At 41.1% G+C, this 131,327-nt stretch overlaps 3 protein-coding genes and 1 long non-coding RNA gene across 6 annotated transcripts; 1 reads left to right on the forward strand and 3 right to left on the reverse strand.

Annotated features, from left to right (window-relative positions):
* Positions 1-4,866: 4,866 nt before the first annotated feature.
* Positions 4,867-6,950, reverse strand: LOC124284197 (scavenger receptor class F member 2-like). Its single transcript, XM_046720263.1, has 2 exons — positions 6,945-6,950; positions 4,867-5,972 (listed from the first exon to the last, which is right to left on the reverse strand). Exons 1-2 carry the CDS (start codon positions 6,948-6,950, stop codon positions 4,872-4,874), a joined length of 1,107 nt encoding a protein of 368 aa, XP_046576219.1. The 3' UTR covers positions 4,867-4,871.
* A 42,082-nt stretch (positions 6,951-49,032) lies between these two features.
* On the reverse strand, positions 49,033-111,842 carry LOC124284207 (multiple epidermal growth factor-like domains protein 10). Of its 3 annotated transcripts, none has more exons than XR_006900498.1 (3): positions 111,804-111,842; positions 50,089-50,181; positions 49,033-49,916 (listed from the first exon to the last, which is right to left on the reverse strand). XR_006900498.1 is itself a non-coding variant. In XM_046720273.1 (3 exons), the coding sequence occupies exons 1-3, from the start codon at positions 72,284-72,286 to the stop codon at positions 49,414-49,416; spliced, it is 675 nt and encodes a 224-aa protein (XP_046576229.1). In that variant the 5' UTR covers positions 72,287-72,380; the 3' UTR covers positions 49,033-49,413. The 3 variants fall into 3 exon arrangements, 1 of the variants encoding a protein (XP_046576229.1); XR_006900497.1 differs by lacking the exon at positions 111,804-111,842 and adding an exon at positions 55,317-55,412; XM_046720273.1 differs by lacking the exons at positions 50,089-50,181; positions 111,804-111,842 and adding exons at positions 65,587-65,679; positions 72,208-72,380.
* On the reverse strand, positions 106,592-110,677 carry LOC124284208 (scavenger receptor class F member 2-like). The gene is made up of 3 exons (XM_046720274.1): positions 110,478-110,677; positions 110,144-110,236; positions 106,592-109,962 (listed from the first exon to the last, which is right to left on the reverse strand). The coding sequence occupies exons 1-3, from the start codon at positions 110,503-110,505 to the stop codon at positions 108,776-108,778; spliced, it is 1,308 nt and encodes a 435-aa protein (XP_046576230.1). The 5' UTR covers positions 110,506-110,677; the 3' UTR covers positions 106,592-108,775.
* Positions 111,843-115,058: 3,216 nt separating the features above from the next.
* LOC124284210 lies at positions 115,059-117,429 on the forward strand. Its single transcript, XR_006900499.1, has 2 exons — positions 115,059-115,413; positions 117,398-117,429. It is a non-coding gene; the product is annotated as an uncharacterized LOC124284210 (long non-coding RNA).
* The last annotated feature ends 13,898 nt before the right edge of the window (positions 117,430-131,327 follow it).

The raw sequence follows: 131,327 nt of genomic DNA on the forward strand, positions 1-131,327 counted from the left end.
ACATACAATCACCCCAATTCCTAAATCAGTTAGCAATGGAAGAGTTGTTACATTTGTTCGTTTGTTTAACTTCACACTCAGCAACATCACCATCATCTGAGGGCAGTCTGTAGATAATCGAGTCTGGATCACAGAACCCAGTGACATCGATCTACGATCTAAACATCGATCTACGCAATTGGAATACGATGACATGTGTCAACCAAGCCACGTTCAATAAACACAGGTTGCTGGAGACCAATTCAAACTGGAATCATAACGGGTGTGCTAGCAGCAGTGACAGCACCAGAACCAGCACCAGCAGCCGTAGTTGTAGTAGAGTAGCAGCAGTAGTAGCAGCAATAGTAGTAGTAGAAGCAGTAGTAGTACTAATAGTAGTAGTAGTAGTAGTAGCAGTAGTAGAAGCAGTAGCAGTAGTAGTAGTAGTAGTAGTAGCAGTACTAGTAGTAGCAGTAGTAATAGTAGCAGTAGCAGTACTAGCAGTAGTAGTAGCAGTAGCAGTACTAGCAGTAGTAGTAGTACTAGCAGTAGTAGTAGTAGCAGTAGTAGTAGCAGTACTAGTAGCAGTAGTAATAGCAGTAGCAGTACTAGCAGTAGCAGCCGTAGTAGTAGTTGTAGAAGTAGCAGTACTAGTAGTAGTAGCAGTAGTAGTATTAGCAGGAGTAGCAGTGGTAGTAGTGGTAACATAAGCAGCAGTTGTACTAGCGGTAGTACTAGTAGCAGCAGCAGCAGCAGTAGTAGTAGTAGTAGTAGCAGTAGTAGTAGCAGTAGAAGTAATGGTGGTAAATAGTCTATTTGCCTTGGAGACGAACGACCCCCTTTAAATCTAGATTCGGCTGGTTATGCTCATGACAGACTTGTGAGAAAACAAATCGCCTTACGTCCCTGTATGGGGTTATAGGGGGAGAGGGGTCAGAATGAACCGGTGGAAGGTGGCTTTCCTTCAGCCTATATGCATCACGTGTATGGAAATCTAATCTATTTCTGTTAACCCTACCAATTTAATGTGATATGCATTATTCAGTGTGTGGGGCTAACTTTGATCTCAATGTTGGGAATGATAAAAATAACTGTTAATGTCTATAATTAGCGTAGCATGGAGGATCGAGCCCCGTTTTCCAAGCTTATCCAACAAATGCCTAGTGCTGAGCACCTTGTCTGCGAATACACAGCAACTTACTTTCCTTAAGAACAATAGGAAAAGTAACTGAATGTGGTTGTCCGCCCGGTACGTAGACAAACCAAATTTCATATGTTGCATCTTAATGGTAGACAGGTGTGCGCCCGGTAGTTGACAAACCAAATTTCATGTGTTGCACCTTAAACAGGTGTGCGCCTGGTAGTAGACAAACCAAATTTCATATGTTGCACCATGTAGACAGGTTGTTGTTGACAAGTAATTAAAGGTATAGCCCTTGATCCAAGGTTTTATTCAAATGAAAATTTGGAAGGGAAACTAATTTTTTATGCGGGAAATTCCTCTATGAAACAGGTAAGAATGTTTACCTCATTATAATGATATTGTTTCACAATATTTGAACACTGTTGTTCTGAATTTGAGAATTTCTTACGTAGAAGCATTTGGAAATGATGAATATATTTGGGTGTCGTTAGTCATCATTTCAAAAGACTAATAAAAGCTATCATAGCTATAATGACTTTCATATATCGTAAGCTGTTATAAGATCCGCCTATTGGAGTACGATGTTACGTCCAATGCATTTGTTTGTAAGATAACGCAGATTACAGTTTTGTAGCGTAGCGTTGCTATTTCACTTTGTTCTTATCACAAGATCAGTGGAGCGTGATATCAAGCATGTGTGACTTTCTACCTGTTTTTGCACAATATAGACAGTCATTATGGGGTACCTAATACTCTGTCCACGATGCAGGCTGGAACCCTGAACATGATGGTAAGTGTTACTTATGACTTTGTCCAAAGTCCACAAGGCTCATATGAAAATTAAGAGGTTCTATATTTTTCCAATAAAAATTAGCAGGACTGGGATGAGGATTCGAAACAGGATGGGATGAGCATACAGCCTTGTTGTACTCCACTAGTGATGACAAAAGAGTCGGAGGATGAGCCATCTAACTTTATGCCAGTTTGAAATGACCTGCAAACAGTGCAAACAACGTCGAGTGTTTTTGTAAGGCTGATAGATGCTTGTCCTTTCCAACATCTGGTAGATTGAGCAGAGCGTGTAGGTCATGGACCGTTAGGCTATAAGTCAAACTGCGCGTCGGGATACACCATAACAGCAAGTGTGTGTAGTCCTTTTCGAACCAAACAGGCGAAGACCTTTCCGACGATGTTCAGGACGGGGATCCCGTGGTAGTTGTTGAAGTAGCTTCTATCAACGTTGTTCATAAACTGACGATTGAATGCCCTCAGAGACGCGGCCAGAGACCACCCTGTCCGGTAAGTCGCTTCTTACAGCTTGGGTTGCTTAGGCCACTTCTATCCCCGATCAACACGGGAGATTTCAGTGCAGTATCATGGGATTTGGCGTTCTTCAGTTATGAAAACTACAAGGCTACAGGGTGTGAAGTGATGGCACATTTATTATTCTGGGACGAATCCACCAGGATACAATTTCCTCCCTATACATAAAACGCTGAAACAATCGGTCAACAATAGACATGACATATCATATCACACATCCAGGGTGCAGCCCCTACTTTAGGTACATGTTGTAATGTTTATAATATGCATCAAGGCTCAGTATATATTGACTGTTGCATGAAATATGTGTGGACCTGTCTTCTAAGTGTTTGTTAGTAAAAAACAAACATGGTACCACAATATCCCATATCTATAAGTCAGCACAGAATACACATGGCTATAGCATGACTCATTGCCTGTCATCTAAGATATGATACCTATATACATCTATATACATTTATGTTCATGCATGTCCGTTTTCATAGCCTTAGCAATACGCGTATACACGTTATTATACCACATTGCCACATGGGTGCGAATAGTATGTTTATATACGATATTAGCAGCTTAGTAACATATAAGATACAAGTACATTATTCAAACTTAGTTAAGTATTTACATCACAAGTCAAGAGTCCCTATGTACAAGGAGTGACATACTTCACTATGCCACGAAAACAGACTCAGAGGCACTTTTCTCTGTTTCAAGGTGATGGACGAAGTATCAGATTTGCCAGGTTAATTGTCATTGTGACGTAGTAACCGGGACTACGCCCAAACGAGCCAAGACGGTTCGCAAAACAAGCTACGTCAATAGGAACTAGGGGAACAAGTTTGGTATTTCCTGAACATTCGCACAACAAAAACAATTGAAGGTCATTATCGGTAGAATGTCTCGGGCGAATGTTCGAATCTCCGTAAATGACACCATTATTTTCCCCATTTATAGCGTTGCTATCTTATATATGCATATGTCTAATATCAAACGTTTACGTACACGAAATGTAGCGATGGTACCGGGTATCTCTAACTGGTATAAAAACAGAGACAATATATGCACTCTGATACATCGTATCACATCGATGGGGAATACAAAGACTAAGAGCGGCACGATCATGAGCAGGTGCTGGCGGTGTATCGCAAGGGTCCAAACCACAGGGGTTCGAATCACTCTTTGGACAATCATTTTAAAACATAAAAATCTAGATTTTTGCAACCGTATATTGTTTTTATATGCTATGAGTAACTTATATTTCAAATTTGAACGAAATCGGTGAAGAAATTGAGTTTTTAGAAAATTCTCCCGCTACACTCATTCTGTGAAATGAGTCAGTGTTGCGGGAGAGTTTTCTAAAAAATCAATTTCTTCATGGTTTCTACAAATTACAGTTGATCAGCAGACCAGAATAAAGATATATCAGCTGAACACATGGTACAGTTATATCAGCTGAACACATGGTACAGTTATATCAGCTGAACACATGGTACAGTTATATCAGCTGAACACATGGTACAGTTATATCAGCTGAACACATGGTACAGCTATATCAGCTGAACACATGGTACAGTTATATCAGCTACATGGTACAGTTATATCAGCTGAACACATGGTACAGTTATATCAGCTGAACACATGGTACAGTTATATCAGCTGAACACATGGTACAGTTATATCAGCTGAACACATGGTACAGTTATATCAGCTGAACACATGGTACAGCTATATCAGCTGAACACATGGTACAGTTATATCAGCTGAACACATGGTACAGTTATATCAGCTGAACACATGGTACAGCTATATCAGCTGAACACATGGTACAGCTATATCAGCTGAACACATGGTGCAGTTATATTAGCTGAACACATGGTACAGTTATATCAGCTGAACACATGGTACAGCTATATCAGCTGAACACATGGTACAGCTATATCAGGTGAACACATGGTACAGCTATATCAGGTGAACACATGGTACAGCTATATCAGCTGAACACATGGTACAGCTATATCAGCTGAACTCATGGTGCAGTTATATCAGCTGAACACATGGTACAGCTATATCAGCTGAACACATGGTACAGCTATATCAGCTGAACTCATGGTACAGTTATATCAGCTGAAAACATGGTACAGTTTTATCAGCTGAACTCATAGTGCAGTTATATCAGCTGAACACATGGTACAGTTATATCAGCTGAACTCATAGTGCATCAGCTGAACACATGGTACAGCTTTATCCGCTGAACACATGGTGCAGCTATATCAGCTGAACACTTGGTACAGTATATATCAACTGAACACATAGTACAGCTATATTAGCTGAACCCAAATTAGTTTTATTGCGTAGTGCAGTTACATCACCTGAACACAGTGCAGTTATTACAATTTTGATAACCTACCTACCTACGTATCCCGGTTTCTACCTATATGTCTAAATAATTAGATAAGCAAGCAAGTACAAACGCAATGGGCATTACGTTTTGATACTTTGAATACATTAAGGAACATGTACTTGCAATCGTATCAAGTTCGATCACAGCATCAACAGACCCTACGTCATTACAGTCGCCTGTCATCTGATCACACGCTACACAGTCCCCACTGCATGTGTACTGACAGCGACTCCCGTACGCCCCGTCCTTACACCCACGACTACAGCTACCGTCCACCTCACATACACCATCCAAACACCACCCACAAGCCTCGTCACATCCATCAGTACACGCTGAACATCGTCCATGGTGGTCACACACATTGTCTCTACAATGGAGACATTTCTTGTGGCAGTGTTTCCCATAGTACCCTGGAACACAGCCCTCCAAGCACGATCCATCATGGCTGTAACACAGGGAAGACTTGCAGGAGGCACTACAGTGGGTGTTACAGTGTAACCCGTGCCAACCAGTCTCACATCCTTCCTGACAAACTGCAGTATGTCGATCACAGTGCTTGTGTCCATCTCTTCCTTTGTAGCACTTCTCGGGGCACGTCTCCCTGCAGCGGTGTCCATGGTAACCAGGCTGACACTGTTCACATACCCCAGTCTGTCTCTCACAGCCACTTATCCAGCAATGTTGACATCTGACCTCACAGTTTTGTCCATAGAAGCCTGCTTGACATCCATGTAGACAGTACCCCGTGATGCTGCACCTTCCCATCAGACAGTTGTCACATGTCATGTTACAGAAGTTCCCTGCCCATCTTCCATCACACCCATCAAGACATTCTCCTGTCCGTATGTGACAGACTGATGACAGACCCTTGCAGTTGGGTGGACATCGTCCATCACAATGTACCCCGGTCCATCCTCCACCACAAGATTCTGAACAAGCACCTGTATGTCGGTCACAGTAGACAACACCACCTACCGGAAAGCTGGAACATCGTGGTGGACAGGGTGTGTCGCAGTGTCGTCCATAGAACCCTGATCTACATCTGAAACATTCTCCAGTGGACCTGTCACATCCGTCATCGTGACAACGTCCTTGGCATACAGAGCTGCAGTTTGATCCGTGACACCCGATCTAAGGCGACCATTCCCATCTCTGCACCCACTTGTCTTGCATGAGTCGTGACTAAGGAACTCTGAATAAAATATTTTTTTACGTTAAAAATGTAATAAATTAGAAGTGTCAGATAAAAATGTCAGGTATTGTTTTTAAGAAACGACATGAATATCACAAATGTAACTTCCACAAATTTGAGTTTCGTTTCTTTTTTAGTCCAATAACCAGGGCGAATATTATTTCATTGTATCATTATGTACGTGTATTTACCAAGAGGGTATGTCAGCGCCAGCAGGGCATGGATCAGCACCACAAGCGACAGGAACTGTCCGCCGTTCATTGCTCCAGAGAGGAGTTGACTGATGACAACAGATGCAAGGATTAGAACATAACTGAATAAGCTAAAAGTTACTCTGTTTCTTAACAAGCAATAGTAATGCAGTAGCACACGTGGTCTGTAAATAGAAGCTGTATCGATATCACGAGTAGCCTTGCTGACAATTAGTTGATAATATATACCGGATCTTCATTGTGATACAGATATGAACAGAGATACTTTTACACGATACACATTTTCCTGTGTAGATCCAAAGCAAATGCATTTACACCGAATTCAAACATCGACGACATATTACTACTTTTTTGTGTACAGTTTATAGAGCCATAGCCAACACTGTTAAGGTAGAGGGGCGGTGGGGTAGCCTAGTAGTTAAAGCGTCCGCACGTCACGCTGAAGACCAGGGTTCCATCGCCACATGGGTAAAACGTGTGAAGCCCATTTCTGGTGTCCCCCGCCGTGATATTGCTGGAATATTGCTAAAAGCGGCGTAAAACCAAACTCACTCACTCACTGTTAAGGTAGACATTATCAGTATATTATCACTGGCCTGCCTGTGTCGTGGAGGCGTTACAACATGCCACCGGTACAATGGCGGATAGTAGTTTTAAGACTACTTGCTTCCCATTATCATGTAGTGGGTTTGAACTTACTGCCATCCTTCATGGGGAACTTCTCAAGAACTATGGGTGCCTGTGCGCGTGCGTACCTGATTGTCTGTCTACATGTGTGTCTAAGTGTGTCTCTGTGTTGGCGGGGTAGGGTGAGTGAGTGAGTTTAGTTTTACGCCGCTTTTAGCAATATTCCAGCAATATCACGACGGGGACACCAGAAATGGGCTTCACACATTGCACCCATGTGGGGAATCGAACTCGGGACTTCGGCGTGACGAGCCAACGCTTTGACCACTAGGCTACCCCACCGCCCGTTGGCGGGGTAGGGGTAGGGGTAGGGGTAGGGGGCGGGGTAGGAGTCCACCCATAAGCCTCCCTATAAATACACAGCTCTGTAAATTAAACATTATTGATTGAATATAACAAAATATGTAAACTGTCATAAAGAGAATAAATTAATAATGTGATTAAATGAATCTTACTGTAATGATAGTATATTTATTTGTTTCACTTACTGGATGGGTAACAAAACGTAAATATATCTCACCAGTCAGGAATAGTCCTCCCACCATAAGCGCTCACGAATGAAGCTAGTGAATGCAAGTGAGAAGCATATAGAAGACTCGTGAGATAGTGGGTGTGAAGAGATCGGACCAAAGGGCAGACCTCTTGCACTATTACGCCTTCCCGGTTCACAATGTTATAGGGGAACCACATAATCAGATGTTGTGATATCTACAAATAGAGCTGATGTCCCGGTGAAGATGTAGAATGAAGCTGACAATCAACTTCAGATGATACAACAAAAACGGTTTCTAAATTATATTCGTACAAAATAATAAACTCTACAGAGGGTGTAGAGGGCAACAGAATGATTTGTTTGTTTGTTTTGTTTGTTTGTTGTTTAACACCGCACTCAACAATATTCCCGTTATATGGCGGCGATCTGGACCAGACAATCCAGTGATCAACACCATGAGCATCGATCCACTCTACACCAACATGTCACCCAAGTCAGCGAGCCTGACCATGAGATTCCGTTAGTCGCCTCTTACGACAAGCATGGTTTGACGATCAATTCTAACCCGGATCTTCACGGGTGAGTCAGAGTGAACATTAAGATCGAACAACAATGTGGAGACGACAGGGTGGAACTTACATATCTATCTTAGAAGAAATACAACCTCCGTCACCTTGGAAGAAATCCCCGGAATGTATTAGGATTTACACATACATACCATATACAACACATTTGCAACATATATACAACACATACACACCACATACAACACATTTGCAACATACACACATCACATACACACCATATACAACACATTTGCAACATATATACAACACATACACTCCATATACAACACATTTGCAACATACATACATCACATACACACCATATACAACACATTTGCAACATATATACAACACATACACTCCATATACAACACATTTGCAACATATATACAACACATACACTCTACATACAACACATTTGCAACATACATGTATACAACACAAACACTCTATATGCAACACATTTGCAACATATATACAACACATACACTCTACATACAACACATTTGCAACATACATGTAAACAACACATACACTCCACATACAACACATTTGCAACATACATGTATACAACACATACACTCCATATACAACACATTTAGAAAATACATGTATATAATATATACACTCCATATACAACACATTTACAACATACATGTACACAACACATACACTCCATATACAACACATTTGCAACATACAGGTATACAACACATACACACCATATACAACACATGTACAACATATATACATCATATATACATCATATACACACCGCATACAACACATGTACAACATATATACATTACATACACACAATATACAACACATTTGCAACATACACACATCACATACACACCATATACAACACATGTACAGCATATATACATCACATACACACCATATACAACACATGTACAGCATATATACATCACATACACACCATATACAACACATGTACAACATATATACATCACATACACACCACATACAACACATGTACAACATATATACATCACATACACACCACATACAACACATGTACAACATATATACATCACATACACACCATATACAACACATGTACAACATATATACATCACATACACACCACATACAACACATGTACAACATATATACATCACATACACACCACATACAACACATGTACAACATATATACATGACATAGACACCATATACAACACATGTACAGCATATATACATCACATACACACCACATACAACACATGTACAACATATATACATCACATACACACCACATACAACACATGTACAACATATATACATGACATAGACACCATATACAACACATGTACAACATATATACATCACATACACACCATAAACAACACATGTACAACATATATACATCACATACACACCATATACAACACATTTGAAACATACATGTTTACAACACATACACTCCATATACAACACATTTGCAACATACATAGATACAACACATACACACCATATACAACACATTTGAAACATCCATGTATACAACACATACACGCCATATACAACACATGTACAGCATATGTACATCACATACAACACATTTGCAATATATATATACATCATATACACACCATATAGAACACATGTACAACACATATACACATTTGCAACATATATACATCACATACACAACATATACAACACATTTGCAGCACATATACATCACATACACACCCTATACAACACATGTACAGCATATATACATCACATACACACCATATACAACACATTTGCAACATATACACATCACATACACACCATATACAACACATTTGTAACACATATTCATCACATTCACACCTTATACAACACATTTGCAGCACATATACATCACATACACACCCTATACAACACATGTACAGCATATATACATCACATACACACCATATACAACACATTTGCAGCACATATACATCACATACACACCCTATACAACACATGTACAACATATATACATCACATACACACCATATACAACACATTTACAACATATAAATCACATGTACACCTGTCAGAACACGTGTAGAACATGAATGCACAATAGAAAGCGGTTATATGCGACATATGTTATATATGTTTACACTCCTCAGTGCATATTCTACTACACTGTGTTAGGTTGAGTCTCATCCGGGATTTGAACCCACTTGAGAAAGTGTAATCTCAAATATAACAGACAAGATAATATATAGACAACACATAAATCATGTTACAACAGATACAACGCACACATCTACAACTGATACAGCAAAACATATTACTAACGCCATTGTTGTACCCCTCTGACAAATTAGCACCACATACTTCATGAAGCATTACAGCATACGGCTACAACACAAAGAATTTACGTAATCCTGATTCTCACATACATATAGTATTATAAGTGAGTTGTGTCCCCTTGGTGTCACCAGGAGAGCAGATACTAATTTGTTCCAGAAATATGTAATGTGTCCAGAAAATGCACTCAAAGTTATTTGTGTTTTTTACACCGCACGCAGCAATATTCCAAATATATGGCGGTGGTCTGCAAGTAATCGAATCTGTTCCAGTGATCAACATCATGAGCATCAATCTACTCTTCACAATTGAGATGCGATGACATCCATGCGATGACATGTGTCAACCAAGTCAGCGAGCGACCACCCAATCCCGTTAGTCGCCTCTTACGACGAGTATTGGTTGTTGAAGACCAATTCTAACCCCGATCTTCACGGGTAAGTACTAGTAGTTATGGTGGCGGGGTAGTTATAGTTGTTGTTTTTTCGTTATCACCAGCAAGCAGAGCATATGTCTCGTTCATGATTCGAGCATACGCCTTCAGCACGACGACTGTTGGAAGTGGCATAAAATCATTCTATCCCCCTTTATCTCTCCTCACTGGAAGGGTTGTTATGGCTTTATTCGTTTAATGACGCAGTGGACAATATTCAAGCTATATATCGGCAGTCTGTAGATAATTGAGTCTGGACCAGACAGCCCGGTGATTGACATCATGAACATCGATCTACGCAATTGATGAAACGTGTCAATCAAGTCAACGATCCTGACAACAAGATCAGTCGGTACTTACCACAAGCATGGGTTGTTGAATACCTGGAAATCTTAACTGGTGTACTACTGGTGCTACTACAACCACCACCACCACCACCACCACCACCACCACCACCACTACTACTGCTACTGCTACTGCTACTGCTACTGCTACTACTACTACCACCACCACCACCACCACTACTGCTACTGCTACTACCACTATTACTACTATTCCTACCCCTTCTACCACCACCGCCACTACAACTACTACCACTACTACTACTACTTCTATCGCCATTACTACTACTACTGCTACTACTACTACTACTGCTACTACTACTACTACTCTTCCTCCTCCTACTACTACAGCTACTACTACTACCACCACTGGCACTACTACTACAACAACAGCTACTACTACTACTACAACTACCACCACCGCCACTACTACTGCTACTACCGCCATTACTACTGCTACTGCTACTATTACTACTACTTCTATTATTACTCCTCTTACTACTACTACCACCACCACCACTACTACTTCTTCTACTACTACCACTACCACTACTACTACCACCACCGCCACTACTACTACTACTAGTACTACTACCACCACCGCCACTTCTACTACCACTACCACTACTACTACTACTACCACCACCGCCACTACTACTACCACTCCTAATACTACTACCACCACCGCCACTTCTACTACTACTACTACTACTACTACTACTACTACCACCACCGCCACTTCTACTACCACTACCACTACTACTACTACTACCACCACCACCACTACTACTACTACTACTACTACTACTACTACTACCACCACCGCCACTTCTACTACTACTACTACTACCACCACCGCCACTTCTACTACCACTACCACTACTACTACTACTACCACCACCGCCATTACTACTACTACTACCACTCCTACTACTACCACCACCGCCATTACTACTACTACTACCACCACCGCCACTTCTACTACTACTACGGGTGTGGTAGTATTAGTAGTGTTAGCAGTAGGAGGAGTAGAACAGTAGTAGGAGTAGTAACAGCAGCAGCAGTAGTAGCAGTAGTTCTGATCAACATTTCAATTTCAGCCAGATATTATCTGCCACGATGGACTATCCGAATAGTCCAAGGTTGATTCTGAGGTTAAACCAAATTAACCCTGCCATACAAATTGTGTTTTCAAAGATAAGATGTTGAAGGTACTCATTGGCAGTTTGTGTGTTATGCAATGTTTAAAATAGTTGCAAAATTGCAAATGAATTTCTTTTCCAGGAATACATCCATATATAATTATTACATGAGTGTTGATTAAGCACCACTAAAATTCATTTTTACAATCATGTAATACCGCTTATTTATAGCGAATACTGAAAATACAACCACATGATAAAATCAGCCACTGGTAATGTTTATTGAGCTCTTCAGATGGAAAACAAAATTATTACCAAAATTTAGATTTAGCTAGCTATGCGCATGGCAGACCCGTTACCTGTTACGACGTAAATTGTAATAAAAACGCAAATTGTAATACTTGCAGGAAATTGTAATAAACTTGACGTAAATTGTAATAAAAACGTAAATTGTAATAAAAATTGACGTAAATTGTAATACGCAAATTGTAATAAAAATTGACGTAAATTGTAATAATTTTCGTTGCGGTAAAATGTAATAAATGTTTACGTAAGTTGTAATAACAGTTTTAATCACTCGTAAATACGCGGGTGTTTGTTTTTCGTTACATTTCATACATCAAATAAGCTTGTTAGGGCGATAACTCAAGAAAGAAATGATGGAGTTTGTTCAAATTTGGTACCAAGGTATATTGGCAAGATTCACCGACACAAGTGAAATGGAGTGACCTTGAGATAATTTTCAAGGTCACAGTAAAAATCTGAGGGTTTTGCCGATATAAAGATTGTTAGCGCGATAACCCAAGAATGAATTGACAAATATTAGCTAAATGACGAAAATGATATTCGTCCTGACATATAATCGATCTAAACTGTCCTCTGTATCATGTCTTTTCGCAAATATCTTTTGAGACTGATATGTATACATATAAAGTGGGGGTGGGGTAGGGGTGGGTTTCTAACGGGTATATCTAACACACTTCCATGCATGTAGAGTCGGAGAGGTGGGTGGGTGTTCTAACGGGTATAACTACGAGGGACGTTCAAATAGTAGTCAGTAATGCAGCTGTTTTTTATGTTTTATTTTTCTACATATTATCTGTCAGCCTCAAGCAAATTGGTTTTGCTATGTTGCAGCCTTACGATCCCCATTTTGTGAGACTTTGTATCTTGGCTTGGTACTCCAAAAAAACGTAAAATCTGCAATAAAATGCATCACAAACTTCAGGAAACAAAATATGCTATGTTTGAGATTGGTAGAAGTCGGCTAGAATCAAACTTAGATATTAAACTGCACAAAAAAGCAATTTCAAAACTACAATCGCTTGTTCAAATGACTCCCCATTCTGTTTACTAAAAGAACTCGAGAAAGAAATGATGGATTTTGTTCAAATTTGGTACCAAGGTTTATTGACTGGAGATTGGAGATTTACCGACACCACTTGAATTTAGTGACCTTGAGGTCATTTTAAAGGTCACAGCGAAGGTGTAACAGTTTTGCACATGCCAAGCTTGGTAGCCGCGAACTCAGGAAAGACTTAATAGATTTTGATCCAATTTTATATCAAGGTGTATTGGCGGGATTCCCCCCAACACCAATTGATTGGGAAACCTGTGCTCATTTTAAGTTCACAGTGAAAAGTGTTTTGCATATGTCTAACTATTTAGTGCGAAAATACAAGACAGAATTAATATGTTTTGCCTAAAGGTAGTACCAAGATGCGTTGGGAGTATCATCTAACGCCAGTCGAATTCAGTGACCTTCGGATTATTTTCGAGGTCACAGCGAGTATTCTTGCTATATCTCCAAACCTAAAGGATGGAATTTGTTCGCATTTTGTATCAAGGCATCAGATGACAGTTTCGGTAACGTTTACATAATTTTCAGGGTCAGACAGAGGATAATTGCAACATTCAGATATCGATATGTGGCGGGGGTAATAGCTATGTTTGTGACAAACGCTTTGTCATTACTAATTTTCAATATTTTTTCAGCATATGGTTTCTATAATTTCATGTTAATTCTACCAGCTGTGAAATTATTCGCCTGGTTATTCCTTGCCACATAGCAGTCAATCTGTTTACTCATTTGTTGTATTTGATTGATGCATTTAAAATAAAATGTAGAAATGATACTGAATTGCGTCATTTGCTTCAAGGAATCGATGAGATGTGCTCGTTATCAAAGTAAAGTCAAAACGTCTTTCTGTAAGGTATACAGTGGAAGTTGACACCTTAATTTTTATGGGTAGACCAAAGAAATCATTTATTTAGTCTCACCACTCAAAATACAACAAAGAATTCAACGGGTGGCATTAACCTCAAAGAATGATAATAACAATGCTTATAACATACGAGGGCAAACATATCGGGAATAATTTGTTTCCATGCGATATGCACCGGGTAAAATATCACTTTGTCATGGTGACATGACATCATGAACAATGATATGACGTCACGTTGCTTCTAAGAAGCCGCCTTCTAAATACAATGATGACGGGGAGCCTGCCTTTGTTGGGAAGTAGATTATCGCGATCAAAGACTTCGGTAATAAATAGAAAATAATATTCGTGACCATATATGCTAGGTTAACGACTTAAATATCGGCATATCCCCTTCTCTGGTTCCGAAAATACCAAGATTTAGGCAGTTGTGTTGTAAACTGATATTTATCTTCTATAAAGTCGGCTATATTCAAACCATGAGAAATGTCGTCAAATAATGTCTGATGACAGTTACCAACGTCCCAATAGTGTCCATATATTTTAGAAATCTATAACAATAAAGCACAACCTCACTACTTTTTTTGATAAATGACAAAGGATTAATCAACCATATTAAAAGGTTTTCAGGCTTGAAGTACGAAGCTCATTAAAATCTAACATCGGCCAACATTATTGTGATATTTTGTAAATTTCCAGGTAAATCATTGATATATACAAGGAACACAAATTAACCAAGGGCAGATCCTTGAGGAACCCCTGCAGTACCATTTAGTTTTTCATAATGTTCCATTAACAGAGACACACTGTCGTCTATCAGGGCCCGGTTGTTCAAAACTGGGTTATCTTTTAACCAGCCGTTAAGTACATTTAACCGACTGTTACCTAATAACAGAGGGTTACACAGGACCAAAAGCCGGATAGTAAACCATTGAAATTGTTCATTTATATCACATGTGAAGCTCTGCAAAATCGCAATGTTACTGTAAACAACACAGTTTTATGCACAGTGATACTGATGTTAACATATGTAAAGCATGGAGTCATGATGACCATCGACAGTAACTGTTCATGAGATCGTGCAAGGGCATTATGGGTATCTCGTACAAGTTATCTCATGACTGTAATAGTATTCATTTGTCTTGACTCAGACTAATCACCACCTTGAGTTTAGTAGACTCGCACACTTCATCGAAGTGCTGTTGGCCACCTTTCTCGCCGTCCCGTCCAGCATCTTTATGAAGATGCATGGCCCCACTGGTCAGCCATGATGCCTCAACTTTCTCATCCAAGACAAGTTGGCGGGCTCTTCGAGCTAGCGCTGCTCGGGGTCCGGTAAGATCTTCACTGATAATAATTCGTGTCAACTGACAAGTTATGCGTTCTCCTAAGGTCCTCATATAGCTTCCCGTCTCGATTACGATTTGCGAATCTTAAATCTGAATCTTATATGTGTTAATCAGAATGGTTCTATTGTATTCTCTCTTCAGAAACTGTTTTAAAAAGGAAGCAATAAAACTATGTTTTTCGATGGCAATGCTAGAAATGCAATTTGTTTGTGTCTCTGTATGGTTCATACACGGACAATGGCGACGGCAAGATAGTCGGTGCTGTCGGATATAATGGAGTGAGTGGGTGAGTTTAGTTTTACCCGCTTTTAGCAATATTCCGGCAATATCACGGCGGGGGACACCTAAAATGGGCTTCACACATTGTACCCATTGGAGGAATCGAACCCGGGTTTTCGGCATGACGAGCGAACGCTTTAACAATACCATTTGCAAGGCATTGCATGTACTTGACTTTCATACTCATAGGCATGTAATAGATTTGAGATATTATTCATATTGGTCGGCCCATTTCGATCGTAATAAAAAATCATTAATGCAAAATTTACACTAGTCCTTCATGTTAAATAGCTGTCTTTGAAACACAGAATGTATTCCAAGCTGATTTGCTTTTCAGTCACTTCACGTCCCACGCTCAGCGATGACATTGGCATTATGCGATTTACACTAGTCTTGCATGTTAAATAGCTGTTTTTGAAACACCGAATGTATTCCAAGCTGATTTGCTTTTCAGTCACTCCACGTCCCACGCCCAGCGATGACATTGGCATTATGTGATCTGACAACGGAAAACAAATGGAAGTTCTTGTGTTTATTTACTCTTTGAAGTGTAGCGTTTCTACAACTTATCACATGCTAAATGTATCACATAATAGTGGATAAATAGAAACCTGGCCTTTTTTATTTAGTTTGTACTGACTGGTTTTGCTATTGAACACTCACTGAGTACATGTTGTGACAACAACGTCTGTCGTCGTATATCTCATAAAGCGAGAGCGTGTAGTGAACGCCTGTGTTTGTTCGTGCTGGTCTTTCCTTTGTGGTTATATCTGAACATGACGGGAACATGAATCTAATCAATGCCCTGTATGTTGTTTATGCATAAATCCATGTTGAGTCACTCACTCAACAACGCTGGGAGTTTTAAAAACTCTTGTTACCTTTGATCGCGCAATGAATATCGAAGATATTCAGTCGCAGATGATAGTGTGAAGCTAATCTTAACGCCATTCGTGTTGAACATGTAACGGATATTACTTCATACGTTTACAAGCGCACCACCTCTTGTACAAACTTCACGTAGGAGATGAGCAATATCTTAATAGACATTAATCTGAAATGGTCGACTTAAATCCCCAGACACGCAAACAATCAGTCCCCGATGCATATAATTTATGTATAGTTATATAGTTTTTCTACTGGAGTATATCATCCGAGTATTTATGGTGCTGTACATCCACGTGACCTCATTATTCTTATTACCAAAAGAGCCTGACAAAGAAAGCAGTATTACGCAAGCTAACACGCCTGATTAAGCTGCACTCGCTCTTGCTACCAGCATCAGTTACGTCTTGTCTGCGGAGTTGGCAAATCTTGTGAGGTGCTTGTTTCGAGGGATTAAAAGGTTCAGCTGTGAAAAAGGGCGATGAGGTGCCTCTTTGTCCTCCTCAAGTGTCCCTAGCTGTCCCAATAGAATAGCACTTTATCTCTCTTAGAGCTCAGCCAAATATGCCACACGTACCAACTCGTAATTTCTTAAGTCTATTCAGCTCACTACTGACTATTGTTCGGCGGTACATAATTGGAATATGATTGCACTGCATGTGATCTTTCTTATTACTCTCACAGTCCCTGAACCATGTATTTTCCTCCTTCCGCTCAGCCTTTGCTGTAATAACGCCATACATGAACTTAAAGTTGTCCACATTTCATTAACACATATATGATAACACATATCAAATTATATATTCTGTGAGACATGAAATGAAAATTTTTTTTTTCGTGTAGCGATTATGACCCGATAGCACAGGCGGGGGCGTTCTCTGAGTATACCACAGGCATGTTGGACCTCCGTGCCTTTTTCAAATTCGCCTTGATTGTCCTGTTTAAATTGACGATCAATGAACTCAGATTGCGAAAGCAAATGTCACACAAGTAAATGTGATGTTGCATTGCTGTACCTTTACCCGTCGGAGAAGTTCTTCTCAAAAGATAAATATTCCGTTGTTTGGAGCAGGCCTATATGACTATTACGCCCCAGTGCTGCTAAACAACTCGCAGACCTTAAGTCTGACATAGACGCAGACCTGGCATGTTCAAGTTCACATCTGATTGGGGCCGAAAATATTGATTCCGACATGAATGCAATATCTCATTAAGTTATTGTTTTCCTAAGTAAGTGGAGTGCCTTCTACAACATTGGAGATAAATGTATCGTTGTCCTTCTGATATTCCCCCGAACGGAAGCTCTACCCATTTTAGGTACAATGTGTATGTTACAGAATATTAGTGAATAGTCTTAATACTTTTCAACTTTGACCAGGATTCTTCGAACTTGTAACAGTCGCTTGAGAAGATCAAAAGAGAAAGGGGTAGTGCGCGATGTACTAGCGACGCAAGTGCTTCTCCATCACACATATAGTTGTATAGATACCCAGTGATTAGTGATAGCGTTGAAGCAACTTATTAAAATTTACGACAGACACTATCAACTGCAGTAGTACTGCCACACCCAGCATCGTATTTATAGCTCTCTTACATAAGGTAAAATATCACTGGGTTGTCATGGTAACGATAATTTGACATATTATTTATTGTCTTACTCTTTAATCAGCGATTAGAATTTAAATCAGTTTTGAGGTCAGCATGTTAAGAGAAAAGCAGTTGTAAAACGAAAAGTATTTTGATCGAATCTATTGGCCTTTGTAAAAGCAAGTTTCAAGCCACCTACATAAAAATCTGTTTTCATGATAAATATCTGCTAATCCGTGGCATGATTCCGACCATATCATGAGCATGTGTTTGTGAATCATAATCAAATAGTTATGTTACAAGGCGTCCATGCCGCGTCAACAACACATGCAAACGCACGAGAATTGCAATATGGGCCCCTGCACCAATGATTCTCCGTGACCTGGAGACACATGTGATTGAGCGTATGTAGGGACGTAGTCTGTCATACAGACCCTGAAGCAAATATATCCAAGCCCACGCAAGTCTAGAAAAATGTGGCAAGTGTAGATTTCCACAGCTTCAGGAGAATGTCTCAGGGCTCCTTTTATTATATTTTCCTTTTTACTATGAACTTTTTTTCTGTAAAATATGTCCATTTCAGAGACTAGTTGTTAGTCTAGTAAGGTCGGGTAGAAGACAAAAGACACAAAATGAATACTCGTGCTGTTATACTTTTGAATTATATGTAAGGATATAGAAATTTAGGCTAAGATATTTGAATCATATTTACAATTAAAATACCCAAACAATGGTCTATTGTCCAAAATATTTGGTTTTCCACATATTTTCCCAGAGTGTCTCACAGTCACAGCACTATATTATTTCCCCTTCCGCCCTGCCCTTACTGTAGTGCTAACGCCTTACATCTGCGAACGCTTAATTCGCAAGTGGTGAGGCAATACGCTGATGAGGGGAAGGGTCCTGTACTATGTTTGTGAAATATCCATGATGCCTTGCATGAAGTTGTTAGGTTTTTATTGTGTGTTTTTTCCCCTTTTTTTTTTTTTTTAATGATCTAAGCAAGTCTAGCTATGTATGGCGTTAAGTCACTGCTTAAAGAAAGGCTTCATTACAATGAATTTTATTTGGTAAATATTAGTATTTCACTGACTCAGTCATATTGCAAAACACATGGCAACCTATGCTTCATTGTGACTATGATTAAGGCATCATTGTAAAACACAAGGGTTATTTCCTTTGCGTTAACTGACAGGTTTCGATGTCAAATATTTGGAACTCCGGCCAAAGGTGATGTCATGCTGTCTGGAAATATGGCATTTATGTAATGCTTTGGTTGCAATTAATGATAAGTAATTGTTAAATGTACATATGATGTTTTTAAAGGATAATCTCAGCTGACTCAGATGCTTTGCAGATGTTTTACCCCTTTCGTTCCATACCCGTAAAAATAATTTTCCATATATGTCTGTAAGGAAATACTGTCAAGAAATACTGTTAGTCTGTGAATCTTCCAATTTACTTGGTCTTGATATCCATTGAACATCTGCACACTGATACTTTAAAACTGGTATATGAATAATAATTGTTTGCAATTTTTATCAAATTTAGTTTTCCATTTATTTAGCAATTTTCAGTTTCTATGTCCTGGAAGTTCTGTACGAAGGTACATTTAACAGTTTCACTCAATAACAGTAACACATACAGACAATAAGTTTCGGCACTTTGATAGATTAATAAGTAAACATTTATTCCATGATATCGGGATGCCAAAATGATTACCATAATTATGTAATGTATAACAAATCAGAGAGCATAAAGCGAAAATGAAAACGCATGAGTAACAAATGCTGTGAGGTGGTAAACTTCAAGTAATTATCGAAACTGCGTAGTTACCTAAGCTTATGAACTAATTGTAATCACAAGAATTTTCTATAATATACCCTAGAACTGGAATCAAAATAGGTGTACACTTATGTATATTCCGTCGGGAACTTACATTTTAGAAAACGTCCGTATGGGATAATATCTAGATTCCGAATAAAGAGAGGTTATACCAAGTACGTATATGCATGTTTACACATTTACAACAGTAATTTACACCGGGAATCATTAATACATTGTAATCATCATTTTTAAAAGAACAGATAATAAAATTTGTGCAGCTATGATCAGTCTGATAACTTATACAGGTGTGCACTAAAATTAGGGACCTACCGGTTCATGTCTGTGTGAACACACCTGTCTGTGTTTTATTGCAATAAGCAGTCTCTCCTTGCATGTTATATATAAGAAGTGTACCTAAGATCAGTTATTTAAAGTGTAATGTAATTTCCATTGCAAAAAGTATAAACGGTATTACCTACTGACCAGCTGCAGAAAGGCTTATCAGTACCCGACCGCCATCACCCCACCCTGGGCCTGCCCCATCAAACACCCCTCCCTCTCACACACATGCACACACACACACACTCCCTAACATACATATCGCTCTAGCCCACAGACCCAATATTTGAACCTTTTAAACAGACATCATGTGTATGTCAAGAAAGGCAGGCACGTTAATAGCGGTGCTCAGTCATGGGTATCACTTCGCCATGTGTTTCTAATGACCTCCGTGCATTATGGCGTGGTCCGACGCGCTAACGAACCATATGTGAAAGTTACATTACAGAACCATTGAAATACATGTTAAAATAGTGTAAATCTTGTAACACTATTTATCCATTACCAACCATTTACGCGTGTACTAAATATATGGCAAACCTAACCCTGGTCATACGAGATTTCAAAGGTATTAAAATGTATGTCCTACAATCACAGCATTTACATATGTTACACATGCTAGAAAACACATGAAAACAATGGCCAGATTCACACACCTGTGAAATACATGTAAATACAGAGTTGAGTGTACGTTAATTTAAACACCCTTTTAAACGTGTGTAAATCTGACAGCCAGATAATACGTAGATTTCCAACGTTGTTCATATGGCCGCCGGATGAAACGTATATTACCTAACGTTAGTAAATGTGGGCAATACAGTCATTTTGTGTCGTGTTATCTTGTTGTTCAAAACTCTGTTAACTTTTAACAGGCTGTTAACGTGACGTTAAGTTAACACACCTAAGGACCGCCGCTAACTTTTTAACAGTGTGGTTAACTCGCAAATGGCGTTCATGGCTAACACTGCTTTCATGATGCCAGTTCAGCAAAGAAAGGATAGGGTGTATCGTGGACTGGACTTCGATATTGGAAATTATTCTGACGAAGAGTTACACACGAAACTGTATCTATGCACATCATAGGAACTAAAATACATGTTGTACAAGTACATTATGCCTACGTTTCATCTTTTAACACTTGTGGAAAGGTTTATATATGCTTTACTACACTAAATGTGTGAATTTCTTCTGTAAATATTATTCAACAAACACTTTCAAAGAATATAACTCGTACACCCTATACCCACGTATGATATGATATTGAACAAGGTTACATGTAGATAAATAGATTAGTTTCATGAAAAAATATCCGAACGATTACATCATGATACTGAAAGTGTAATCGGCGGGATATGGTGATTGTGTAAGCTCTTATTCTACCGACCGTCACCTCAGAGAAATTGCCAAATACATTCCCGTTTTAAGAAAGAAAAGAAGCCAGGAATGCCGATTATTACCGTTGTCGTTCTGCGTGATTTTGCGTCAGTCATGGCGTCACGCAGCACAGAAACTTGACAGTTTCGTGTAAACACATCACATTCCTGTATTGTATCTATCTTTAATTTCCTATTTCTTGCTACTATGCTCTTTCCATGTACATGTAAATGGGTGTTTGATAATTTGAGAAAATGCTACACAGTGTAAAGTCTGAAATTTTCTTTGTTTACATTTCAAACAGGTGTTGTCTTTCGAGCACAGCAGTTGTTTCCACCCCCAATATCTTTCGTTTCACTTTATCTAGACACTTGGTATTGGTGCCAAAAAGACCAGTTGTAATTAGATGCTAAAATGTATGAGGAATTCAGTAGGGCTGGGACGAGTAGGAAACAATGGAATCGAGTACCCGCATGTACGTACCCGAATCGGAATCGAGTACCCGGAAATGTAAGAAATACATTCGGGTCAACTTTCTGAATATTCAGTCACGATTTGACAGAGATTATTATAGAAAACCTGAACAGTTGGTAATAAGACATTAAAACTGACCTCAAGCTATTTAAGTTACGTCTGTTTAACCAATATAGAGAGTAACACCATTACTTATATTCCTCGTTATAACAACGAACGTTTTGTTCCTGCTGCTACTGTAACTTAACTACTCACTGCTCACGCACAGATAAATTACAGTCATTAAAACTATCCTCCATTAATCGGACAATACCAATGATGTAAAACCCGTGAATTTCCTGGTTAGAATATGGATCTTCAGTAACCCATGCTTGTTGTAAGAGGCGACTAACGGGATCGGGTGGTCAGGCTCGCTGACTTAGTTGACACATGTCATCGGTTCCCAATTGCGCAGATCGATGCTCATGCTGTTGATGACTGGATTGTCTGGTCCAGACTCGATTATGTACAGACCGCCGCCATATAGCTGGAATATTGCTGAGTGCGGCGTGAAACTAAACTCACTCACTCACTATTGTAATGCATCAAACGACCTTTGAACTCGATGTGAGGCATGAATGTTTCAAATAACTGTTAATGTCTGTAATTAGCCCAGCATGGAGGATCGAACTCGTTTTCCAAGTTTATAACAAATAACTATAGCTGAACACTCTATATGCGCATACACAGCAACCATTTTCAGCAGGATACGATAACTGAACATGATGGAGGAAACCGAACGACTAAGTGTGACATGGTACAAACAAAACAAGGAGACAATGGTGAGTAGTTCAACAGACAGTGATATGTCGTGTAAGCAACGATATGATTAGCCTGGATGTATATTCCCGGTTTTTAACTTCAGTCAAAACTAATCTTCACAAACATCCTTTGTGACATACAGAATATTAGAATATTATCATCATAATGAACGCTTAGCTTAATTACTAACAGAATATGTGAGAGCCAGCATGATAACCAGCAGGATCTGTCTTCTGTTCATGATTCCATGAGGCAAAGAGTTCTCGCAACTGAAACAAATAACATATGAAAAGATTAGATTATCCTTGCTCCAAGGCTGTACTGAATGCTGAGCCCATGGATGTATAGTAATTGTATCCTTCGAAGAGGCATGTCTAGACAAGCAGACAGTACAAGGGCCTCAGTCTGTTATTTTTTTTTATAGAAATATCATTGAAAGTATTAATCATTACCTTAGAGACTTGTACAAGTTTAGTATTAGATTACCAGATAAGCTTAGGGTTTAGCAGTATACAACCCTAGCCATATCAAAACCATCAATCTTGACGTTGTCTTTTTTTATAAAACTATTCAACTGTCTGTAACATTGAATTCTCTGTTCCCTTTTACACAACACATAAAAACATGGTAAATATGAGGACCTTGAAGTCACGCTTGCATCATAGGTATCAAGTTTTCCGACTCCTCGGTGCCTTAGGTTTGACTCTTGACTGACATTGGGAGCGTATCCGGATTTGCTGCCAGGAACACAGATCTTCCGACACTCTGGGTAGGAGAAGGCTGTGCAGTGTTCGGGCGTCTACATCCTCTCTGAAAGGTTCTTGCTGGGTTGGACTCAGCAGTGCTTAGTGCAAGGATCACACGAACCCTTTGTGCTGAATATATATGCTGCTGCTGATGATGATGATGATGGTGATGACAACAATGACAATAATACTGTTAATCCAGCGTCTCATAGAAAATGATGCTTTGGAATAAGCCCAAATACAAACTAAACAATCCTGCCAATAAACACGATCTTGTCCTCAGTGATAGGGCCATTAATATATTATTGGACTAGTACTAGCAGCTGGAGAGCTAGTAGTATTAGCAGCAGCAGCAACAACAGTAATAATAACTGTAGTAGTAGCAGCACCAGCATCAGCAGTAGTTAGAAGTAGTAGGAGTAGTAGTAGTAGCAGCAGCAGCAGAGGTATTGCTAGTAGTAGCAGCAGAGGTCGTAGTAGTAGTAGCAAAAGTGACTGACTGAGTGAGTGGCTGAGTTAAAATTTATCGTCACATCGGCATTATTTCAGCCATATCGTGACGAGAACAATTAATTTTATACATAGTAATTTTATGGTAAATTGTAAAAAGCCTGTCAACGAAGGACAGTAAAATAACTAGATTCTCACAGATTCGAATATAAATCTAGTAATTAAATCTATAACAGTTTAACAATAGATGACAATACAAGGTAAAATCAGGCTATTTATTTGACAACAACCGAAGGTATAATAGATCACCATACTAGGGACTATGGGGACTTACAGTACATTTGCTTCCTGCATGGACCCTAACTAGATTTACACCATCCCTTCAGCCGTTAGCGGTTTAGACACATTTAGCCATATATTAAAAACACACATATTCCACGATTAAAAAGGTTGGATTGATTTACTTCAACTCCCTTTGAGGGTACAGCCACTAACAATCTCAGATACTAATCAAAACTACCAATAATAAAATATTTATCTATTTACAAATCATTTTTTAACAAATCTAGCTTTTTCCAGCAAAAATGCAATAATTAAAATGAGAACTTATATTATTAAAAAGATCCTTCATAGTTCGTGATTTGAAATACTAGTAGTTATCCCTTGTGATGGAATATTCAATGCAGTCAATGCTTGACCGTGATTCTTTCATCATAAGGGATACAAAACGGAGGATCTTCGCCTTTCAACAAATATTCGTGAGTATATCTAGTATGGCCAATGCGACATCGTCGCATAATGACCTCTTCAAATCTGGACTGACAACCCAAGTAGGTGTAACCGAGGGTTTTATTCATGTATAATTTATTGATACCTACCTGGGTGTCCCACTTCTTCTGCATGAGATCACGGATGTAAGTTCTAATGCTTGCTTTGTAATCAGAGTATGGGATAAGAAGTGGTGTAACAGATTTGTTGAGTGCTGCCTTGGCAGCAAGATCGGCCATTGTCTTCCCAGAAATGCCAACGTGGCTGGGTAACCGTATTGGCCAGTTGCAAGATCATTATGCAATTCAATTATTTCAATTAAAAGTGGATGTTACACAAGAGATTGTTTAAAGCCTGAAGGCAAGAAAGAGAATCTGAAAATCTGATATATTGTTTATATTTGGGATGCCTATTAATATATTTAAGAGCTGTTAGTATTGCGTTTGCTTCTGCTGTGAAAATAGAGCTGTTATCAGGCAATCGAAAAGATATTGTTCTGGATCCAATGACAGTGGCACAAGCTACTGCACCACCATCCTTGGACCCATCTGTAAATAAGGATTTGTATGTATTATATTTATTTCTTAATTGACTAAATTCTTGTTTATACTGTAATTCATTAGTTTCTGATTTTTTAAATGTGGTTAATGTCAAGTCAACGTGTGGCCTCACTAATTGCCAAGGAGGAGAAGAAAGAAGACGGGAAGGAGATGTATTTTCCAGCTCAAGGCCGGCAGCAGAAATGAATGGTTTAATTCTGTGCCCAAGAGAAGACTTCTTGTTGTACAGATCCTCATAGAGGGGATTAAAAACACAGTTATATGCAGGGTTCGACTGACTAGAATATAGTTTAGTGATATATTGTAAAGATAATTTTATACGGCGTTGGCTAAGAGAAGGCTCGTCAGCTTCAACGTAAATACTGTCAATAGGAGAAGTTCTGAAAGATCCAAGACAAAGTCTTAAACCTTGGTGATGAATAGAATCAAGAAGTTTAAGGTTGCTTTTCAACAAGTCAAGTGCCTTCAGGCATTTGGTTTTAAAGGATTTAATATGCGGCAGAAACATTAGGTGGGAGTAAAAAATTAGACCCAAGAACTTGGCCTCCTTGACAACTTTGATGGGAATGCCATTTGAAAAAATAGTTCCGGGTCTTTATGCGGTTTGTATTTACGGCAGAAATGTACACAAATAGTTTTCGATTTTGAAAATTTAAAGCCGTTTTCAAGACACCATTTATCTATTTAGTATGCATATTTTTACCACGGCAAGAAATATTAAAATCATCCACAAAAAGTGATCCATCGATTGAATCGGTTTATACCTTGGCTAAACTGTTGATCTTAATGCTAAATAAGGTAACAGATAAAATATTGCCTTGTGGAACACCCTGATCCTGATTATAATGGTCAAACAGGGTTGAACCCACTCGGACTTGAAATTGCCTGTCATTTAAAAAGTTGGATATAAATTTAGGTAAACGACCTCGCAATCCGAGGCCATGTTAATCTCTTAAAATGCCATATTTCCACGTAGTGTCATATGCTTTTTCTAGATAAAAAGAGATAGACACTGCATGTATTGATTAGAGCATTTTTAACAAATGATTCCAAACGCACTAAGTGATCGATAGCACTTCTGTTATTACGGAAACCACATTGTATATCTGTTATAAGGTTATTTGTTTCCAAGTACCAAACAAGTCGATTATTTATCATACGTTCCATGGTTTTGCAAACACAGCTAGTTAGTGAAATCGGTCTATAATTTGACGGATCCGTATGATCACGTCCAGGCTTAGGTATTGGTACTACTATAGCGTCACGCCATGAGGGAGGAAATTTTCCACATGTCCAAATAAACTAGCGTCCAAAAGAAACGCCACCAAACAGTTTTCTTCACTAAAACACAACAAAAGCAAATTATGGTAACAAGAAGTGTTGTATTGTAAAACACAATCATTCAGCAACAGTTCTTGAAACTTTTCAGTTAGAAAAACGAAACAGTTCGTGTTCTGAAGGCACATGGATGACACAGGGTGCAGTGTCCAATATTAGATCGCCAACGCTGATTCGTCTTTAAGGTCTTAAACTGTCCTGAACAACACAGATGATTCAGTATCGTGTGTGGCCTGCCCTAGCGGTGATGCAGGCTCTAACGCGGCGTCGAACTGAGTATGTAAGCCTTCTGACGTCATCATTAGGGATTCGGCGCCATTCCTCTTGCAGGGCAACTGCCAAAGCGTCCCTAGAGAGAGAGAGAGAGAGAGTCTTTATTTCCTCCAGACGATCATCCGAAGATCAAACATATTATATACATGTAGATACAAAGAAAGGGGAAAGTTATAAAATTGATATAGATGTATATACAATTATATTAATCAAGATGAATACCTAAAGCTACAATTTACATAAGAACATACATGTATATGTGTATACAAATAATTTATACAAGAAACTTCCGAAAGTGGACATACATATTTATAAATCTGCAGAGATCAATCAGTGTAACATTGTAGGAGATGTCGTCTTATTCGGTAAATGTATAAAGAAAATCGTAAAATGATTGTTTCCCATGTCCCTTGATCAACATTATCATTAAAACAGTTTCACCTCCAAATAGAAAGAGAGCATATCGAGTTCATCCTGTGATTCAAGGGCAACATAGGTTTCCACATCAAGATTGTCAATCATAAACACAAAAATTCGTTTCTCTCAGTGTGAAGTTGTTCACAGTGTAGGAGTATATGAAAATCATAAAAATAAGTATATTTGTTGCATAGGTTACATTCTTTAGATATTTTGCCACGTGATGAGATTTTAATACATATTTTGAGGGCAGATTTATAATTGGGATGCAAGTATGCCAATTGCCAGAGGATATGATAGTTTAACTTGGAATGGACCCGTGCATAAAGCGTCATGTTTGTATTAATTGAAGTTTGTATAACCCATCTGTGTTCTTCATAGCTATGTACAGATGTATTTACAATTTTTCGCCATTCGTACTTTGAGGGAATACACCTTCTTTAATATATTTATCTATGTGTACATGTAAATTATATTTGTAGAGTACTGATAGTAGATCATCACAGATTGGAAGGGATTTTGTAGATATTGTTATTGCTGCACAAAATATGTTTTGGCAAAATTATTACAAGAGATTTTGCATAGACGTCCAAGAAAAATGAGTTTACATTTGTCGATGTAACCAATGAGTGTCCACAATCCCAGATTTGCAATAGTAGAGTCTGTTGGTGATCTTTTATCAAGCCCCTGCACAATACGAGCAAAATATCGTTGTGTAACTTCAAGTGCATCGGCTTGTTGACCTCTAATGTTAGGTAATATTTCACAGCCATAGAGACTTGTTGTAAGTATCATTCTCAGCCAGATTTTGACGCATGTGAATGGGTGGAGTTGAGAGTGATGAAGTCCCGCAGATCCCGTTCGATTGGAGACAGATCGGGTGATCTCGCTGGCCACTGTAGCAGGTTGACGTTGTTAGTGTTGAGGAAGTCACTAGTGATCCGAGCTGTGTGAGGTGTGGCGTTGTCCTGTTGAAACAGAGTCCTTGGGTGACGTTGCAGGTAAGGCAGCACCACAGGCCGTAAAATCTCACGACGTGCGGTGAGATTACCGTTGATGATGACGAGATCTGTCTTCTGGTCCCCACAAATACCGCACAGACCATAACGCTTCCACCGCCGTAATGCTCCACTTCTTGGATGCAAGCAGGTGCCGTCCGTTCGCCCCGACGTCGGTAGATTCGAACACGACCATCAGATTTGAAGAGCTGGAACCTGCTCTCGTCACTGAAGAGCACTCTTCGCCAGTTTCGCTGCTGCCACTGCATTACGGTCCTGGCCCACCTCAATCTGGCACGTCGGTGTCGGAGCGTTAACGTCATGCCCTAGAAGGTCGATAGGAACGAATACCATGCTGACGGAGTCGTCTTGCTACGGTCTGTCTGCTGACTGCATGTCCACGGCTATTGGTGACGTCACAGTGAGGTAGCGGTTTCTCAGATGAAGCACCCGTAAATATCGATCTTCCTGTGGGGTCGTGACCTTGGGTCTGCCACTCCTGGGCCTGTCAGCAGTAATCCCAGTCTGTCTGTGACTTTTGACAAGTCTGGCGATGGTGGACTTGCAGCATTCCATGATCCTGGCCACGTGCTCCTGTGTTGCGCCCATCTGAAGCATACCAATTGCTCTTTCCCTCTGTTCTTTGGTCATTCGAGGCATGTTGACTGCTTTGAATCGTGTCACATGATGAGAGAGAACAAATCTAGTCAGGTTTTATACCCTCATGTCATACAGGTAACTTTGTGCACAATTTCCATTTTTTCTGTGCGAGTTCATTTAATTCACCAGTCATCAAAATCGCGTTCACTTGTTCACTGGGAATAGACAGGTTGTGTTCGAGGGATGTGTTTTCAGCTGTTTTTCAGCAGATTGGCAATAATTTTGACAATTTATGATAATTTCTATTTTGGTGGCGTTTCTTTTGGACGCTAGTTTATCATAAAAAGTATTCAAAAGGGTCTCTAAACATGACTCCTGTAAATGTTCCAGAAGTTGATAATGGATGTTATCAGCTCCTGTAGCAGTATCGTGAGCTTGGTCAAGAGCAGTATGAAGTTCATGAATAGAAAATATTTCATTGTAATCTTCCCCATTATCTGAATTGAAATTTATAGTTTTCTTTTCTTGTTTTTTATATTGTTGGAATTGAGGTACATAATTCGATGAGGAAGAGTGTTTGGCCAAGGTTTCTCCAAGTCAATTTACAATATCAGATTTACTAGTTAATAATTCGTCTCCGTCTTTGAGATGCTTAATGCTAGATTGAGAGCCCTTACCTCTTATTTTCTGGATCATGTTCCATGCCTTTGATATCGGCGTTCGTGAATTTACTTTTGACACATAATTTCGCCAGGATTGACGTTTACATTGCTTGAAGGTACGCCGTGCCTTAGCATTTAAAATTTTGAATGTATTCAAATTATGGACCATAGGATGGCGACGGAATTAATTCTCAGCCTTCTTCCGTGCCTTCCTAGACATTGGTGAACCATGGTTTTCGGGTGTGTGGAATTGCAGAGGATTCTGGGATACACTCATCAGCTATATTATAGAGTTCCTTTATGGAATCAGGAACAGCTATAAAAGTTCAGGTTTTAGTCTGTTAAATTCCAGTTAGCTTTCTTAAAGTTCCATTTTGAGGATGGGTAATATCAGATGGGTTCACAGGTTTTAATATTGTTGGAAAATGGTCACTTCCACAGAGGTCATTGTGGACTGACCATTCAAATTAATTCAATAGGTCTGAGTTTGTAATTGATAAATCAAGAGCTGAATAAGTTCCTGGAATAAGTTCCTGGAAGTGCCAGGATGTAAATATGTGTTAGAACCCTCATTATATATGCATTAATCATTATCTGAACAGAACTCTTCTAATAGTTTACCTAGTAGTTGTACCACCCCAGAGCGGGTTGTGGCCATTTAAATCTCCCATAATAATACAAGGTTTCGGGAGTTGGTCATATAGATTTTGAAGTTCAGTCTTCTGAAGAGTTGAAGACGGTGAGATATCCAAAGAACATAATGTGAACGCAACATGTAACGTGAGTCGCACGGCAACCGCCTGAAGACCAGTATTAAGTATAACAGGGCTATGGATAACATTTTGTTTGATAGGGATCGAAGATACTCCAGTGGCCTGATCACCTGGAGATGAAAAAGAATGGTATGCATTGAAATGGCGTAGGTCAAATGTATCCGTCTGTTTTAAATATGTCTCCTGCAGACAGATGGCTGATGGTGTGAAGTCCTGGACTAATAGCTGCAAATCATTGAAATTATTCCTTAGCCCTCTGCAGTTCCACTGTACAATATTATTAGAAGACATAATCTTTTGGGGGGATTTATTGGGGATCTACCCCGCACTTTTTTGTTGGACGACAAGCTATGTGCCCTAGAATGGACGTTTTCACATACGTCCATGGCCTCAAGAGATCCATATTTGTTGTAAAGCTGAATTCTATTTTCCGACCCTTTTGGTGCTCTGCCACTTTGTTTTTTTTAAAGCAAACTTCGGTGTATTTTTGCTTTTAACAATTTGCTGAGTATCACATGACGATTGAGACTGTGAACGTGATTGAGAGGATGACTTGTGATCTGAAGATGACTCTGACTGCCTTTCGGACGTACTAGGAAGTGATTCCGTAGTTTGGGATGATATAGCAGGATACAAAAGCTGTAGATTGTCGCCTTTGACCCAAGTCAAGTTTGATTGACAGCTTGTGGATGATGTAGATACTTTAGGGCTTGACTTTGTTTTGGTTATTGAAGCATAACTTTCTGTAAGTTCAGATCTCTTTACAAGTTTTTTGGCATCAGAAAAACTGATGTTTTGGAGGTAAATTTGATCGTGTTGATCTGCTTTTGAGCAAGATGAATGTTCTCCTGAGCAGTTGGTGCATTTTTAAAGGTACTTGTACAATCTTCAGTTGTGTGTGTCTTCTCACCACAGTGAGCACACACAACGGACAATGTTCAAGTATTTACACCATGGCCATACTTCTGGCATTTAAAGCATCTGAGCGGATTAGGAATGTAGGTGTCAACATTGATATTGCAGTAACCTGCCTTCAGTGATTTGGGAGCAGTTGGTGACGAAAAGGAAAACAGATAAGTATTGGTTTTAACAGTTTCATTGTGTTTACGGGTTGAAAAGCGTTTTACGTAGAGTGCACCTTGATCTTTCATTTCAGTCACGATGTCAAGTTCTGACATGTAAGAAAATAATCGATCACAATCTCTGATGATACCTTTGCTTGTGTTTAATGTCTTGTGAGCAGAGACAGCGACCGGAATGCCGACGAACGATTCAGTGCTCAACATAATGGCTGATTGCTGCCGTTTCATGCACTCAACCAGTAACGCACCTGAACGTAACCGTTAAATGTTCTTAACTTCGCCGGCCATACCTTGAATACCCTTGGAAACTGCGAAAGGGTTCAACTTTAATGGTGTTTTGTCGACAGTTTCAATCACAAGAAAGCGTGGCCAAAAGTCAATTGATTTGGACGGTCTAAGGTCATCACCATCAGGATCATTATCAAGAGGACGTTTTTTTCTTTTTTTGTGGGGGTTTCAGAAGCCATGTTTATTGTAAAAATATTCATCATCCGAGCTCCCCACCTACCACGGAGTATCACAAGGACAATGCTAAGAACAGGCGGGTCACCGACTTTCAGCACCAAGGATACCCGGATGATATACTCCAGCAGAAAAATTAAGAGATTAATGAGGGGCGAAGTGGTGTGCTGGGCAAAGGAACACTGTTCCTGGAACCAGTGCCCTCAGCCACCAGACTCCCGTCCTCCACCGACACAGGGGCGCAACCCACGGCAAACGGGTTGGTGGACCAAATATACCCCCGGGTCCACACGGGGGGTAGCAGAGCTCTTAGCGTTGCCCAGCACCCACCACGAGGAGGTGGCTCTTCACGGGTGCCAGTAGCAAAGTAGTAGTAGAAGCAGTAGTAGTAGTAGCACCAGCACCAGCAGTAGTAGTTAGAAGTAGTAGTAGTAGCAGCAGTAGTAGTAGTAGTAGTAGCAGCAGTAGTAGTAGTAGTAGTAGTAGTAGCAGCACCAGCAGTAGTAGTTAGAAGTAGTAGTAGTAGCAGCAGTAGTAGTAGTAGTAGTAGCAGCAGTAGTAGTAGTAGTAGTAGTAGCAGCAGTAGTAGTAGTAGTAGCAGTAGCAGCAGTAGTAGTAGTAGAGTAGTAGTAGCAGCACCAGCAGTAGTAGTTAGAGAAACCTAAGGATGTGGATGCAAGACAAGCCCTTGCTACAGGTACGCAATCCAATCCAAGGTTTAGAATATGTAGTAGTAGTAGTAGTAGTAGTAGCAGCAGCAGTAGTAATAGTAGTAGTAGTAGTAGCATTTTCCTTCACAACGAGTGACTTTGGGTTTTATAACGCAGCTCAAGCCATCATTCCGTGATGCATCATACTAGGGGAAATGGAGTAAGTTTACCCAGCGCCCTTAATCACTTTTGGAAATGTTAAAAGGACATGCTCAGTCCTTTGCGAAAATCATCATCATTATATTCAGTCAGACAGAAAGACAGACAATCGGACAGGCGGATAGACAGCAAGGCCAGTTGTGTTTTGTAACATGAGACTACTACGGGGTTTTCCCCACATCATGTCCCACTGTAACACGTTGCTTGTTGCCACAGCGCAGGTAGTGAGTGAGTGGAACTAATATCAACAGCAACATACACAGCAAGGCCCGTTGTTTTGTAAAATCACACACACACACACACACACACATAGTCACACTCACACTCTCTCTCTCTCTCTCTCTCTCTCTCACACACACACACACACACATAGTCACACACTCCTCCCTCTCTCTCTCTCTCTCTCTCTCTCTCTCTCTCTCTCTCTCTCTCTCTCTCTCTCTCTCACACACACACTCAGAGACTATATATACGACTACACCGGGGTTTCCCCACATGTCCCACGTTGGTTTGTTGCCTAAGCGCATGTAAACACTGGAGATTCAAAATATATGTTATTTTATTCAACATTCCCTAGCAATATCAAAAATAACCCCTCTTATGAATCTTTTAACGACATAAACATGTGTAGGATAGAAAGTCCGTGCCACATTTCAAATATTGACACGAGAATGTGCATTCCTTTGTCGAGACATCAATGCTTATGTTACCGCTGGTAAGGGAATTGAAAACAACCAAACCAAATCACAATGGGATACCTAAAGTGTTTAACAAAGTTTGCGTTATAATGTTTGAAATACTTTTTCTATATGACAAAGATGTCTTTCAGTACTAGTTACATTTGAAATAGTTGGTCCTCTGTGAATAGCCCCCGCAACTGCAATGTTAGGCTAATAATGCCTGAATACTGTGACCATACAGAAGGACATGTTTATTGACATTCCAATTCAATCACACTCTCCCATGACGGACAAGGTACATACACTGTGGTCAAAGGAAAGTATGCCGAGTTGTTTACGTGTACTTGAAATGGGAAGAGCTTTTGGAATTATGATTTGATTATGTCTGAATGTTGGAAATACTGCGATAGTTTGTAAAAGGTAATCAGTGACTATTCATTTTGTTACAAAAATAGATTGCTCCAAGAAATGAATTTTGTTGAATTGCCCTACCGTGATATAAATGTAGAGAATTTATTTGTGAAGATAGGGATGGTGGAGATACTCATCAGCGGTTTGGTGTATTTTCAATTTGTAAATAAAAATGTTTATCACATTACATTATAAAAAATAAAACCATATATGACTATTATTTGAGTATTGATTAAGCATACTAGGGTTTTTAGGACGTAATATAGTTAATTTATCTATTATATTTGTTATGTCTATTAAACTTAATGTTTTCAAATGGTAAAATCACCTCAGGGGTATTATTTCACTATCTTAAGTTGGAGCATGTTTGTACATAAATATTTAAATTAATAAAGACTAAATGTGATTTAGAACAACATAAAACTCATGAAACATATGCTATGAAATATCTATTAGGTGAAAACCATCTTATTTGCTGATTTGATTATGTCTGAATGTTGGAATACTGCGATAGTTTGTAAAAGGTAATCTGTGACTATTCATTTTGTTACAAAAACAGATTGCTCCAAGAAATGAGATTGTGAACCCTACCATGATGGAAATGTGGAGAATTTATTTTCAAAGATAGGATGATGAAGATACTCATCAGCAGTTGGTGTATTTTGCAATTTTTTTAACAAAACATGTTTATGACATTACATTATAAAAAATAAAACCATATATGACTATTATCTGAGTATTGATTAAGCACACCAAGTTTCTTTTTTAGGACTTAATATAGCTAATTCATCTATTATATTTGTTATGTCTATTAAACGTAATGTTTTCAAATGATTAAATCAGCTCAAGGGTATATCCCGTTTTAAAACACTTTGCCAGTTGGAGCGTGTTTATACATAAATATTTCAATTAATTATGACTTACTGTGATTTAGAACAATGTAAAACTCATGAAACAAATATTATGAAACATATAATTGGTGAAAACCATATTGTTTGCTGTTTACCCTGGAGACGATCAACCACCTCCAAACCAAGAATAAAAACGTCATGTAATGCAGGCAAAAAGTCCGTGGCAGTCTGTACGCCGACCCGATCGTTGTAACTGCGCAGCACATTAAACTCAGGGAACGCGTTTTAACATTACTGGCGGAATACTTGGCATTGGATTCGATTTCAGTTTTGTTGATGGTGAGATTGAATGTAGTGAAAAAACCATGAGATCAAATTTGCTAGCTCACTTTGGTGATGATGTTATCATTTCTAGCATTCATGGAAGGAAACCATTATTTTGCATTAGAAATACTGGCCACAAGATCCTTAGCGATGCATGGTATTCTCAGAAGTTGGGGAACCATGAAGAAGAACGGTTGAACATAGTGAAAACAGCTGCAGATATCATACGGGAGGGCATCAGGTCAATGTTTTGTGATACATAGAGAATACTACACGAGGTCTCATTACATACGAATTATACGAAACGAGTGTCCTTCCTATGGTATCTGACCGAGCGAAAGCGAGGTCAGATACCATAGGAAGGTCACGAGTTTCGTATAATTCGTATGTAATGAGACCGAGTGTGGTATTTTATTTATTACCCACGTCTTACATGCATTTAGATTGACAAAATAGCGTATTTTGTGTTATGTTTTTGGTTTCAAACCGAAACCGGTTTCATAAAGAGGTTGCGGAAGAGTTTTGTACTGAAGTACAGTATTTGAATGACGTCACACTAATGACGTCACTGCCATGGTAACCGACGTCACGATGCATGTCAGTTGTCATCGCCTTGTACAGCCTCCTACAGTAAACTACTCCGTTGCACCTCGTTTCTTGGTTTCCAGTTGCTTCATTCGGCTAACATCACTGGTGGAAACATTGCGTTTATGTTATTCGACAGATATAATGTCTCAGTTCAACTCACAATTAAACAGCGACACAGCAACGTTCGCAATGTTTACATTCCCACAATGCATTTAAGTTGTAGAATGAATGAATTCACGTGTTTGTTATGAATGAAAAAATAGTTACTTCAGAATGTGACCTAATTGAGAGGTCATCGGTTGTCCAATCAAATCGTTTCTAGTCAAGTCGTTACGACACAGGTCAAAGCGATACGACACTCGTGTGCCGTACGAGATTAATATGCAACTACCCATACGTTGACCACTTGGGTAATAATGACCATTCCACTCCTGGGCCTAGATTTTCGAAGCTTTCTTAGCGCTAAGATAGTCGTAAGTGGAATACATTAACATTAACTTACTACTATCTTAGCGCTAAGAGAGCTTCGAAAATCTAGGCCCTGCTGGCGATGCTTTTCATAATCACATAATGAATGTCCCTAATACTCTCAGTGGTTTGGGGCACCCGTGAAGGGCTACCTCCTCGTGGTGGGTGCTGGGTAACGCTAAGCGCCCTTCAACCCCCCGTAGTGGACCCGGGGGGATATTTGGTCCACCAACCCGTTTGCCGTGGGTTGCGCCCCTGTGTCGGTGGAGGAAGGGATTCTGGTGGTTGAGGGCACTGGTTCCAGGAACAGTGTTCCTTTGCCCAACACACCACTTCGGCCCTGACTTCACCTAGACGGGTGGTTGGATGGGCCCGGTTCAACCAATCGGCTGGTCATGCCAAGCCCTGTGTATGTATATTGTGATGCACAAATTTCGGAACCTGTTTAAAATTTATCAGATGTCTTGGCTGCATGATTATATATTTAAATTCAAAATGAGTCACTTCAAGTTTGTAATTTGCCTAGAGTCTTATGCGCAGAAGGCGGTGGCTCATGGGCCAATCCGGTGGAAAAATTATTATTTTAGTTTTTCTGCTTGAGTATATCATCCGAGTATCCTTGGTGCTGCAAGTTGGAGACCCACTTGTTTTTAGCATTGTCCTTTGTGATACTCCGTGGTGGGTGGGGAGCTCGGATGATGAATCTTTAAAACACTAACCATGGCTTATGAAACCCCCATAAAAAAAACACAACGTCCTCTTGATACTGATCCTGTTGATGTTGACCATAGACAGCCCAAATCAATTGACTACTGGCCACGTTTCTTAGTGATGGAGACTCAAGATAACACAAGACTAAAGTTAAATCCTTTTGCTGTACAAAAAGGCATACAAGGCATAGCCGGTGATGTCAAAAGCATTAAACTTTTGCGTTCAGGGTCATTGCTCATTGAGTGCAGTAAAAGGCACCAGGCAACTAACCTGATGTCTACCGAAACATTCGTCGGCATTCCGGTATCAGTCCGAACTTGACATTGTTTCCGAAATGAAGGATCAAGGAGTCACTACGTTAAGCGTTTTACAACTCGGAAAAACCAGGAAACCATTCAGACGAACACTTACCTGTGTTCATTTTCTTCTCCCAATGCTCCCAGATCAATAAAGGCAGGATACTGTAACATTGCTGTTGACACCTACATACCAAATCCTCTGAGGTGTTTTAAATGCCAGAAGTTTGGTCATGGTGTTCGTACTTGCACATTGTCTGTTGTGTGTGCTCACTGTGGTGAGAAGACACATACAACAGAAGATTGTGAGAGTACCTTTAAGAAATGTACCAACTGCACAGGCACTCACTCATCCTTTTCCAAAGATTGTCCAATCTGGAAACAGCATATGGAGATCAATAAGATCAAATTTACTCAAAACATTAGTTTTTCTGATGCAAAAAAAGCTTGTGATAAGATCTGAGACCAAGGAAACCTATGCTTCCATAGCACAATCACCGTCTGATACACCTCCTGCAGTAACCAAGTCCTCTGCCAGCTGTCAGACGAACTTGACATGGCTCAAAACCGGGTCTCCTGAGATCTTATCACCTGCAATGTCTACACAAACTGTGGAACCACTAAGTCTTCCTGGCACGACCCAAACCCAATCAGAACCATCTTCTGAACGTGCTACATCTTCTCAGGCATCTCAAATAACTCAATCTACCAGAACCGTTCAGCAAATCATCAAAAGCAAAAACAAACCGAAGCAAGATTCTTCGAAAAAACAAAGTGGCAGAGCCCCAAAAGGGTCAGATGATAAAATTAAATTATATAACAAATACGGATCACTTGAGGACATGGACGTGTCCGAAAACGTCCATTCTAGGGCACATAGCTTGTCGCCCTCGAAAACGGTGCGGGGTAGATCCCCCATTAATCCACCTAAAAGATAGGTCTATCTAAACATATCGTGCAGTGGAACTGTAGAGGACTACGGACAAATTTTAATGAAATACATCTATTAATCCAGGACTTAACACCATCAGCGTTCTGTCTGCAAGAGACGTATCTGAAACAGACAGATAATTTTAACTTACGTCAGTTTGAACCGTATCATTATTTTTCCCCTCCAGGTGATAGAGCCACTGGAGGTTCTACTATCTTTATACGACAGGATGTTATTCACAGTCCTGTTACACTTAACACTAATCTCCAAGCTGTTGCAGTGCGACTTACTCTGGGTGTAGCATTTACGTTATGCTCTCTGTATATTCCGCCTTCATCGAACCTTCAGCTGACTGATCTTCAATCACTCTATGATCAACTCCCGAAACCATGTGTTATTATGGGTGACTTAAACGGTCACAACCCACTCTGGGGCAGTACTAACACTAGCACTAAAGGCAAAATAATTGAAGATTTCATATCCAATAATGACCTGTGCATATTTAATGATGATTCAAGCACCTATCTGCATCCTGCAACTGGCACTTATTCCTCTCTGGATTTGTCTCTTGCAGATTCTAACCTCTTGAATGAATTTGATTGGTCTGTTCATGATGACCTTTGTGGAAGTGACCACTTCCCAACTATCCTTTCAGAAATAACTCCATCTGATTCTCCATCGTACACACGATGGAACTTTTCGAAGGCTAACTGGTCTTTATATGAAACTTTATGTACATCGAAACTGCGAACTGCATATTTCAGTGATATAACTGATCCCATTCAAACTTTTGCTGACATTTTAAAGCAAATAGCTGATGAGTGTATACCCAAGTCCTCTACGACTCCACATGTACGAAAACCATGGTTTAATACAGATTGTAGACAAGCCAGAAAAGCGAGGAAAAAGGCAGAGCGTTATTTCCGCCATCATCCAACTGTCCATAACTTAAATAAATTTAAAATACTCAATGCAAAGGCGCGTCGTACCTTTAAACAAAACAAACGACAATCTTGGAGAAATTGTGTCTCCAAAATTAATTCGCGCACACAAATGTCTAAGGTTTGGAACGTGGTTCAGCGAATAAAAGGCAAAGGTTCAAAATCAGCTGTACACCATCTTAAAGATGGTGATAACTTGATAACCGCTAAATCTGACATTGCAAATAAAATTGGCGAAAACCTTGCCAAAAATTCATCATCGGCTAATTATGTCCCTGAGTTTCAGAGATATCAGAAACAACAGGAAAAGACAAAACTTAATTTCGAATCAAATAACGGTGAAGATTATAATGAAGTGTTTTCATTAGATGAGCTACATACTGCTCTTGAGCAAGCTCATGACACTGCAGCGGGTGATGACAATATACATTATCAGCTACTGAAACACTTACCGGAACCATGTCTGATGACACTTTTAGATATATTTGACAAAATATGGACGTCTGGAGAATTTCCTCCTTCATGGCGTAATGCCATTGTAGTCCCAATACCAAAACCTGGCAAGGATCATACAGATCCGTCTAATTACAGACCGATATCTCTAACTAGCTGTGTTTGTAAAACCATGGAACGAATGGTGAATAACAGATTAACTTGGTATCTTGAAACCAATCACCTTATAACAGATATTCAATGTGGTTTCAGGAAAAATCGTAGTACCATCGATCATTTGGTACGCTTAGAATCCTTTGTTAAGAATGTTATAGTAAATAAACAACATGCTGTCTCAATTTTCTTTGATCTTGAGAAAGCTTATGATACGACCTGGAAGCATGGCATTTTGAAGGATTTACATGACTTTGGTTTGAGAGGCCGTTTGCCTCTTTTTATATCACGGTTTTTAAAAGACAGACAATTTCAAGTCCGAGTGGGTTCAACCCTGTCTGATCATTACAATCAGGATCAGGGTGTCCCTCAAGGCAGTATTTTGTCTGTGACTTTATTTAGTATCAAGATCAACAGTTTATCCAAGGTTTTAAACGATTCAATCGATGGATCGCTTTTTGTGGATGATTTTAATATTTCTTGTCGTGGTAAAAATATGCATACTATTGAACGGCAATTGCAGTTGTGTTTAAATAAAATAAATAAATGGTGTCTTGAAAACGGCTTTAAATTTTCCAAGTCCTAAACTAATTGTCTACACTTTTGTAGAAAATATAAGCCGCATAAAGACCCTGAACTATCTTTAAATGGCACTCCCATCAAAGTTGTGAAGGAGGCCAAGTTCTTGGGTCTAATCTTTGACTCTCATTTAACCTTTTTGCCGCATATTAAATCCCTTAAAGCTAAATGCCTGAAGGCCCTTGATTTGTTGAAAGTTGTTTCCAACTCAAAGTGGGGAGGAGATCAAGCTACCCTCCTCCACCTATATCGCTCATTGGTCCGCTCGAAACTCGATTATGGCTCCATCGTATATGGTGGAGCCTGTAAAAGCAACCTAAAACTACTGGATTCTGTCCATCACCAAGGCCTAAGACTTTGTCTTGGGTCTTTTAGAACCTCTCCTGTTGACAGTCTTTATGTCGAGGCAGATGAACCTTCTCTTAACCAACGCCGTATAAAATTATCTTTACAATATATTACTAAATTATATTCTAACGAGACTAATCCTGCATTTCCCTGTGTCTTTAATCCCCTTTATGAGGATTTGTATAACAAAAAACCTTCTCTTGTTCCCCCTCTTGGGCTCAGAATTACACCATTTATTGCTGCTTCCGGCATTGAGCTGGAAAATATAGCTCCTTCCCGTCTTCTTTCTTCTCCTCCTTGGCAACTGGTGAGGCCTGAAGTTGACCTAACTCTGACAAAGTTTAAGAAATCTGTAACTAATGAATTACAATATAAACAAGAATATAATCAATTAAAAAATAAATATAATACATATAAATCCTTATTTACCGATGGGTCCAAGGATGGTGGCGCGGTGGCATGTGCCACTGTCATTGGATCCCGAACAATATCTTCTCGACTACCAAATAACAGCTCTATATTCACAGCAGAAGCAAACGCCATTTTAACAGCTCTTAAATATATTAATAAACACCGTAAATATAAACAGTATATAATCTTTTCAGATTCTCTTTCGTGTCTTCAGGCTATTAAAAATCTTTCTTGCAAACATCCACTTTTATTAGAAATTATTGAATTGTACAATGAACTTGCTACTGGCCAATGCGACATCGTCTTTTGTTGGTTACCCAGCCACGTTGGCATCTCTGGGAACACGATGGCTGATATTGCTGCTAAGGCAGCCCTAAACAAATCTGTGACACCACTTCTTATCCCATACTCTGATTATAAAGCCAGCATTAGAACATACATCCGCGATCTGATGCAAAAGAAGTGGGACACCCAAGTAGGTATTAATAAATTACATGCAATAAAACCCTATATTGGTTACACCTACTTGGGTTGTCAGTCCAGATTTGAAGAGGTCATCATGCGACGATGTCGTATTGGCCACACTAGATACACTCATGGGTACCTATTGCAAGGTGAGGATCCTCCGTTTTGTATCCCTTGTGATGAGAGAACCACGGTCAAGCATGTCCTGCTTGACTGTGTTGAATTCTCCATCATAAGGGGTAGATATTTTAATGTCAAAACAATAAAGGACCTTTTTAGTAATGTTAACTATCATTTAATCATTGATTTTTTAAAGGAGATAGATCTGTTAAATGAATTTTGATATATGTTTTGTAATTAGATAAGGTTTTATAATTGGTAGTTTAGATTATCAACTTAGATTGTTAGTGGCTGTACCCTCAAACGGGGTTGAAGTATTGTAAAATTATTGTCCTCCTGAGGGGGTACGTAAGTCCCAACACATTTAGAGTATATTTAGGCTTACCAGGTTTTTAATCGTAGAATATGTGTGCTTTTAATTTATGGCTAGCTTTCTCTTCTGTCGCCAATGGCTGAAGGGATGGTGTAAATCCAACTAGGATCCACGTAGGTAGCAAAAGTAATGTAAGTCCCCATGGTTCCTAGTATGGTGATCTACCTTCAGTTGTTGGCGATCTATAGCCCGTTTTTATACTGTATTGTCCAATTAGTACTATCAGTTTTAACTCTCCATACTAGTTTTAGTTGTAATTGTGATATTCTAGTTGTTTTACTGTCCTTCGTCGACGGGTTTTTTATAATATACATATATTTCATTTCAACATCCAATGTTCTCGTCACAATATGGCTGAAATATTGCCGATGTGACGTTAAATATTAACTCACTCACTCACTCACTCAGTGGTTTGGTAGAAAGGATTACAAACAAAGATAAGAAAGGTGATGTTGCTACAAATCAAAGCAAGACATCTGTTATTTGTCAGCAAATACTCTCAGCAACATGAGAAAAATCATTTCTTTCTATGATACAACTTGGTTTAGCCGTGTAGGATGTTATGTCAGCCTTGGGAGTGTGTTCATCATATAATGAGACTATTTCCTATGAACATTTTGCAGTGGCTACAGTTTATGAGATTGGTGAAAATGCCTTCATGCAATTTATCTTTGACAATGCAGATTTTAATGTTTGCACACTTGATGGATATGGCACATTTCATAGTATGGGTGTAATCATGTGTGTCACACCATGGATTTCTGCTGTGTATATCTGATGTTATCAAGCGCAACAAAGCTGTTTCAGCAGACAATGTCAGGTCCAAGTCAATTGATATTTTGACTTGTTCATTTCAGAGCAAGAAAAGTTTGCTTGGTTTGACTGTTGATGACATTTCCAATGTCAGAAAGCTGACCTCTTCTAGCTCTGTGCATATTCTTTTGGAGACGCTTTGGATGAGTGGAGTATGGTCGAAATTGGAGGACACTCCCTGCTGGAGTGGATACATGAAGTGTGCCAGAAGTGTTGACAATTATGAAGGTTCCAAAATGATCCCATTGCCATTTGTCAACTTGCAGGCATCGAATCCAGACACAATATATTCTGTGCTGGCATATTCTGCTGACAAATGCAGGAAACATGGACAGAAAACATGTTTTGTGATATCTGACCAACCTCTATATGAGAAAGCTGTTGATATTGTAGCTTCCCACAAGAACAAAAATACTGTAGCTTCAGTTGTTGTCAGAATTGGTGGTTCCATCTCTTTATGTCTTTCATGGGTTCGGTCGGTTATATAATGGATGGCAGTGGATTGAAAGAGCTATGGTCACTCATCTATGCCTCTGACTCTACTGAAAAAATGTTGACAGGTCACGCTTATGCAAGAGCATTGAGGGCTCATACTCTGACACAGTTAGCAATACCTGTTATTGCCTTGCAGAAGGTCAGCCTGGATGAAACAAGTAAAGCTTGCCTGAAGACTTTGTATAGGGATGTTCAAACCAGCCATGTGATCCCTGATGAACTTCCAGCAATTGCCAATGTCACAAACCTTGTCGAACAACTGACTGCAGTTATGGAATTTGAATCGTCTCAAAGCAGAACTGCCAAGTTGTGGTGTCACTATTTTGAGCAAGATTCTTTGATACGCCAGTTCCTTCGAGCTGAAAGGATCGGAGACTGGGATCTTCATCTAGAGTAGTGTCACCAGAATCTGCCGAAATCCAATATGGCAGCCAAACAATTCACATTTTGACATGCACCAAAGAACAAAAAATGTTCAGCACATCAAGTCACTGGGAATGTAGGTATGGTGACAAGGTATGGTGACCACATCCGGTGGTCTCACTCGTGGACGAGGACTGACAGACAGTGTGTTGGGACCAAATTCTGTAGTGTTGACCAGCACGTAAAACTGAGGACGTCTAGAATTGAGAGGGACACCAGTGACGTTAACAAGCTGATTGAATGGCTATCAACTCTTTCTCTATTTGAACAAGGACAGGAACTGGTCTCCTTGAGTAGGGAATTGTAAGGAAAGAAGACATTATTTGCGATTCTGCACTTGCAATTGGAGATTCTGCTATGAAGAATATAGTTGGCAAACGCTTTAGAAATCTACATATTCCAAGAAAAACAGAGTACTCCCCCTATCTGTCATGAACAACTCAATCAAAATACAGAATGAGGTTATACCTGTCAATACCATGCAGCTTTTTCATCGCATCCTGTGTCTCATGAAAACAGATGATGACTCTTTATCCTGTTTGAAATATGAACTTTCTCCATGTCCCCTATCACTATTCGATGAGTACTCAATGAGAAAAACAGACAAATTGATTGATTCTTTGTCAGGCAAACAAAGCCTTCCACATGATGAGGAAGTTCCTCCAGATGCTATGTACATAGTTGATGGTGGATACTTGCGGAGAAAAGTGATATGGCCCCAAAGCAGAACATACAATAATGTTTATGATGCTGCGTATCTGACACATGTCAATTGACACTTTGGAAACAACAGCATCATTGTGTTTGATGGGTATGGCGATTCTGTGTCCACAAACGATGTTGAACACATTCGGAGAGCACCCAGATATCTGAGAACTGATATTGTCTTCAATTCTGAAACACCATTGACGATCAAACAGGATAAATTCCTGTCCAGTGGTTAAAACAAGTCACATTTGATAAAGGCTCTGACACAACTAGTTCATGAGCTCAATATCCCAGTGAAAGAAGCCAGTGCAGATGCTGACCTTCTCATTGTACAAACAGGTATTGATTGTGCTGATAATGGGCACAAAGCCATTGTTGTTGGGACTGATGTTGATCTTCTCGTGCTCCTCATCCATTTGTGTGCTTCAGAAAGATTGTACTTCCTTAAAACTTGGAGCGGAAAGACTGCTGATCGTCTATATAGCATTTCGTTGTTACGGCAAGCAAGAGCTTCATTTCTGGGTTGCTCTTTCTCCATGCAATGACTGGTTGTGACACTACATCAGCCTTGTACAGACGGGGAAAGAAAAAAGCTGTCATGTTGTTCACAAAACGACACGACTTGCAACAACTTGTCAAGGCGTTCCATAATCCATTATCCACAAAGGATATGGTTGTGTTTGCAGGAGAGCAGTTGTATGGAGCACCTAAGTCTGTTAAATCCCTGAATGAGCATAGATGCTCAGTGTCCCATTCACACACAAATGCAGTTATCTGCCTTGCCACCTACATCGGTAGTGGCGAGAGAACATTGTCTGAGGGTTTATCTGCAAGTGCAGCAATGGCTTGGAAGAAGCCTTCCACCAAATGAATGGGGATGGCAAACTGTTTGTGGCCAGCTCAAGCCAGTAACAACCCGTGAACCCCCCAGCTCCAGAGACATTGATCAACATGATCAAATGCAACAGAGTGTGAGCGTATGTCTGGGTGCAGAAAGGCAGGATTGAAATGTTCGCGTCTATGTGGATATTGTCACGGTAATTGCAGCAATTCAATCACAGTATACCTTGCAGAGAAAGATGGAAGAAGATCATGAACTACCATCTGATGAAACATCTCATGAATTGTCTTCCAGCGACGCTGATGAGCGTGAAGTTGAATATGAGCCACAGCCTTCAACTTCCTCCAGAATGACAAGGAAAAGAAAATGATCTTTTTAGATCTTTAATCATACGTCTTTGAAGATGCCCTGGTACATAATCTGTAAATAGTGCAGAATGTCAGTTATTTTTAGGTACTGTCAGGTTGAGTTATGATATTTTTTTTTAAATTGTGAGTATCCAAGGGTGATAAAGCATAGAAATGGCTTCTTAAATGTCTTTTTAGGAAATTATAAAATTTCACTTGCTTGATTATTGGGTCTAAAAAATCAAATCATTGCAGTTGTTGGGCCATTTATTGAGATTTCATTGCAATTTTCAATTTCAGTCAAAATGTTAAAATATGATTTTATTAAGTTATATTTGGTGGTTTGTGGTGAAAAAGACATTGAACAATACACTTCAAGGACTTTTGGACATATCTAAGCCTTATCATTATACCTAGGTCTTTGTGTCACCCAAGGGTAAAAGCATATAAAAATTCAATTTTTAGCACAAAAAAGGGCCACATAATTGTTTTTCTTCTGAAATAATGGTCATCAATCTTGAGATATATTCACTCAGTTATGTACCTATGCACAGAAATAGAGTAGTTGTGACTATTTTATCAAACACAATTGGACTTCTAGGTAAGCAAAAGGTGGCATAGGGTAGCAATGTTTGCACGTGCACTATGGATTTAGCTCAAGTGGGATTTTTGTGGACTTTTAGTATGTTCTGTAGGAAGGTTTGTAGAACATATCTGCCAAGTTTCATTTCTTCATCATTTTTCCCGACTTTTTTGCTATTGACTGGCCTTTATAGAGTCGTAACATAACGAACGCTTTGTGGATCGGGGCCCAGAAGAATAGTGGTTACATTTCAATAAGTTTCAATCAGAAGTCAAGAGTCCTTATATATACGGAGTGATAATTATTTCACTCGAAAATACTCAGAGGGACTCTCTGTTCTCTCTGGCTGACTAATCAGCTTTGTCTAGTTAATTGTCATAGTGACGTATTATTCAGGACCACGCCCAAGCGAGACCAATAGGTTCCCAAAACAAGCTACGTCAGTAGGAACGAAAGGCTCAGGTCGGTATTTCCTTAATATTCTCAAAACCACTAAAACAGTTGACGGCCATTACAGGTCACATTTCTCCCATTTCAGATTCCCACATTTAGATACGAGGGGTTCAGCCATTGCCTTCATCTATGCTGCCCAGTTACATCGACGGGAACAACTCACTGTACCTCCTTAAAAGATCGTCGTCAACGTTCGAATGAAATTATCAACAACTCGTTCATCATTGTTATTGGCATTTTATTGAGTAGCTCTCTTATATATTTACACACAAACCTGTACACACACAGAATAGCAAATATTATGACAATATCGAGTAACTCCAATCTGTATGTAAACGTAAACATTATATGTACTCTAATACATCTATATCAGTAAGGAGTGAGTGAGTGAGTTAACTTTTACGCCGCACTCAGCAATATTCCAGCTATATGGCGGCGGTCTGTCAATAACCGAGTCTGGACCAGACAATCCAGTGATCAACAGCATGAGCATCGATCTGCGCAATTGGGAACCGATGACATGTGTCAACCAAGCCAGCGCGCCTGACGACCCAATCTCGTTAGTCGCCTCTTACGACAAGCATGGGTTACTGAAGACCAATTCTAAACCGGGCCTTCACGGGTACTATCAATAAGGAATCCCGAATACTGTGTGACATGCTCGCGGTGTAGGATTATGTAAACAATCGCGACAGGATACATTGGTGAGTAGGCAAACAGTCAACGTGTGTGATGACTTGACCAGTAGAGGTTGTTCATTGAACAACGAAGCCGAATCTAACCCCCGATGTCAATTTGAGAGGGTCTTGTCAATGACCATTGTGTTTGCTGTAACCTGATCCAAAGTCTGCAAATTACAGACTGAGACACACTGAACATATTTGCCAGTTTGAACCATGTCAGACACACTTTATCTGTCCATCACGTTGTAGACGACCGATTCCCAGTTTGAATATTTATAGAAACAAGAAAAACAACACGAACATAACACCTACTTACGTGTGTCAAGTACATGACACGTGTCAAATGTACTAGATTTAGAAACAAGACAAACACTATGAGTGGGAAAATATCTTAAGAAAGACATGAAATTGGCACAAAGGAAACAACTCACTTCTGTATGAAACTTGAAGCTGCCTGTGACAACAACCTCAAAAATAATACAATAAAAGCATACGTTTCAAAACTTCCTAAACGTTTTGTCAACAAGTAAGATTCAGCACATATCTGAGCCTGTTTTCTGATAACCTTACAATATCGTGCTTGGAAAATTTGATCGAAGATTCTTTAGGTAAATAGTACTGTGAAAATGGTAAACTGCAAAGCCCTAACCTTCAAACCGATATGTTTGCCAAGCCATGAGGACATAGAGGCGAAACTGATTTGGAAACTACTTCACAAAACCATTTAGGAGATAGTTTCTAGCTTTAGTCACAGTGCCGAGAGGCTTTGGAGTTTATGTGATTGCTTCCTGATGCTGATACGTTTTTCATTAGATTCTGGCATCATGTTCAGTTATGACTGAGGCAAAATATTGTGGAATAAAAGATTATTCTAATGCTAGACAGAACGATTACAGACGCACTACCCAGATTTTTAGGCTTGGATTCTGTCTGTCTATCTAAATATGTGTGTTTACAATTATTATTCGCATCTTAGAGTACGCAGATACGTACAAAGGTAACTGACAGTACGTGTTGATACTCTGAACACATTAAGGAGCATGTACCAGGGTTTATCACAGCATCAACAGCCCTACGTCATTACAAATCCCTGTCCTCTGATCACACGATACACAATCCCCACTGCTTGTGTGCTGACAGTGACTCCCGTATGCCCCGTCCTTACACCCACGACTACAGCTACCGTCCACCTCACATACACCATCCAGACACCACCCACAAGCCTCGTCACATCTCTCTCCGAACCATCCATCAGTACAGGCTGAACACCGTCCATGGCGGTCACACACATTGTCTCTACAATGCAGACATTTCTTGTGGCAGTGTTTCCCATAGTACCCTGGAACACAGCCCTCCACGCACGATCCATCATGGCTGTAACACAGGGAAGACTTGCAGGAGATACTACACAGGGTGTTACAGTGTGACCCGTGCCACCCAGTCTCACATCCTTCCTGACAAACTGCAGTATGTCGATCACAATGCTTGTGTCCATCTCTTCCTTTGTAGCACTTCTCGGGGCACGTGTTACTGCAGCGGTGTCCATGGTAACCAGGTTGACACTGTTCACATACCCCAGTCTGTCAGTCACAACCAGTGGTTCAGCAATGTTGACATCTGTCTTCGCACTTCTGTCCATAGAAGCCTGCTTCACATCCATGTAGACAGTACCCCGTGATGCTGCACCTTCCCATCAGACAGTTGTCACATGTCATGTTACAGAAGTTCCCTGCCCATCTTCCATCACACCCATCAAGACATTCTCCTGTCTGTATGTGACAGACTGATGCCTTGCAGTTGGGTGGACATCGTCCATCACAATGTGCCCCGGTCCTTCCTCCACCACAAGATTCAGAACAAGCGCCAGTCACCGGACTGCTGGAACAACGTGGTGGACAGGGTGTGTCACATTGTCGTCCACAGAACCCTGGTCTACATCTGAAACATTCTCCAGTGGACCTGTCACATCCGTCTCCGTCACAACGTCCTTGGCATGTAGAGCTGCAATTTGATCCGTGACACCCGGTGTTACATGACTGACATCTAAGACGACCATTCCCATGTCTACACCCAGTGGTGTTACATGAGTCGTGACTTGGGTGCTCTGAAAAATGTATGTTGTATGTTGAAAATGTAATAAATTAGAAGTGTCAGAAAAAATAACCCGTATTGTATTTAGGAAACCATATGAATATGACATATTTAACTTCCACAAACTTCAGTTTCGATTCATTATTAATCCAATAACCATTGTATCATTATATACGTGTATTTACCAAGAGAGTGTGTCAGCACCAGCAGGGAAGAGATCAGCACCACAAGCGACAGGATCTGTCCGCCGTTCATCGTACCAGGGAACACGTGATCTACTGATGAAAACAGATGTAAGGATTAAAAGATAACTGGATTACCTGAAGTGAAAACAAGTTTGTTTCTTAACAAGCATCAGTGGACTAAGTGGAGAAGAACGCATGTTCTCTAACTACGTTACAAGTTGTAGCAATATCACAGATGTAAACATGCTTTTATGCGTCCAGTGGTAGGTTGTATACAATGTCTGCATGAAGACTTCTTTAAGAGGCAATAGAAGTCGGAGCACTAAGTACCTTCCTGATAACGCGTTAAACTTAACTCGTTAAGTTTGCCTCATTGTGCTTGTTTATGAGAGGGCGACAACGCGACAATGCGACAACGCGACAATGTCCCTTCTCGAATCCCATACAAAAACCATACAAAAGTTCTGCAGTGAGTCATGATATATCACTGACCGACTTGTAGTGTGGAGATTTTATTGTAGATTACACTCGCGACAGGTACCTTGGCCCAAATTAATCTATACGACATTCACTGAGCATTTACAGTTACTTAACATTATAAAATATATATGTTTCACCTTATTGCGACCCTTTATAATGAATTAAGTTCTAAAGAACTGTTCTCAATTACAATGACGTCAGAACCGTATGCGTGCGTGCGTGCGTGCTTGTGTGTCTGTCCCTGTCCACCTGTCTTTCTGCCCAACGTACCTGTCTGTCTGTTTATGTGCCCACCTGGCCTGTCTGTGTGTCCATTATGCCTGTCTGTCTGTGTGCCCCCCGTGCCAGTTTGTCTGTGTGCCCAACGTACCTGTCTGTCTGTCTGGGTGCCCACCGTGCCTGTCTGTGTGACACCGTGCCTGTCTGTCTGTGTGCCAAACATGTCTGTCTGTCTGTGTGCCCAACATGCCTGTCTGTGTGTCCACAGTGCATGTCTGTGTGTCCAGCGTGCATGTCTGTCTGTGTGCCCAACATGTCTGTCTGTCTATGTGCCCAACATGCCTGTCTGTGTGTCCACGGTGCCTGTCTGTCTGTCCTCCGTGCCTGTCTGTGTGCCCACCGTGCATGTCTGTCTGTCGTCCGTGCCTGTCTTTCTGTCCACCGTGCCTGTCGGTCTGTCCTAAGTGCCTGTCTGTCTGTGTGCCCACCGTGCCTGTCTGTTTGTGTGCCCACCATCCCTGTCTGTTTGTGTGCCCACCGTACCTGTCTGTCTGTGTGCCCAACATGCCTGTATGTGTGTCCACAGTGCCTGTCTGTGTGTCCAACGTGCATGTCTGTCTGTGTGCCGAAAATGTCTGTGTGTCTATGTGCCCAACATGCCTGTCTGCGTGTCCAGCGTGCATGTCTGTCTGTGTGACCAACATGTCTGTCTGTCTATGTGCCCATCATGCCTGTCTGTGTGCCCACGTTGCCTGTCTGTCTGTCCTCCGTGCCTGTCTGTGTGCTCACCGTGCCTGTCTGTCTGTCCTCCGTGCCAGTCTGTCTGTGTGCCCACCGTGCCTGTCTGTTTGTGTGCCCAACATGCCTGTCTGTCTGTGTACCCAACATGCCTGTCTGTCTGAGTGCGAACATGCCTGTCTGTCTGTCCACCGTGCCTGTCTGTCTGTGTGCCCACCGTGCCTGTCTGTCTGTGTGCCCAACATGCCCGCCTTCCCTGTCAGTCGGTCTGAGTGCCCGCCTTACCTGTCTGCCTGTGTGCCAACCGTGGCTGTCTGTCTGTTGTCCTGAATTGCCTGTTTGTCTGTCTGTGTGCCTGAATTACCTGTCTGTATGTGTGCCCGCCGTGTCTGCCTGTTTGTATGTGTGCCCGCCTTGCCTGTCTGTCTGTTAGTCTGTGTGCCAACTGTGCCTGCCTGTCTGTCTGTGTGCCCGCCGTCACTGTCTGTCTGCCCACCATATCTGTCTGTCTGTGTGCCCACCGTGCCTTTCTGGCTGCCCACCGTCCCTGCCTGTCTGTCTGCCCAGCGTCCCTGTCTGTCTGTCTGCCCACCATATCTGTCTGTCTGTGTGCCCACCGTGCCTGTCTGTCTGTCTGCCCACCGTATCTGTCTGTCTGTGTGCCCACCGTGCCTGTCTGTCTGTCTGCCCACCATATCTGTCTGTCTGTCTGCCCACCATATTTGTCTGTATCTCCGGCCAAGTAGGACCAACAACATCTGCGAGACTTGAAACACTTTTTTTAGAACTCTTGAGTTATCCGATTTACTGAGGACTTTCTTTCCACCAAAGCCTATCAAAATCTATGAAATTGATCTTTCACCACCTAACAGGAGTAACATACCGACATATACTACCCATCAAAACTTTATACTCACTAGTGTAAATGTAGCCACTTTCTTCAGTCAACTATTCCAAACTAGATTTTGCAAAATGTTCCAAACTGTTTAAAGGAACTGTTTACACAAGAACTGATGTATTGCAAAACAAATTCGTAACGTAGGAAAGATTATTTTCATGAGTTCAGTATATGATGAAACTCAGTGAAAATTGGTGAATTCTTAACAAAACTTTACACCAAAACGCAGCTGTTCACATGCACGATATTTGCACATGCTTTTCAGCAATTTAATGATTGATCCTCGTGCAATTCATCTGCATAAGGTTTGCAGTTGGTTCGCCCAAGTTAGTGGAGAAATTCATCTTCGATGTAACCTCATATATATACATAACATATAGTGAGTGCTTTAAGTGAGTGAACGTTTGAATGTAGTATAGATATTCGAGCTATCATGCCTGTTTTGGGGTGTGGTCCTCTAATACACGTGTGTGCTTGGTTGCAAGGCAACCAACAGTATAATGTACATAATACACTGCACTAATAGTTGATATTTATACACACCATATACAACACATTTGTAACACATATACATCACAGACACACCATATACAACACATGTACATCATATATACATCACATGCACCAGAGGAGAAGATGCTGCTGTATTTGTGTTCAGAAAATGAACATCATGAACACGTGATAAAAAGATCGTACATTTTGAGCGCTACTTCAATCCTTTTTTATCATTTATGAGCCCTACTATATCATTTTCGCAAACACTGATGGTGTCATGGCTGATTGATATCCTGTCTTCGTATTCCGACAGAGTGGATCCTTGTCCTCGATATCCATCACTAGATTGTCCGGTCCAGACTATATTTGTTACTGGCTGCCGTCGTACAAATCTAATACATTCTAATAATGACTGGTGTATAGATGCACAACTTCTCCATTTACAAGGAAGCGCGGCGTTTCGGTGTAGATTCTAACGCCGTTGTCAAGCAATTTATGATAGATACGTCTACATGAAGACGACGAATAACTTCTTTGAGAGGCAAAAGAAGTTGGAGTACTAAGTACTGACGCCGTTGTCCTGTTTCTAATGTTACTCCTATCCAACCGGCATCTTTGGTTGTATACTCCCCAGGGAGTTGATAACGAGGTGACGACTGATCCACTGACTGGGATAGTAAAAGTGTAGAGCTTTAAAGGATGTTTCTGTGGCTTGTTAAAATAAAGGGTTCTGCATTGCATGTTATATAAATTAATCCACCTCAAGGGCAATCAGAAAAAAGAATATAATGATAATAATATTAGCATGCTTGTAATGCACTATTTTCCATGTAAAACATGTTCAAAGCACAAGATATAGAATTATATACAACAGACACTAAGAGATAATGAAAGACTAGCGATACATGGAACACAATTCAATGGATTGTTGTTTGGACTCACAGGCTAATCTGAAGAGTGAGCCTTTAGTAAGGATTTAACAGTAGAAAGTTCTGTACAGTCACGTAGATATTGAAGTAGTTGATTCCAGGTTGTAGAGGCAGCATGCCAAAAGGACCTTTCACCATACGTAGAAGTCCTCACAGTGGGGATAACGAGGAGACGTTTGTTGTGACCGTATAATCATGAATATTCATTAGTGGGCGGAGCTTATGTGCTACGTCACATACACGGCCTAGTATCTTCCGGAGAAGAAACACGTGTGACGTGGTCAAATAATCTCCGCCCACTGATGAATGTTCATGACTATTCTACACGCCCATTCTACATTTAAGGTCGCAACAACGAGAACGGAGAGAGCGACATGGGCGGTGCTAAGTGAGGGACTGGGCCAGATACGAAGGGGCAGATCAAGACTGACAGCGGAAAGTGAGGCACAGAATCTTGAATGAAATCCTGTAGTGAATGGACAGTCAGTGTAAAGAATGAAGGAGTGGCAGAGTATAAATAAACATATCTTCAAAACCTGTTTTCCGGGTGACGGCGATCGTGACACCCCATGCAAGAGTTGTTGCAGTGGGTTGTCCAAGTAGGATTGACGTAATCAATATATCACTGGTAGTGGTATACTTGTTACGTGTAGGTTAATGATGTAGACAGGTACCTTGGTGCAAAGTTTTTTATGCGACATTCATTGTGCAATTGCAGTTGCTTACCAGTAAATAGGTCTCACCTTAGTACTCAAGAACTTTTCTCAGTTATAATGACGTGTGTGTACGCGTGAGTGTGCGCGTGCGTGCGAAAGAGTGTGTGCATACCTGCCTGTCTGTCTGTCTGTGTGCCCACGGTGCCTGCTTGTCTGTCTGTGAGCTCGCCGTCCCTGTCTGCATGTGTGTCCTCCGTCCCTGTCCGCCTGTCTGTCTGCCCGTGTGTCCACCGTGCGTGTCTGTCTGTGTACCTGCCTGACTATGTGCCCACTGTGTCTGTCTGTCTGTGTGGCCGCCGCGCCTGTCTGTCTGTCTGTATGCCAACCGTGCCTGTCTGTGTGCCTGTCTGTGTGCCTGCCTTGTATGTCTGTCTGCTGTGCCTTTCTGTCTGTGGGTCAGTCGTGTCTGCCTGTCTGTCTGTTAGTCTGCTGTGCCTGTCTGTCAGTATATGTCTGTGTTCGCAGGGGTAGGGGTTGGGTTTGAGGAGGAGCCGATAAACCGATAAACCTACATATAAAGCTCGGTATATAAAGTACCCCTGCGCCAGAAGTCGACGTGAAACCCCTAAATTGACTGATTGTGAAACATTATTGCTTGAATGTAACAAAATTGTGTAAAATGGGATAAACAGAAGATATGAATACATACTGTGATTAAAATTATCATACTCCAATGTAAAGCTGTGGTAGTTTATCTCATAGCATACCAATTTAATTACCTAATAAAAGATTACAATATTGAATATATCTCACCAGTAAAGAATAGTCCTCCTACCACGAGCGTTCATGTAGATGTATAAGGCAAGTAGGATAATGGGTATACAAGAGAGGACCAAAGTGCTTTTCAGCAAGACAGCCTTGATACCGGGTTAGTCTGCCCTTGTGATATATATTCCCGGGGAACTACCTGATCAGCTCACTTGCGGTTATATCTACAAACACACCTGACGTCCCAGTGAAGTTCACCCGGGTACAAAACGCACGGGTTTCGGCACCCACACATTACAACCCTCTAGGCAAACTAAATCATACAGACTCCAAGCAAGTACACATCCGTGTGTATTATTTATCATTATTATTATTTATTGCTAAAATCATTCTTCCGGACAACTTGTTTTCTCCCCTCTTGTTATAAATGTGTCAGCCTAGTGACAGCCTACATGTTATAACAATTAACAGACGTCAAGGGCAATCAGATAAAGGAGTATGGACAAATATGTCTCCAAAACTTGTTTTTTTCCGGTTACAGTGACCGCGACAGACGTTGTTGACTAACGAGGATACAGGATTCATACTGCAGTGAGTTCTATAAGATTGACATAATCGATACGTATATCACTGGCCCGCTTGAAGTGTGTGTAACTGAAGTTACGCTGTAGCTTAACGATGTACACATGTACCTTGGCCCAAAGCAATTGATGAGATATTCGCTGTGCGATTGTACAGTGTAGTTGCTTACCATTATGGAATGAATAGGTTTCTCCTTTGTCGCAGTCCTCCATAATGAACTGCTCAATAACGTTATAGTGACGTCAGATGCCTGTCTGTCTGTCTGTCCCCGGTGCCTGTCTGTCAGGCTGTCTAGCTGTCTGTATGTCCGCCCGCCGTGCTTGTCTGTCTATGTGTCTGCCGTGCCTATCTGTCTGCCGTGCCTGTCTGTCGGTTTTTTGTGACTGCGTCGTCTGTCTGCCTGCCCGCCGTGTCTGTCTGCCTGTGTGCCCGTGGTGTCTGTCTCCCTGTCCATCGTGTCTGTCTGTCTGTGTGTCCTCGATCCGTGTCTATCTGTCTGTGTGCCTGTGGTGTCTGTTTATCTGTTTTCAGTCTGTCCACCGTGTCTCTCTGTCCGATCGCCTGTAAGTCCATCGTGCCTGTCTGTCTGTCTGTCTGTCTGTAAATGTGTATGTCTCTGTCGGCGGGGGTAAGAGTAGGGGAGTGACGAAAGTCCACCCTTACGCCTACCTATAAACAACACAGCTTGGTATGTAAACCGCTAGACGTTTACCACCTGAAGTGACCGATTGTGAAACGTTACTGCTTGAATGTAACACAATTGTGTTAATTGACATACATTAATATATGCTGTGATTGGTCTACTCCTATTTGCGAGAACTCCCAGTTGCGAGACTCCCAGTTGTGAGACAGAGGAGAAGGTAAGTAGCAAAGAAAACACACCTTACTCCCCTATCTGATAGAATGGATTAACCCCAGCTAATTAGGGATTAGCTATTTAACTGAATCTTGTGGAGGTAGCTTAAAAGATAAAGTAATTAACCTACTCAGGTAAATGGCTTTAAAAAATAAACACTTTGTGTAGGTAACTTCGTGAATTAATCCAAATGTATTTATTAACCTATGACTGCTCTTTCCGATCACCATTATGGCAGGCCTTCAACAAGTAGAATACATCACCAGTTCACGAGGCAGTATTCAGGTGCTTTTTCAGGGTAACCTGTATTACAAGAACAAGCAGCGGCAGACTTGTGCCTATTGGAGATGTACAATACGAATGTGCAAATGCACTACAGTCGGCGACTATATTCGGAATGTGACTGACCCTCCAGAAGATGTCCAACGCCTCCGTTTTGTGAGGGAAATAGACAATCGACTACCTAGACTCAAAGATCAACTTGCAGATGGATCGAAAAATCACATGCAGTATCTCGATGCAGTCGGCAAACGGCTGAAACTATGAAAAGTGTCAAAATCTCCAAATATGGACCCATGTAAAAAAGTGTTTTATTTAATGAACTATTTCTTCTGTGTAAATATAATGATAATCTTTTTCAGTATTTCACTTGTTCTTTATTGAAATCAATAAATGCTCTTCAATGAACAATGTCTTCTGTGTCTCATTAATGAACTATGCCTCCTGCGGGTACTCTTCAGCAACAGGGCTGTTCCCACTTTCATCGTAGGGATTGGGAAGCACCACCTGTGTGCACTGAACCATTAATTAATGTGTCTCGCAACTGGGAGTTCTCGCAAATGGGAGGACACCCTGTGATTAAAATATCATACTGTAATCTAAAGCTGTGATAGAGTAATAAAGACAATGCGAGATACACAGAGAGAGAGAGGGAGGGAGGAGAGGGAGATAGATGTGAGAGAGAGAGAGAGAGAGACACAGAGAGAGACAGAGAGAGAGACAGAGAGAGACAGAGAGAGAGAGAGAGACAGAGAGAGAGACATAGAAAGACATACAGAGAGAGAGACAGACAAAGAGAGAGAGAGATAGAAAGAGAGAGGGGAGGGAGAGAGAGAGAAAGAGAAAGAGAGAGAGACACACAGAGAGACACAGAGCGAGATAGATAGAGAGAGAGAGGGGAGGGAGAGAGAGAGAGAAAGAGAGAGAGACAGACAGACAGAGAGTGAGACACAGAGAGAGAGACAGAGAGAGAGACACAAAGAGAGAGATAGATAGAGAAAGGGAGGGAGGGAGAGAGAGAGAAAGAGAGAGAGAGAGAGAGAGGGGGGGGGGTACGATGACGTGTGTCAGTCAAGCCACCTACAACAAGCATGGGTTGCTGGAAACCAATTCTACCCAGAATCATAACGGGTGTGTTTGCAGCAACGACAGAAACAGCACTAGCACCAGCACCAGCACAGGCAGTGGCTGCGGCAGCGGTCGTAGTAGTAGTAATAGTAGTAAGATTATTAATAGTAGTAGTAGTAGTAGTAGTAGTAGTAGTAGTAGTAGTAGTAGTAGTAGTAGTAGTAGTAGTAGTAGTAGTAGTAGTAGTAGTAGTAGTCGTAGTATAGTTTGGCATGAAATGAATGTGGACCCGTTTTTTTTGTAAATATCTCTTCATCCAATGATCCAATCGATCTCAAACTGTGCAAGTGGATGTTTTGTCAGACAACCTAATCACATTGTAAATCACCTATTTTATGCATTGGTATTAAAGAATCTGTCTATGTAACTGTCAACAAAATAAACAGCAGAACGCAGAATGCTTGCAGAGGGAGGGAGCCAATGACCTGTAACAGCGGCAGTGTGATAGACCGTTTGGATCATAAAGGGTCACAGGTCGTGAATAGGATAAGGTGGGTGCCAACTGTTAACCATCATACGGAGTTTGTTTCTCTGAGTTGTTCAACATTAACCACAAAACCCATTAGTGAGAATTATTCTGTAGGTTAAAATCTTTAAATTTGTAATGTTAATGTCATATTTTGTTTATGCAGTACCTAAGTGGAAATGCATTTAAAGAACACAGAAAGTATATTTACACTAAATCATTAATCGGACCACCTATGGTTAGAACTCAACAACTGTTAAAGCCCCGTTCCCTCGGACACAAGCACACACAATCATGCACACTCATTGAAGAAAAGATAGAATGAAGACAAAAGTGTTATGTTTTGATGTCGTTCACATTCCAAATTAAGCAATGCATTTCTAATAGCTTTAAGCATATAGATAGTTAATATTTATATTTTCATGATAATTTTATGTGAAATGAGTGTTTCATGTTACACTATAAGTCGTTGGAATTAGTCAGTGCTGTCATTGTTAAAAGAAGTTATATTTCTTTGAGCATATCTGGCTGGATACTATTATTATCTGTAAATATAATAACAGAATTAAACTTCATCAAGTTCACTCCATTCTTCCACAGAGGAGTCATCAGTGTCCAGACGAATGACAACTGGATTAACTGTTTGCTCCTTCAAGCCATCTTTGAGCCAGTACTCTTTCTCCACCTTCTTGACATGTTCAACACATGCATGCCAGCGTGCAATGTCAATGTCACATATAGCAGTGTTGACAATGTGCTTGACATCATTCAACTTGAATGATTGATTTTTCCGGGCCACTGTACTTTTAAGGTCTCCCCAGATAAGTTCGATTGGGTTGAGATCACAGTGGTACGGTGGTAATCTCAAGACCTTATGGCCGTGTTGGCGTAGCATGTTGTCAATGTTATATGTGGGTGGAGGTTTGTTAGGTTTAATCAAAGAGTACAACTGTGGTTTAGTGGCCTTAATTGAAAATTGTATATTGTTATTTGTTAGCCATTGCTGCATATCTGACTTCTTTGTATTGGAAGTTGGGCACCTATTGTTTGGATCTCGAACACTGTGATAGGGAGCATTGTCCATGACAACAAGACTTTTGTAAGGCAGAGCTGGCAACAATTGTTCCTCAACATACTGTGTGAAAACCGTTGAGTTCATTTCTGTATGATAGTCCCTACCATCTGTGCTCTTTGACCGAAATACCAGATCACACCCAGGTAGGAATCCACGGTGGGAACCAGCATGAAGAACGATTAAACGTTCACCTTTGCCTGTTGGTATTTTCCTACCATCACTGGGATCAGTGGGTAGCCACTGTCTGGCAGCAGTATGGTTTGCATTGACCCAGGTCTCATCCAGATATATGGGTTCGAACCCATCCTCTCTTGCCTGCTTAATTTCTCTCAGATAGTTACACCTTATTTTCACAATATCAGATCTCTCACACATTACAAGTTTCTGGTTTGCTACCTTCTTGTACTTGTATCCAAATTTGAGCAGTAGTTTGCTTAGCATAAACCTAGAAACATTAATGTCGTGATCCTCTGCAAGGATGTGTTTTAACTTTCTTGTGGACAGGTGTTCATTTCTAGCAAATAGCCGGCGAATGACATCTCTGATGACCCTGATGTCAAAAGAATCTAACTTTGGATGCCTACCTTTTTGTACAAGGTTTTGTTTATTGGTTGTTGGTTTATTTTTCACAATTTTTAGCACGATGTTCTTTTTCATGCCAAGAGCAAAAGTTGTACGTTTCATGTAATCCGACACCTTATAAATCGGTTTGCTACGTTTGCTCTCTTTTTTAAAAAAATTCAACACATTTCTAATTAAACGTTTAGCATCATCTGAATAAGCTTTCATGATGACAGCTAGAAGTAGTCAATGTGAATGATCCAAACGGTCTATCACTGTGCAGTGCACAGGTAACTATCATGAACTGCACGTGCATTTACCTTTATGACCCAACACTGCCGCTGTTACAGGTCATTGGCTCCCTCCCTCTGCAAGCAGTCTGCGTTCTGCTGTTTATTTTGTTGACAGTTACATAGACAGATTCTTTAATACAAATGCATAAAATCGGTGATTTACAATGTGATTAGGTTGTCTGACAAAACATCCACTTGCACAGTTTGAGATCGATTGGATCATTGGATGAAGAGATATTTACAAAAACCGGGTCCACATGCATTTCATGCCAAACTATAACTAATGATCCAGCTTGGGTGAGCAGCTAAAGCTTGCAAACAACGTCGAGTGCTTTTGTAAGGTTGATGGATTCTTCACTTTTCCAACATATGGTAGACAGAGCAGGACGTGTAGGTCGTGGATACACCTTAACGGTAAGTGTCTGTAAAGTCCTTTTCGGACCAAGCAAGCGAAGACCTTTCCGACGATGTTCAGGACGGGGAACCCGAGGTAGTTGTTGAAGTAGCTTCTATCACCGTTGTTCATCAACTGACGATTGAATGTCCTCACAGACCCGCGGCCAGTGGTCAGCCGTGCTTCTTGCTGAATTCTTTACATTGGTGTTTCCTAGGAGACTGTAGAGGCGGCTGGTTGGGCTGGACTTTGTGTTCCGGTGAATGGACGGATCAACGGATTTCTGATATGACATGCATCCAAACAAGATTAGCGACCCTGACAACCCTGTCCGGTAAGTCGCCTCTTACAGTATAGGTTGCTAAAGGCCACTTCTATCCCGATAATCACTGGAGATTTCTGTGTAGTAGCACGGGATTTGGAGTTCTTCAGTAATGAAAACTACAAGGCTAAAGGGTGTTATGTGATGGCAAATTTATTTTTCTGGGACGAATCCACCAGGGTACAATTTCCCCTCAATACATAAAATGCTGAAAGAATTGGCTAACAATGTCCATTTGCACAGGTATCATGTCATAGACCAAATACATCTGGATTGTGACACAGGGTGCAGCCCCTACATGTACTTCATGTACATGCTGTAGAGTTTACAACATACACCACTGCTCAATATATATTGAAATATATATCCTGAAATATGATATACAGCACTAACCTGCAGGTGTGAACATGTGTTTGCACGATCCACTTGTGCAGCCCTGTAAGGATTTGTTTAGTAGAAAAACAAACATTGTACCACAATATCATAGACCTATCTTAAAGTCAACACACACTCAATGCTAATGCATCTCATTATATTTTACAGAAAAAACGGTACCTAAATTATAATCACGAAATATAATAAAAAAGGAATCCTGAGGCTTTCTTCATTTTGAAACTGGGGAAATCTAGAGACTTGCCACATAATCTAGACTTGAATGGGCTTTGAATACACAATGCCATTTAGAAAGTTGTCAAATATATTATGAGTTCTATTTGGGATTACAGTTTTTTTCAGTAAAGTACAGATTCTAGTAATTTTGTTTAGTTGAGTCCCATCCGGGATTCGAACCCACACCCCCAGACTCAGGCACCTAATCACTAGCACTCAGTGTGTGGCATGGACTTTCTTGGATGTTTGTTTCAGGGTCTGTGTGACAGACTAAAGAGTCCTATATACATCTATTTACATTCATGCATTGAATGTATGTCTTGTCAATGACCACTGTCTGCAGAAACCTCATCCAAAGTCTGCAAATTACAGACCTGAGACACTATGAACATATTTGCTACCCCTCGCTGAGTTCTACCAGTCTGAACCATGCCAGACACCCGTTATGTGTTCATCGCGGTGTACGCGACCCATTCCCAGTTCGAATATTTATAGAAACAACAAAAACAATACAAACGTAACACCTACATACGTGTGCCGGGTACATGACACGTGTCAAATTTACAAGATTATGGAAGAAGACAAGCACTGAGAAGAGGAAAAGATCTTAGCGATCTTTGGAACAAAGGAAACAACTCACTTCTGTAAGAATCTTGAAGCTGCCTGTCAGTAACAAGTTAACAGCAATACCACAAAAGAATACGTTTCGGAAAAAATACGTTTCAAAACTTCCAAAACGTTTTGTCAACAAATAAGATTGAACACATACTTGAGCCTCTTTTCTGATAACCTTAGAGTATCGTGCTTGGATAATTTGATCGGAGAGGCTTTAGGTAAATAGTACTGTGAAAATGGTAATATGCTAAGCCCTAACCTTCAAACCAATATGTATGCCATGCCATGAGGACATAGAGGCGAAAATGATTTGGAAACTACCTCACAAAACCATTTCTGAGATAGTTGTTGGTTAAAGTTGCTTGGATCTAGCTTTAGTCACTGAGCCGAGAACCTTTGGAGTTTATGTGATTTGCTTCACGATGCTGTTACGTTTTTCATTAGATTCTGGTCTCGTGTTCAGTTATGAATGAGATAAAATACTGTGAAATAAAAGATTGCGTTAAATGCTAGACAGAACGATTACGGATGCACTACACAGATTTTTAGGCTTGGATTCTGTCTGTCTATCTAAATATGTGTGTTTACAATTATTATTCACATCTTAGAGTACGCAGATAAGTACAAACGCAACTGACATTATGTTAAGCTATGTCTCGGACAAAATACTGGGGAATAATAGATGGCGTTAATCGATAACTACTGCGCCGTACCGTTTTAGACTTGGAGTCATAATTAGAAAGGTCAAAGACGAATACACACATGCCTTGTCTAAGAGACAGCTGCTCAAACTGCCACAAGTCATGTCGTCATAACAACGTGCACCTTCAGTATTCGCATCTTAGAGTGCGTAGATAAGTACAAATGTAACTGACATTATGTTTCGATACTTTGAATGAATTAAGGAGCATGTACCTGCTATGGTATCAAGTTCCATCACATCATCAACAGACCCTACATCATTACAAACCCCTGTTTTCTGATCACAAGCTACACAATCCCCACTGCATGTGTGCTGACAGTGACTCCCGTACGCCCCGTCCTTACACCCACGACTACAGCTACCGTCTACCTCTGCAAATTACAGACTGAGGCACACTGAACATATTTGCCAATGTGAACCATGTCAGACACACGTTATCTGTCCATCACTTGTAGACGACCGATTCCCAGTTTGAAGATTTATAGAAACAAGAAAAACAACATAACACCTACTTACGTGTGTCAAGTACATGACACGTGTCAAATGTACTAGATTTAGAAACAAGACAAACACCATGAGTGGGAAAACATTTTAGCGAAAGACATGAAATTGGCACAAAGGAAACAACTCACTTCTGTATGAAACTTGAAGCTGCCTGTGAGTAACAACCTCAAAAATAATACAACAAAAGCATGTTTCAAAACTTCCTAAACGTTTTGTCAACAAGTAAGATTCAGCACATATCTGAACCTGTTTTCCGATAACCTTACAATATCGTGCTTGGATAATTTGATGGGAGATTCTTTAGGTAAATAGTACTGTGAAAATGGTAAACTGCAAAGCCCGAACCTTCAAACCAATATGTTTGCCAAGCCATGAGGACATAGAGGCGAAACTGATTTGGAAACTACTTCACAAAACCATTTAGGAGATAGTTTCTAGCTTTAGTCTCAGTGCCGAGAGGCTTTGGAGTTTATGAGATTTGCTTCCTGATGCTGATACGTTTTTCATTAAATTTTTAGGTTTGGATTCTGTCTCTCTATCTTAATATGTGTGTTTACAATTGTTATTCGCATCTTAGAGTACGTAGATAAGTACAAAGGTAAATGACAGTACGTGTTGATACTCTGAACACATTAAGGAGCATGTACCTGCAAGCATACCAGGTTTTATCACAGCATCAACAGACCCTACGTCATTACAAACCCCTGTCTTCTGATCACAAGCTACACAATCCCCACTGCATGTGTGCTGACAGTGACTCCCGTATGCCCCGCCCCTACACCCACGAGTACAGATACCGTCCACCTCACATACACCATCCAGACACGAGCCACAAGCCTCGTCACATCTCTCTCCGAACCATCCATCAGTACAGGCTGAACACCGTCCATGGCGGTCACACACATTGTCTCTACAATGCAGACATTTCTTGTGGCAGTGTTTTCCATAGTACCCTGGAACACAGCCCTCCACGCACGATCCATCATGGCTGTAACACAGGGAAGACTTGCAGGGGGCACTACACGGGGTGTGACAGTGTGACCCGTGCCACCCAGTCTCACATCCTTCCTGACAAACTGAAGTATGTCGATCACAGTGCTTGAGTCCATCTCTTCCTTTGTAGCACTTCTCGGGGCACGTGTTACTGCAACGGTGTCCATGGTAACCTGGAAGACACTGTTCACATACCCCAGTCTGTCTGTCACAACCAGTGGTCGCGCAATGCTGGCATCTATCTTCGCACTTCTGTCCATAGAAGCCTGCTTCACATCCATGTAGACAGTACCCAGTGATGCTGCACCTTCCCATCAGACAGTTGTCACATGTCATGTTACAGAAGCCCCCTGCCCATTTTCCATCACACCCATCAAGACATTCTCCTGTGTGTATGTGACAGACTGAAGACAGTCCCTTGCAGTTGAGTGGACATCGTCCATCACAGTGTGCCCCGGTCCACCCTTCACCACAAGATTCAGAACAAGCACCTGTATGTTTGTCACAGTAGACAGCGCCACCTACCGGAAAGCTGGAACATCGTGGTGGACAGGGTGTGTCGCAGTGTCGTCCATAGAACCCTGGCCTACATCTGAAACATTCTCCAGTGGACCTGTCACATCCGTCTCCGTCACAACGTCCTTGGCATGTAGAGCTGCAGTTTGATCCGTGACACCCGGTGTTACATGACTGACATCTAAGACGACCATTCCCATGTCTACACCCACTTGTCTTACATGAGTCGTGACTATGGTGCTCTGAAAACAATTATATTGTATGTTAAAAATTAGAAGTGTCAGAAAAAATAACCCGTATTGTATTTAGGAAACCATATGAATATGACAAATTTAACTTGAACAAATTTCATTTTCTTTTCATTTTTAATCCAATAACCATGGTACAATTCCATTGTATCATTATAAACGTGTATTTACCAAGAGAGTGTGTCACAGCAAGCAGGGCAGAGATCAGCACCACAAGCGACAGGATCTGTCCGCCTTTCATTGTTCCAGGGGACACGTGATCTACTGATGAAAACAGATATAAGGTTTAAAAGATAACTGGATTACCTGAAGGGAAAGCAAGTTTGTTTCTTAACAAGCAATAGTGGACTAGGTGGAGAAGGACGCATGTTCTCTAACTACGTTACAAGTTGTAGCAATATCACATATGTAGACATGCTTTTATGCGTCCAGTGGTAGGTTGTCGCGCTTTGGTTAAGTTTGCCTCATTGTGCTTGTTTTTGAGAGGGCGACAACGCGACAATGTCCCTTCTCGGATTCCATACAAAACCCATACAAAAGTTTTGCAGTGAGTCATAATCATTATATCACTTACCTACTTGTAGCGTGGAGGTTTTATTTTAGATTACACTCGCGGAAGGTACCTTGGCCCATATTAATCTATTCGACATTCACTGAGCATTTACAGTTACTTAACATTATAAAATATATATGTTTCACCTTATTGCGACCCTTTATAATGAATTATGTTCTCAAGAACAATGACGTCAGAACCGTATGCGTTCGTGCGTGCTTGTGTGTCTGTCCCTGTCCGCCTGTCTGTGTGCCCACCGTGCCTGTCCGACTGTGTGCCCACCGTGCCCGTCTGTCTGTGGACCCAACGTACCTTTCTGTCTGTGTGCCCAACATGCCTGTCTGTCTGTGTGCCCAAAATGTCTGTCTGTGTGTCCACCGTGCCTGTCTGTCTGTCCTCCGTGCCTGTCTGTCTGTGTGCCCACCGTGCCTGCCTGTCTGTCCTCCGTGCATGTCTGTCTGTCCACTGTGCCTGTCTGTCTCTCCTCCGTGCCTGTCTGTCTGTGTTCCCGCCCTGCATGTCTGTATGTGTGCCCACCGTGCCTCTCTGTCTGTGTGCCCGTCGTGCCTGTGTGTCTGTGTGTGCACCCTGCCTGTCTGTTTGTGTGCCCACCGTGCCTGTCTGTCTGTCCTCCGTGCCTGTCTGTCTGTGTGCCCACCGTGCCGTCTGTATGTGTGCCCACGGTGACTGTCTGTTTGTGTGCCCATCGTGCCTGTCTGTCTGTCCTCCGTGCCTGTCTGTCTGTGTGCCCACCGTGCCTGTCTGTCTGTCCTCCGTGCATGTCTGTCTGTCCACTGTGCCTGTCTGTCTGTCCTCTGTGCCTGTCTGTCTGTGTTCCCACCCTACATGTCTGTATGTGTGCCCACCGTGCCTCTCTGTCTGTGTGCCCATCGTGCCTGTCTGTCTGTGTGCCCACCGTACCTGTCTATATGTGTGCCCACCGTGAGTGTCTGTTTGTGTGCCCATCGTGCCTGTCTGTCTGTGTGCCCAACATGCCTGTCTGTGTGTCCACCGTGCCTGCCTGTCTGTCCTCCGTGCCTGTCTGTCTGTCCACCGTGCCTGTATGTATGTGTGACCACCGTGCCTGTCTGTTTGTGTGCCCACCGTGCCTGAGCTTACTGTCTGCCCAACATGCTTCTCTGTCTGTGTGCCAAACATGCCTGTCTGTCTGTCCTCCGTGCCTCTCTGTCTATGTGCCCGTTCGCCTGTCTGTCTGTGTGCCCAACATGCCTGTCTGTGTGTCCACCGTGCCTGTCTGTGTGCCCACCGTGCATGTCTGTCTGTGTGCCCGTCGCGCCTGTCTGTCCTACGTGCCTGTCTATGTGTGTGCCCACCGTGCCTGTCTGTCTTTCCTTCGTCCCTGTCTGCCTGTCTCTGTGCTCGCCGTCCCTGTCTGCCTGTTTGTCCGCCGTCCCTGTCTGTCTGCCCACCGTGCCTGTCTGTCGGTCTGCCCACCATATTTGTCTGTCTTTGTGCCCACCGTGCCTGTCTGTCTGTCCTTCGTCCCTGTCGCCTGTCGGTGTGCTCGACGTCCCTGTCTGCCTGCCCAGCGTCCCCGTCTGTCTGTCTGCCCACCATATTTGTCTGTCTGTGTGCCCACCATATCTGTCTGTCTGTGTGCCCACCGTGCCTGTCTGTCAGTCTGTCCACCGTATCTGTATGTCTCTGTGCCCGCCGTGCCTGTCTGCCCAACATATCTGTCTGTCTGCCCACCGTGTGCCTGTCTGTCTGCCCACCATTCCTGTCTGTCTGTGTACATCACATACACACCATATACAACACATGTACAACAAACATACACACCATATACAACACATGTAGAACATATATACATCACATACACACCATATACAACACATGTACAACATACATACATCACATTCACACCATATACAACACATGTACAACATATAAACACCACATACACACCATATACAACACATGTACAACATATATACATCACATACACACCATATACAACACATGTACAACATATATGCATCACATTCACACCATAAACAACACATGTACAACATACATACATCACATACACACACCATATATACAACACATGTACAACATATATACATCACATACATACTATATACAACACATGTACAACATATATACATCACATACACACACACATTACAACACATGTACAACATATATACCTCACATTCACACCATATACAACACATGTAAAAACATATATACATCACACATACACACCATATACAACACATGTACAACATATATACATCACATACACACACCATATACAACACATATGTACAACATATATACATCACATACACACCATATACAACACATGTACAACATATATACCTTACATTCACAACTATATACAACACATGTACAACATATATACATCACATACACACACCATATACAAAACATGTACAACATACAAACATCACATATACACACCATATAGAACACATGTACAATATACATACATCACATACACACTATATATACAACACATGTAAACATACATACATCACATATACACCATATATGACACATACAACATACATACATCACATACACACCATATACAACACATTGGCATATACATACACACATCACATACACACCATATACAACACATGTACAACATATATACATCACATACATAATATCGATATACAAACACATTTGGCAACATACATACATCACATTACACACTATATACAACACATGTACAACATACATACATCATCATACACACTAATATACGACACATGTAATAACAATAATACACACATCAAATGCACACCATATACGACACATTTGGCAACATACATACATCACATACACACTTATATACAAATACATGTACAACATACATACATCATTAAACACACTATATATGACACATGTACAAATATACATCACACATAATAACTATATACAACACATTTGTAATATACAAACATCACATACACACCATATACAACACATGTACAACATACATACATCACAAACAAACCATATACAACACATTTGTAAACATATACATCACACACACCATATACAACACATGTACAACATATATACATCACACACAATAACATATACAATACATTTGTAACATTATATACATCACACACACCCATATACAACACATGTACAACATACATACATCAGATACACACCATATACAACACATTTGCAAAATGTATACATCACACTCACACCATATACAACACATGTGCAACATATATACATCACAGACACACCATATACAACACATGTACAATATATATACATCACATACACACCATATACAACACATGTACAACATACATACATCACATACATACCATATACAACACATGTACAACAAACATACACACCATATACAACACATGTAGAACATATATACATCACATACACACTATATACAACACACATATACAACATATATACATCATATTCACCATATACAAATACATGTACAATATATAAACACCACATACACACCATATACAACACATGTACAACATATATACATCACATACACACCATATACAACACATGTACAACATATATGCATCACATTCACACCATATACAACACATGTACAACATACATACATCACATACACACCATATACAACACATGTACAACATATATACATCACATACATAATAACACTCATATACAACACATGTACAACATATATACATCACATACATAACTCATATACAACACATGTACAACATATATATACATCACATTCACAACCATATACAAATACATGTACAACATATATACATCACATACACACCATATACAACACATGTACAACATATATACATCACATACACACCATATACAACACATGTACAACATATATACCTCACATTCACACCATATACAACACATGTACAACATATATACATCACATACACACCATATACAACACATGTACAACATACAAACATCACATACACACCATATAGAACACATGTACAATATACATACATCACATACACACCATATACAACACATGTACAACATACATACATCACATACACACCATATACGACACATGTACAACATACATACATCACATACACACCATATACAACACATTGGCAACATACATACATCACATACACACCATATACAACACATGTACAACATATATACATCACATACACACCATATACAACACATTTGCAACATACATACATCACATACACACCATATACAACACATGTACAACATACATACATCACATACACACCATATACGACACATGTACAACATACATACATCAAATGCACACCATATACGACACATTTGCAACATACATACATCACATACACACCATATACAACACATGTACAACATACATACATCACAAACACACCATATACGACACATGTACAACATACATACATCACACACACACCATATACAACACATTTGCAATATACAAACATCACATACACACCATATACAACACATGTACAACATACATACATCACATACAAACCATATACAACACATTTGTAAAACATATACATCACACACACACCATATACAACACATGTACAACATATATACATCACATACACACCATATACAATACATTTGTAACACATATACATCACACACACTCCATATACAACACATGTACAACATACATACATCAGATACACACCATATACAACACATTTGCAAAATGTATACATCACACTCACACCATATACAACACATGTCCAACATATATACATCACATACACACCATATACAACACATGTACAACATATATACATCACATTCACACCATATACAACACATGTACAACATATAAACACCACATACACACCATATACAACACATGTACAACATATATACATCACATACACACCATATACAACACATGTACAACATATATGCATCACATTCACACCATATACAACACATGTACATCATATATACATCACATACACACCATATACAACACATGTACAACATACATACATCACATACACACGATATACAACACATGTACATCATATATACATCACATACACACCATATACAACACATGTACAACATATATACATCACACACACACCATATACAACACATGTACAACATATATACATCACATGCACCAGAGGAGAAAATACTGCTGTATATGTGTTCAGAAAATGAACATTATGAACACGTGATAATATAATCGTACATTTTGAGCGCTACTTCAATCCTTTTTTATTATTTATGATCCCTATTATATCATTTTCGCAAACACGGATGGTGTCATGGGTGATTGATATCCTGTCTTTGTATTCCGACAGAATGGATCGTTGTCCTCGATATCCATCACTAGATTGTCCTGTCCAGACTATATTTGTTACTGGCTGCCGTCGTACAAATCTAATACATTCTAATAATGACTGGTGTATAGATGCACAACTTCTCCATTTACAAGAAAGAGCGGCGTTTCGGTGTAGATTCTGACGCTGTTGTCAAGCAATTTATGATTGATACGTCTACATGAAGACGACGAATAACTTCTTTGAGAGGCAACTGAAGTTGGAGTACTAAGTACTTGCTTGAAGAGGGTGGTAGAATCTACACCGAAACAACACTCCTCGTTGTAAATAAGGAAAGAGTAATACATACTAGTAACAGGCTCGAAGAAAAGAGTTTTATGGAGGGGTGCCTAATTCTATATTAACAACAGATCAGCGGGGTGACATGTTATCTCCTTACGTGCACTGCACTTGAGTGTAAAATGCATGAACTGATTCAATAGTACCGACACGGGGCGACAGTTGTCTGACTTGGTGGCACATAATCACGACTACAGCGGTCGTCAAGTTGATAATCTTTGGTTGTATACTCCCCAGGGAGTTGCTAACGAGGTGACGACTGATCCACTGACAGGGATAGTAAAAGTGTAGATCTTTAAAGGGTTGTGTATTACATGTTATAAAAATTAACCTACGTTAAGGGCAATCAGAAAAAAGGATATAATGATGATAATATAAGCATGCGTGTAATGCACTATTTTCCATGTAAAACATGTTCAAAGCACAAGATATAGAATTATATAAAACAAACATTAAAAGATAATGAAAGACTAGCAATACATGGAACACAATTCAATGGATTTTGTTTGGACTCATAGGCTAATATGCAGAAGTGAGCCTTTAGTAAGGATTTAAAAGTAGAAAGTTCTGTACACTCACGTATATATTGAGGTAGTTGATTCCAGGTTGTGGAGGCTGCATATGAAAATGGCCTTTCGCCATATGTAGAAGTCTTCATAGTGGGAATAACGAGGAGACGTTTATGCTGAGAACGGACAGAGCGACATGTGCGGTGCTGAGTGAGGGACTGGGCCAGATACGAAGGGGCAGATCAAGACAGACAGCAGGAAGTGAGGCACAGAATCTTGAATTAAATCCTGTAGTGAATGGGCAGTCAATGTAAAGAATGAAGGAGTGGCAGAGTATAAATAAACATATCTTCAAAACTTGTTTTCCGGGTGACGCTGACCTTTACACCCAATACAAAAGTTGTTTCAGTGGGTTGTACAAATCTGTGTGCCCATCGTGCATGTCTGTCTGTGAGCTCGCCGTCCCTGTCTGCATGTGTGTCCGCCGTCCCTGTCAGCCTGTCTGTCTGCCCGTGTGTCCACCGTGCGTGTCTGTCTGTGTGCCTGCCTGACTTTGTGCCCACTGCCTGCCTATCTGTCTATGTGCCCTCCTTGCCTGTCTGTCTATGTGTGTGGCCGCCGTGCCTGTTTGTCTGTCTATGTGCCCGCTGACCTTCTCATTGTACAAACAGGTATTGATTGTGCTGACAATGGGCACAAAGCCATTGTTGTTGGGACTGATGTTGATCTTCTTGTGCTCCTCATGCATTTGTGTGCTTCAGAAAGATTGTACTTCCTTAAAACTGGTAGCGGAAAGACTGCTGATCGTCTATATAGCATTTCGTGGGTACGGCAAGCAAGAGCTTCAATTCTGGGTTGCTCTTTCTCCATGCCATGACTGGTTGTGACATTACATCAGCCTTGTACAGACGGTGAAAGCAAAAAGCCGTCATGTTGTTCACAAAACGGTAGTTGCAGCAATTCAAACACAGTATACCTTGCAGAGGAGGATGAAGAAGATCAGGTATTACCATCTGATGAAACATCTCATGAATTGTCTTACAGCCACGCTGATGAGCGTGAAGTTGAAGATGAGCCACAGCCTTCAACTTCCTACAGACTGACAAGGAAAAGAAAACTATCTTTATAGAGTGAGTGAGTGAGTTATTATTTAACGTCACATCGGCAATATTTCAGCCATATCGTGACGAGAACATTCGATATTAGAATGAAATTATCTTTATAGATGTTTAGTCATACGTGTTTGAAGATAGCGTGTTACATAATCTGTAAATAGTGTTTGATAGTCTTGGTTTTCTGCAGAATATCAGTTATTTTTAGGTACTGTCAGGTTGAGTTATGATATTTTCTTGAAATTGTGAGTATCCAAGGGCGATATCTCCTTTTAAAGCATGGAAATGGTTACTTAAATGTGTTTTTATGAAGTTATGAAATTTCACTTGCTTGATTTTTGGGTGTAAAACATCAAATTATTGCTATTGTTTGGCCACTTATTGAGTTTTCATTGACTTTTAAAAATGCAAAAAAATTGCAAATTTTCAGTTTCAGTCAAAATGTTAAAATATGATTTTATGAAGTTATATTCGGTGGTTTGTGGTGTAAAAGACATTGAACAATACACTTCAAGGTCTTTTGGATATATCTAAGCCTTATCATTATACCTATAGGTCTTTGTGTCACCCAAGGGTAAAAATATATATAACTTCTATTTTTAGCACAAAAAAAGGGCCACAGAATTTTTTTCTTTCTGAAATAATAGTCAACAATCTTGAGATATATTCACTCAGTTGTCAAACATGTATGTACTTATGTACAGAAATAGAGAAGTTGTGATTATTTTATGGAGCACAATTGGACTTCTAGGTTAGCAAAAAATTGCATAGGGTAGCCATGTTTGCACGTGCACTATGGATTTAGCTCAAGTGGTATTTTAGGGGACTTTTAGTATGTTATGTAGGAAGGTTTGTAGAACATACCTGCCAAGATTCATTTCTTCATCATCTTTTTCCGACCATTTTGCTAATTTAACTGGCCTTTATAGAGTCGTAACATTACGAACGCTTTGTGGATCGGGGCCCAGAAGTTTAGTGGTCATATTTCAATAGTAAGTTCCGAATTTACATCTGAGGTCAAGAGTCTTTATATATACGGAGTGATAGATATTTCACTCGGAAATATTCAGAAGTACTCAGCAGCTTTCTCTGTTCTCTCTGGCTGAGTAATCAGCTCTGTCTAGTTAATTATCAGAGTGATGTATTAATCAGGACGACGCCCAAACGAGCCCAATACGGTTCCCAAAACAAGCTACGTCAGTAGGAACAAGAGACTCAGGTCGGTATTTCCTTAATATTCTCACAACCACTAAAACAGTTGACGGCCATTACAGGTAAAATTTCTCCCATTTCAGATTCCCACATTTAGATACGAGGGGTTCAGCCATTGCCTTCATCTATGTTGCCCAGTTACATCGACGGGAACAACTCACTGTACCTCCTTAAAAGATCGTCCTCAACGTTCGAATGAATTATCAACAACTCGTTCATCCTTGTTATTGACATTTTATTGTGTAGCTCTCTTGTATATTTACATACAAACCTGTACACACACAGAATAGCAAACATGACAATATCGAGTAACTCCAATCTGTATGTAAACGTAAGCATTATATGTACTCTAATACATCTATATCAGTAAGGAGAGAGTGAGTGAGTTAACTTTTACGCCGCACTCAGCAATATTCCAGCTATATGGCTGCGGTCTGTAAATAATCGAGTCTGGACCAGACAATCCAGACATCAACAGCATGAACATCGACCTGCGCAATTGGGAACCGATGACATGTGTCAACCAAGCCAGCGAGCCTGACGACCCGATCCCGTTAGTCGTCTCTTACGACAAGCATGGGTTACTGAAGACCAATTCTAAACCGGGCCTTCACGGATCCTATCATAAGGAATCCCCGATACTGTGTGACATGCTGGCGGTGTAGGAGTATGTAAACAATCGCGGCAGAATACATTGGTGAGTAGGCAAACAGTCAACGTGTGTCATGACTTGACCAGTAGGGGTTGTTCATTGAACAAAGAAGCCGAATCTACCTCCCGATGTCAATTTGAGAGGGTCTTGTCAATGACCATTGTGTCTGCAGTAACCTGATCCAAAGTCTGCAAATTACAGACTGAGGCACACTGAACATATTTGCCAGTGTGAACCATGTCAGACACACGTTATCTGTCCATCACTTGTAGACGACCGATTCCCAGTTTGAAGATTTATAGAAACAAGAAAAACAACATAACACCTACTTACGTGTGTCAAGTACATGACACGTGTCAAATGTACTAGATTTAGAAACAAGACAAACACGATAAGTGGGAAAACATCTTAGCGAAAGACATGAAATTGGCACAAAGGAAACAACTCACTTCTGTATGAAAGCTGCCTGTGACAACAACCTCAAAAATAATACAACAAAAGCATGTTTCAAAACTTCCTAAACGTTTTGTCAACAAGTAAGATTCAGCACATATCTGAACCTGTTTTCCGATAACCTTACAATATCGTGCTTGGATAATTTGATGGGAGATTCTTTAGGTAAATAGTACTGTGAAAATGGTAAACTGCAAAGCCCGAACCTTCAAACCAATATGTTTGCCAAGCCATGAGGACATAGAGGCGAAACTGATTTGGAAACTACTTCACAAAACCATTTAGGAGATAGTTTCTAGCTTTAGTCACAGTGCCGAGAGGCTTTGGAGTTTATGAGATTTGCTTCCTGATGCTGATGCGTTTTTCATTAAATATTTAGGCTTGGATTCTGTCTCTCTATCTAAATATGTGTGTTTACAATTATTATTCGCATCTTAGAGTACGTAGATAAGTACAAAGGTAAATGACAGTACGTGTTGATACTCTGAACACATTAAGGAGCATGTACCTGCAAGCATACCAGGTTTTATCACAGCATCAACAGATCCTACGTCATTACAAACCCCTGTCTTCTGATCACAAGCTACACAATCCCCACTGCATGTGTGCTGACAGTGACTCCCGTATGCCCCGCCCCTACACCCACGAGTACAGATACCGTCCACCTCACAGACACCATCCAGGCACCACCCACAAGCCTCGTCACATCTCTCTCCGAACCATCCATCAGTTCAGGCTGAACACCGTCCATGGCGGTCACACACATTGTCTCTACAATGCAGACATTTCTTGTGACAGTGTTTTCCATAGTACCCTGGAACACAGCCCTCCACACACGATCCATCATGGCTGTAACACAGGGAAGACTTGCAGGGGGCACTACACGGGGTGTGACAGTGTGACCCGTGCCACCCAGTCTCACATCCTTCCTGACAAACTGAAGTATGTCGACCACAGTGCTTGAGTCCATCTCTTCCTTTGTAGCACTTCTCGGGGCACGTGTTACTGCAGCGGTGTCCATGGTAACCTGGAAGACACTGTTCACATACCTCAGTCTGTCTGTCACAGCCACTGGTCCAGCAATGTGGACATCTGTCTTCACACTTCTGTCCATAGAAGCCTGCTTCACATCCATGTAGACAGTACCCCGTGATGCTGCACCTTCCCATCAGACAGTTGTCACATGATATGTTACAGAAGCCCCCTGCCCATCTTCCATCACACCCATCAAGACATTCTCCTGTGTGTATGTGACAGACTGATGCCTTGCAGTTGGGTGGACATCGTCCATCACAATGTGCCCCGGTCCAGCCTCCACCACAAGATTCAGAACAAGCACCTGTATGACGGTCACAGTAGACAGCGCCACCTACCGGAAAGCTGGAACATCGTGGTGGACAGGGTGTGTCGCAGTGTCGTCCATAGAACCCTGGCCTACATCTGAAACATTCTCCAGTGGACCTGTCACATCCGTCTCCGTCACAACGTCCTTGGCATGTAGAGCTGCAGTTTGATCCGTGACACCCGGTGTTGCAAGACTGACATCGAAGACGACCATTTCCATGTCTACACCCACTTGTGTAACATGAGTCGTGACTTAGGTGCTCTGAAATGTCTTTTGTTGTGTGTTAAAAATGTCAAAAAATAACCCGTATTGTATTTAGGAACCATATGAATATGACAAATTTAACTTGAACAAATTTGAATTTCGTTTCAGTTTTAATCCAATAACCATGGTGAATACTATTCCATTGTATCATTATATACATGTATTTACCAAGAACGTGTGTAACAGCAAGCAGGGCAGAGATCAGCACCACAAGCGACAGGATCTGTCCGCCTTTCATTGTTCCAGGGGACACGTGGTCTACTGATGAAAACAGATATAAGGATTAAAAGATGACTGGATTACCTGAAGGGAAAGCAAGTTTGTTTCTTAACAAGCAACAGTGGAGTTAGTGGAGAAGAACGCATGTTCTCTAACTACGTTACAAGTTGTAGCAATATCACAGATGTAGACATGCTTTTATGCGTCTAGTGGAAGGTTGTATACAATGTCTTAATGAAGTCTTCTTTAAGAGGCAATAGAAATCGGAGCACTAAGTACCTACCTGATAACGCTTTGGAAAAGCAGTACATACTGGTAACAGGCTTGTTAAAGGAATCCCATGGCAAGGTCTACTCCTGTTCCCATATAGGCACACTGTTACACTTGAGTGTAGTTAGTTTTCCAAAAGTAACGTATGGTTAATTTTGCCTCATTTTGCTTGTTTTTGAGAGGACGACAATGCGACAACGCGACAATGTCCCTTCTCGGATTCCATACAAAACCCATACAAAAGTTCTGCAGTAAGTCATAATCATTATATCACTGACCTACTTGTAGTGTCGAGGTTTTATTGCAGATTACACTCGCGACAGGTACCTTAGCCCAAATGAATCTATACGACATTCACTGAACAATTACAGTTACTTAACATTATAAAATATATATGTTTCACCTTATTGCGACCCTCTATAATGAATTAAGTTCTCTAGAACTGTTCTCAATTACAATGACGTCAGAACCGTATGCGTGCGTGCGTGCTTGTCTGTCTATCCCTGTCCGCCTGTCTGTCTGCCCACCGTGCCTGTCTAATTGTCTGTGTGCCAACCGTGCCTGTCTGTCTGTGTGCCCAACGTACCTGTATGTCTGTGTGGCCAACATGCCTGTCTGTCTGTGTGCCCACCGTGCCTGTCTGTCTGTGTGCCCACCGCGCCTGTCTGTCTGTCTGCCTGTCTGTGTGCCCACCGTGCCTGTCTGTGTGCCCAACATGCCTTTCTGTCTGTGTGCCTGCCCACCGTGCCTGTCTGTGTGTCTGCCCACCGTATCTGTCTGTCTGTCTGCACATCATATCTGTCTGTCTGTCTGCACATCATATCTGTCTGTCTGTCTGACCAAGCAGGACCAACAACATCTGCGAGACTTGAAACAATTCTTTTAGAACTCTTGTAGTTATCCTGTTTACTGAGGACTTTCTTTCCATCAAAGCCTATCAAAATCTATGAAATTGATCTTAACCACCTAACAGGAGTAACATACCGACATATACTACCCATCAAAAGTACACCATATACAACACATGTACAACATATATACATCACATACACACCATATACAAAACATGCACAACATACATATGTATCAGGGCGTGAAGTCATCCCACAGATGACATCCTTACCTTGTCAGCTTGCTGACGGGGTTAACCTCTTTGGTCATGTGGACAAGGCGTCCAACTTCGTATTAGAAGGTCCGTGGTTCGAATCCCAGCACGGAACTCGGAAATTTTATGGCCGCTACATTGGCGCCCAACGTGGGGCTGAGCACTTTCATATAAAATTTGAGCAAAATAAGGCTCAGTACCCAACTATGCGGCTCGGGACGTGCCTTCTGTTGACGGGGGAGTATGTTTCAGGGCGTGAAGTCATCCCACAGATGACATCCTTACCTTGTCAGCTTGCTGACGGGGTTAACCTCTTTGGTCATGTGGACAAGGCGTCCAACTTCGGATTAGAAGGTCCGTGGTTCGAATCCCAGCACGGAACTCGGAAATTTTACGGCCGCTACACATACATCACATACACACCATATACAACACATCTGCAACATATATACATCACATACACACCGTATACAACACATGTACAACATACATACATCACATACACACCATAAACAGCACATGTACAACATATATACATCACATACACACCATATACAACATATGTACAACATATATACATCACATACACACCATATACGACACATGTACAACATATGTACATCACATACACACCATATACAACACATGTACAACATATATACATCACATACACACCATATACAACACATGTAAAACACATATACATCACAAACACACACTATTCAACACATGTACAACATACATACATCACATACACACCATATACAACACATGTACAACATACATACATCACATACACACCATATACAACACACGTACAACATACATACATCACATACACACCATATACAACACATTTGTAACACATATACATCCCATGTACCAGAGGAGAAGATACTGCTGTATTGTGTTCAGAAAATGAACATCATGAACACGTTATAAACAAGATCGAACATTTTGAGCGCTACTTCAATCCTTTTTTATCATTTATGATCCCTATTATATCATTTTCTCAAACACTTATGGCGCCATGGCTGATTGATGTCCTGTCTTCGTATTCCGACAGAGTGGATCGTTGTCCTCGATATCCATCACTAGATTGTCTTGTCCAGACTATATTTGTTACTGGCTGCCGTCGTACAAATCTAATACATTCTAATAATGACTGGTGTATAGATGCACAATTTCTCCATTTACTATGAAGAGCGGCGTTTCGGTGCATATTCTAACGCCGTTGTCCTGTTTCTAATGTTTTTTTGTTTTGTTTTGTTGTTTTTTTGTTTTTTTTCATTCACGACACATAATATACATTGCTGGTTATGAAAATAAACATATAAACAAAATTATAAGCGTACAATCGCAAATCAAAAGTGCAATATTTTGTACCCTTTTTCTCAGGCGGAAAGAGTTTGAAAAGAGAAGGATAGCGGTATAGACATAGGATGCAGAAAGGTTTTACTCACAAGGGAACAAAGAGTTCCATTTCATACGAAATTTTTCATCCTTTTCTCCGAAAATATGTTCTTCTAGTTTGAAATGGTATTTTATGAAATATATAAGCTGGTTGATATTTAATTCCGTAAAGTCATATCTTATTTTGTTAATATATTTCTTGATAATGATAAACAGATGGTTAATAAGGACAGGTGCCTCCGGGTCTCCCATCAGGAAATGTTCAACATTTATACTTATATTACAGCTAGTTTTGTACCGATACCACTCAACAAATGTTGAGAGAAGGTGTTTTGTTTTTTCACAGAAATAAAATAAATGTTATAAAGTTTCTATTTCTTTGTTGCAGAGGGTACAGACATCATCATCACTGATACCTATCTTAAACAAAAATGACTTAGTTGTAACTATTCGATGAATCAGTTTATACTAAAAATTCCTGGCTTTATTTTCTATGGTAACTTTATTTATCAGCGCAAAACAGTCACAAAGATAGTCATCTGCTAGAGTAATATTAAGTTTGGTTTCCCATTTCCGCTGAAGATTATAGAGAGAGCTTTCTTGACTTTCACATAGCTGAGTATATATGAATTTACAGTCAGCTGACTTGAGTATTTGTGTGAGAGTATTACACTGAGTGTTTACTGATTCTATCTTTTGATTTGTGTCTCTGATGCCATTGATCCAGTGTTTGGGTATATATCTAAAAAATCTGAAATAAAGGAGATATGTTTCTTTAGATTAAATTCTTCTTTAAGCGTATCATAGGACTTGAACTCACCGTTGTTCGAGACAATGTCTTTCATATATTTCATGCCTTTTTTCATCCATGAGACGAACAACCTAATATCGGTAACAGGTACAAAATTAAGAAGTGGCAAGCACATAAAATCTTCAACACTTTCACTAATTTTAGAATGGATACATGCATAGCATTAAACAACATCTTTCCAAAAGTAGTTTTTAATATTTTTGGAGTAGGATTGTATTTTTTCCACTTGAAAGTTGAATAGATTAATGTCACCAAAAGGTGATAATGTCTCAAATGCTAGGTGCTGCCACAACCCCTTTGATGTCAGTAATCTCCTTATCCATTTGATTTTCATGTACTTGCAGAATGATATAACATCGATCATTTTTAAGCCACCCTTACAGTAGTCGTTTATCAACATTTTCCATTGGATATTATCACGCTTCCCACCCCAAATAAACGTAAAAAGTAAAGTATTCAAACGTTTGGAAAAGAGTTTAGAAGGATTAGGGAGGGCGATAAACAAGTGTGTAAAAAGGGGGATAATTTGAGTTTTAATTATCGTTATTCTGCCTATCAAAGTTAATGATCTATTTGACCACGAGAATAATATTTTTCTAATTTTTGAAAACTGCGGTTCGAAATTTAATGTATTATAGTAATCATTTCTTCTAAATTGGTTGAAAAAATTATTCCCAGGATTTTAAATGGTTCTTTGGACCAGCGAAGAGGTATATATGGGCAAAGTTGTTCATTTGTGTCTCGTTTGGACCCTATCCAGACAGCTATAGTTTTATCACAGTTTAAATTTAGACCAGATACTATTGCAAATGTTTTAATAATATGAATTAGCTCTGACAGTCCTCGTTCAGATCCATCTAAAGTGAAATTCATATCGTCTGCGTATTGGAAGATGAGATATTCTATATCTTTTATAGTAATACCATTGATATGCTTATTAGATTTAATTGCAATAGCCAATAGTTCGACACATGTTACAAAGAGATATGGCGCTACTGGGTCTCCTTGACGACATCCGCGTCTTAAGGAAAAGAAGTTCGACAATGAACCCGATAAAATGGAGGCACTACAGCTATTACGCTGAAAGAGTTTAATCCAATTTCTAAGTACCGGGCAAAATTAAATACTTCGAGTACCTTGTCAATAAAGTCCCATTCGATAGTATCGAATGCCTTCTCAAAATCTATTGCAACTAAAAGACCAGGTAGTTTATATTCTTCACAATAATTCATTAAGTCATATAATATTCGAGTATTTTCTCCTAGAAATCTATTTTTGAAGAAGCCTGTTTGAGTTTCACTTATTATCTCAGGAAGGACTTCTTTCAGTCGTGAAGCTATGGCCCCAGATGCAATTTTGTAATCTATATTTAGAAGAGTTATAGGTCGCCAATTTTTTAAGTATCGCCTATCACGAGAGTCTTTAGGCAAACATGTTATGATACCTTGTCGTTGAAAGTCTGACAACATTCCAGATTCGTATGCATATGTAATGGATCGCAAGAGAAATACACCTATGTCTTTCCAGAAAAATTTATAAAACTCTGCTGTGAAACCATCCGATCCAGGACTCTTTCGATTCTTAATACTATTTAAGGCTCGTGTACATTCATCTAGCGTAAGTGTATTTTCACAAAATTCGCGTTGATCATTTGATAATTTCTGGTCATAATTTTTCGTAAAAACATCTAGATAATCTTGCCAATCTTTTGCGTGTTTACATGTGTATAAATTCTCTCAATATGTCTTCCTTTTCCGTCAGAATTTCATTTTCTGTTATTATTTCATTCATGTTCTTACTTATATAGTTTCTCTTTTCTAAGTTCATAAAATATTCAGTATTATTCTCTCCCTCTTCATACCATTTGGCCTTGCTCCTAAATATGATTCCTTTTATTTTTGCTGTCCTAATAGTTTCGAGTCTTTCTTTTTTTAAACACAATTTTGTATGATCATCACTACTTAATATTTGGGATCTAGCCTCCATTTCATAGATTTCACGTTCCAGCATCTTTTCTTCTTTTTCACTTTTTGTTTTTTCATTTAATTGAATATTCAGTTGTCTTAGTTCTTATCTTCATTTTTAATATTTCGAAAAATACTTGATCGTTTACTGATAATTCAATACCTTCTAAATTGTCGATGTTTCCGGTGATACAATATTCGGCCACTGTTTCCCGTATTGTTTGCTTAACTTGTGTTACATAATCATTGTGATACAATAAAGATGGGTTGAACTTCCAGTAACCCGGTCCACGTTCTACTGGACTAAGGGCAAGTTCTAAGGAAATAATAGAATGATCTGATCTGTAACTTACATCTATAGAAGTACGTTTAACTAAGGACATAAGCTCTTCAGAGACGAGGAAATAATCGAGCCTACTCTGTTTTACTCCATTCCTTTGACGCCATGTGTACTGCTGTTTATCGGGATTGAAAATTCTCCACGGGTCAACTAAGCCTAGTTTTGTTTTTATGTCGACAATCTTCATATATGCTTCAAGATTATTTCTGTTTTAAATTATAAGTGTCCAAATTATAATCCTGAACTACATTCCAGTCACCGCCCCAAATAATCGCCCCAGGTAATTGTTCTAATTCATTGGCAAGATCTTGAAAGAATTCAGGATTATCCTTATTTGGTCAATAGATATTTGTAATTGAGAACCGAATACTTTCTATTGTCATATCCAGTATGATAAAACGTCCATTTTCGTCCAAAATTGTTTCGTGCACTTCATATTCAAAGTTATTTTTAATCAGTATTAATGTCCCTGCTCTATTACTGGTTCCATGTGAGAAGTAACATCTGTAGCCCCATTCGGCTGCCCATATGTCTGTTCATTTTCTAAAGTACTATGAGATTCTTGAATAAATATTATAGATGATTTCCTATTTCGTACGAAATTAAAAATATCTCTACGTTTTATGCTGTCCGACTGGAGGCCCCTGGCACTCATAGATAAAATACACAAATTACTCATGTCTTATTTTTAATAAGTGAGTAGAACTGAGTGAGTGTGCGAAAGAGTAGGAGTGAGAGAGAAGGGAGGGAGGGGGTAGTTTGACAGAGAGGAGTAAAGAGAGAGAGAGAGGGAGGGAGGGAGAGAGAGGGGGGGATAGTAGGCAGAGAGGGAGTAAAAATAAAATGAGAATGATTGGTAATCCCTTTGACATTTGCCCAATTTACACAATGTATTTTGCCCAATTTACACAACATATTTTTACATCTTAATCAGCATATATCAGTATCTTATCATGAACTACCTTCATGTTAGTGGTCAAAAAAAGTCACAAATAAGTAATGAACGGTATCTAACACTTTGTCGTTGAAGTCTGTTGAGTCTATCACCAGTTACTGATTCTCGTCACAGGAAGGAATGAACAGATGATCGTGGAACACATTTGGTTATATACCGCCAATAAGCTGTATCTTCCTACACTGTCCATGTGGGGCAGTATGGGTTTCTAAGGTAAACAAAGATTCCTAGAACTAAAAAACAAAAGGGAGTTTAGTTCAGGCTATATTCGACAACACAAGTGAAAAGATCCGTTAAATTCGACCTCGCGCGCAATGTTCGTGGGGCGCGTTTTACCGTTACGTTATCCTTACGTAACACCGGTGTATTGTCCACTATGTTAAATGAAACGATACAGTCAATCACTTTCGGTTTATAACCTTGTCAATGTCGTCGCAGGGGTTAAACTTGAACCTTTTGCCCTGTTTCTAATGTTACTCCTATCCAACCGACATCTTTGGTTGTATACTCCCCAGGGAGTTGATAACGAGGTGACGACTGATCCACTGACTGGGATAGTAAAAGTGTAGAGCTTTAAAGGATGTTTCTGTGGCTTGTTAAAATAAAGGGTTGTGTATTACATGTCATATAAATTAATCCACGTCAAGGGCAATCAGAAAAAAGAATATAATGATAATAATAGTAGCATGCGTGTAATGCACTATTTTCCATGTAAAACATGTTCAAAGCACAAGATATAGAATTATATACAACAGACACTAAGAGATAATAAAAGACTAGAGATACATGGAACACAATTCAATTAATAGTTGTTTGGACTCATAGGCTAATCTGAAGAAGTGAGTCTTTAGTAGGGATAATAAAGTCGGAAGTTCTGTACACTCACGTAGATATTGAAGTAGTTGATTCCAGGCTGTAGAGGCTGCATATGAAAATGACCTTTCGCCATATGTAGAAGTCCTCATAGTGGGGATAACGAGGAGACGTTTATGCTGAGAACGGAGAGAGCGACATGGGCGGTGCTGAGTGAGCGACATGGGCGGTGCTGAGTGAGGGACCGGGCCAGATACGAAGGGGCAGATCAAGACAGACAGCGGAAAGTGAGGCACATAATCTTGAATTAAATCCTGTAGTGAATGGGCAGTCAATGTAAAGAATGAAGGAGTGGCAGAGTATGAACAAACATATCTTAAATACTTGTTTTCCGGGTGACGCTGACCTTTACACCCAATACAAAAGTTGTTTCAGTGGGTTGTACAAATCTGTGTGCCCATCGTGACCGTGACACCCCATACAAAAGCCCGCCTTCCCTGTCTGTCTGTGTGCCTGAATTACCTGTCAGTCTGTGTGCCCGCCTTGTCTGTCTGTGTGCCAACTGTGCCTGTCTGTCTGTCTGTGTGCCTGAATTACCTGTCTGTCTGTGTGCCTGAATTACCTGTCCGTCTGTGTGTCCGCCTTGCCTGTCTATGTGCCAACTGTGCCTGTCTGTCTGTCTGTGTGCCCGAATTACCTGTCTGTGTGCCAACTGTGCCTGTCTGTCTGTCTTTCTGTGTGACTGAATTACCTGTCTGTCTGCCTGTGCGCCTGAATTGCCTGTTTGTCTGTCTGTGTGCCAACTGTGCCTGTCTGTCTGTCTGTGTGCCTGAATTACCTGTCTGTCTGTGTGCCCGCCGTGTCTGCCTGTTTGTTTGTGTGCCCGCCTTGCCTGTCTGTCTGTGTGCCAACTGTGCCTGTCTGTCTGTGTGCCTGAAATGCCTGTCTGTCTGTCTGTCTGTCTGTGTGCCCGCCTTGCCTGTCTGTCTGTCTGTGTGCCCGCCTTGCCTGTCTGTCTGTCTGTGTGCCAACTGTGCCTGTCTGTCTGTCTGTCTGTGTGCCTGAATTGCCTGTCTGCCTGTGTGCCCAACTTGCCTGTCTGTCTGTGTATAATCTGTGCCTGTCTGTCTGTGTGCCCGCCGTGCCTGCCTGTCTGTCTGTGTGCCCGCCGTGTCTGCCTGTCTGTCTGTTTGTCTGCTGTGCCTGTCTGTCAGTATATGTCTGTGTTCGCAGGGGTAGGATTTGGGTTTGAGGAAGAATTTACCGATAAACCTACATATAAAAAACACAGCTCGGTATGTAAAGCAGAAGCCAGAAGTCGACGTGAAACCCCTAAATTGACTGATTGTGAAACATTATTGCTTGAATGTAACAAAATTGTCTAAAATGGGATAAACAGAAGATATTAATACATACCGTGATTAAAATTATCATACACCAATGTAAAGCTGTGGTAGTTTATCTCATAGCATATTGATTTAATTAACGGATAAAAGATTACAATATTGAATATTTCTCACCAGTAAATAATAGTATCCTACCACGAGCGTTCATGTACATGTATAAGGCAAGCAAGATAATGGGTATACAAAAGCGGAGTGCATTTCAGCAAGACAGCCTTGATACCTGGTTATTCTGCCCTTGTGATATATATGCCCGGGGAACTATCGGATCAGCTGACTTGCGGTTACATCTACAAACACACCTGACGTCCCGGTGAAGTTCACCCGGGTACAAAACGCACGGGTTTCGGCACCGACACATTACAACCCTCTAGGCAAACTAAAACATACAGACTCCAAGACATTTTATTCTAACAGACTCAGTCAGCGGGCTAGAAGCAAGTACACACTCGTGTTTTATTTATCATTATTATTATTTATTGCTAAAATCATTCTTCCGGACTACTTGTTTTCTCCCCTCTTGTTATAAATGTGTTAGCTTAGTGACAGCCTACATGTTATAACAATTAACCGACGTCAAGGGCAATCAGATAAAGGAGTATGGACAACTATGGCTCCAAAACTTGGGTTTTTCCGGTTACAGTGACCGTGACAGAAGTTGTTGACTAACGAGGATACATGAGTCATACTGCAGTGAGTTCTATAAGATTGACATAATCAATATATCACTGGCCCGCTTGAAGGGTGTGTTTAACCGTAACTGAAGTTACGCTCTAGCTTAACGATGTACACAAGTACCTTGGCCCAAAGCATTTGATGAGATATTCGCTGTGCAGTTGTACAGTGTAGTTGCTTACCATTATGGAATGAATAGGTCTCTCCTTTGACGCAGTCCTCCATAATGAACTACTCAATAACTGTTCTCAGTTACAGTGACGTCAGATGCCTGTCTGTCAGGCGGTCTGTCTGTATGTCCGCCCGCCCGCCGTGCCTGTCTGTCTGTCCGCCGTCCCTGTCTGTCAGGCTGTCTGTCTGTATGTCCGCCCGCCGTGCCTGTCTGTGTGTCTGCCGTGCCTGTCTGTCTATGTGTCCGCCGTGCCTGTCTGTCTGCCGTGCCTGTCTGTATGTCCGCCGTGCCTGTCTGTCGGTCTTTGTGACTGCGTCGTCTGTCTGCCTGCTCGCGGTGTCTGTCTGCCTGTGTGCCCGCGGTGTCTGTCTCCCTGTCCACAGTGTCTGTCTGTCTGTGTGTCCTCGATCCGTGTCCATCTGTCTGTGTGCCTAGGGCATCCCCACCGTGTCTATCTGTCCAACCGCCTGTAAGTCCACCGTGCCTGCCTGTCTGTCTGTCTGTAAATGTGTATGTCTCTGTCGGCGGGGATAAGAGTAGGGGTGAGGAAAGTCCACCCTTACGCCTACCTATAAAACAACACAGCTTGGTATGTAAACCGCTAGACGTTAACCACCTGAAGTGACCGATTGTGAAACGTTATTGCTTAAATGTAAGTGTTAATTGACATAAATTAATATATGCTGTGATTAAATTATCATACTGTTATCTAAAGCTGCGATAGAGTAATATAGATAATGTAAGATAAACTAGGTGGATAGGAAAATATAACAATATGTGAATATTTTTCCCCTGCTTCAGGTGAATGAGAGGGGGGAAGGGATGGGGGGAGAGAAAAAAGAAGAGAATGATATGACGTGTGTCAATCAAGCCACCTACAACAAGCATGGGTTGCTGGAAACCAATTCTATCCAGAATCATAACGGGTGTGTTTGCAACAGAAACAGCACCAGTACCAGCACAGGCAGTGGCTGCGGTAGCAGCAGCAGCAGCATCAGTAGCGGCGAATAGTCTATTTGCTTTCAAGTTGATCGACCCTCTCTAAATCTTGTGAGAAAACAAATCGATTTCGTCCCTTTGGGAGATTAAGGGGGTAGTAGACAAACAAAATTTCATGTGTTGCACCTTAAACAGGTGTGTGCCAGGTACGTAGCCAAAAAAAATTGCGTGTTGCACCATAAACAGGTGTGCGCCCGGTACGTAGACAACAAAATTTCATGTGTTGCACCTTAAACAGGTGTGCGCCCTGTAGTAGACAAACCAAATTTCATGTGTTGCACCTTAAACAGGTGTGCGCCCGGGACGTCGATAAACCAAATTTCATATGTTGCACCTTAAACCGGTGTGCGCCCAGCAGTAGACAAACAAAATTTCATATGTTGCACCTTAAACAGGTGTGCGCCCGGTAGTAGACATACTCAATTTCACCAAATTTCATACCAAATTTCATGTGTAGCACCTTAACCAGGTGTGCGCCCGGTAGTAGACATACCAAATTTCATGTGTTGCACCTTAAACAGGTGTGCGCCCGGTAGTAGACAAACCAAATTTCATGTGTTGCACCTTAAACAGGTGTGCGCCCGGTATGTCGATAAACCAAATTTCATATGTTGCACTTTAAACAGATGTGCGCCCGGTAGTAGATAAACCAAATTTCATGTGTTGCACTTTAAACAGGTGTGCGACCGGTACATAGACAAACCAAATTTCACATGTTGCACCATGTAGACAGGTTGTTGTTGACAAGTAACTAAAGGTATAACCCTTGATCCAAGGTTTTATTGAAATTCAAATTTGGAAGGGTAACTACATTTTTATGCGGGAAATTCCTCTATGAAACAGGTAAGAATGTTTACTTCATTGTAATGACATTATTTCACAATATTTCAAAACAATCGTTCTGAATTTACGAATTTCTTCCGTATAAGCATTTGGAAATGATGAATATATCTGGGTGTCGTTAGTCATCATTTCAAAAGACTAATAAACGCTATCCTAGCTATAATGACTTTCATATATGGTAAGCTGTTATAAAATCCACCTATTGGAGTACGATGTTACGTCCAATGCATTTGTTTGTAAGATAACGCAGAATACAGTTTTGTAACGTAGGCTTGCTATATCACTTTGTTCTTATCACAAGATCAGTGGAGCGTGATATCAAGCATGTGTGACTTTCTGCCTGTTGTTGCACAATATAGACAGTCATTATGGGGTACCTAATACTGTCTGTCTACGATACAGGCTGGAACCTGAACAGGATGGTAAGTGTTACTTATGACTTTGTCCAAAGTCTACCAGGCTCATATGAAAGTTAAGAGGTTCTACATTTTTCCAATAATAATTAGCAGGACTGGGATGATGATTCGAAACAGGATGAGCTGAGCATACAGCCTTGTTGTACTCCACTAATGATGTCAAAAGAGTCGGAGGATGAGCCATCTTACTTTATGCCAGTTTGAAATGACCTGCAAACAGTGCAAACAACGTCGAGTGTTTTTGTAAGGCTGAGAGATGCTTGTCCTTTCCAACATCTGGTAGATTGAGCAGGGCGTGTAGACCGTGGACCGTTAGGCCATAAGTCAAACTGCGCGTCGGGATACACCATAATAGCAAGTGTCTGTAGTCCTTTTCGGACCAAACAGGCGAAGACCATTCCGACGATGTTCAGGACGGGGATCCCGTGGTAGTTGTTGAAGTAGCTTCTATCAACGTTGTTCATAAACTGACGATTGAATGCCCTCACAGAGGCGCGGCCAGAGACCACCCTGTCCGGTAAGTCGCCTCTTACAGCTTGGGTTGCTTAGGCCACTTCTATCCCCGAAAGAAATAAACTGTATGAATTGAAGTCAAAAATTGGTTATACCTACTTGGGTTGTCAGTCAAGACGTGATGAGGTAATTTTACGAAGATGTCGTATTGGCCACAGTCGGTTTACTCATGACTACCTGCTGAAAACGGATGGGGATAGACCCCCCATGTGTGTCTCTTGCGATGAGGTTTTCACCATCAAGCATATCCTGCTTGAATGCGTGGACTTATCGTCTGCAAGGGACTCACATTATGATGAAACAAATCTGAAAGATCTGTTCTCCCGCGTTAGCGCTCATCTGATAGTGAACTACCTGAGGGAAGTTGATCTGTATCATAAATTGTAACTGTGAAATGTGACTATCATAAATTGTAACTGTGCAATGTGACTAACAAATTGCCTGCCTTTAAATTTGGTGCTATGACTTTTTCTGCCTTAAAATGACAATGTAATGAAGATATGTTTTTGAAATAAAACTCATTCCGAGAATGTACTTACAAAGTTTATTAATGCAAACTTGTTCTCGTCACTATAGGCACCCGTGAAGAGCCACCTCCTCGTGGTGGGTGCTGGGTAACGCTAAGCGCTCTTCGACCCCCCGTTGTGGACCCAGGGGGGATATTTGGTCCAACCCGTTTGCCGTGGGTTGCGCCCCTGTGTCGGTGGAGGACGGGAGTCTGGTGGTTGAGGGCACTGGTTCCAGGAACAGTGTTCCTTTGCCCAACACACCACTTTGGCCCTTACTTCACCTAGACGGGTGGTTGAATGGGCCCGGTTCAACCAATCGGCTGGTCATGCCAAGCCCTGTGCATGTCTATTTTGCTGCACAAATGCAATAAATTCTGTAAAATTTCTGTTAGATGCATTGGCTTATTATTATTCTGTTTGAATTTCAAAAACCTCAATTTTGTACTTTGCCTAGAGTCGTATGCCCAGAAGGCGGTGGCTCATGGGCCAATCTGGTAGAATAATTACTTTCTATTTTTCTGCTTGAGTATATCATCCCAGTATCCTTGGTGCTGCAAGTAAGAGGTCCACTTGTTTTTAGCATTGTCCTTGTGATACTCCGTGGTGGGTGGGGAACTGGGATGATGAATCTTATATACTTTAACATGAATCCTGAAACTCCCTTGAAAAAGAAACGTCAGCTTGATACTGATGAAAGTACACCTGATAGTTGTAGACCATCTAAGCAAGTAGAATACTGGCCAAGATTTCTAGTGATAGAATCTCCAGATAAGAAACCAATTAAACTCAACCGTTTGCTGTTCCTAAAGCAGTGTACGGTATAGCAGGTGACGTCAAAAATATCAAACGAATGAGATCTGGATCGTTACTCATAGAATGTAGCAAACGACAACAAGCATCTAACCTGCTGTCAATTGATACCTTGGATGGATTCCCTGTTTCAGTGTCAATCCATCGGACCCTCAATTCTAGTAAAGGCATTGTCAGAGATAGAGATAATCTTTTAGAGGGCATGACAGAACTTGATATCATGCTAGAACTCAAAGATCAAGGTTTCACGTACGTGAAACGATTTACAAGGCGTCAGAACTCAGCAGTGGTACCAACCAACACGTACTTGTTCTCATTTGTGTCTCCATCGGCACCAAGATCAATAAAAGCAGCATATTGTAATCTTCAAGTTGAACTGTATATTCCTAATTCGTTGAGGTGTTTTAAATGCCAAACATTTGGTCATGGGATAAATTCATGTACACACCCAATAACATGCGCTTATTGTGGGGAGCAATCACACGTCACAGAAGACTGTACCAACAACTTTAAACAATGCGTCAACTGTTCGGGTAAGCATTCCTCGTCGTCAAAAGATTACCCAGTTTGGAAGAGGGAAATGGAGGTGAATAAGATAAAGCGCAGTCAAAACATCAGTTATGCTGAAGCTAAGAAACTTGTACCAACTGTCCGCCCAGGTGAATCTTATGCTTCAATTACCAAAAGACCATCCACGACCACAGTTTCAGTCGAATGTCAGACAGAGCTGACATGGACTAATTCTACATCTCCTGTACTTGTCCAAAATCAAGAACTGTCAGTGCGAGGAAAATCTGCTACACAGACTGCTGACGTGTTACCAGCTACAGTGACCTCATCCAAATATATCTCTTCTTCCCAAAAGGGTCCCGCGTGTCCAAAGACACAACCAGACACAAGACGGTCCTACAGTCCCAAACCCAGACAAGACTCATGCCCATCAAAAACTGTACAAGAACCTCAGGTTAAACAAACTGTGAAAGGAAACCCCAAAATAAATAGACTCAACCAAAGCGATAGACTCGCTAAGGGTTCAAATGATGAGATCCAGCTCTATAATAAGTTTGGATCCCCTGAGGTCATGGATGTGTCTGACCATAGCTCTGGTAGGAGCTCTGGTAGGACCTCTGTAGAGAACTCAGAACTAATTTTATTGACTTACAGCTATTAGTCCAAGATCTTAATCCGTCAGTATTCTGCATTCAAGAAACCTTTCTAAAGCAGACGGATCATTTTGACCTACGTCAGTTTAATGCATATCACTACTTTTCTCCCCCAGGTGCCATTTCTGGTGTCCCCCGCCGTGATGTTGCTGGAATATTGCTAAAAGCGGCGTAAAACCAAACTCAGTCAGTGACAGAGCTACTGGTGGATCATCTATCCTGGTGAGGAATAATGTCATCAATAGCTTAGTCACACTCAAAACAAATCTCCAAGCCGTGGCAGTGCGACTTACATTACAAGTTGCATTTAATCTCTGTTCATTGTATCTTCCACCTTCATCTGCTATCCAGTTAACTGATCTACAAGCTCTCTATGATCAACTACCTAAACCCTGCTTGATCGTGGGTGATTTAAATGGCCACAACCCACTCTGGGGTGGTACTAATACCAACACCAAAGGTAAATTACTGGAGGATTTCATCTCAAATAATGATCTATGTATTTATAATGACGGTTCAAAGACATATTTACATCCTGGCACGGGAACATATTCAGCTCTTGATTTGTCTTTTTGTGACTCCAACCTATTGAGTGAACTCGAATGGTCAGTCCGCGATGATCTCTGTGGAAGTGACCATTTCCCAACAATATTAAAACCCGTGAACCCAACTGATGTTCTTCCATCGTCAAGATGGAATTTTAAAAAGGCCAACTGGCCTTTATATGAAAAACTCTGTACTGACAAACTTAAACCTGAACGTTTTATTATTGTTCCTGATGCTATAAAAGATTTCTCTGACATATTAAGCACCATAGCTGATAAGTGTATCCCACAGTCCTCTACAAGTCCAGACATACGGAAACCATGGTTTAATGCTGATTGCAAACAGGCTAGGAAGGCACGGAAAAAAGCTTATTTCCGTCATCATCCTATGGTTCACAATTTGACAAATTTAAAATCTTAAACGCTATTAAGCACGGCTTACATTCAAACAAAATAAACACCAATCTTGGCAAAACTATGTATCTTATATCAATTCCCGAACGCCTATTTCTAAGGTATGGAATATGATCCAGAAAATAAAAGGCAAGGGCTCTAGATCTAGCATTCACCATCTCAAAGACGGAAACCAGTTATTAACTAATATATCTGATATTGCTAATAAACTTGGCGAAACACTGGCACAACATTCTTCTTCCTCAAATTATGCACCCCAATTCCAAAAGTATGAAAAACAGCAAGAAAAGAAATCTATCAATTTTACTTCAGATAATGGGGAAGATTACAACGAGTTATTTTCGACTCATGAGCTCCATACTGCTCTTGACCAGGCCCATGATACTGCTACAGGAGCTGATAACATCCCTTTTGAATATTTTTGATGATATTTGGACATCTGGAGAGTTTCCTTCTTCATGGCGCGATGCTATTATTGTACCCATCCCTAAACCTGGGCGTGATCATACTGATCCTTCGAATTATCGACCTTTTTCATCAACTAGCTGCGTTTGCAAAACCACGGAACGCATAATAAATAATCGACTTGTGTGGTACTTGGAAACTAATAACTTTCTAACAGATATTCGGGCGGTGGGGTAGCCTAGTGGTTAAAGCGTTGGATCGTCACGCCGAAGACCCGGGTTCGATTCCCCACATGGGCACAATGTGTTAAGCCCATTTCTGGTGTCCCCCGCCGTGATATTGCTGGAATATTGCTAAAAGCGGCGTAAAACTAAACTCAGTCAGTCAGTCTAACAGATATTCAATGTGGTTTCCGAAAAAACAAAAGTACCATCGATCATTTAGTGCGTTTAGAGTCCTTTGTTAAAAATGCCATTATTCAAAAACAACATGCAGTGTCGATCTTTTTCGATTTAGAAAAAGCATACGACACAACATGGAAACATGGTATTTTACGAGATTTACACGATTTTGGATTGAGAGGCCGTTTGCCTCAATTTATATCCAACTTTTTAACTGACAGGCAATTTCAAGTCCCGGTGGGTTCTACCCTGTCTGATCATTACAATCAGGATCAAGGTGTCCCACAAGGTAGTATTTTGTCTGTGACTTTATTTAGTGTCAAAATCAACAATTTATCAAAGGTTTTAAATGATTCAATTAATGGATCTCGTTTTGTGGATGATTTTAATATTTCTTGTCGTGGCAACAATATGCATACTATTGAATGGCAAATGCAGTTATGTCTAAACAAAATAAATACATGGTGTCTAGAAAATGGGTTTAAATTTTCTAAGTCCAAAACTAATTGCATACATTTTTGCCGTAAATACAAACCACATAAAGACCCTGAACTAGTTCTAAACGGCACACCTATCAAAGTTGTAAGGGAGGCCAAGTTTCTGGGTCGTATTTTCGATTCCCACTTGACGTTTTTGCCACATATTAAATCACTTAAGGCTAAATGTCTGAAGGCCCTCGACTTGTTAAAAGTTGTTTCCAATTCAAAATGGGGAAGGGATAAAACTACCCTACTTCACTTATACAGATCACTCATTCGCTCCAAACTTGATTATGGCTCCATTGTATATGGAGGAGCCTGTAAAAGCAACCTTAAAATATTAGATTCTATCCATCACCAAGGTGTCAGACTTTGTCTTGGATCTTGTAGAACTTCTCATGTTGACAGTCTCTACGTCGAAGCAGATGAGCCATCTCTTACACAACGACGTATAAAATTATCTTTACAACATACTGCAAAACTATACTCTAACAAATCTAACCCTGCATTTACTTGTGTCTTCGATCCCCTCTATGAGGATCTATGCAATAAGAAACTTTCTCTTGTTCCGCCTCTTGGGCTCAGAATTAAACCATTCATTTCTGCTGCCGGCATTGAGCTGGACAATATATATCCTTCCCGTCTTCTTTCTTCTCCTCCTTGGCAAATGGTTAGGCCCCAGGTTGACCTAACATTGACCACATTTTAAAAATCCGAAACTAATGAATTACAGTATAAACAAGAATTTAGTCAGTTAAGAAATAAATATAATACATACAAATCCTTATTTACAGATGGGTCCAAGGATGGTGGCGCGGTGGCATGTGCCACTGTCGTTGGATTCAGAACAATATGTTCTCGATTACCGGATAATAGCTCTATTTTTACAGCAGAAGCTAATGCCATATTAACAGCTCTTTCATATATTAATAAACACCGTAAATATAAACAATATATACTATTTTCCTATTCTCTTTCGTGTCTTCACGCTATTAAAAATCTTTCTTGCAAACATCTACTTTTATAAGAATCTATTGAATTGTATAATGAGCTTGCTACTGGCCAATGCGACGTCGTCTTTTGTTGGTTACCCAGCCACGTTGGCATTTCTGGGAATACAATGGCTGAACTTGCTGCCAAGGCAGCACTCAACAAATCTATGTCACCACTTCTTATTCCATATTCTGATTATAAAGCTGGCATTAGAACTTACATCCGTGATCTGATGCAGAAGAAGTGGGACACCCAAGTAGGTATTAATAAATTACATGAAATAAAACCTTATATTGGTTACACCTACTTGGGTTGTCATTCCAGATTTGAGGAGGTCATTATGCGACGATGTCGCATTGGCCATACGTGTTATACTCACAAATACCTATTGAAAGGTGAGGATCCTCCGTTTTGTATCCCTTGTGATGAGAGAACCACGGTCAAGTATCTCCTGCTTGACTGTGTTGAATTCTCCATCATAGGGGATAAATAATTCAATGTAAAAACGATGAAGGATCTTTTTACAAATGTCAATTATCATTTAATTATTGGTTTTTTAAAAGAAATTGATTTGTTTGATGAATTCTGATTAATGTGTTTGATAAATAGATATATTTTAAAGATTGGTAATTTAGATTAGTAACTTAGATTGTTAGTGGCTGTACCCTCAAAGGGGGTTAAAGTACTGTAAAATTATTGTCCTCCTGAGAGGGTACGTAAGTCCCAATACTTTCAAAGTAAAATGTAAATTTACCGTATTTTAAACGTAGAATCTTTGTTCTTTTAATTGCCGGCTAAATTGTCCTACAATCGCCAGCGGCTGAAGGGATGGTGTAAATCCAGCTAGGGTCCATGCAGGTAGCAAAAGTAATGTAAGTCCCCATGGTTCCTAGTATGGTGATCTACCTTCAGTTGTTGGCGATCTATAGCCTGTTTTTATATTGTATTGCCCCATAAGTGCTATTAGTTTTAATCTTTTCATGCTAGTTTTAATTCTAATTGTGATATTCTAGTTGTTTTACTGTCCTTCGACGGCAGGTTTTTATATTATGCATATATTCCACTTCAAAATCAAATATGTTCTCGTCACGATATGGCTGCAATATTGCCGATGTGACGTTAAATAATAACTCACTCACTCACTCGTCACTATATGGCTGGAATAATGCCGATGTGATGCAAAACCCAACTCAACAACAACTCAACTCAACAACTGATGCGTGATACTGTTGGATGTGACATACAATCACCCCAATTCCTATATCAGTAAGCAATGGAAGAGTTGTTACATTTGTTCGTTTGTTTAACGTCACACTCAGCAACATCACCATCATCTGAGGGCAGTCTGTAGATAATCGAGTCTGGACCACACAACTCAGTGACTGACATGATAAACATCGATCTACGCAATTTGAATACGATGACGTGTGTCAGTCAAGCCACCTACAACAAGCACGGGTTGCTGGAGACCAATTCAAACTAAAATCATAACGGGTGTGCTAGCAGCAGTGACAGCACCAGACCCAGCACCAGCAGCGGCAGCGGTAGTTGTAGTAGTAGTAGCAGCAGCAGTAGCAGTACTAGTAGTACTAGCAGTAGTAGTAGTAGTAGTAGTAGTAGCAGTAGCAGTACTACTACTACTAGTGTAGTTGTAGTACTATCAATAGTAGTAGTAGTAGTAGCAGTAGCAGTACCAGCAGCAGCAGTAGTAGTAGTAGTAGTAGGAGTGGTAGTAGTAGATGTAGTACTAGTAGTAGTAGTAGCAGTACTAGTAGTAGTAGAAGTAGTAGTACTATCAATAGTAGTGGTAGTAGTAGTAGTAGTAGCAGCAGTAGCAGTACTAGTAGTAGTAGTAGTTGTAGCAGCAGTAGCAGTACTAGTAGTAGCAGTAGCAGTACTAGCAGCAGTGGTAGTAGTAGTATTAGCAGTGGTAGTAGTAGTATTAGCAGTGGTAGTAGTAGATGTAGTAGTAGTAGTAGTATAAGTAGTAGTAGTAGTAGCAGTAGCAGTACTAGCAGTAGTAGTAGTGAGTGAGTGAGTTTTACGCCACACTCACCAATATTCTAGCTATATGGCGGCAGTAGTAGTAGTAGCAGTAGCAGTAGTAGTAGTAGTAGTAGCAGTAGTAGTAGTAGCAGTAGCAGTAGCAGAAGCAGTAGTAGCAGTAGTAGTAGTAACAGTACTAGTAGTAGTAGCACTAGCAATAGTAGTAGTAGTAGTAGCAGTACTAGCAGTAGTAGTAGTTGTAATAGTAGATGTAGCAGAGTACTTGCTGCAGTAGTAGTAGTAGCAGCAGTAGCAGTAGCAGTACTAGTAGTAGTAGTAATAGCAGTAGCAGTAGCAGTACTAGTACTAGTACTAATAGTAGTAGTAGTAGTAGCAGCAGTAGTCGTATTAGTAGTAGCTGTAGCAGTACTAGTACTAGTACTAATAGTAGTAGTAGTAGCAGCAATAGCAGTAGCAGTACTAGTACTAATAGTAGTAGTAGTAGTAGCAGCAATAGCAGTAGCAGTTGTAGTAGCAGTACTAGTACCAGTAGTAGTAGCAGCAGTAGCAGTACTAGTACTAGTACTAATAGTAGTAGTAGTAGTAGCAGTAGTAGTAGTAGTACTAGTATTAGTAGTATTAGTAGCAGCAGCAGTAGCAGCAGCAGTACTAGTAGAAGTAATAGTAGTAGCAGTAGTCGTATTAGTAGTAGCAGTAGCAGTACTAGTACTAGTACTAATAGTAACAGTAGTAGCAGTAGCAGTAGTAGTAGTAGTACTAGTAGTATTAGTAGCAGCAGCAGCAGTAGCAGTACTAGTAGTAGTAGTAGTAGCAGTAGCAGTACTAGTACTAGTACTAATAGTAGTAGTAGTAGCAGTAGCAGTAGCAGTAGTAGTAGTAGTAGTACTAGTACTAGTAGTAGTAGTAGCAGCAGTAGCAGTAGCAGTAGCAGTACTAGTAGTAGTAGTAGTAGTAGGAGCAGTAGCAGTAGTAGTAGTAGTAGTATTAGTAGCAGCAGTAGCAGTAGTAGTAGTAGTAGCAGTAGTAGTAGTAGTACTAGTAGTAGTAGTAGCTGCAGCAGTAGCAGTAGCAGGAGTAGTAGTAGTAGTAGTACTAGTACTAGTAGTAGTAGTAGTAGTAGTAGGATCAGCAGTAGCAGTACTAGTACTACTAGTAGTAGTAGTGGTTGTAGTACTATCAATAGTAGTAGTAGTAGTAGCAGTAGCAGTACCAGCAGCAGCAGTAGTAGTAGTAGTAGTAGTAGCAGCAGTAGCAGTACTAGTACTACTAGTAGTAGTAGTAGTTGTAGTACTATCAATAGTAGTAGTAGTAGTAGCAGTAGCAGTACCAGCAGCAGCAGTAGTAGTAGTAGTAGTAGGAGTGGTAGTAGTAGATGTAGTACTAGTAGTAGTAGTAGCAGTACTAGTAGTAGTAGTAGTAGAAGTAGTAGTACTATCAATAGTAGTGGTAGTAGTAGTAGTAGTAGCAGCAGTAGCAGTACTAGTAGTAGTAGTAGTTGTAGCAGCAGTAGCAGTACTAGTAGTAGCAGTAGCAGTACTAGCAGCAGTGGTAGTAGTAGTATTAGCAGTGGTAGTAGTAGTATTAGCAGTAGTAGTAGTAACAGTACTAGTAGTAGTAGCACTAGCAATAGTAGTAGTAGTAGTAGCAGTACTAGCAGTAGTAGTAGTTGTAATAGTAGATGTAGGAGTACTTGCTGCAGTAGTAGTAGTAGCAGCAGTAGCAGTAGCAGTACTAGTAGTAGTAGTAATAACAGTAGCAGTAGCGGTAGCAGTAGCAGTACTAGTACTAGTACTAATAGTAGTAGTAGTAGCAGCAGTAGTCGTAATAGCAGTAGCGGTAGCTAGTATTAATAGTAGTAGTAGTAGTAGCATGGTAGTGGTAGCGGCAATAGCGAGTAGCAGTACTAGTATTGACGTAGTAGTAGTAGTAGTAGCGGTAAGCAGTAGCAGTTGTAGTGGCTAGTACTAATAGTAGTAGCAGCGGCAGCAGTTACTAGTAGTAGTGGTACTAGTGGTGCTAGTAGTAGCAGTAGTAGTAGTGGTGCTAGCTAATAGTGGTGAAAGTAGCAGCAGTAGCAGTACCGGTATTGTGAAAAGTAGTGGTAGTAGTAGTAGCAGTAGTCGTATTGGTAGTAGCAGTATGGTACTGGTGCTAATAGTGACAGTATGGTAGCGGTAGCAGTGAGTAGTGAGTAGTGCTAGTGGTAGTAGCAGTGGCGCGGCAGTAGCAGCGGTAGCAGTAGTAGTAGCAGAGCGGTAGCAGTACTAGTACTAGTACTAATAGTAGTAGTGGTAGTGGTGGCAGCAGCGGCGGTAGCAGTAGCAGCACTGGTACCAGTGGTAGTGGCAGCTTGGTAGCAGTACTGAATTGCTAATGAGTAGTAGTAGTGGTAGTAGCAGTGAGTAGTAGTGGTACTGGTACTAGTAGTATTAGTAGCAGCAGCAGTAGCAGTAGCAGTACTGGTAGTGAAGTGGCACTGCTAGCAGGGTACTAATTACTGGTACTGGCTAGTGGTGATGAGTGGTAGCAGTAGCAGTAACAGTGAGTAGTGGTAGCTGGTGCTGGTGCAGGAGTGAGTAGCTGAATATGGTGCTGGTGATGATGTGTGGTGGTGGTGCTGGTGAAGTGGTGGTGGTGGCGTGGTGTGGTGGTGGTGGTGGTGCAGAGTAGTGGTGGTGGTGGTGGTGTAGTGGTAAGTGGTGGCAGTGTGGCAGGGTGTGTGTGCTGGCTGGTGAAGTGATAAACAGTGGTTTGTGGTGGCGTGTGGTGCTGCTGTTAGTGTCAGTTCTCGTGGTAGTAGTGGTGAAGCAGTGTGGTGTGTGTGGTGGTGTGAGCTTGTTTTAGTGGTGTGTGTGGTACTAGAGTGGTGTGCTTGCCTGTGTATTGAAAAAGCAGTAGTAGCAAGTAGTAGCAGTGAATAGTAGTTATGAATGGTAGTAGTAAGTAGCAGCAGTAGGCAGGTAGCTGGAAACAGTGCAGTAGCAGTGGTAGTGGCCAGAAGCAGATGGTGAGTGGTAGTAGTAGCAGTAATAGTAGTATGAGTGTGATAGTAGTAGTGGTAGTGGTGGTGTGTGAGTGTGTAGCAGTAATGTAGTGTGTAGTGGCACGTAATGAGTAGTAGTGAGGTGGTAGCAGTGCCTGATGATGCCTAGTTGAGAGTAGATGTCAGTAGTAGTAGTGTGTGTGCAATTGCTAGTGTGGATGAGCAGTAGCAGTAGTGAGTAGTGGTGGTATGGTACTAGTGAGTGGTTGCAGTAGAAGTGGTAGTGAGTGAGTAGTGGTGTGAGTGCTAGTGGTGCTAGTGCTAGTGTAACAGTGTGAGTGAGTAGTGGCAACAGTGGTAATGCCTGGTGCTACTAGTGGTAGAAGTGAGTAGTGGTAGAAGCAGCAGTAGTGTGTAGTGGTAGCAGTAGCTAGTGAAGTAGTAGCAACAAGTGTGGTAGTGTTAGCAGTACTGTGGTAGCGAAAAACAAGAGTGGTAGCAGTACTAGTAGGTAGTGGCAACCTTGAGAGAGTAGTAGTGGTAGCAATTACTAATAGTAGTAGCAGTAGAAATTAGTGGTAGTGTGGTACTAATTAGTGGTTACTACAGTAGCAACAATGGAGATAATTAGTGGCAGCAGAAGTGAAGTAATAATTGCAGTTGTAGTAGCAGAGCCAGTAGCAGTAGCAGTTCTGTGGTAGAAATAGTAGCAGCAGTAGCAGTAGCAGTAGTAGTAGTAATAGTGGTTGTAGTAGAAGCAGCAGTAGCAGCAGTGGTAAGAAATGAGTAACAGCAGTAGTGGCAGCAGTAGTGGCAGCAGCAGCAGTAGTAGTGGAGGTATGGCCAGAGTAGTAGCAGCAGGAGCAATGGTGGCCTATGAAGCAGCAGTAGCAGTAGTGGTAGTGGTAGTCATTAGTAGTAGCAGTAGCAGTGCTAGTACTAATAGTGAGTAGTAGTGTAGTAGCAGTAGTGAAGAGTAGTACTAGTAGTGTAGTAGCAACAGCAGCAGTGTGATAACAGTACTAGTGGTAGTAGTGTAGTGTGATGCTAGTGCTAGTGCTAGTAGTAGTAGTAGAGATTAGTGGTAGCAGCAGCAGTAGCAGTGGCAGTAGCAGCACTAGTACAAGTATTAGTAGCAGCAGTGGCAGTGCTAGTGCTAGTGCTAATGGTGGTAGTAATTAGCAGTAGCAGTAGTGGTGGTGGTGCTAGTGCTGAAGTAGTGATAGTAGCAGCAGCAGTGGCAGTGTGAGTTCTAGTGAGTGAGTAGCAGTAGCAGTGCTAGTACTAGTATATGTGTGTTAGTGGTGGCAGTGTGATTACTAGTACTAATAATTATTAGTATTGAGCAGCAGCAGTAGCAGTAGCAGTAGCAGTGAGTAAGTATGATAGTAGTAGCAGTAGCAGTTATTAGCAGTAGTAGCAGTAAGCAGCAGCACCAATTAGTAGCAGTAGCAGCAGCAGCAGTAGTAGTAGCAGTAGTTAGCAGTAGCAGCTGCAGCAGCAGTAGCAGCAGTAGCAGCAGTAGCAGCAGCAGTAGCAGTAGTACTAGTAGTAGTAGTGTTGCAGCAGCAGCAGCAGGAGCAGTATTAGTAGTAGTAATTACCAGTACTAGCACCAGCAGTAGTAGTAGCAGTAGTAGCAGCAGCAGTAATTAGCTACTACTACTACTACTAGTAGTAGTAGTAGTAGTAGTAGTAGTAGTAGTAGTAGTAGTAGTAGTAGTAGTAGTAGTAGTAGTAGCAGGAGAAGTAATGGTGGTGAATAGTCCATTTGCCATGGAGACGATGGATCCCCTTTAAATATTGATTCGGCTGGTTATGCTCATGACAGACTTGTGAGAAACAAAATCACCTTACGTCCCTGTATGGGGTTATAGGGGGAGAGGGGTCAGAATGAACCAGTGGAAGGTGGCCTTCCTTCAGCCTATTCATCACGTGTATGGAAATCTAATCTATTTCTGTTAACCCTACCAACTTAACATGATATGCATTGCTCAGTGTGTGGGGCAAACTTTGATACCAATGTTGGCAATGATAAAAATAACTGTTAATGTCCATAATTAGCGCAGCATGGCGGATCGAGCTCCGTTTTCCAAGCTTAACCAACAAATGCCTAGTGCTGAGCACCTTGTATGCGAATACGCGGCAACTTACTTTCCTTAAGAACAATAGGAGAAGTAATTGAAAGTGGTTGTCCGCTCGGTACGTAGACAAACCAGATTTCAGGTGTTGTACCTTAATTGTAGACAGGTGTCCACTCGGTACGTAGACAAACCAAATTTCTTGTGTTGCACCTTAGACAGGTGTGCACCCGGTAGTAGACAAACCAAATTTCATATATTCCACCTTAAACAGGTGTTCGCCCAGTAATAGAGAAACCAAATTACATTTGTTGCACATTAAACAGGTGTGCGGCCAGTAGTGGACGAACCAAATTTCATATGTTGCACCTTAAACAGGTGTGCGCCCAGTAGTAGACAAACAAATTTCATGTGTTGCACCTTAAACTGGTGTGCGCCCGGTAGTAGAAAAACCGAATTTCATGTGTTGCACCTTAAACAGGTGTGCGCCTGGTAGCAGGCAAACCAAATTTCATGTGTTGCACCTTAAACAGGTGTGTGCCTGGTACGTACACAAACCAAATTTCATGTGTTGCACCTTAAACAGGTGTTCGCCTGGTAGTGGACAAACCAAATTTCATATGTTGCACCTTAAACAGGTGTGCGCCCTGTAGTAGACAAACCAAATTTCATATGTTGCACCTAAATTGTAGACAGGTGTCCGCTCGGTACGTAGACAAACCAAATTTCATGTGTTCGACCTTAAACTGGTGTGCGCCCTGTAGTAGACAAACCAAATTTCATGTGTTGCACCGTGTAAACAGGTGTGCGCCTTGTACGTAGACAAACCAAATTTCATGTCTTGCACGTTAAACTGGTGTTCGCCTGGTAGTAGACAAACCAAATTTCATGTGCTGCACCTTAAACAGGTGTGCGCCCAGTAGTAGACAAACTAAATTTCGTTTGTTGCACCTTAAACAGGTGTGCGCCCGGTAGTAGAGAAACCAAATTCCATGTGTTGCACCTTAAACAAGTGTACGCCCAGTAGTAGACAAACCAAATTTCATGTGTTGCACCTTAAACAGGTGTGCGCCCAGTAGTAGATAAACCAAATTTCATATGTTGCACCTTAATTGTAGACAGGTGTCCGCTCGGTACGTAGACAAACCAAATTTCATGTGTTGCACCTTAAACAGGTGTGCGCCTTGTACGTAGACGAACTAAATTTCATGTGTTGCACCTTAATTGTAGACAGGTGTCCGCTCGGTACGTAGACAAACCAAATTTCATGTGTTGCACCTTAAACAGGTGTTCGCCTGGTAGTAGACAAACCAAATTTAATATGTTGCACCTTAAACTGGTGTCCGCTCGGTACTTAGACAAACCAAATTTCTTGTGTTGCACCTTAGATAGGTGTGCGCCCAGTAGTAGACAAACCAAATTTCATGTGTTGCACCTTAATTGTAGACAGGTGTCCGCTCGGTACGTAGACAAACCAAATTTCATATGTTGCACCTTAATTGTAGACAGGTGTCCGCTCGGTACGTAGACAAACCAAATTTCATGTGTTGCACTTTAAACAGGTGTGCGCCTTGTACGTAGACGAACCAAATTTCATGTGTTGCACCTTAAACAGGTGTGCGCCCAGTAGTAGACAAAAAACAAATTTCATATGTTGCACCATGTAGACAGGTTGTTGTTGACAAGTAATTAAAGGTACAGCCCTTGATCCAAGGCTTTATCCAAATTTGGAAGGGAAACTAAATTTTTATGCGCGAAATTCCTCTATGAAACAGGTAAGAATGTTTACCTCATTATAATGATATTGTTTCACAATATTTGAAAACTATTCTTTTGAATTTTGAGAATTTCTTCCATAGAAGCATTTGGAAATGATGACTATATCTGGGTGTCGTTAGTCATCATTTCAAAAGACTAATAAAAGCTATCATAGCTATAATGACTTTCATATATGGTAAGCTGTTATAAAATCCGCCTAATGGAGTACGATGTTACGTCCAATGCATTTGTTTGTAAGATAACGCAGAATACAGTTTTGTAACGTAGCCTTGCTATTTCACTTTGTTCTCATCACAAGATCAGTGGAGCGTGATATGAAGCATGTGTGACTTTCTGCCTGTTGTTGCATTATGGGGTACCTAATACTGTCTGTCTACGATACAGGCTGGAACCTTAACATGATGGTAAGTGTTACTTATGACTTTGTCCAAAGTCCACAAGGCTCATATGAAAGTTAAGAGGTTCTATATTTTTCCAATAATAATTAGCAGGACTGGGATGATGATTCGAAACAGGATGAGCTGAGCATACAGCCTTGTTGTACTCCACTCATGATGTCAAAAGAGTCGGAGGATGAGCCTTATCACAAGATCAGTGAGGCGTGATATCAAGCATGTGTGACTTTCTGCCTGTTGTTGCACAATATAGACAGTCATTATGGGGTACCTAATACTCTGTCCACGATGCAGGCTGGAACCTGAACATGATGGTAAGTGTTACTTATGACTTTGTCCAAAGTCCACAAGGCTCAAATGAAAGTAGACTAACAACTAGATACTGAAATGAACATATTTTACTGAAAAAAGTTCATAGTAAAAAAAAAAATTATAATGAAAAGGAGCCCTGAGACTTTCTTCATTTTCAGAAGAAGCTGAGGAAATCTAGACTTGCCACATTTTCTAGACTTGTGTGGGCTTTCTTGGATATATTTGCTTCAGGGTCTGTACGAGAGACTAATATGAAAGTTAAGAGGTTCTATATTTTTCCAATAAAAATTAGCAGGACTGGGATGAGGATTCGAAACAGGATGGGCTGAGCATACAGCCTTGTTGTACTCCACTAATGATGTCAAAAGAGTCGGAGGATGAGCCATCTTACTTTATGCCAGTTTGAAATGACCTGCAAACAGTGCAAACAACGTCGAGTGCTTTTGTAAGGCTGATAGATGCTTGTCCTTTCCAACATCTGGTAGATTGAGCAGGGCGGGTAGGTCTCGGACCGTTAGGCCATAAGTCAAACTGCGTGTCGGGATACACCATAACAGCAAGTGTCTGTAGTCTTTTACGAACCAAACAGGCGAAGACCATTCCGACGATGTTCAGGACGGGGATCCCGTGGTAGTTGTTGAAGTAGCTTCTATCAACGTTGTTCATAAACTGACGATTGAATGGCCTCAGAGCCGCGGCCAGAGACCACCCTATCCGGTAAGTCGCCTTTTACAGCGGTTTATACCCGGACTGTCGACAACAACAAAAACATCCGTCCAAATTACTTGTCGACAGTCCGGGGAAAGGGAGATGTTCTACATGAGTGACTTCACACCCAGTGTTCTCGAAATTAACAATCCAATTAAACTCAGAGTGCGAGATATATATAGAAGACAAAATATTTATTTACTCAATATAACAACATGTATGTATATGTCACACAATATAACATATTTGTATATATGTTTCATAAATCTCACACAATATGTGTGTGTTATAGAAATGAGTGATTTCTGCAGGTGTATAAGCAATAAATATATAAAAGATGAGTCCAGATATTTCTTTTTGCCAAAACTCCTTTATATCTGCACTAAAGTAATCTGTAATGTTCAACTCTGACACATGACACATATTTTGTAAGCTATCTGTTTCTTTCCGGTATGATCTATTTTGCATAATGGTCTGTTTGCAATATTAATTCTCTCACAAATTGTTAAAGAGACATTCTCTATAATTAACCTAATTCATTTCCTCATGAAACGAGCATAGCTGTAACCACCATAGCCACTTGCAAATCACTAAGCAAACATTCTCTTTCATTAATTAACACCGTCACGGTATGTTGACCATGCGATGTCGACACTCCGGGTCTTTTTTGTCGACGGTTAGCAACATCCTATTATTCATTTGTCGACAGATCGGGCTGACACCCTTACAGCTTGGGTTGCTTAGGCCACTTCTATCCCCTATCAACACGGGAGATTTCAGTGCAGTAGCATGGGATTTGGTGTTCTTCAGTAATGAAAACTACAAGGCTACAGGGTGTGAAGTGATTGCACATTTATTATTCTGGGACGAATCCACCAGGATACAATTTCCTCCCTATACATAAAACGCTGAAACAATCGGTCAACAATAGACATGACATATCATATCACACATCGAGGGTGCAGCCCCTACTTTAGGTACATGTTGTAATGTTTATAATATACATCAAGGCTCAGTATATATAGACTGTTCCATGAAATATGTGTGGACCTGTCTTCTAAGTGTTTGTTAGTAAAAAACAAACATGGTACCACAATATCCCCCATCTATAAGTCAGCACAGAATACACATGGCTATAGCATGACTCATTGCCTGTCATCTAAGATATGATACCTATATACATCTATATACATTTTTGTTCATGCATGTCCGTTTTCATAGCCTTAGCAATACGCGTATACACGTTATTATACAACATTGCCACATGGGTGCGAATAGCATGTTTATATACGATATTAGCAGCTTAGTAACATATAAGATACAAGTTCATTATTCAAACTTAGTTTCGTATTTACATCAGAAGTCAAGAGTCCCTATATATGAAGTGACAAACTTCACTATGCCACGAAAGACTCAAAGGCGCTTCTCTCTGGTTTAAGGTGATGGGCGAAATATCAGTTCTGCAAGGTTAATTGTCATTGTGATGTAGTAACCGGGACTACGCCCAAACGAGCCAAGATGGTTCGCAAAACAAGCTACGTCAGTAGGAACTAGGGGGAACAAGTTTGGTATTTCCTGAATATTCGCACAACAAAAACAATTGAAGGTCATTATCGGTAGAATGTCTCCCAGTTCAGATTGCCATCTGCGTCGCGTCATATCAGGACGGAATTACTCATCAACTTTCGGGCGAATGTTCGAATCTCCGTAAATGACACCATTATTTTCCCCATTTATACGTTGCTATCTTATATATGCATATGTCTAATATCAAACGTTTACGTACACGAAATGTAGTGACGGTGCCGGGTATCTCTAACTGGTATAAAAACAGAGATAATATATGCACTCTGATACATCGTATCATATCGATGGGGAATACAAAGACTAAGAGCGGTACGATCATTAGCAGACGTGCTGGCGGTGTATCGTAAGGGTCCAAACCACATTCGAATCACACTTTGGACAATCATTTTAAAACAAAAAAAATCTAGATTTTTGCAACTGTATATTGTTTTTATATGCTATGAGTAACTTATATTTCAAATTTGAACGAAATCGGTAAAGAAATTGATTTTTTACAAACATTCTCCCGCTACGCTCATTTTATGAAATGAGTCAGTGTTGCGGGAGAGTTTTCTAAACAATCAATTTCTTCATGGTTTGTACAAATTACAGTTGATCAGAAGACCAGAATAAAGCTATATCAGCTGAACTCATAGTGCAGTTATATCAGCTGAACATATGGCACAGTTATATCAACGGAACACATGGTACAGTTATATCAGCTGAACATATGGTACAGTTATATCAGCTGAACATATGGTACAGCTATATCAGCCGAACATATGGTACAGTTATATCAGCTAAACACATGGTACAGCTATATCAGCTGAACACATGGCACAGCTATATCAGCTGAACACATGGCACAGCTATATCAGCTGAACACATGGCACAGCTATATCAGCTGAACACATGGTACAGCTATATCAACTGAACACGTGGTACAGCTATATCAGCTCAACACGTGGTACAGCTATATCAGCTGAACGCATCGCACAGTTATATTAGCTGAACACATAGTACAGTTATATTAGCTGAACCCACATTACAGTTTTGTTAAATAGATCAGTTATATCACCTGAACACAGTGCAGTTATTACAATTTTGATACCCTACCTACCTACGTATCCCGGCATCTACCTATATATCTAAATAATTAGATAAGCAAGCAAGTACACACGCAATGGGCATTACGTTTTGATACTTGGAATACATTAAGGAGCATGTACCTGCAAACGTATCAAGTTCGATCACAGCATCAACAGATCCTACGTCATTACAGTCGCCTGTCATCTGATCACACGCTACACAGTCCCCACTGCATAAGTACTGACAGTGACTCCCGTATGCGCCGTCCTTACAGCCACGACTACAACTACCGTCCACCTCACATACACCATCCAAACACCACCCACAAGCCTCGTCACATCTCTCTCCGAACCATCCATCAGTACAGGCTGAACACCGTCCATGGCGGTCACACACATTGTCTCTACAATGCGGACATTTCTTGTGGCAGTGTTTCCCATAGTACCCTGGAACACAGCCCTCCACGCACGATCCATCATCGCTGTAACACAAGGAGGACCTGCAGGATTTACTACACGGGGTGTTACAGTGTGACCCGTGCCACCCAATCTCACATCCTTCCTGACAAACTGTAGTATGTCGATCACAGTACTTGTGTCCATCTCTTCCTTTGTAGCACTTCACGGGGCACGTGTTACTGCAGCGGTGTCCATGGTAACCAGGTTGACACTGTTCACATACTCCAGTCTGTCTGTCACAGCCACTGGTCCAGCAATGTGGACATCTGTCTTCGCACTTCTGTCCATAGAAGCCTGCTTCACATCCATGTAGACAGTACCCAGTGATGCTGCACCTTCCCATCAGACAGTTGTCACATGACATGTTACAAAAGCCCCCTGTCCATCTTCCGTCACACCCATCAAGACATTCTCCTGTGTGTATGTGACAGACTGAGGCCTTGCAGTTGAGTGGACATCGTCCATCACAGTGTGCCCCGGTCCATCCTCCACCACAAGATTCAGAACAAGCACCTGTATGTCGGTCACAGTAGACAGCGCCACCTACCGGACTGCTGGAACATCGTGGTGGACAGGGTGTGTCGCAGTGTCGTCCATAGAACCCTGGCCTACATCTGAAACATTCTCCAGTGGACCTGTCACATCCGTCTCCGTCACAACGTCCTTGGCATGTAGAGCTGCAGTTTGATCCGTGACACCCGGTGTTACATGACTGACATCGAAGACGACCATTCCCATGTCTACACCCAGTTGTGTTACATGAGTCGTGACTTGGGTGCTCTGAAAAAAATTATCTTGTATGTTAAAAATTAGAAGTGTCAGAAAAAATAACCTGTATTGTATTTAGGAAACCATATGAATATGACAAATTTAACTTCCACAAATTTGAGTTTCGTTTCATTTTTAATCCTATAACCATGGTGACTACAATTCCATTGTATCATTATATACGTGTATTTACCAAGAGTGCGTGTCACAGCAAGCAGGGCAGAGATCAACACCACAAGCGACAGGATCTGTCCGCCTTTCATTGTTCCAGGGGACACGTGGTCTACTGATGAAAACAGATATAAGGAATAAAAGATAACTGGATTACCTGAAGGGAAAGCAAGTTTGTTTCTTAACAAGCAATAGTGGGCTTAGTGGAGAAGAACGCATGTTCTCTAACTACGTTACAAGTTGTAGCAATATCACAGATGTAGACATGCTTTTATGCGTCCAGTGGTAGGTTGTATACAATGTCTGCATGAAGACTTCTTTAAGAGGCAATAGAAGTCGGAGCATTAAGTACCTACCTGATAACGCTGTGGAAAAGCAGTACATACTGGTAACAGGCTTGTAAAAGGAATCCCATGGCGGGGTCTACTCCTGTTCCCATATAGGCACACTGTTACACTTGAGTGTAAGTTAGTTTTCCAAAAATAACGTATAGCAAAACTATGGAATCCTGTAAGGGACATTGTCGCGTTGTCGCGCTTTGGTTAATTTGGCCTCATTTTGCATGATCAATATATCACTGGCCTACTTGTTGTGTGGGGGCTTTATTGTAGATTACACTCGCGACAGCCCAAAATAATCTATACGACATTCACTGAGCAATTACCGTTGCTTAACATTATAAAATATATGTTTCGGCTTATTGCGACCCTTTCTAATGAAGTTCTGAAAATTGTTCTCAATTACAATGACGTCAGAACCGTATGCGTGCGTGCGTGGGTGCCTGTTTGTCTGTCCCTGTCCGCCTGTCTGTGTGTCCACCGTGCCTGTCTAATTGTCTGTGTGCCCACCGTGCCTGTCTGTATGTGTGCCTACCATGCCTGTCTGTTTGTGTGCCCAACATGCCTGTATGTGTGCCCACCTTGCCTGTCTGTCTGTCCTCCGTCCCTGTCTGCCTGTCTGTGTGCTCGCCGTCCCTGTCTGTCTGTGTGCCCACCATATCTGTCTGTCTGTCTGCCCACCGTGCCTGTCTGTTTGTCCTCCGTGCCTGTATGTCTGTCTTTGTGCCCACATTGCCTGTCAGTCTGCCTGCCTGTCTGTCTGCCACCGTGCCTGTCTGTCTGCCTGCCTGTGTGACCACCGTGCCTGTCTGTCTGTCTGCCTGCGTGCCCACCTTGCATGTCTGTCTGTGTGCCCACCGTGCCTGTCTGTCTGTCTGTCTGTGTGCCCGCCTTGCATGTCTGTCTGTGTTCCCACCGTGCCTTTCTGTCTGTCTACCTGTCTTTGTGGCCAGTGTGCCTTTCTGCCTGACTGTGTGCCCACCGTGCCTGTCTGTTTGTCTATGTGCCCGCCGTGGTTGTCTGTCTGTCTGTATATGCGTATGTTCGTGTCCACGGAGGTAGGAGTAGGGATTTAGAAAGACTCCACTGATAAGCCTACCTATAAAAAAACAGCTCGATATGTAAACCAACCCTGCGCCAGAAGTCGACGTCAAACCTCTAAAGTGACTGATTGTGAAATATTATTCTTGAATGAAACAAAATTGTGTTAATTGGCATAAAAAGATTCTATTATTATATATTGTGATTAAACTATCTTACTGCAATGGAAAATTGTGACAGTTTATTTCATAGTATTTTAATTTCATTAATTGGATCAATATTCAATACTTGAATATTTCTCACCTGTAAAGAATAGTCCTCCCACCACGATCGTTCATGAATCTGTAGCACAAATAGGGTTGCGCAACAAAGAGAAAATGACCAGTCTTCCTATATGCGAGCAAAGCGCTACAGTTTGCCTGTGAATCATCTAATGGGCATACTAACAGCACACCATGACCCTCTCGTCTAACAACACAATACTCTAACATACTCACTCAGCGGTCTAGAAGCAATAAAACTACCTAAACTAACAAACGAAATACTAACGAGCACTTAAGATTTACCACACCTTCAAGGTAGACTTTATACGGATTCCTCTCCATGTCAGGGGCAATCCGGCACTCGAACTCCCAGAAATGATGTAAACATATTTTTATTCATGAAGATGATTTGGGATTGGTGAACAAGCATTACTGCTTATGTTAACACCGCTCCCATGCAACATATAATACAACATGAAATGGAGGATTTGACGTCATCGATACTGACCATTGCATAAATATAATATTTTTAAATAAAGATAAATATATACAGATTACATGAAATACAACTATTCTCTAAGCAGTCATACGTTAGAGAGTTACAGTTGTGTGTGTCTAACAAGCCATTGTAGAAATATAAATCAATCATGAGAAGGTTGTTGAGTAAATTTAATTATTTTCCTGAGAAAATTCGAAGCGTTGTGTCTTGGTTATATAATCGTGGACGGATTCAACTATTTTCTAGTTTACACAGGGAGTAAGTTCTTTGTTTCCCTTAAGAATGGTATCCAGGTTATAACCGGTAGTTGAAAATTACATATTAAGCCTTATCCGATTATAGTTACTTCAAGTGAGGAAATAGTGTAGGGCGTTTTCACTCTGATGTCTACAAGAACAACATGGGCTGTATATTAAATGTCTGTTATACTTATCGGCGTTTAAGTCGCTACATCCGAGCCTGAGGCGGCAGTGAACGATTTGGCAAAAACGAGTGCCATAATTAAGGTAAAAGTAAATGTTATTTTCAATTTTTGTAATTAGGTTTCTAAATTCTGTGAAACTACGTGACTCTTTGGAATTTTGTAGGGCATTCCATAAATTTATTGTGGCAGGTAAAAAGGATTTAGCATAAGAGGCAGTGCGACTGTAAATTCCTTGTATTTCAGAGTTATTCCTCAAGCTGTAGTTTGTAGTTCCGGAGACGGAGTTTGGGATCAGGTCACAAAGATATTTTGGCAATTGTGTTGTACTGTTTACACATGAACTGATGTATTGCAAAACAAATTCGTAAAGTTGGAAAGATTATTGTCATGAGTTCAGTAAATGATGAAACTCAGTGAAAATTGGTGAATTCTTAACAATACTTTACACCAAAACGCAGCTGTTCACATGCACGATATTTGCACATGCTTTCAGCAATTTAATGATTGATCCTCGTGCAATTCATCTCAATAAGGTTTGCAGTTGGTTCCCGCAAGTTGGTGGACAAATTCATCTTCGATGTAACCTCATATATATATATACATAACATATAGTGAGTGCTTTAAGTGAGTGAACTTTTGAATGTAGGATAGATATTTGAGCTATCGTGCCTATTTTGGGGTGTGGTCCTCTAATACACGTGTGTGTTTGGTTGCAAGGCAACCAACAGTATAATGTACATAATACACTGGACTAATAGTTGATATTTACACACACCATATACAACACATGTACAACATATATACATCACATGCACCAGGGGAGAAGATACTGCCGTATATGTGTTCAGAAAATAAATTGACGCCGTTATGGCAATATTCCAGCTACATGGTGGCGGTCTTAAAATATTCGGGTCTGGACCAGACAATCCAGTGATCAACATCATTAGCATCGATCTACGCAACTGGGATACGGTGATATGTGTCAACCAAGTCAGCGAGACTGACCAGTCGTGTTTTAGTTGAATGTCAGTTTCATTCTGACTTCCTTTGCACCCTCTGTGGATCTTGCAACTTCGCTGATGATGATATTTGGGTTGGTGCTTGCTTTGCTCTTTTCTTTTGTTTTCGTATGTTTTTCTATGTTAGCACGAGTTGGTTATGGGGGAATATATGCGACGTAGAACGCCATGGCTCGTGTCGATAAGGAATATACCTGAGGCTTTGAAGGCTTGGGCTATAATGTCATAAGGTTAGGAGTGTTTGTAGTGTCAGGTATGTGTTTGTGTCCAGTGAACTCTGGAGCACCATGCTGTGTTGTCGGTAGGGTATGCTGGGTATTAGGACGTGTTCGGGTGTTTCTGTTTCGTAGCAGTAAGTGCATTTGTCTGTTTGGTGTGGATTTTTTATTTTATATTGATGGGTATAAAATTTTGTGTGACCTGTTTGTAATTTGGTTATCACCCTGTCAATATGTGTAGATTTGTGGTAGAGGTTTAGTCTTTAGGGTGTTGTTTTTAGTAATGTTTAGTTTAGAATTTTAATTTTGGTACTTACTTCGCCACTTTTGGAAGTCTGTGCCCGGGATAAAAAAAATCGTACATTTTGAGCGCTACTTCAATCCTTTTTAATCATTTATTATCCCTATTATATCATTTTCGCAAACACTGATGGTGTCATGGCTGATTGATGTCCTGTCTTCGTATTCCGACAGAGTGGACCGTTGTTCTCGATATCCATCACTAGATTGTCCGGTCCAGACTAAATTTGTTACTGGCTGCCGTCGTACAAATCTAATACATTCTAATAATGACTGGTGTATAGATGCACAACTTCTCCATTTACAAGGAAGAGCGGCGTTTCGGTGTAAATTCTAACGCCGTTGTCAAGCAATTTATGATTGATACGTTTACATGAAGACGACGAATAACTTCTTTGAGAGGCAAAAGAAGTTGGAGTACTAAGTACTTACTTGAAGAGGGTGGTAGAATCTACACCGAAACAACACTCGTCGTTGTAAATAAGGAAAAAGTAGAACATACTAGTTTTATGGAGGGGTGCCTAATTCTATATTAACAACAGATCAGCGGGGTTACAAACATGTTATCTCCGTACGTGAACTGCACTTGAGTGTAAACAGCATGAACTGATTCGATAGTACCGACACGACGCGACAGTTGTCTGACTTGGTGATCACGACTACAGCGGTCGTCAAGGTGATAATCTGTATGGGAGACCTCGGCAAGTGAATTTAACCATGCTTTCCCCGAAGTGAGTTGCTACCCAGCATGAAGAGTTTCTAATGTTACTCCTATCCAACCGGCATCTTTGGTTGTATACTCCCCAGGGAGTTGATAACGAGGTGACGACTGATCCACTGATTTGGATAGTAAAAGTGTAGAGCTTTAAAGGATGTTTCTGTGGCTTGTTAAAATAAAGGGTTGTGTATTACATGTTATAAAAATTAACCCACGTCAAGGGCAATCAGAAAAAAGAATATAATGATAATACTAGTAGCATGCCTGTAATGCACTATTTTCCATGTAAAACATGTTCCAAGCACAAGATATAGAATTATATACAACAGACACTAAGAGATAATGAAAGACTAGCGATACATGGAACACAATTCAATGGATTATTGTTTGGACTCATAGGCTAATCTGAAGAAGTGAGTCTTTAGTACGGATCTAAAAGTAGAAAGTTCTGTACAGTCACGTATATATTGAGGTAGTTTGTTTTTGTTTCCTGATTTGTAACATTTTTTTTTTCCACATTTTTTTTTATTCACATCAGTAGGTACATTCACTCTATACAAAAGCCATACACGTTGACGGGTGACATAACTAGTTACAGTCGTTTTATACGAATATCATCCAAACAAAGTTGTATAATTGCGGATCGTCTAAGCTTGAGCAATAAGGTAAGTCGGTGCTTTGAGTAATATTACTTGTTTGCTCCTGGGTTCATTTGGTTCGTGTTCATAACAGCACCCTATCCTTCTGGGTAACCAAGGGGTAGAAACATTTATACATTATTATACAGATGTCATGCCTAATACAAGCTTATACATGTTGACAGTTCACAACACAAACATGTGTAGATAGTGTCTACTCATGTTTGTGTTGTGATACATTCAAGTATTACTGCACAAAGATCATAGATTGTATACATTGAAGAGTCATAACACATCAGACCATGTTGTGTAATGAGAGCCCGTTTACTCCACATTCGTCTGGCTGGTTTTTTCATTCTGGCAACATATCTTTCAAAGATGCGATGGATGATTTTAGGGTTAATATTAAATTTTTAATACAGCTTATGCATATAGATATGTATATCTTTTCCCATCCGTGGATTGACAAATATTGTAATTCGCTATCTCAAAATTCTACTTTAAGCATGTTGAAGAGTCATGACACATCGGTCCATGTTGTGAGTAGTGGTAGCCATTTGCTCATACATTCTTTTAGTTGTTTTTTTATTCTAGCAACATATCTCTCAACTTGAAAAATATCTTTCAAGGTAGCAATAAAAGATTTGAAAGATAGAGATTCATTTCTAACACAACTTATATATATATATATATATATATATATATATATATATATTTCTTTTTCCGGCCAAAAGAATGTGGTTGACCAGTTTGAAGTTTGCGGTCCCCTGGATACCAAAGAGGATGGATTTAAGATTAAGCTGAAACTCATAACAAATAATAGGGAGATAATTATTTTGAACAAGTATATCATATATCTTCCGAGATCCCTTTGCTGGTTTAGTCCATTCCATTAGAAAGTTATTCATCCTAAGATCGTAGACACATATAGGTTTAGAATTGTCTATCACCTTTATCCATTCTTTAGGGAGATTACTAACAACTCGATGATGGTCCAGATAAGTACCCTTGAGGTTGAATATTGTTTCAAGTCTACAAAGGATAAGAGCCCGTTCTCATCACATAGGTCTCTTATATAATGCACTCCTTTACCGAACCAGTGTTCTATAATAAAATTTGAGTCTGTACACTGGTGGTTAAACCATATCGGTTCAGCTAGAATAGCCTGAATATCTCTTGCATCTGTCAAATGAGACCTATAGTATTTACTCCAAATATATATCAAATCCTGCCAGTAGGGGTTATCAATTTTACAAAGTCTGTAAGACGATACATGGGCACCCAGTTGAAAAAGGAGTCTTAAAGGAAAGTAGCTATTATAGAGGTTCTTAAACATGCTCTTTCTTTTTAGGATACTGAACTTTAGCGATGATATAAACACATTTATATCTACCATTCTCAATCCACCATTCTCATAGCTTCTGGTCAAATTCGCCCGTTTAATTTTATCAGGTTTAGAGTTCCAAATAAACTTTTAAAAAATTGAACTTAGTTCATGAACAAATTCTTTGGGTGGTTGCGGCAAAGCAGAGAATATGTGAACAAGAGTTGATAATGCTAAAGTTTTTATCACAGTTATTTTTCCAATTAATGTCAATTTACGTTTACGCCAATTTGCTAATAATCTCTTAATGTTTTCTAGTCTTTTTCTGGTGTTGATAACCCATAGTTTTTCTAAATTTGCGTTTAGTTGAATACCAAAAACTTCAAAGTCACCAAGAATCCAATCTAGATTAACATCTTCGCACACTTTAATATTCTATCCAATCATTGACCGAAGCCATATTGCCTTAGTTTTATCTGAATTCTGATATTGAGGTAGTTGATTCCAGGTTGGAGAGGCAGCATACCAAAAGGTCCTTTCACCATATGTAAACTCTGTCAAAAAAGAAACGCAACCCCTGTATTTTAGAGATTTTGATCTGAAGTTTTAGGACGACACGGCATTTTTATTATTTAAGACAGAAGTCTGAAATTTGGCAGAATAATAACCCAGATGGGCATGTTTAAAATTGTCATTTCAAAAGTCATCTCACAGACACCAGTTTGTCACCAGGGGGGCGTCTTTCTCAGTATCTCGTATGAGCACCACGCGCTGCAATCACTGCACGGCATCTCCTTGGACAAGAACGGATAAGACGCCGGATTCTTTCCTGGGAATGGCTCTCACTCCTCCTGCAGTGCAACGGCGAGCTGTTGCAGCGTCTGTGGCGGCGGCTGACGTTGACGTACGCGTCGATCCAGAGTATCCCACAGGTGTTCAATAGGGTTGAGGTCTGCGGATTTAGAGGGTCATGGCAAGACATTGACGTTGGAATTCTGCAGAAAGTTCATTGTTGCACGTGCAGTATGAGGCCGGGCGTTGTCCCGTTGAAAAATCTGTGTCTGTTGGTCAATAATCGGGAGAAGGTGAAGCTCTAACACGTGGTTGATGTAACGTTGGGCTGTCAGGTTCCCTGGAACGATCACCAAGTCTGATTTCTGGTTGTATGAGATGGTTCCCAAACCATGACGCTTTCTCCGCCAAATCTGTCCACCTGTCGGACGCAGATGGGCGCAAAACGTTTATGACGTCTCCTATACAGACGCTGTCTTCCGTCGTGACGTTGCAAAGAAAAACGTGATTCATCAGAAAACCAGATTCGCCTCCAGTTTTGTAAAGTCCGTATCCTTACGTTGTTGCACCACCTGAGTCGTCGGCGTCGATGTAGGGGCGTAGAACAGGTCCAACAACTGGTCTACAGGCACGTAAACCCGCTTCTTTCAGACGGTTCCTAATCGTTTGAGCTGACACTCTCCTCAAACCTGGTATTTGTGTGGCAGTCACGGTTGGTAGGGCATGCCGATTACGCAGGTGATGGACCCGGATGTACCGATCTTGAAGGGGGGTCGTGATTCTTGGCCTTCCACTTCTCGGGCGATCGTTGGTCAAATTGAAGTTGTTGTAGCGGCTCCAAAGTCGGGATATCGTTGTTTTGTGAACATTTAGGTGCCGTGCAACAGTTCCAAACTTTCTCCGGCTTGAACACGACCAATGGCGATATTTCGGTCGGCAGCACTCAATCGTGGCATTTTTAACACAGCTTTTCGGCGACAAATGAATGAATATAATACGGAAGCACATGGGCTTTTATACACCCCTACATTAACTGCCATTTTCATGATTTGCATGTGTTTTTTTTGTGCGAAGTCACCATGAGGGTCATTTCATGCGTTGTGACGGAATAAGCAATAAAATACACTTATGCGTACAAATGCAGTTGTTTGGATGGTAATCTTCATTAATTACGTGTATCATTTCAATACATTCGAATAAAATTTAGTTTGGAAGCAATAACTTCATTCAAACGAATTTTTCATATCTGAGGACAGGGGTTGCGTTTCTTTTTTGACAGAGTTTAGAAGTCCTCACAGTGGGGATAACGAGGAACCGTTTATGCGGAGAACGGAGAGAGCGACATGGGCGGTGCTGTGTGAGGGACTGGGCCAGATACGAAGGGGCAGATCGAGACTTGCAGATCCCTGTCTGTCGGTGTGCCCACCGACCCTGTCTGTCTGTGTGCCCACCGTGCCTGTCTGTCTGTCTGTGTGCCCGCCTTGCCTGTTTGTCTGTCTATGTGACCGCCTTGCCTGTTCGTCTCTCTGTGTGTCAACCGTGCCTGTCTGTCTGTCTGTCTGTCTGCCCGCCTTACCTGTCTGTCTGTTTGCTGGGCCTGTCTGTCTGTGTGCCAACCGTGTCTGTCTGTCTGGCCGCCTTGCCTGTCTGCCTGTCTGTGTACCCTCCTTACCTGTCTGTCTGTCTATGTGCCCGCCTTGCCTGTTCGTCTTTCTGTTTGCCAACCGTGCCTGTCTGTCTGTCTGCTGTGCCTGTCTGTCTGTGTGCTAACCGTGTCTGTCTGTGTGGCCGCCTTGCCTGTTTGTCTGTCTGTATGACAACAGTGCCTGTCTGTCTGTCTCTGTGCCCGCCTTGCCTGTCTGTGTGTGTGCCCACCGTGCCTGTCTGTCTGTCTGCTGTGCCTTTCTGTCTGTGGGTCAGTCGTGTCTGTCTGTCTGTGTGACCGCCGTGCCTGTCTGTCTATGTGTTCGCCGTACCTGTCTGTCTGCCCGCCTTGCCTGTCTGTGTGCCCGCCTTCCCTGCCAGTCCGTCTGTTTGCCCGCCTTCCCTGCCATTCTGCCTGTGTGCCCGCCTTGCCTGTCTGTGTGCCCGCCTTCCCTGTAAGTCTGTCTGTGTGCCCGCCTTGCCTGTTTGTCTGTGTGGCAACCGTGCCTGCCTGTCTGTCTATGTGCCCGCCGTGCCTGCCTATCTGTCGGTGTGCCCGCCTTGCCTGTCTGCCAACCGTGTCTGTATGTCTGTCTGTGTGCCTGCTTTGCCTGTCAGCTGTCTGTGTACCCGCCTTGCCTATCTGTCTGTGTGCCCGCCTTGCCAGTCTGCCTGTGTGCCAACCGTGTCTATATGCCTGTCTGTCTGCGTGCCAACTGTGACTGCCTGTCTGTCTGTGTGCCCACCTTGCCTGTCTGTTTGTGTGGCCGCCGTGCCTGCCTTTCTGTCTGTGCACCTGCTTTGCTGTGCCTGTCTGTCTGTGTGCCTGAATTACCTGTCTGTCTGTGTGCCCGCCTTGCCTGTCTTTGTGCCACCTGTGCATGTCTATCTGTCTGTGTGACTGAATTGCCTGCTTGTCTGTCTGTGTGCCAACTGTGCCTGTCTGTCTGTCTGTGTGCCTGAATTGCCTGTTTGTCTGTGTGCCAACTGTGCCTGTCTGTCTGTCTGTCTTTGTGCCTGAATTGCCTGTTTGTCTGTCTGTGTGCCAACGGTGCCTGTCTGTCTGTCTGTGTGCCTGAATTGCCTGTTTGTCTGTCTGTGTGCCAACTGTGGCTGTCTGTCTGCGTGCCTGAATTGCCTGTTTGTCTGTCTGTGTGCCAACTGTGCCTGTCTGTTTTGTATGTGTGCCCGCCTTACCTGTCTGTCGGTCTGTCTGTGTGCCTGAATTGCCTGTCTGTCTGTGTGCCTGAATTACCTGTCTGTCTGTGTGACAGAATTACCTGTCTGTCTGTGTGCCCGCCTTGCCTGTCTGTGTACCAACTGTGCCCGTCTGTCTGTCTGTGTGCCTGAATTACCTGTCTGTCTGTGTGCCTGAATTACCTGTCTGTCTGTGTGCCTGAATAACCTGTCTGTCTGTGTGCCCGCCTTGCCTGTCTGTGTGCCAACTGTGCCTGTCTGTCTGTCTGTGTGCATGAATTACCTCTCTGTCTGTGTGCCAACTGTGCCTGTCTGTGTGCCTGAATTGCCTGTCTCTGTGCCAGCCGTGCCTGTCTGTTTTGTATGTGTATAAAATCGTAGCACAGTGCTTTTATCGGTGCACGATCAAAAGCGGAGAAATTTACTGTCTTTTAACGCATAGCAAAATTTTGGACATCATTTAGCAGTGTTTATTTCTCAAACCGCCGAGGTATTGGCATTTATATTTATACCAACGGATAGGAAACTTAATATTCCACATTTCTCTTTAATCTTATAGTGGTACGTAGATCCAGGACCACGCGAGTGCAAATCTCGCACAAACGTTCACTCTTCAAACCTTATGAAATGTGCGCCTGAAAAACATCTCGGCATCAAAAAGGGCTTAAGACTGGTAGGTAGCAGTCTCAGGATTTAAGACAAAATATGATCTCAGTCTAAACTTTTAAGACTAAAAAATGTACGTGATCTCCGATTAAGACAATTTTTTGGACTTAAGATCAAAATGAGAGACTTAAGCAATTTTTAGACACTTTCATGCCCCGGGCCTGACGTCCCGGTGAAGTTCACCCGGCTACAAAACGCACGGGTTACGGCACCCACACATTACAACCCTCTATGCAAACTAAATCATACAGACTCCAAGACATTTTATTCTAACAGACTCATTCAGCGGGCTAGAAGCAAGTACACACTACCACCCCCCAAAAAAATATTTAAAAAAACACACCTCCACTCAACCACCACCACCCCACCCCTTCAATCATTTATTTTCATTTATGAGGCCTATTATTTTCGTAAATACTGATGGTGTCATGGCTGATTAAATGTCCTGTCTTGGTGGCGCATAACTACAGGGTATCTACATGGGTGGTCAAGTTGATAATCGGTGTGGGACACCTCGGCCAGTGAATTTAACCCTGCTTTCCCCGTAGTGAATTGATACCCAAGAGGATGAGTTGCTAATGTTACTCCTATCCAACGGACATCTTCGGTTGTATACTACCCAGGGAGTTGATAACGAGGTGACTGATCCACTGACTGGGATAGTAAAAGTGTAGATCTTTAAAGGATGTTTCTGTGGTTTGTTAAAATGGAGGGTCGTGTATTACTTATCATTATAATTATTTATTGCTAAATCATTCTTCCGGACTACTTGTTTTCTCCCCTCTTGTTATCAATGTGTCAGCTTAGTGACAGCCTACATGTGATAAACTATTAACCGACGTCAAGGGCAATCAGATAAAGGAGTATGGATAAATATATCTCCAAAACTTGAGTTTTTCCGGGTACAGTGACCGTGACAGCCCATACAAAAGTTGTTGAGAAACGAGGATACATGAGTTATACTGCAGTGAGTTCTTGCAAGTAAGATTGACATAATCAATACATATATCACTGGCCCGCTTGACGTGTGTGTTGCGGACAACGTAACTGAAGTTACACTGTAGCTTAACAATTTACACAAGTACCTTGGCCCGAAGTAATTGATAAGACATTCACTGTGCAATTATACATGGTAATTTCATACTTTTATAAATGAATAAGTTTCTCCATAAAGAACTGCTCAATAACTGTTCTCAGTCACAGTGACGCCAGACGTCGTGTGTGTGTCCGCCGTACCTGTCTGTTTGTCATTGTCCCCGCCGTGCCCGTCTGTCTGTTTGCTGTGTCTGTCTGTCCGCCGTGTCTGTTTGTCTGTCTGCCCGCCGTCCCTTTCTGTCAGTCTATCCATCGTATCTATCTGTCTGTCTGTCCTCCATGTCTATCTGTGTCTGTGCCTGCGATGTCTGTTTTTCAGTTGTTGTTTTTTCAGTCTGTCCGACCGCCTGTACGTCCATCGTGCATGTCTGTTTGTCTGTCCGCCGTGTCTGTCTGTCTGTCCCCCTTTCTGTCAGCCGGACCATCGTGTCTATCTGTCTGTCCTCCGTGTCTATCTGTCTGTGTGCCTGCGATATTTGTTTATCTGCTTTCAGTCTGTCCGACCGCCTGTACGTCAATCGTGCATGTCTGTTTGTCTCTCCGCCGTGTTTGTCTGTCTGTCTTCCCGCCGTGTCTGTCTGTCTGTCTTCCCGCCGTGTCTGTCCCCCTTTCTGTCAGCCAGTCCATCGTGTCTATCTGTCCGTCCTCTGTATCTATCTGTCTGTGTACCTGCAGTGTTTGTTTATCTGTTTTCAGTCTGTCCGCCGTGTCTGTCTGTCCTCCATGTCTATCTGTCTGTCTGTCTGTAAATGTGTATGTCTGTATCAGCTGGGGTAAGAGTAAGGGGTGAGGAAAGTCCATCTTTAAAGCCCACCTAAAAAAAACCAGCTCGGTATGTAAACCGCTCGACGTTTAACCCCTGAAGTGACTGATTGTGAAACGTTATTGCTTGAATGTAACAAAATTGTGTTGACTGACATAAATTGATATATGTTGTGATTAAAATAGCCAACTGTAGGGGGGGTGGGGTAGCCTAATGGTTAAAGCGTTGGCTCGTCACGCCGAAGACCCGGTGTCGAATCCCCACATGGGCACAATGTGTGAAGCCCATTTCTGGTGTCCCCCGCCGTGATGTTGCTGGAATATTGCTAAAAGCAGCGTAAAACCAAACTCAGTCAGTCAGTCAGTCAGTCCAACCGTAATCTGAAGCTGTGATAGTGTTATAAAGATAATATGAGATAAACTAAGTGGGTAGGAAAATATAACAATGTGTGAATATATCGCACCCGTAAAGAAAAGTCCTCCCACCATGAGCGTCGATATGCATGTGGACGGTATGTGACAAAGTTGACTTAGAAAAGGAGACCAAAGGGTTTAAAACGGTAATATATATTCTACAAATAGACCATGGCCCCCTCGTCTAACAACAAAATCAATTTTAATTCTGACAGGCTGACTTAGCGGTCTGGAAGCAATAAAAAAATAATAAACAGCCAACAACCAACCTAAACTAACAAACGAAATACAAATAAATCTCAGCCAAAGACCTAGAGTTTATCTGGATCAACACCCCACGTACGTCTTGTGGAAATAGTCAACCAGTGGCTCAAGGTCCTAGGAGACGGTGGCTTTTAGGTAGGCCATTCCATCCACTCGACGTAGGTGACAGGCAAGACGCATGCCTATCGATCATAGCACAGAACTCTCTAGTAGCGTCTTCATTGTTGCTATACTGGGAAACTAATCCTATGGATTGTATCAAGTACGCCACGTACTTTGGGTGAGGTGATAGAAACACCCATGAACAGTTACATGAGAACCTAACACAACAGATACAGCATTGATGGCAGCCAACTCAAAGTCTGTTACAATAACAGAAGGATCTGGTTCGAAACCGAGTTCGTTACATATATCTACAACTGCTTGTATTCTTCTTGGTAGCTAGTTTGAGTCTTATCGCACAGGAGGGCATACACACAACTAACAGCACTATCCCCAACGACGACGACGAATTAGATGGTTTTATGTCGGCACTATCCCCAAGGGGACACAAACTATATATATACTATAGAAGCCTTAACTAGAGGATCTCAAACTCATTTAAAATAAACAGACTGATCGCAAACTCATTAAAAAGTGTGTTCTATCAATACATGAGTATGAAGGGCTCCAATCAGGCTCGCAAAAACATCTTAATTCCTAAATTATACATGAAAGGGGATTAAGTAATGATTAAAATGTGAGACTACTTAATTATACATGAAAGGGGATTAAGTAGTGATCAAAATGTGAGACTACTTAATGATACATGAAAGAAGATTAGGTAGTGATCAAAATGTGAGACTACTTAATGATACATGAAAGGGGATTAAGCAGTGATCAAAATGTGAGACTACTTAATGATACATGAAAGGGGATTAAGTAATAATCAAAATGTGAGACTACTTAATGATACATGAAAGGGGATTAAGCAGTGATCAAAATGTGAGACTACTTAATGATACATGAAAGGGGATTAAGTAATAATCAAAGTGTGAGACTACTGAATTATACATGAAAGGGGATTAAGTAGTGATCAAAATGTGAGACTACTTAATGATACATGAAAGGGGATTAAGTAATAATCAAAATGTGAGACTACTTAATGATACATGAAAGGGGATTAAGCAGTGATCAAAATGTGAGACTACTTAATGATACATGAAAGGGGAGTAAGTAATGATCAAAGTGTGAGACTACTTAATGATACATGAAAGGGGATTAAGTAGTGATCAAAATGTGAGACTACTTAATGATACATGAAAGGGGATTAAGCAGTGATCAAAATGTGAGACTACTTAATGATACATGAAAGGGGATTAAGTAATAATCAAAGTGTGAGACTACTGAATTATACATGAAAGGGGATTAAGTAGTGATCAAAATGTGAGAAATGGAGGAAGCTTTAATGTTTGAAACAACATCTAGGTGAGGTGAGGTGAAATTGAGTTTAACGTCGTACTTGAGAATAATTCGACGTGCATGCTTGTGTATGTGTATGTGCGGCTACTTGTACTAGCCCAGTCTGAAGCTGGTTTTATAGTGCTAGCCCACTGAGATACCATGCTGCAGTGAAGCATGAATACCCCACTCAGACACATTATACTGACCCCGAGCCGACCAGTCCTTGTTGTACCCATTAGTGCCGAGCGCCAGGCAGGGACCAACAAGTACCATATTTTAACGTCTTTTGGTATGACGCGGCCGGGGATCGAACCCGCGACCTTCCGCTCTCCGGGCGGACGCTCTAACCACTACACCACGGAGGCGGTCGAAACAACACCTAGGAACAACGGTCAATTAGGAAAACGTAAATGCTATCCAAACAATGCTTGCAATGCTTGAGAAAAACATCTTGATCAGAGATCAAAACTTTTAACTACAGCAATTTGAGAAGGGTGGATTTTGTCCATTTTTCTGTTAAGAACAGATGGATTTTGTCCGGTTACCGTTGTATATAGTGTGTATAAGATGTATAATTGTTGCATGTGGTGTGTATATGATTTTTGTTATGTTGTATATGGTGTGTGTGTGTGTGATATATGTGTGGAAGCTGATGTTAATGTTAAACGGGTATGCAAGAAGGTGCGATATATTTGTATGCAGAAGTATGTGAATGATATATATATATATATGTATGTATGTATGTATGTATGTATGTATGTATGTATGTATGTATGTATGTATGTATGTATGTATGTATGTATGTATGTATGTATGTATGTATGTATGTATGTATGTATGTATGTATGTATGTATGTATGTATGTATGTATGTATGTATGTATGTTTGTAAATCGGGACATTTTCAGTGGCGTTCTTTTTTCGCACTTAAGGCGACGTAGATTTTATTTCCCAGACATTTGCAGCTGATGTCCAGGTTTTTCAGATTAAATGCTCTCTGTAATTAGCGAACTGAAGCATGATCAGCTGCATCCCTTGACGGTAACATGCACCGTTGTTCCATCTAGTCGGATAGCGGTGCTGCCTCTAAGATAATAGCCACCTATGTTCTCCCTCGCATCTCCCATGTGGGCCCATTTGAAGTTGAATGTGTTAAAGTGTATTTTACAACTTTGCCGATGATGATGAACTGTTGTACCCAATGTCTTCAAATTTGGCAACAGCCTAAAATGGGGGATTACCCAGACACCAGTTCATTTGAGTGACCTTGACCTTTTTTTCAAGGTAACCACGACACTTTGACCACTTTTCAAACTCTTGTTAACGACATATCTCGTGAACTGTTGTACCCGATGTCTTCAAATTTGGTGACAGCCTACAATGGGGCATTACCCAGACACCCGTTGACCTCATCTTCAAGGTCACCACAAAACTTTGAACACCTTTCAAACTGTAGCTAACGTGATACCTCATGAACTGTTTTACCCAATGTCTTCAAATTTGGTGCCTGCCTACATTAGGGAATTACGCAGACACCAGTTCACTTGGGTGACCTTGACCTTATCATCAAGGTCACCACGACACTTTGACAACTTTTCAAACTCTTGTTACATCTCATGGACTGTTGTACTCAATGTCTTCAAATTTGGTGACAGCCTACATTGGGGGATTACCCAGACCCCAATCATTTCAGGCACCAAAAGATAAAAAATAGTGAATATAGATAATCCATTCTTTAGCGTTTTGTTTAAGTATGTCATTTAGATGGGAATTCAATTTTGTGTGTTTGTAATCTGTCAATATTTTTAGATTTATAGTAGTTTTGATTCTTTAGATTTTTGTTTAGTAAGGTTCTAGTTTAGAATTCGAATTTTTGTACTTGCTTTGCCACTATTGGAAGTCTGTGCATGTGTTAGATCGTACCTTTTGAGCGCTACTTCAATCATGTACATGTATTATCATTTGTGAGCCCTATTATTTTCGTAAATACTGATAGTCTAATGCCTGGTGGATGTCCTGTCTTCGTAGTCCATCGGCATGAATCATCGTTCTCGATATCCATCACTAGATTGTCTGGTCAAGGCTATATCTGTTACTGGCCGCCGTCATTCAGATCTAATATAGTCTAATAAAGAGTGAGTGAGCTACATCACAGCGGGCGACACCAGAAATGGGCTTCACACACCGTACCCATGTGGGAAATCGAACCCGAATTCCTCGGCGTGACGAGCGAACGCTGTTACCACTAGGCTACCTCACCGCCGAGCCCACTGCTGTTTGGTCATGCGCGGATCCAGAGCCAGACACAGTGGAACCCCAATCATTTTGTTTCGTGTGTTCAGTGTCGTGAAGATCATGAGGAAGAGTCTTGTAATCTCACCGAACAAATTGACAATTCTGATTCAGATCATCCCTGGAAAGAGACTCCCAGTGAAGATTCTGAAATTCCAATATCCGACAGGTTAGCTGATGAATCAGCCAAAAGCTTTGATGACAAGCCTGATGTTCAAACATGTCACGGCGACATGGACACCCCTGACACAGAGCTTGAATCTAAAAGGTTTAAAGCATCTACCGGGATAGACATATATGATGTCGGCGACATTGTATCAGGGAATGTTAAACTATCATTGATGAGTGATACTGAGAAACTGAAGTACCTGAAGGAACATTTTACTCCAGGTCCGACTATGAAGTCACTACACAGGTAAAGGAAAGACCTGGACAAAACAGATCCACAACCCTTGTGTTTCAGAGATCGTGGTTTGACAGATACAAGTGGCTAGTCTACAGTCCTTCCCCGAGAGGAGGTTTGTGCAAAATGTGCATTTTATTTCCACAGTATCAGAAGGGTGATAAGCACAAAGCAGTTAACACATTTATTAAAATACCAATGACAAATCTCTCCAAAGCACTTTTTAGAGACTCATCACAACAGCTCATATCACAAGCAAGCTGTGGAGACTGTAACTGACTCTTTAGAACTACAAAAAGCCCCGAAAAAATCACTTCCTTACAAAATATCCCGCTAAAAGCAGGAACTGTATGACGACAACTGTCACATTTTAGAATGTATGACAGAGGCAATTGTGTGTTGTGGGAGACATGGGATATCTCTTCGTGGACACCGCGATGACCGTACGTCAAAAGGCCCAAACAAGGGCAATTTCCATGCAATTGTATCTGTCTTTGCAAATCATGACTCAAAACTGAATACCCATTTAGAGTTTGGCATGAATAATACAAAGTATACAAGTAAAACCGTCCAAAACGAACTCATCGGCACTATGGCTGAATACATCCGAAAAGACATTGTAGCACAAATTGAGACTGATCATGCTGTGTTCTCCATCATAGTCACCGAGGAGTATGCCAATGTAGAACTGTTTGTGTTTGAGATATGTTGACCTAAGAGACATGCAGATCAAAGGGCTGACTATGTTCAGCTTGAACGTACCACCGGTGAACACATTTCTAATGCTATTCTGAAATCCCTGACAGACAACGGAATGGATATATGACGCTGTCGTGGTCAAAGTTATGACAGGGCTGCATGTATGTCATCAGAGGCTGTTGGTGTACAGGGTCGAATCAAAGAAAAATGTCCAATGGTATTGTACACACATTGTGCCAGCCATGTCTTGAACCTAAGCATAGCTGCATCATGTAGACTTCCTGCTGTTAGGAACATGATGGACAGTATAAACCAAGTGTTCATATTCTTTGATAAATCACCCAAGCGCCAGAGATTACATGAGGTGTATTATATTTGGATGAGACACGCGAATAAAAAAGAAACCGTTTGTTTGGCTTCTGTAAAACACGTCGGATTGAACGGCATACCTGTTTTGAGGTTTTCTCAGTACTGTACACTTATGTATGCTCGGCCCTTGGGGCTATCACAGACCCATCCAAGTATGAGGATGTTTATAAAGGTGAACACTGGAACTGTGATAGAGAGTCAAGAACAGAAGCCAATGGACTTCTAAAGTTCTCAAAGACCCCACACACATTATTGCTTTTGTTGTTTCAAACAATGCATTGGAAACTGTTAGACCATTGGCATCGAAACTTCAGAGGAGAGGTTTAGATATTTTCTGTGCATACAGAAAGATTGATGAGGGAAAGGCAATGGCCCAAGACATGAGAAAGTCAGTTGATGACTTAGCAACAACTTGGATGAAAGAAGCAAGTGACATTGCTGAAGTTGTTGGTTCTGAGATACAGACTCCTAGGGTTACAAAGAGAATGACACACCGAGACAACACCCCATCAGACACCCCTGACACACCGAGACAACACCCCATCAGACGCCCCTGACACACCGAGACAACACCCCATCAGACACCCCTGACACACCGACACAACACCCCATCAGACACCCCTGACACACCGAGACAACACCCCGTCAGACACCCCTGACACACCGAGACAACACCCCGTCAGACACCCCTGACACACCGAGACAACACCCCATCAGACACCCCTGACACACCGAGACAACACCCCATTAGACACCCCTGACACACCGAGACAACACCCATCAGACACCCTGACACATCGACACAACACCCCATCGGACACCCTGACACACCGACACAACACCCATCAGACACCCTGACAGACCGAGACAACACCCCATCAGCCACCCTGACACACCGAGACAACACCCATCAGACACCCCTGACACACCGAGACAACACCCCATCAGACACCCCTGACACACCGACACAACACCCCATCAGACACCCATGACAGACCGAGACAACACCCCATCAGACACCCCTGACACACCGACACAACACCCCATCAGACACCCCTGACACACCGACACAACACCCCATCAGACACCCTGACAGACCGAGACAACACCCCATCAGACACCCCTGACACATCGACACAACACCCCATCGGACACCCCTGACACACCGACACAACACCCCATCAGACACCCCTGACACACCGAGACAACACCCCATCAGCCACCCTGACACACCGACACAACACCCCATCAGACACCCCCGACACACCGAGACAACACCCATCAGACACCCTGACACACCGACACAACACCCTATCAGACACCCTGACACACTGAGACAACATCCCATCAGACACCCTGACACACCGAGACAACACCCCATCAGACACCCTGACACACCGACACAACACCCCATCAGACACCCTGACACACCGACACAACACCCATCAGACACCCCTGACACACTGAGACAACATCCCATCAGACACCCTGACACACCGACACAACACCCATCAGACACCCTGACACACTGACACAACACCCCATCAGACACCCTGACACACCGAGACAACACCCCATCAGACACCCTGACACACCGACACAACACCCCATCAGACACCCCTGACACACCGAGACAACACCCATCAGACACCCTGACACACCGACAGAACACCCCATCAGGCACCCCTGACAGACCGAGACAACACCCATCAGGCACCCTGACACACTGACACAACACCCCATCAGACACCCTGACACACCGAGACAACACCCCATCAGACACCCCTGACACACTGAGACAACACCCCATCAGACACCCCCTGACACACCGAGACAACACCCCATCAGACACCCTGACACACTGACACAACACCCCATCAGACACCCCTGACACACCGAGACAACACCCCATCAGACACCCCTGACACACCGAGACAACACCCCATCAGACACCCCTGACACACCGACACAACACCCCATCAGACACCCCTGACACACCGACACAACACCCCATCAGACACCCCTGACACACCGAGACAACACCCCATCAGACACCCCTGACACACCGACACAACACCCAATCAGACACCCCTGACAGACCGAGACAACACCCCATCAGACACCCCTGACACACCGAGACAACACCCCATCAGACACCCCTGACACACCGAGACAACACCCCATCAGACACCCCTGAAGTGTACTATAACAGGACCATCATCAGTCCCTTTATTGATCATTTGAACACTGAACTGCACCTGCGGTTTAAACCTGAAAACAGATGCGGGGTTGATCTCCTGTCTCTTCTTCCTGACGTCATAGTCGACGTGGTAGATCTGGAGAGCTTGAAATTCAAAATGATGTTCTGGGAGGATGATCTGCCTA

Source organism: Haliotis rubra, unplaced genomic scaffold (assembly GCF_003918875.1).
Source record: "Haliotis rubra isolate DU_JTF1 unplaced genomic scaffold, ASM391887v1 Scf330, whole genome shotgun sequence".
Lineage (NCBI taxonomy): Eukaryota > Metazoa > Mollusca > Gastropoda > Lepetellida > Haliotidae > Haliotis > Haliotis rubra.

Bases quoted from the DNA above. Each gene is read 5' to 3' on its own strand.
- LOC124284207 (XM_046720273.1), bottom strand. From the start codon at position 72,286: ATGAAGACTTCTACATATGGCGAAAGGCCATTTTCATATGCAGCCTCC. The intron at 65,680-72,207 runs GTGAGTGTACAG...TGTTTTCATCAG, and splicing joins TCAACTACCTCAATATATAC to TAGATCACGTGTCCCCTGGA. The intron at 49,917-65,586 runs GTAAATACACGT...TACATTTTTCAG, and splicing joins TGCTGTGACACACTCTCTTG to AGCACCCAAGTCACGACTCA.
- LOC124284208 (XM_046720274.1), bottom strand. From the start codon at position 110,505: ATGTACTGCTTTTCCACAGCGTTATCAG. The intron at 110,237-110,477 runs GTAGGTACTTAA...TGTTTTCATCAG, and splicing joins CTTTTCCACAGCGTTATCAG to TAGACCACGTGTCCCCTGGA. The intron at 109,963-110,143 runs GTAAATACACGT...AATTTTTTTCAG, and splicing joins TGCTGTGACACGCACTCTTG to AGCACCCAAGTCACGACTCA.